Source organism: Manacus candei, unplaced genomic scaffold, assembly GCF_025592945.1.
Source record: "Manacus candei isolate 608988 ecotype Guabito, Panama unplaced genomic scaffold, ASM2559294v1 h1tg000151l, whole genome shotgun sequence".
NCBI classification, from domain to species: domain Eukaryota; kingdom Metazoa; phylum Chordata; class Aves; order Passeriformes; family Pipridae; genus Manacus; species Manacus candei.
In genome coordinates, this window is record NW_026138199.1 from 1,074,767 (window position 1) to 1,215,918 (window position 141,152).

Below are 141,152 nucleotides of genomic sequence, written 5' to 3' on the forward strand. Positions count from 1 at the left end.
CTTAAAAGTCATCTCATTCCATCCTTCATGGGTAGGGACAACTTCCACTAGATGAAGCTTTCCTGGCAAAGCCCCCACCAGCATGGCACCCATCAGGGAAGCAAACTCCATTTTTTAAAGAAAAACATCTCATTCTGTGTCATTCATCAAATCTGCATAAGTCTTCCTGTAAACATGAGGCCTGCAGCTGCACTCTCACCATCCTGGCCAAACAGTGACCAGCAGCTCGACCAGCATCTGTCCCCCCTTCAGCAGCAGCTGGCTCTGGCACAGCTCCATGTGCTGTGTGGAGGAGATGCAACCCTCACCGAAATGAGGGACCCAGGACAGGGCAGGGTCAGCCCCTCCACTGCTGGACAGTCCCACAAGGGGGCTAAAGCTTCATCTCTCTGGGACTGCAGGTACAGAGGACACAAGACCACGAGTCACCAGCAGAGTCAGTAATGAAACCAGAGAGCTCTGATGGTCCTGTTATTGTAGATAACAAAAGACTGTCCCAAAAGGGTCGGAATCCTTGACTCCACCTTACACGTGAGGAACTGAGGCACAGAACTGTGACATGACCTCCCAGGGCTGAGGACTGAGAGCTGGTCTCAGTCCAACACTCTGTCCAAGGGCAGCACAGGCTTCAGCACACAGACTTGAGAGCTTAAATCCCCATCACACGTCTTCTGCACCTGTAGAACGTTTTCTTCCCTCTCACCTCTTCTCTGGTGATGCACTGCCCCACTCTCAGCCAGCTCTGCTCACTGCTGTCTCCACGTCAGGTCACAATTCTTTGGCCAAAGCATTCCCTTCCTAGTATAGATGAGCTCTGCAGCACCTCAGTGAGTTCAAGTCCTTTTCTCCCAGGAAAAAGGCAGCTCTTCGCCATGGAGAAAAAGAAGTAGATAGGAAGAGGCCTGAAGGTGAAAACCCCCTGCCTGAAAGAATCAAGGGTGCATGCAGTGCTCCAGTATCCGGTCCTCAGTGCAGCTCTGAGGTCACCACGGGTGTCACCACCGCCTGGCTGCCTCCCTTTGTTACTGTAGAAACTCTTTTACTGGTCCATTCCACCATCTAGTGGAGATCTCTGGAGAGGACACACACCAAGGCAACAGGGCAAGAGCTACCACAGAACACAGAACCATGGAAAAATTAAGGATGGAAAAGACCTCCAAGATCGTCAGGTCCGACCTTTGCCCATCACGTTCACAAAGCAGATGATGAAGTGCCACGGCTACTCGTTGTTTGAACACTTCAGGGATGGTGACTCCACCACTGCCCTGGGCATTCTGTGTCAATGCTTAACCACTCTTTCAGCGAAGAAATTTTCCCTAATATCCAATCTAAACCTCCCCGGTACAACTTGAGGCCATTTGCCCTCCTCCTGTCCCTTGTTCCCTGGGAGCAGAGCCCGACTTTTCCCTGGCTCTATCCTCCTGTCAGGGAGTTGCAGAGCCAGAAGGTCCCCCCTGAGCCTCCTTTTCTTCAGGCTGAGTCCCCCCCACCCCCCAGCCACTCCTCATCTTGTGCTCCAGAGTACTGTACATGTACAGTGTGCATTCCTTCACACACCCCTTGTTCCTCCCTCCTTCCTACAGTATTTTGTATTTTATTTAAGATCTGCCAAGACCCTTTGGTTATCAGGGTAACCTGATGTATTTACTTTGCACTTAGATGAAAACTTGATCGAGTTTGGAGCACAAGTGTAGACTTGTAAAGGATTTGAGCACTTTACACAAACCCTGATTAATCCTGCACATGGGAACCTCGAGAAGCCATATACAGAAGATTCACAGGGAGTGTCCTGCAATGTGGAAGTGGGAATGGACAGTGTTTGCCATTTGCCAGTGACTCCACATTGCCCCTGTGAAGTTTATATCAATCATGAGGTGAAATCCAGTGGTCAGCACACAGCGGAAACCAAATGTGGAAGAGCTTCACCAGTGTGTTCCAAGGCCTGGCTGGCACTGCAGTGGCTTTGCTCCATGTGCTGATGGGAATTGGTTAGGAAAAACTAAAAAATGGAGATTATTACAGTCACCTCTACAGAAGACAGACCAGCATCATACCTCAGGTAGTACAGACCTGAATTACTAAGAATGAGTTTCCACTCCAAACCACCAAAGAAGCCTTTTAGAAGATATTTGGATCACAGCAGGAACTATTTCATCACCGCTTCAGCATCCACAGAGTAAGAAGTAAGGGTGAATCTGGAGTAGGGCAGATGACAACCACCCTCATGCTTTGATTTTGAGATGCCTGAAATATTCTGTACTTAAATATCAGCCAAGATGCTTTTCACAGGTACTCAGAGTCAGAGATATCCATGGCACTTCAGCAGCACATAAAATGCTCAACCTGGAGGTGTCCAAAGCCAGGTTGGACAGGGCTTGGAGCAACCTGGTCTAGTGGAAGGTGTCCCTGCCCATGGCAGGGAGTGGAACTTTTTCTGGTCTTTAAAGATGGTCTTTAAGGTCCCTTCCAACCCAAACTATTCTAGGATTCTGTGATTCCAAGTGTCCAGTCTGTTCTTGGTTATTCCAACCTTCTCCTGCAAAGCCCTCTGCTTTGGGGAGATAGGTCTACCAAGGGATAGGTCAGGGTGGATGGGGATGGTGACAGGGATGTCCTCACCCACACCACTGCCATTTGGAGCAGGCACCAGTCAGAGGAGCATGAGCTGAAACCCACCCAACCCCATATGACTGAGACAGCTACTAAATGTAATAAAAGACACCTGTGGTGATGATCAACACCGGTAACAATAAAGACAAAGTGTTTTCTGTGCAGTGCTGCCCAGCGTGGGGTGGCAGCCAGCCCTCAGAGCTGCCAGACTTCAGCAGTAAGGAAGAATGCAGTTACTCCAGTCGGGACATTTGCAGTGTCCTCTTAGCATGGTCCCTCCTGAAGATGACAGCGTGACCTATTGCAACAAGATTTTGAGAATGGGATTTCAGTTCAGGCAGTGAGTCTTTACGACCAGCGAAAGAAGTGGCTAAGGATGACCCTGCACTGGGGTGTTTCTGACAGCGCGTATTGGGTTTGCATGGCCAGGTTTTGGTAGCAGGTGAACTACAGGAGTAGCTTCTATGAGAAGCTGCCAGAAGCTTCCCCCATTTCCTGCAGAGCCAATGCCAGCCAGCTGCAGGATGGACCAGCAGCAGCTGGCCAAGGCCAAGCCCATCAGGAATGATAGTAATGCCTCTGGGATAACATATTTGAGAAGGAAAAAAAGTTGTTGTCCAGATGAAAATTGCAGCCAGAGAAGAGCAGAGTGAGAACATGTGAACAGCTCTGCAGACACCAAGGTCAGCGCAGGAGAGGTGGGAGGTGCTCCAGGAGCCGGAGCTGAGGTTCTCCTGCAGCCCGTGGTGAGGCAGCTGTGCCCCTGAGCCCATGGGGGACCCCACAGGAGCAGGGCTCCTTGAGCTCTGGCAGGTTGGGTACATCAGGAGGTCCAGAGCAGGCAGTGACCTCACAGGCACCATAGTGTCACATGAACCCACAGACATGTCTGCCAAGGTACCTGTTTGTAGGACACCCCACCTCACTCCACACTGAGCCAATTGGAGCAGCATTTTGTGCCAACATGGCACAGAAAACCCCATCACCTGCTTCAAAATGTTTGTGCACCTTTGTCTTCTCCATCTGATCATTCTCTTATATGCTCTTCAGCTGGAGGATAAGGGCCCATAGAAGCAGGTTTGGCCAACCTTTTGCTTGTAGAGCAGGGCTTGCATCTGGCAGACATTAATAATAAGCAATATATTAACATAAGAACATAGTAACATATTCTGTAATTTATTATCACTGTCATTAACACAGTATACATGTAACATCACAATAAACCTTTTCCTGTACCAATAGGTCCCTGAATAACAAGGATGTTCAAGTGAGTATTTGAGGATTCCGGTCTATTCATTCCGTGCATAATCCCAGTAACACATTAACATTCCCCAGAGCTATGCCAGTCCTCCCAGCAATGCTTTCCAGTTAATTTGTTTTGTTGTTAATCAAATCCGGTTAAATAATCAGAGCGGATCCATTTCATCTCATTTCACATTTCTGAAAGGAAAATATTCAGTCTATATTTTACTGAGAGCTGAAAACAAGGCACTCTGAGGGCAAAACTTACTAAGGCAAAATTAAGGGTGAGACACACACATACACACACATACACACATACCTCCCCCCACTTCTCCTCCAAAAAGTTGATGTAATTTTGCATAAGTTGAGATATTAGTGATCTGACTTTTCTGGGTCACTGTTATTCCACACCATTTAATGCTTATAATAGCTTCCACTGAGTGTAGTTCTCTTCTGAGCACCACAGGATGTCTGACCCCTGAGGCCTTAATGAGGCACTGAGAAAGGGATTTGTGCGTCCAAAAGGAGATGCTCACATCTAGGTTACACAACCCTCCCCAAATAAGGACTTGCCTTCAGCCACAAGGCATGAGTCTTATGGCCTGCTCATGAAATGGGAAAAGCTGGGACATCTAGACCCAGCCCTGGGAGAGCTAAGCCTCTCTGTGCCTTGTTGGGATATGCCCTTAGTGACAGCCTGAGCAGAAGGCAGAGCACAGACACACCCTCCCTGCTGGGCACTGTCACCCTATCTCACCGTCCCCAGACCCAGCACCAGCATTCCTCAGAAAAGCTGCTGGAAATGTTTTTCTCTCTTAGGAGCTACTTGCAGAACAGAAGAAAACAAGAGGGGCCCTTCATGGAGAAAGAGATCAGCATGGCCAGGCAATTCTGGCAGCAAATGCTTCCTGCCGGGCGGCCCCAGGCCCTGAACTCCTGTGCACACTGTGCAGCTCACTGTGCCAGCAGTGGGGGGAGAACCCTTGTCCCTGGAAAAGCAAGAGACAGCTCTGCCCACAGAGCTGATCAACACACAGGGACCATGTCCACGGAGAAACGTGCTGGCACACTGGCAGAGGAGACCAACAACGACAGAATCCACCTCAGGAGCAGCTGAGGGAGTTGGGGGGGGCTCAGCCTGGAGAAAAGGAGGCTCAGGGGGGACCTTCTGGCTCTGCAACTCCCTGACAGGAGGGGGGAACCAGGGGGAGTTGGGCTCTGCTCCCAGGGAACAAGGGACAGGAGGAGAGGGAACAGCCTCAGGCTGTGCCAGGGGAGGTTTGGATGGGATATTAGGGAAAAAATTCTTCATTGTGTTAAGGAAATTTGCCAATCTGACCGTTCCTGAGACTCTCTGGCAGTCATACTCCCAATTCCAGACACTTTTACTGCTGGGACCGAAGCCTCTCCAGTGACACAAGGGAGTCACTGACTCCCCACACACCCAACACTCACACAGTCAGACCAGGTTTCCTCACCGGTTCCACCCCAGGTTTCCCATACCAGACCCTCAGATACCTCATTCCATAATGCAATTTATTCATGGTGAAGTAACACAGGAACAGCTCTGAGCTGGTGCCTCAGAGGAGGGACCCCGAGCAAAGGATCCCTGGGCTTTTATACCCTCACAATCCATGAGTGAGCAAGTCTTGCTCCTCCTCCTGAGTCCCCTGCTCCTGTGCCCCTCTCCACGTCCATCCACCTTGCTGGCATCACTCCTCTTCATGTCCTTTGTTATCCCAAAGGTTGGCAGTTCACACCTAGAGCTCAATCTGCATCTCAATCTGCAGGTTGCAAACTGAGCTACCTGCGCCAGAGGTATTCCTCAGCAAAGGAACCAGAGGTGTTCCTTTAACAAAGGAACCAGAGGTATTCCTCAGCAAAGGAACGGGTGGTCAGGCACTGAACAGGCTGCCCAGGGCAGTGGTGAAATCACCGTCCCAGCGTGTGTTCAAAAAACCTGTGGATGTGTCACCTGGGGACACGGTTAAGGGGTAGGCTTGGCCTGACAAGTGACAAGAGAACATAGTCTCAAGTTGTGCCCGGGGAAGTTCAGGTTGGATATTGCAAAACTTTCTTCACTGAAAGGATTGTTCAGCCCTGGAACAGTGAAGTCCCCATCCCTGGATATGTTCAGAGAAGGTGCGGGCGTGGCACTCGGGGACACGGGTTAGTGGTGGCCCCACCGACGCTAAAGGGTTCATTCCAACCCGAACCGCTCCTCGGCTCCGAGGGCTCTGAGGGGGCCGAGGCGGGGCCGGGGGCGGAGCCATCGCGGGGGCTCTGCCCCGCCCCTCCCGCCCTGGGGCGCGGGGACCGCCCCCCCCGTACTGCGCAGGCGCTGAGGGGCAGCCGCGCGTGCGCCGCGCCCAGCGCCGGCCTCATGCGCTGTCCCGCCGAGCTGCTGGGGACCGGCGCCGCGCGCGCTCCGCACCGCCCGCACCCCCCGCCCGCGCCGTGCGCGCGCCCGGCGGACACAGGTGAGGGCGGCGGGCGGGACCATGGGGGGGGGGGGCGGCGCGGGCCGGGGGGGGGCGCGGAGGGCGCGGACCCCACGCGGCTGCAGGGGGGGACACGGGCGGCTCAGTGGAGCCGCGGCTGTGGCGGGAATTTGTGGCGGGAGGAGCCAGGAGGAGGGGACGGGAGGAGGGGACAGCGGGGACAGGCCCTCAGGGGCGGGCGGGGTCGCAGCTCGGGGGTCGCTGTCGGGAGTGTTGAGCCCCGCGCTGAGGCGGTGCCGGCTGTGCCGGTCCAGGCGCGGGGCAGATGAAGTACATCCTGGTCACGGGCGGGGTGATCTCGGGCATCGGCAAGGGGATCATCGCCAGCAGCATCGGGACCATCCTCAAGTCCTGCGGGCTGCATGTCACCTCCATCAAGATCGACCCCTACATCAACATCGACGCCGGCACCTTCTCGCCTTATGAGCACGGTGAGTGCCCCGCGGGCGGGTGGCCCCGGGTGGGTGCGGGCTCTGCCGGGTGGTCCCGCGGCTTGGCCTGGAAGGAGCCATCCATCCCCATCCGTCGCTGCGCTCTGCACAGACCTCTGCGCCCGCTCCTGTCTGTGGCACCCCGGGCTGAGCATGCCCTGGGCTGGCCGGTGGGGCTGCTGTGCCCCGGCCCACAGCAGGGATGTGCTCTCTGCTCTGTTCCTGCTGCCTGGTTGGGGGGCTCCGTCCCCAGTGCACTAGTCCTCTGTTGTATAAGGCTTTTAGTTTTATTTGCCACTTCTAAACTTGCTGTGGCAGTCAGAAAAGGTGTTTCTTTGCCCTGAATTCTTCCATTTTTTCTGTGGACTGTTTGACATGTGTGCTGTGCCCGTTTGTGTGTGTGCAGGGGAGGTGTTTGTTCTGGATGATGGAGGGGAGGTGGACCTGGACCTTGGGAACTACGAGCGCTTCCTGGATATCCGACTCACCAAAGACAACAACCTGACCACGGGGAAGATCTACCAGTATGTCATCAACAAGGAGAGGAAGGGAGACTATCTCGGCAAAACGGTCCAAGGTAATGCAAAGCTTGTTTTCTGCTCCTTAGAAATACATCTTGTAGTTCAGTCCTGGCTGGATGTCTTTCATCTTCACTTGAGGCTCTGCACAATCCTGCATGTTGGGACTGTGCTGGCCTTGGGTCCAGCTGTGTAATGTAGCCAGTGATAACTGTGAGCAGATATACACCTGGGGGTTGGTTGTAAGCTGGATAAAATGGTTATTGGTTTTGGTAACTATCGTGTCTTTAGAGAACCCAGAGGATCTTTGAGGATCAGATCAGTCCCTTCCCTTTTTAACCAATCTCCACAGCTGGTTTGCACTAGGACTTTTACAAACAGTTAAAAACAGAGTAACTCTCTCTGCTTAGAGCAAAGAACAGTTTGTACTTGAATCTTTTAGCTTAAAGGAAGTGTTACTTACATGCATTTAAATTGAGGCAGGATTCCATTTCCTGCCAAGGCCCTTGAAAGTCACAGCCAAGAATAATCACTTAAAAAATGCATAGTTCTTTAAAGACACAGACCCCCTGCTCAAGCCATATGAGAAGCCCTGGCTGGTGATTGTCAGTAATTTGCTCTGTAATGAGTTAAGAGGGAGAAATGTGTGCATGGCGGGGCTTTAATCCTTGCCTGGCTTTCTTTTCCAGTTGTTCCCCACATCACAGATGCCATACAGGAATGGGTAATGAGGCAGGCACGGATTCCTGTGGATGAAGATGGCATTGAACCCCAAGTTTGTGTGATCGAGGTTTGTAACTAGTAAAAAACTGATAATTTTGCTTCTTGTATGGAGTAAACTGAACCATGTGTGTATTTTGCATAGTAAATTTTCTTTACAGAAATGTTCCACTTTGCATGTTATTGAATGGGTTAAAAATCTCCCTTGGTAACTTGACTTACTGGGACTAATCTTTTGAATTGCAGCACTCTCTGTGAGCAGTGACAGGACCCTAGAGAAGAACATGAAGCTGTTTCAGGGGAGGTTTTTGTTGGATCTCAGGGAAAGGTTCTTCCCCCAGAGGCTGGTTGGGCACTGCCCAGGCTCCCCAGGGCAGTGGGCACAGCCCCAAGGCTGCCAGAGCTGCAGGAGGGTTTGGACAACACTCTGAGGGCCAGGGTGGGATTGTTGGGGTGTCTGTGCAGGGCCAGATGTTGGACTGGATGATCCTTTTGAGTCCCTTCCAGCTCAGGAAATTCTATGAATTAACCTCTAGAATGAATTTTAACTCTTGTGACTTAATATGCCAAAGTCTGAGTTAGTCGTGCTGTGCCCTCTTCTTCCTTGGTGGGTGGAGGGAGAGCAGGTAAATCTCCCTCTGGAAAGGGTTGTCTTTTCCTCTCAGCAGTAAAAGGAGCCTTGGAGTGACCAGTTCAAACGTAGACCTGGGACAGGGAATGGCACAAGTTAGTGGTGACAAACATGTGCAGTTTCCAGTGTGTTTATGGAATGTTTCTGCTGCCAAAGGAGATGCAGTAGGGCAAAGACTGAGACTGCTGGGATATGCTGACGCAGGAGAGGGAGCTTGTCACAGTGCCCAGGTCATGGTGACTTAGGGCTCTGCCTGCAGTTTGAGTGCCAGTTTGTGTGCCAGGATCACAAACCCAGGTCTGAAGTGCTTAGGAGACTCTGTCTCACAAGGGATGGAAGGCTCCAAGTCTTGTCTTTGTTCCTGCCTTTGTATAAACACACTATATAGTTCCTAAAACTTAGCAGAAATTTTGCTTCTCAGTGCCACCTAATTTTCGTAAATCGTAATAATTTTAACATATAAATCTTTTCCCTGAAGAGAAAGTAGAGGTAAAGCTGATGTCTCTGGAGAGGTGCTGCCCATGTCAGAAGCTGTTTTTCTTGTGGCTTTTTGATTTTTGGGGAAATGATGAAGGTAAAATAATAGTTGGAGTAGGTTGGAGGCTGTGGAAGTAGTGCACAGAGGTGGCAAATTCTGGTGCTTCGCATGGAATAGAATCACAGAATGTCCTGAGCTGGAGGGGACACATAAAGACTATCCAGTTCAACCCCTGGCCTTGCACAGACACCCCAGCAATCCCACCCTGGCCCTCAGAGCGTTGTCCAAACCCTCCTGGAGCTCTGGCAGCCTTGGGGCTGTGCCCACTGCCCTGGGGAGCCTGGGCAGTGCCCAACCAGCCTCTGGGGGAAGAACCTTTGCCTGAGATCCAACCTGAGCCTGCCCTGACACAGCTCCAGCCGTTCCCTGGGTGCTGTCCCTGCTCACAGAGCAGAGATGGGCGCAGCCCCTTGGGAGGAAGCTGTGTTTGTGTTGATGCTCCTTTGGGGAATCAGAGGGAGGTGCTGGGGAGATGTTTGTGTGTTGTTATGTATATTTTCCTGTGCTGTAGCATAGAACTTCCAGGTGATGTTTTGGTCCTAAATTCTGCCTGTGTGTGTGTTCCCAGCTCGGGGGCACGGTGGGGGACATTGAGAGCATGCCCTTCATCGAGGCCTTCCGCCAGTTCCAGTTCAAAGCCAAGAGAGAGAACTTCTGTAACATCCATGTCAGCCTCGTTCCCCAGGTAAAACGTTTTGGGGCTCAGAGGCTTCCTCAGTCCAAAACTTGCTTCCTCAAATAGGTGTTTCTGGAGTGCTGTACTTCCAGGTGCTGTTCCTTTTGTATTTCTATGCAGATTACGTGGTTACCTAGTAAGTCTTGCAGGAAGTGAACAGAAACTTTTAAAAGTGTGCAAATATGTAATAAAGACTTGGGAGTTGCAGCAAGTGCAGTTTTGCATCTTTAACTGCTGTTTTTTTCTCTATGGAATTGTCTCCTAGCTTTTGCAGGTAAACTTGATCTCCAGGGCTGAAAGCTTTCATTTTCATTTCCTTTGCATGGCCTGTAAAGCTACTTCATAGCCATTTAGACATTAATAAGATTATATTCCAAGCTCTTCCTGGAGTTCCGTAATATTCTTGTTTCTGTTTGCTTTCCCCTTCCCCCTGCAAGATTTACATTAGCTGTTGCTCATGAAATATGCTTTGTTACTTCTGAAATTTGAAAATATAATATTTTGAAAGAAAATCTGTTTGGTTTTTTTGCCCTAGACCATATTTTTAATGTGATTTGATCTTTAACAGTAATTTCATAGACTCTCACATCTGGCTGCTGTGTGAGCTGTAACAATCTGAGGGGCTCTTGGGTCAAAGATAAACCTAAGAAAAGGTATTATGAAGTGGTGCTTTGATAAGAATCAGTTAATTAGGAATCACAAAGAAAAACGAAGTATCTTTGTGTGCCAAGCAGGTGAGGTGAACTCCAGTTAATACCAAAAACTTATGAACGTCCTTTATGCCATATAATGCCTGATATAACCTCAGCTGTATTATCTGCTCTGGTTTTGGAGACGATTTGCAGTCCTAGATAAACAAAAAAAATCTCTAGTGCAGGAATCATTGCTGAAAAAAATTTTCTGTGGTTATGCTAAATTTGGGAGAGCATGAGCATTCCTTGTGTTGGAACTGCATTTGACAGAGCAGATTGATAGTTCCTGGAGTACAGGGCAATCTTTGTTCTCTTCTCTCTCTTTCTGCTTCTGTCCAGGCCACGTGATTTACAGAGAAAAATCAGAAATATAAAATATTAGGTATTTGTCAGAAGCAGTGGATAAACCTCTGTCCCTCTCCTTCCCGTACTCCAGTGCTGACCTGCTTACTGGGCAGAACTGGGACTGAGGTTTCTGCTGGTTGCTTCCAGTCTTGGAAATTAAAAAGGCAGCACACAGGGGTGCATAAGATTCATGTGATTTGTCCAAGAACTGAGGCAAAGCTTTTGCAAGATTAATAGAGTGGAGAGTCCTGATTAGCCTGATGAATCATTGCTGCATATCATCATCATCTGATATACCAAATCCTGCTCTTCTCTGCCCAGCCAAGCTCGACAGGAGAGCAGAAGACCAAACCCACCCAGAACAGTGTTCGTGAACTCCGAGGTCTTGGTCTCTCCCCAGATCTGGTAAGGTTTGCTCACGGCTTGGAATTTAAAAAGGCACTTCTGGCATGTTGCAACAACATTCTTGTCTAAATAATGCTTAAGTTGAGAGCTCTTGTGTACTGGTGATAAAAAAGGAAAACTGACTGAGTTGGTCTGTTTTTCCTCAAATCAGAGGCTGCACAAAGTCAGCTCTTTTTCCAGGTTTATTGTATGAATGCCTGAGTACTTGTGTTGTGCCTCACAGCCCTGATGTTGCTGCTCTGTTAGATTGTTTGCAGGTGCTCCACTCCACTGGATACCTCAGTAAAAGAAAAGATTTCCATGTTCTGTCATGTTGAACCAGAACAGGTAAAGATTGTTTTCTGCACTTCCTTGCAGTGAATATTCCAGCTGTTTGTCAAACACTGAGGGGAGTTTTATCTGAGTGTAGTGGTTTTCTGTTCTAGCTCTGTGTTTTGGTAACTGCATAATTCATGTGCTGCTTTGTCTTACCTACCTTCCTTACACATGGACCTGGTGCTAAACCAATCCTTTCTGTGCCAGTACCCAGGTTTTCTTATAAAGTAGTGTAAGCTTAGAGAATTCAATGGAATCCAAGGTAATTTCTGAACACCTGTTTTGACTTTATTTATCCTTCCACTTTCCTTCTGTATTCAAGAAGAATGAGATTTTCCAGTATTTAGAGGCCAAAGGGTTGCCCAAAATTAAGTTTAAAGGATACACGGCTGTGTTTCATACACTGCTCTTCTGCCCAAGATTTCATGAGAAGAGATTGCACTGAGAAATTGAGATGGGATTTGGGAGCATTGCTTTACTTGAGTGTTACGTACGTGCAGAAATTCCATGTTAGCATGATCCTTCTTATACTGAGACTCAGAGCACAGTCTGGGGTGGACCTTGGAAAATAATCAAAAAGTCTGTAGGCTGAATATTAGCACTTTCCAATCCAGCTGGAGCTTGAAACATTTTGTCTTTTTGTGAACGATTTGAGTGTCGCTTCCCAGTCCCAGGGTCTGTCAAGTCATTTTAATTAGTTTGCTCTACAACAAGACCAAACTTGAGCCCTGCGCATTCAAGCACTGCATTCAGAAGTAGCTGGCAATAATGTTGATGTGTCATCAGCACAATATCTACCTCGTGTTGGCCAGGAACTCAAAATAAGTTGGCCCTTGTCACTGTCTGGGAGGTTTAATGCAGCTCTATGTAGTGGTTGCTCTGACTGCACTTGCATTTGGATTGAGCAGGAAACAGCCCTGGCTGCAGAGGAGGAAAATGTGCAGCCAGGGGGGTTTGACTGGTGCAGTGTTGAACTCTGCTTTCATTTGAGTCAGGAGAAATGAGGATTTAAAAATAGTTGTGCCAGTGTATTTTGGATCCCTAAAGTACAGCCTCATTCTTGATGGACAGGTGACAGTTGTCCAGAGCCATATTTTCCAAGGAAGCCCATTTCAGTGAAGTAGAACTGTTGATGCAGGTGTTCCTCATTGGCCTAAGAATTCTTTGCTCTTAATTGTTTAATCCTAAATTGGATAAAGGACACCCTGTAAAATGTATTGCTGTATTGGGATCACAGATTTCCCTGGGTTTAAATCAAACTGGGAGCCCTGGTTAGGAAGGACAGTGGAAGGAAGCAGGAAGCTGGGCTTGTGGCAGTTTGGCTGTAGTTTCAGTTGGGATTCTGTATCCAGGAGTCTCTTTGAAGTGTTCTTTGAACTTTGCTGTGTTCACATAACTTGCCAAGCAGCTGTGCCTTTCCTGCTGCTGGATTACTGTGTTATAGCCCTTCCCAAGGAGCTCCAGGGAGCAGTAATACCTGGGAACTACTGCAAGAGGGCCTTTCCAAGCATATGGAAACTAATGAAGCTATTCCTGTGCTGCTCTGTTATTAAACACATGTTATTGCCTGGAAGTTTAGGTGTTTTTCTGCTAGAGACAGGAACACTCTGAATATCTGTCTAAAAACAGTTGCCCAGGCACTGAATTCCTGTGTTTTAATGGCACCTGTGCTTTATGAACAGGTCATCTGTGTTCATGATGTGTCCTCTATCTACCGGGTTCCTCTGTTGTTGGAGGAGCAGGGGGTTGTTGACTACTTCAGGCACAGGCTGGACCTTCCCATCGAGAGGCAGCCCAGGAGGATGCTCCTCAAGTGGAAGGAGATGGCTGACAGGTGAGCTGGGCTGGAGTTCAGGCTGTAGGTTGGTGTCTCTTCTTGGCTGTTGGTGGTGAGGCGATGAGTGTTACTTCCTGTTCCTCAGGTGTTCTTATGTGCTCACATTGTTCTTTCCTCTTTGCTCAGAGCCCTATCCAAACCTTGAATGTTTCCAGGGTTGAGGAATCCTCAGCTTCTCTGGACAACCTGTGCCAGTGCTTCACCACTCTCGTTGTAAAAACGTTCATCCTCATCTCTAGCCTAAATCTGCCCTCTTTTAGGTTAAAACCATCACCCCTTGTCGTAGCACAACAGCCCTACTGAAAAGTCTCTCCCCATCTCTTTCGTAAACCCTCTCACTCAAAGGCTGCCATAAGGTCTCCCTGGAGTTTTTTCTCCTGCAGGTTGAACCACCCCAGCTCTCTCAGCCTTTTTCCATAAAATCCTGTGAGACAAATTTCCTGAGGTCCTTATCTTGTGTTGGTGGTGTCCTGTCTGTGTCAAACCCTGTCTGAAGTAATTAAAAGCTGGACAGCTCTACCCTCCCTTTTTATTCAGAAAACTCTCATAACATTACAAAGTGTCAAAATCTTTTGTAGGCATATGGAGACATCAGGAATGTCAATAAAAAGTACCTTTGAGTGTGCTTTCAGGCAGGTGAGACAAGTGTTTGGTACCTGTTCTGTCTGAGAATCCCTGGACACTGGATTTTTTTCTTGTGAGGTGTAGACTCCATGTTTGGGGGGAAATAGTGAACAGAGTCTTTTCAGTTGACATTCAGGTCCTTTCTGAAACCTTTGTCTCCTTATAAGAGATTAGTTTTCAAGATCTAGATGTTTCCCTTTATTTCTGTGCCTGACACAAGCAAAGCCTGTCAGTAACATTCCTTTTTGATGGGGAAAACCCTTGGTACCCAATGGGTTGAAGGTACCTGGCAGTTCTGAGATAAACACTAAACCAACTCTTGGCTGTGGCCAGGAATGCTGTGTAAATCCAGTGCTGCCAGGTGCTGGGGAATGCAGGTGTAGGCAGCACAGCCCCAGGACTCCAGAATTCCTTTCTGTGTTTGCAGCTGCTGAAGTGAACTCAGTCAGCAGCACCGTGGGAAGATCCTGAGCAGTACAAACACACATGGAGTTGTGCTTTGATCCCCATCACTGCAGCCTTTGAATGTAATACAGCTCCCTGAAAACACAGTTTGGTTTGGATCTGCTCAAAATGGCTTTTCAGCATAAGGAGAGATGAGTTAATTTATATGTGGCTTTCTGCAACTGCTTTCCTCTGTCATTGCTTTGGTTTTGATCTTGCTTTGATGTGTTTAAATCATAATTATTATAAAAGGTCACTCTTTCAGAGTTGTCAGCTCTGCTGGACAGACTTTGAAGAGCCCAACTCTTTGTTCCTTGAAAAGCTGAACAGAATGTAAGTGAATCTCATCCTGTTTCTGATGGAATAACCCTCGTGTTCTGGTTTGCTGTAGGTATGACCGTCTGCTTGAGACGTGTTCCATTGCACTCGTGGGCAAATACACCAAGTTCTCCGACTCCTATGCATCTGTCATCAAGGCCCTGGAGCACTCTGCACTGGCCATCAACCACAAACTTGACATTAAGGTGGGGCTGGCTCTCTGTGTGTAGACAAAATTCCCCCCCTCACCCATCTTCCTTCCACCTACAGCGCTGCACATCCTAATTCAGATACTCACAAACTCAGAGACAGGAAGGGAGAAGTTCCAAATTGTCCCTGGGTTACAGCATCTAAACAGCTGTTGTCAGGCCTAAAATGGCTTCAGAGCAAACCAGCCCCTCGTGCTGTGAGCTGTACGAGGTGTCTGTAATGGATGGAAGCTCCTCAGTGCTCAGGATTGAAGGAAGGCACTGTCTGCTTTAATTTCTGACATTTGTTGCAAGTGAGGCTTTTTAGGGTTTTTGCCATTAACCTTGTGGTACTCACAGCTTTTATATGCTCCTGCCTCAGGCTTTATTAAGGTTTTCATGCTGTTTTGACTGCATAGGTGCTTTTAGGGGTCTTGGTTGTAGCTGAATGCTCTGAAGAGGTGAAACATGTGTCTGTTGCCAGAAATTTTACTTTCATTTAAATATACTTTTTTTAGTGTTCATCAGTCTTATGTTGCCAGTGAGTCATTGAAATAGGTGGTTGCTTTATAACAGCACTGGTCTAGGTTTGGGCTACCTTTCAGCTTCCAAAATCAGTCAGTAGAGGTGAGAAGAAAAACAAGTAGGACTGGTGAAGTGCAAACCCTGCATGAGCAACTGTGGGTAGTCCCTGACACAGCTGTATCTGAGTGGTTCAGGAGGGGAGTGAGTTCTGCAAGCCTTGTATGTGGAGATCTTATGTTAAAGAACTGATTAGCAGTAGTTAGTTAAAGAACTGACTAGCAGCACTGCAACCTCCCCTTCCCAAAAAAAACCCAAAAAACAAGACAACAAAATGGTTGTTTTAAAGGGTTAACAACCTGCCAGAACATCCAGAAGTTGAGGTACTGGAATACTGGAGATGAGACACTGGAAAAATTGCAGGCGTTTTTTCCATTTCCATAGCACCCTTTAATTACAGAGGCCTGTGTTTTACCACATCCTATTTCTTCTGCAGTGCTGCTTGAAGAGGATGCATATTTGAGAGAGTGATCCAGTTTTTTCTTGCTGTGTGGTGGTTTGTGTCTGCGTGGCCCCATTGTCCCACCTCACTGTGCTCCATTCACACCTCACATTTAACATTAGAGTCTGGGATTCTTGTCACAGCAGAGCTGCAGAGAGGGGAGGAAAGAATCCTGGTTTCTCTTTGTGCATTGGTGGTAGGATGGTGGGGAAAGCAGTTTTGTTGGCTGACAGATGGGAAATCAGCCCAGAAAAAACACAAGTATCCATTAGGAGACAAATGCAGAGCTCTCCAGGAGGAATGATGCTATCTTAATTTAATGAGAATTCAGGAGATGCTGTACACTCCTGTGGCAGTATCTCATCATTCTGTTTTTGGATTTCTTCCCAGTACATTGACTCTGCTGACCTGGAGCCCGACACGCTGCAGGAGGAGCCCGTGCGGTACCACGAGGCCTGGCAGAAGCTGTGTGGGGCTGAGTAAGGCTCTCCTTCCCTGGCCATTTCCTGGGAGCATGGCTGAGAAACCTGCTGTTGTTGACAGCTTTGGGATCAAGGGCCTCCCTGGAGACTCTTTCCTTAGGCACTGCACCAGCACTGACGTGGCCCCACACACCTCTCCGGGACACTGAGGATAAGATGTTAAATGGAGAATTGTTAAATAAGTGAGGGAGGTGGTGAAAGGCAGCAGGGGGGATGTGCCCAGACTCACTTGCATGATCAGGGGGAAAGAGGGTGAGAGGAAATAAGGAGAAAGGAAAGGTCCTGATAAAGGCTGTAAAAGCCAAAGTGGGAATGGAAGGTGTAAATGAGGTATAAACTACTTTAAAGTGTGAGAAGGTAGGATGCAGAGGAGTGCCAAGAATTAGCACAAGGGGGGCCTGTTGCCCCTCAGGGTTTGAGTGGGATCAGGAGAACAAAGAACCTCCTGCAGAGTTTGGTGTTAGGACAGCCTGACACTCACTGCAGCCAGTGACTTCCTCAGCACAGGCCTGGCTGGGTGGTGTGTCTGCAAACACGTTTGGTGCAGAGCATGAGTCCCACAACATGAACCATTCCAATATGGTAACCTGTGTTGTATTTGGGATCTCTCTTGGGAGGGTAAAATTGGCATTTATAAAATATTTTGCTGACAGTTCAGTGACATTTTATGTGACTGTTCATGTGGAGCCATATGGAAATGGTGCTGCAGCCAGGCCCTGCCATGAAGGCTACTTCAGAGCCCTTTTCAGGAGGGAGGTCTTGCAAGTCCAAGGTTTTATGGGAGGGAAGTGGTACATGGGTTTGGGGGAAGCACACTGGTGAGCCCATGTGATTGGACTCTCTTCATCCTCATGCAGTGGAGTTCTGGTTCCTGGTGGATTTGGTGTTCGAGGAACAGAAGGCAAAATTCAAGCTATTTCCTGGGCAAGAAAACAGAAAAAACCCTTCTTAGGTGAGAAACATGCTTCATCCTCAAGAAGAAATAAAGCAAGGAAGGAGGTTGAATAACAGCAAGAGCTCCCCTGGTTTTCATTGGTGTGCAGTTGTGAGGGGCTGAGTAGGACAGGAATCTGTGCTCAGCTGAACTGGGAATGCAGCCTCATCCCCAGTGAGCTCTGAAGTGGTTGGAGTTGGCTGGGATGGGATGACAAGGAATCTCTGTAATGAGGGGGTGGGAGTCTTGGAGGAAGTTTCAGAGGAGACTGTAGGGATCTTGGCACCAAGAAACTCGTGACTGCATTTCAGTGAAATGGCTGTGGTGAGAGACTGGAACTGAGGTGTGAGTAGGACGTGGGGAAAGGGAGGGCAGGGGAGCTGGTCAGGGCACAGACCCCGAAATCCCAGTCAAGGTCTGCCTCCTCCAGGTGTTCCTCTGGCTCGGGATGCTCTGTGAAGGTGTGTGTGCTTTGCACTATGGGCTCAGAGGTGCTTGTCCTGATGATCCATGTGCTGCCCTTCCCTCTGCAGGAGTCTGCTTGGGAATGCAGTTGGCCGTGGTGGAGTTTGCTCGCAGTGTTCTTGGCTGGCAAGGTAATGGCACAAAACCCTTCCTGCCTTCTGCTCATTTCTTGGATTGCTTGAGTAATACCTGTGATTGTTTTTTATTTTAAATACCTGTAACTTTTAATGTTTCCCATCTCCTTTGCTAATTCAAAGGAGAAAGAACAATTGCTTTCTGGGCTCCACTGCTTGGACTGGGTGGGTCCCTGTTAACAAAATTCTGTTCACAGAGTGCTAAATTGAGTTCTCAGCCTGACTCTGAGTCTCACCAGGAGTGAGGGTGGGGAAGAGGTGTTTCTTGGAGCATTCTGCTCCCTCCTTCCCTGCCTTTATTTCTGTATTTGAAGCTGTTGAATGTGTGTTTTTCCTGAATGACCCTTATTGTTCATCAGTGACTGCATGAGGTGGGTTGCCCCAAGATTGCAGCCTCTGAAATGGATACCAGGCAGTGCTGACAGTCCCATTCCTGCTGCCTGGGATGAGCTCTGTGCCTGTGAGGGGCTCAGCACGGTTGGGGATGGGAAGCAGCCGAACCTGGGGCAGGTCTCTAAGTGCCTGTTGTGGTGTGAGGGAATTTGTAATTGCTGAATGTTATGTTGCAGATGCGAACTCGACAGAATTTGACCCCAAAACTGCTCATCCAGTGGTGAGTTTATGGTGATTTGCTTGTAATATCCTTATATACTGTGTCAGACTGCTCTGCACATCCCTGGGCACGTTTGTTCAGAGCAGCTGTGGCTGCCCCATCCCTGGAAGTGTCCAAGGCCAGGTTGGACGGGGCTTGGAGCAACCTGGGCTGGTGGAAGGTGTCCCTGCCCATGGCAGGGGATGGAACTGCATGAGCTTTTAAGGTCCCTTTTAACCCAAACTGTTCTATAATAGTCATAATGAATTCCTTGGAACACTGGTGGACAGATTTTTGAGTCTGCATTTCTTAGTCTGCAGACTCTGTGTACCTCATGCAGTGTCCACCATAATGATTCTTCTGCTAGAATTCAGAGTACTACTAAAAAGGAGAAAGTCCTCAAAAACCAACCTGTGAAGTTATTTATCAAAGTATAAGTGATTGGGGGTTTTGTTTCTGTAATTTGCTGGTGTGTTTAACATGTAGTTCAGTAAATAGCACAGAACTGGTGTGTGGGATCTGGGTAGACTCTGACCTAGGCTGTTTCCTATGGGAAAGCTTCCTGAAAAACCTTCCATATGTTCTATGCAGCCTTTACTAGAGTAACTTGACCAACTCACCTAGTTCTGTTGGTCTGCCTTGTCAAGACAATGTTCCTTAGGGTGGTTTGCTTGTTTTTTGCATGAATGTTGGTGGGGTTTTTTCCCTTTAATGTTTCAGAGTCTACCTGGGACTGTTATTCCTCCCCCATTCCCACCTCCCTCTCCGAATGTTTTTCACAGGTCATAGACATGCCAGAACATAATCCTGGGCAAATGGGTGGGACCATGAGGCTTGGCAAGAGGAGGACACTCTTCCAAACCAAGAATTCAATCATGAGTAAGGCACTTCTTCCCTCTTCTGGAAATGTTTCCTGGGAATGCCGTGCATGTGTGGTGGGTATGGGGAAGTTAGACCTGGGAATGTTAAAGCATCCTTAAATGGCAGGTGTTCAGACTGTTCCAGCAGGGAAATGGAAATGGGGGAATTTAGTCCCCTCCAGAAGTGTCAGGTGCTGATGGATGCTGTTCATATGGATGTGTTCAAACTTGGTATCACTGCTCTAAGGAACATCTTCCTCTTGGTGCAGGGAAGCTGTATGGAGATCATGATTTCTTGGAAGAGAGACACAGACACAGATTTGAGGTAAAAATGCTCTGGTAGGTATTGAGCTTTTCTGTGTGATCCAGACACAAGAGATCATGGCTTTTCTTGCCTCTGCTCTTGTAGGTCAATCCAGAATTGAAAAAGTGCTTTGAAGAACAAGGTCTGAAGTTTGTAGGGCAGGATGAGGAGGGAGAGCGGATGGAAGTGGTTGAGCTGGAAGGTGAGTCCTTAAGCAGTTGGTTTGTGGGTGTGGGATGGACAAGGGAAAGTGGTTGGAGGATAATTGAGCAGGTTTTTTTGTGGGACCAGACCAGACTCTCTCAGAGTGATTCCATCCATGAAATGACAGTAAAAAAAGAATCCCATGTGCTGTCCATTAGAGACAGAAGGCAGGATAGAAGTGACACTTCCCCATCAGCAGGGCTTCAGCATGATCAGCATTTCAACTGCAGCTCAGCCACAGGCCTGAGAGATGTGACCTGAATGTTTTGTTTGTTCCCCCCAGAGCATCCTTTCTTCGTTGGTGTTCAGTACCACCCCGAGTTCCTCTCCAGGCCCATCAAGCCATCGCCCCCATACTTTGGGCTCCTCTTGGCATCTGCAGGGAGACTCACCCATTACCTACAGAAGGGCTGCAGGCTCTCACCCAGGTGGGTTTAAGAAGGACCCTGCTCAGCCCTGTCACAGGACAGTGCTATTTCCTGCATAAGAGACTGGAAAATCCTCTTGGCACAGATTTACTGGGGATAACTGGTGGTGTTGCAGCACCTCTTCTTTCCACTCTTTCTTTGAAGGCTCTTGTCTGGTGTGCTGGGGCTGACTGGGGCCACAGAGCTGTCTCTGGCTTCAGGGAGAGGAGACCTGCAGCCTCATGCTGCAGGTCAGGGGTGTTTGGGGAAACTGAGGCAGGGCCTTGTCTTTTAAATGAGTGGAGACCTCGTGGCTTTTCCCCATGTTCCTCATACAAGTCCCAGGTACAGGTTGGTCTGTAAAAACTTGTTCCTGCTGCTGGTTTAAAGAACAGGTCCTGGTAGTTGCAGCTGACTTCTGCTGACTTCAGCTTTCTTCGTTTCAGTTTGCAAAGCAGCTGATGTTTTGGGTAGGTTTAGTGGTGCAGTTACTTGTGCTGCTGCTCCCCAGTGCCTGCAGTTCTGCTCAGCACTTGGGCACTGAGCAACAAACACCCACCACGTGGTGGGGACCCTTCTCCTCCTCCCAGAGAACACTGAGGAGCTGCTGAGTGCTGACAGGCACTAAACAAAAAAACAGACTGAATGCCAAGGAGAATTAGCACTGACTGTGTCAAACCCAGGCAAGTGCAATGCCCAGAGGAAAGTGTTGCCTCGTGTGTTGAGCTGCAGTGCAGCTGCACCACGGGATTCCTGGTTGGTGTTGGCAGCAGGGCAGTCAGGTGAGTGTGTCAGGGGAACTCCAGGGGAGCTTCTTGTGTGATGGTCACTCACTTCAGTGAGGGTTGAAGGATATTTTTATTACCTGCTTTTGCACATTTGAGTTTGAAATGGCTCCTCACAGCAGAGGAGCTGAAGTTTTCTCTGTGCTGCAGCATCCCACTGCTCTGGGAGTCTCTTGTGTTGTGGTCACAAATAGTTTCGTGGCTGGTATGTAACCTAAAAGTATTGGTGGCAGTTCTAGGCCTGTGCTCCCCGTTCTTCCTGTCATCACCTTTTCCAGTGGGTGTCATTGCCCTGGGATGAGGCTCCATGTGACACAGAACCAGGGGACACACTGTACCCCCGAGGAGGGGCCTGGGCTGGAGCAGGGGGGCAGCAGGAGCCTCACGAGGCTCAGCAAGGGTAAATGCAGAGTCCTGCATCCAGGAATCCCCCACAGTGACAGGGGCCAGGACTGGGCAGGGACAGCTCTGCTCACCAGGGACTGGGGAACAGCAAGGGAATGGGAAGCAGCAGTGGGCAAGGGCAGTGAAGGAGGGACAGATGGACAGCATCCTGGGCTGCCTGAGGAGGGATGGATGCATGGACAGCATCCTGGACTGTCAGAGTGAGCACAGCCAGGAGATGGAGAGAAGTGATTGTGTCTCTCTACTTGGCATTTGTTAAGAGACCCCATCAAGAGCATTCTGTGCAGTTTGGGATTGCCCAGCACAAGTCAAACATGGATCAGTTGGAGAGGGATTAGCAGAGAGCTTCTGGGAATAGGAAGCTCAGGAGGATGGAGAACTTGGCCAGTGAGCAGAGGCTGAAGGAGCTGGGCTTGCTCAACCTGGAGAAGGGAAGGTTATGGGGGACCCAAGAGCAGCCTGACGACACTGGCCAAAATGTTATCAAATATGAAAGCAGGATCTTTACAGAATGTGACAGTGATTTAATTAATTTCATTTAGAGTAACTTTGCCTTTCAAAATGCCTGTTACATGTGTAATCATCTTAATTGACAAACCTCAAAACGGGTGCTGACCCAGCCCTGTTTCCTAAGGGGTGGCTACACTGGGAATTGTGTGTGCTCTGCTGTTCCCCCTGAGCTGGCAGCACTCACACCAAGCCCCCTGCCTGCTGGTGCAGCTCTGGGTCCTCAGACACTTGTGCTCTCTCACCCACCCTGTGCCCCTGCAGGGACACCTACAGCGACCGCAGCGGCAGCAGCTCCCCCGACCTGGAGATCACAGAGCTCAAGTTCCCCTCAGTCAATCACGACTGATCCCTGGTAATGTTTAATGATCTCAGCCTCTTCCTTGGGGAAAAAATTACTTGCCCAGTCTTTTCTCCTGGCATCTGACTTGCACATTGTTTGGTGGAAGGCTGGCAGGCCGTGGGGTGTGCTGGTGCTCACACCCGTGTTCCAGCTGTGCTGAGGGGTGGGCAGTGCCCCTGGGGAACAGATGGGGGTGGTGTTCCCTTAGCAAACTGACACATAATGAAGTATAAATACACAGGCAGGAGTTTGGGATTAAATTCAGGTTAAGAACCAGAGCACCACTGGAGCACACACTCCTGAAAATGGGGGCAGAACTGAGCAAGGGGTTCCTGGATTTAGGAAGCTCAGTATTTTGGAAGTAGCTGTTCTGCCCATCTTCTGGGATAGCAGTTCTGTCAGACCAGGGGCTCAAGCTCTGGTCTGTAGTGGCTGCAGATGTGAAAAATGGAGGTACACAATCCAGGGAAGGAGGGGACACTAAAACCTGGCACTCAGACTGCACCAGCAGGACAGGCAGACTTAAATGTCAAGGGAGTTCTCTGTGCAGTAGATGATCATGGATGTGACCTTCTCCTGCTCTGGCTGGTCCGTGTGCTGGTTTTGGAGGAGTTGAGCAGCATCTGTGGACGTGCCTGTGGGGTGAGAGGAGGCTCCACTGCTGAGTGCCAGGGGACCCTCCTCCCCCTTCCCTTGGTCTGACGGGCACGTCCAAACTGCAGAGGGAAAGCAGGGTCGGCCCCTGTCTGGCACAGGAGTGCTCCCCACCCCTGGGCACAGGATTGGGACTGGATGCTGGAATCACTGCGTGCTGGGCTCTTCCACAGCCTGGTATAACACTTAAGAGCTGAAAAATTCTCCCTGTAAATTTTTATCCTGAAGACACTGTGAACCTTTGGCTCCCTGACAGCATCCTATGTGCTCTGGAGGCTTGGGGGCTGTCCCCAGATGAAGCTGTAGGAGAGGGGCAGTGGCAGTGTGGGGTATCCCCAGGGACATGGCTCAGCCTGACTCCAGTGCTGTGCAGCTCCAGCCTGTGGCTCTCTCCTGTCAGTAACTCCTGCTCCTTTTCCCTCTCCAGGTGTGTCCTTGCTGCAGAGAGGAGTCTCCGTTCGGTTTTCCAGGCGTTCTTACAGCAATAGCTTCAACACCCTCAGCTTTGGGCTTTCCTGACTTATGGGTTTATAATTTTCATTCTGAGATCCTGTCCCTTATTTCCTCAGCTCTTCTGTCCTTCCTTTATTTTCCATGTAGATCCTGGTTATTTGTGGGGGAGAGTTCACACAGGCTCCTCCAGACTTCTTCAGTTCCTTCAGTTTGCACCAACTTGGAGATCAAAGCAAACTGGGGCATGGGGTTCGATGTGGGGGGAATCCCATGGCACACGTCCTTCCCAGCACAGGGAATGCTGGCATCAGGGTGCCTTGGACACTGACAGTGGAGTTGCTTTCTCCAGCCTTTCTGCTTCCTCCTCACTCTTTGCTTACTAGTGAAATTATGTGGATGGCACAAGTTTTTGGGGTTTGGCTCAGTGCCTGAGCCAGGCTGCGCTGCAGAGGAGGGCTCTGGGCTGGGCAGGCTCATTCAGCCTTTTTGAGGTTTTTTGGGGGGGAAAGAAGGATGATTTATTCTTTTTTGGTTTTTTTTTCAGTAGTATTTACAAACCTTTGGCACTGGTGCTCTCAGTGCATTCATTGCCACAATGAATTTGTAATCAGGAAACTTCTCCTGGAACAGTGTTACTCTGGAACACGATCAGCTCTGCCTGACGTGTCACTGCAGGGATGTGAGTAACTGGGATCAAGTTGGGGGGGTGGAAAGCAAAGCTGCCAGGAAAGCCCTGACCCGAGGGGTCCATGCTCCTGGAGCTGCTCCTTGGGTTGGGACCCTCCCACCCCTTGCATCAAGGGGGAGGTGAGAACAGTGAACCACTGAACCACTTCCACTGCTGCCTTGAGCTGCTCCTGTTGTCCCTGGCCTTGGACACAACAGTTCCTGGTGCTTTTTCATGGATTGGAAGCAGAGCCTTCCACTGCCTTTTTGTACAGTCGGAGCCGTGTGTCCTGTGCTCCCGCCATTCCTGAGGGCTGTTCCTGAGGGAGGGTGTTCCCCATCCCCAGGTGCTGCCCGGCTCTGGGGCTGGGTGATGCTGTGCAGTGCTGAGGGATGGACTCCCTGGTTCCCTGAGGAAGGAAGGAATGAAGTGTCTGCACTGTCTGAGGTGTCACACGCTCAGAACTCGGCAGGGCCCGGGAGTCTGGGGAGAGCTGCACAGTCAGACCTGGCTGAGCCACGTAACCAAACCCTGTCCTGTCCCTCCTCAGTGATCTCCTCCCCAACCCCCCTTGCTTTAGTCCTCAGTTGTTTTCAGTATTCCCTGTAAAGCTGCTGTGAGCCCAGAGAGCTTTGAGCATTCCTCATGTGCCAATTCCAGCTGTTCTGGAGGAATGATTGAGTTTGATGCTCTGGTACTGCCCAGCCCCTGCCCTTGGCGTGGGGCAGGGTGAGATTGTTCCTCAGCTGCAGCACAACTGTGTTTCCTTTCTCCCGAGATGTTTTTGTTTTGGCCAAAACTGTGCCACTTACTTGGTCATTAAATGCTCATTTGTAACAAACTGAACCAGGAGCCCCGAGCTCGTTCTGTTCCTGCCCTGCTCGGAGGGAGGGAGGGAAGGAGGGAAGGGACTGAGGGACAACTCAGTTTTAAATGAGTCCTCTCTAAGTCAGGGAAAATTTGTGAGCTGCACTCACAGTGGTTCTAGATGTGGATTTCCAAAGGCTGGCTGAAATCATCTCCCCCCAGCAGCAGAGAAACCTGGGCTGAGCCTGCAGGTGCTGCAGGGCAGAGGAGTCACTTCCTAATGGAAGAACAAGGCTGCAACTCCCCGGGAGGGTTTGTCCCTCCTTGCTCCACAGCTGGGGTTGTTGGCCAGAACCCCCTCAGGGCTCCTGCTGTGGGGGTGTGGGGAGGGTCGGCCCCATGGCAGCCCCCGGGGCACGGGCAGTGTACCCAGGGAGGTGAAGGCTCTGCTTTGGTGCCCACCCTGAACTGCTGCATTTTAGCTCCTGCGCTAGGCAGGCAACAAAAACGAGCATTGAAAGTTGAAGATGCAGTGAAATGTTGCAAATAAATTTGGCCTCTGCAGGGCTTGTTTCAAGGGCTTGAGTTTGATGGCTGTGGGACCTGGCCAAGGCACCGCTGTGCCCCAACAGCACCGTCCCTTTCAGCCCCAAACGTGGATGGGTCCAGCTGCCACCCGGGCTCTGCTGCGGGGCCGTGGGGGACCCTGCACTGTGACAGCAGCCCCAGGGGTGAGTCTGGGCCAGAGGCACCTCAACAGGGACCCCGCGGTGCCCAGTAAGCCCTGAGGCTGCAGGAGAGACCCGGGGCTTCTGCCCCCTCACCTGGGGCTGGACCAGCCAAGACATTCCAGCACCCACCTCGCTGCCCTCCCTGGGGCTGGGTGTCCTCCCTCCCTCCCTCCAGCAGCCCCTCCGGGCTGTTCCAGGCGCAGCTCGAGCTGGGACAAAAACCCCGGCTCAGCACATGGGGTGAGACCCCCCCGGCCGCGGTGCTGTGGGGGAGCAGCCCCTGGTGTGGGGCCGGGCCTGGCCCCCTCGGCCTCTGCCCCTCCCGTGGGACGGAGCAGCCCCCGAGGGCCCACAGGGGCTCTGGGCCGACCTGCCCCAGGGTGGGGTCCGGGCCACGGCACTGCTCTTTTGGAGAGCAAGGTGGGGGCTCAGAGCTCATCGTCCCCCCCTTCTCCTCCCTCCCCGTCTGGCTGCAGGGGCTGTTTGCCCACCCCGGTGCCTCAGGGCTGAGCTGTGCTGGCAGCGATGGGTTCAGGGGCTCGGCTGGGACTGCTCCTGCCCCAACACCCCCTTCAAGCTCCAGACAGGGACAAGGAGTCACAGAAGCCTCTGTCAGCACGGGCAGCACCGCGAAGAGCAAGAGGGGGGTCAGGCTGGGGGCGGGAGGGGCTGGGCAGAGATCGGGAGGGCGCGATGGATGTCATCCCATCCGCTTCCCTCAGCCCCGGAGGACGGGCAGGGAGGGCAGGGCAAGGCAGGCAGGGAGCCGCGGGTCTGTCCTGCACCAGCACCCGCTGCCTGTCCCTGCGCTCCCCCCTTGGCAGGTGCCTGTGGGAGCCACTGCAGGGCCCAGCCCAGCGCTCAGTGCACAAACAGCGGGGAGGAACTTGGTATCCTTTTATTTATAAACAGATCAACGTAAAATAAGTGCAGAGGAAAGCACTGGCTGACCCTGCCAGGCCCCGGGTGCAGCAGGACCAGTGCGGGTCACACGGAGGGGTGTCCCAGGCCCAGCACGGGCTACGCTCTGTGACAAAAAGCCTTTTGCCTTCTCATTACTTTGGGTGTTGGGGTATTTTTTTTATTTTTTAAATTTTTTTTTTTTGCAACTTTGCCCCTTAGGGGTAAACCTGACCCAGTGCAAGAGCCTGGAGGGTTGGTCCCCGCGGGGGCCCGTCCTGCTGCTGGCCAGGGCCCTCGAGGCTGGCCGGGGTGCTGAGCCGTGGCTCTGGATGCAGAGGGTGAGCTGAGGGCAGGAGGAAGAAGTGCTCGGAGTGGAGATCCCGTCCCAGCCCTTTGGTCACTGCAGGGGAATGTGGCACGGGTGGGTCTGTGTGGGGACACAGCGGGGTCAGCCCCCGCCTGCCCCACCAGCCCTGCCCCGGCTCGGCCGCTCAGGGGTCTGGGCAGCCCCTGCCCCACAGGCAGCCCCGAGCTGGCACTGCTGCCCGGGGACGGTGCTGGCACAGCCGGTGGCCCCCACACTCCTCGTGCAGCTGCAGGAACGTGTCTGGGACCGCGGGAACCGCTCAAGTGCCATCAAAAATAAATACATTAAACTGCCTGAGACCAAGAGGGGCCCCGGGCAGGACAAAGCCCTCACAGGAAGAGCAACATCGGGACGGGTCACCACCCCGGGATCCTCTGGGCAGACCCAACACCCTCTCACACTCTGAGCTGGGACGGACCAAAACTCTAGAGGAGCGGGAGTGCCCCTGGGAAGACAAACCTTGGCAGCTCTGGCTAAAAATCACCAAGAGTTGCGAGTTCAACATAGGTAGAAAAATCATCTCATCGTTTTAAACACACAACTCCTTAGTAAAAAAAAAAAATTCCAAAAGAGAAAATTAAAAAAAAAAATAAAAGGCGAGAAGTATCAGCCGAGTCCTGCAGCATCCAGGCAGCCTCCAACACGTGCCAGGGGCACCCAGCCCTGCTCCTTGGCTCTCCCAACTCACTCCACGCTCCCAGCCAGTGCCGTGTGGCCTTTCCAGTCTGGAATAAATATGAAAGCTTCCATCCCTGGCCTGGCGTGCCCAGCTGGAGCCGGGTCTGAAGCCAGGGGTAGGCAGAGCTGAGGGGGGTGAGTGGCCCCCGGGCTCCCCCCGCTGTGGAAGGCGGGGCCGGGGCAGTGGATGCTCCGAGCTCACCGTGGTGCCGCAGGGCACAGTCGGGGCACGGCCCCGCTGCAGCCCCCCCAGAGCCTGCCCCGAGCAGGCGAGAGGGAGGAGGTGGTGCCAGTCCCCACGGACTGCCCAGAGCTGCTGCTCCATCCCGGGGAAGCAGGACCAGGAGCCCACGAAGGAGTGCTGGGAGAGACCCTCTGCTTCCAACAGGGCGCCCACGGCTCGAGTCTGGCGTGAAGCCCAACTGGGCCGGGCTCCTCCCGCTGGGGCGGGGGCAGCGGGACCCGGGGAGGGCCGGGCTATCGGCGAGGTGTCCGTCTGTCCCCTGGGGGGGCCGGGCTGTCAGCGAGGTGTCCGTCTGTCTGTCTGTCTGCGGTGTAAATGGGGTGTGTGCATGCGAACCTGTCGGCAGGTGAGCGCGGGTGGGGGTGGCCAGGAGCGGAGCTTCCAGGATCTGTCCTGCCAATGTCCTCTCAGAACTTGCCTTGCTTTAGCTTGTCGATGTGGTAAGTGAGCTTCAGGGCTGGCCCCAGCTTCAGCCCCATGTACTTCATCATCATGTCGCTCCGCAGCAGGAGCAGGGCCTTCCCGTCGATCTCCTGCAAGGGGGAACCAACAGCGCTTGTGACGCCCCTTGGAAGCCCCTCCCTGCTCGCTGAGCCAGGACAACAGGCAGCAGCGGGGCTGGGTGTCAGCCCTGCTCAGCAACATCCCAGCAGGGACATCTCAGCATGGACAGCACTGCATCCACCCTGCTCCAGCACAGGCCTCAGCCCCAGACCCCACGTGCAGCGGGGAATCTGCTGGGTGATCAACATCCAGGAGCCTTGGCCAGAGGGGCAGCAAATCCTGAAGGAGGTGGGGAGGGAGGAAAAGGGAGGTTTTGCTGACAGGGGAATGATGGAGGCAGGGGAGCAGTGGCTCGTTCCAGGGCACTTCACCCCAGCACAGGAGCAATGGTGACAACAGCCCTGCCATGACACACAGCCCTGAGTCACGGATGGAGATGGAGGTGAAGGAACAGACCCTGAAACTCAAAGTCTGCACTCTGTGACTGGATATCATGAAAAAATTTCTTCCCTGAAAGGGTGGTCAGGTACTGGCACAGCTGCCCAGGGCAGTGGTGAAATCACCATCCCTGAAAGTGTTCAAAACCCTGTGGATGTGGCACTTGGGGACATGGTTTAGTGGTGACCTTGGCAGGGCTGGGGTCTTATTGGACTCTATGAGCTCAGAGGCTCTTCCAACCTGAATGATTCTGGGTTTCTATTCTGTGTTTCTGGAGTTCACAGCACAGTCCCAGCCACTGGCAGAGAGTGGTGAAGCTCCTCATCCCCAGCAGGGCTGATTCCAACACAGCAGCTTCCAAAGCAGCTGATGCTTTACAGCAGAGTCCAGGTGTGTCCCACCTGAGGCTCAGGAAGGGATGGATCATGAGCTCAGAAAAACCAGAGAACAGCTCTGTCCTTGGCATCTGGAAGTGGAAGTCTCCCAGTCCTTTTCAGTGCTCCTTTCCATCACCCAGTCCAGGATGGGGCCAGAGCTTTGCACTGGACAGTTTTCCACGAAAAAATGTTAATGGACTTATAAAAGAAAAATAAAAATCACCACCTCAAACAACAGAAGGTCCTGCCCTATGTCAATGCCCAGTTAGGTTTCAGCCTGATGAGATCTCCAGGGATCTCCAGTACCAGGTTTGATCTGGTTTTCCCTTCTGCAGATAAAAGCAAGGTTCTCCCCAGGACTTCCAATCCAGGGCACCTCCCACCCTTGGCAGCTTTTGCATAATTAAAACAAACATTTTTCAATTACTGGTGGTTCTAAAATAGAGCTAATTAAAAAAAGGAGTGTTGTGTCAGCACAGCCCAGAGCAGGATGCAGTGCTGGGTGTTTGCTCCCAGGGCTCTTCCGACTTCCCAAGCAGCACCAGATAGAACATGGACTCAATCAAAACGCAGAGGGAAGACAGTTCTGGCAGGAATCAGGACATGGAGCTGCCAAACCTCTTGTAGCTTTAATGGTACAAACTCCATGCTGTGTCTGCAGCTGTTTTACACTTACAGATGTGCACAAGGAGCAGAGCCTTAGGGGACTCCCTGCTATAGGAAACGGAGTTGAGCAGCGATGCACTCCATGAATCCCACTTGGAATGTGCTTCTTGACAGGAGAAATTTGCCATGAGGTGAGTATTAGGCTCCAGGGTGAGCAGGGTTTGTGTTTTCAGCACTGGGATTCAAAGCTGCCAGGTCTGCCCCTGAAGGGGTCTGAGTGAGGATCCCAATCCCGGACAGGGGATGAGCAGGATTTATGAGGATATTTTTATTAAGCACAGAACTCCAGCTGGTCCAAAGTGCTGCCATTTTCTGACTCTCCTGCGTTTTCCTTGTGTGCTGATTCCCCCCCCACGTGACACACACGTTTGCCCACAGCCAGAGGCACTCACGTGCTTTCGGAAGAGGTCTGCGTGGGGGCCCAGCTGCGGGTCGGACTCGCGGATGAACTGCATCACCTCCTCCACCGACCAGGACGAGGGGTCGCGGCCGCTCAGCCGGGACACGTCCCGGGGGCCCAGGTACCTGTCGGAGCCTGCGGGTGCAGACAGGGCTGTTAGTCCAGTGGCCACAGTAACTGACCCTCAACCTACCACTCAGCCTCCTCTCCCACAGCAAGGGCAGAGACACAGCAAGGATCACATCCCAGTCAGGCCCCACATCCTTGCAGTGCAGGTCTGGCACAGAAGCCGTATTCCCTCTCCTTTTCAGGGCAGCCTTCTATACTGAGCCCTTTTCCTCTCTCTCAACTCCAATTTCCCCTTTTTTGCCCCCCCATTCTCACTCCTCCTCGCCTATCAGCTGACAGCTCCCACCTCTGCAGAACACCCTCCCCACTCCCACGTCTCTCCTCACACACAGTTCCTCCTCCACTCCCAACACCTTTAGCACATTTAACACAGCAAAGCTGGTTTATGTTTTCATTTTCTGACAGGTTGAGCCCACAGGTGACATCCTGTGGTCCCAAAGCACGGTCCGAGCTGACACAAGTCCTGTTCCCAACATTCTGGCATCGGCACAGCCCCTTGTCCCAGCTCTGCCCTCACACGCAGGTGGGGGGAGGCACCAGCAGCCTGAGCTTTTGAGAGGCTTTTATTGACACCATGCACCCAAAATCACACTTTTTGCAACCTGATATGCTGATGTGCTGTACTGACCAGCTCAGCTCTCCTGCCCCTCTCCCTCCACACAGACGTGCTGTTCACACATCCCACCCTCCCAGCCTCCCCCTCAGCTCCAGCCTCTCCAGGCAGCTCTCGACTCCCCGGCCATTCCCGATCCATCCTCACGGACCCAGATGCCCATCTGTCACTTGGACACAGTTCAGCTCCTGCCTGCTCCTTCCTCTCCACTGACCTCCAGGTCCCCCCAGTCACCAGCCACAGGAGCAGTGTCACTGTCCACACTGCCCCCCACCCAGGTGCCACCACACCTCACAGAGCTGGGGGGCTGTGCAGAGCCCAGGCTGGTACTTGCTGAAGTCAGAAAGGTGTAACTGGAATTAGGAAGGTCCTCTATTGCCACTGTGCAGCTGCAGGGCTGTTCTGAGCTCTTACCCCCAGAGCTAGGCCTGCGCAGGGCAGAGGTGCCCTGGCTGAGGCTCGAGGGTTGGTGCAGGTGCCTGTATCCTGGCAGGCGACAGTCTCTGGAGCTCCTGCTGTGGCTGGAGGAATTGACAGAGTTCAAGGCAGAGTCCATAGGGTCCAGGCGAGGCTCCAAGGGCCCTGGGAGGCCATCTCCCAGGACAAAGGTTTCACCTGGAACGCACCAAGCTGCAGTCAGTGCACCCGAACCCCACGGCCCAACGCTCCTGCTCGGGGAAAGAACTGCAGCACTCACTGGCTCTGACCCCTCTCACTGGTCTCCTCCACAGCACAGGGATCAAACCAGGCACTGCCTGGTGTTCACCTGGCAAACGCCAGTCCAACTAGTGGGCAGTGACAATGGCTGGTGCCCAGACTGAGGCAGCAGCTCCTCTGCTCGTGCCACCACCAGCTCTGGCCCAGCCCTGTGCTCCAATGGCCCTGGACCCCTCCGTGGCAGGGCAGGCCTGCTCCATCTGGATGCCAACAGACACAGGACTCACACATAGCCCTGAGCAGGGAGGGAAGGGGAGGCTCCCTGGGGGATCACACACTGCACACCCTCAGCATCAGCGTGCAAGGGACTGGCCCCGGCGGTTGGGATTGGGGTGTGGGACATGTGGGATCCCGGAGGGCAGCACCACATGCAGGGCAGGAGGGGCTGCACTGTCATGGCCAGGCAATGCTCCCATGCCATGCTGGTCCTCCAGCCCCAAAAGCAACATGCTGGTGACCAGCTGCTCATCCCTCCTGACCTCCTGCCCTTTTCCAGCCTAACCACGTTGGAGACCAATTCCCTGTGCTGGCACGTGCCCAGGAGGGACTGGGCTGAGGGTCCTCCCCAGGCAGGGTCCCAGGGCAACAGCAGCTTCCTCACCTTCCTCACCATTGAATTTCCAGCTGTTGGTGGCACTATTGGGATGGAAAGGCTGAGGAGACTATCCAGGGTTGTATCTGAGCCAGCAAGACCTGCCTCTGCTGTTACACTGTGACAGCATCACCTCAGGGCCACGTGTCTGTAGGTTTTACTATGGCACAACCAAGTCTCAGCCCACCTGGCCCTTGAGCCTCCTGAGTCATACCTGCATTCTTTCCTAGGAATTACCTGGCAAGTTCCTGCACCAAGGAGGAAAGCAGCTCCCACACTGAGGGGCAGGGCCAGCGCACTCTGGGGCCAGCACCCCCGGCCAAGGCTGGGGCTGGGGCTGGGGCTGCAGCTCCCCTACCAGGGTCTGCAGAGACCCTGAGAGCAGCTCACAGCCCTGAGCTGCTGCCACTCCAACACACAGCAGGTGACAAGGGGCAAGAAACCTGAGCCACTGCTCTGGCTAGGCCCTGGGTTTGCTCCCTGGGGCTTCCCAGACCACAGGAGCAGGAGGTGAGAAGCAGCACAGCAAAGCTGTGCTGAGCTGGGTTGGTGGTGAGGGTGTAGAGTCGATACTGCAGCCTGAGAGACCCAAAAGCTGTTGAGATTTTCCCAAATTCCCTGCTGACATGGTAGTGCCAGGCTCCAGTGAAGGGAGGTGCAGAGCCCGAGCCTAACCCTGAGTGCTGCTGACACAGGGTCCCACCCGACTGGAGAAGCTCTCCTGAAGGCACCTTATTTGCTGTGGTTTCTATAAACTATGGGACTGTTCTGTGAGCTGGGGTCCTCTGGTCTCAGTGTTCTGCTGTCTGTGTTTGAGTAGAGATCCCAGAGCCAGTTCAGCTGGAAATACCCAGCCCTGACCTTCCAGAGCTTCAGCTCATAAGGCTATGGATTGGGAACCCTCTTGTCTGGCTGTTGGCCAGTTTGGTGAGGCCAATGGGAGATTATCACCTGGGTAACTGCTGTTTTTCCACCTCGGGGGCTTTGTCACTCTGCACTTGAGGCACTGCTGCCTTTTTTTGCTTTTAGGTCTCTGGGACATGCCTAAAAAGAGCAGCACAGCCCTGCACTCTCACTAGAAACTGCTGGTGGTAAGACTGTACCCCCCTCCGGTGACCTGTCCTGTGTCACTCACTTCCCATGTGGGCAGGTGTGTTCTCACCTGCTCTCAGTGCATAAAGGGTGGTTTTCTGACTCATGGCTTTTCCCAAATAACTGTGAACCCCTCCTGCACTCCCAGCATCCCATTTCAGCTCCAGGCTGGACACAAAGCCAGCACAGAGTGGCTGCTCTGGCCCTGGGGTGGGTGGAGATCCCCTGCCCAGCCAGATCCACCACTGGCTGTCCCTTACACCAGGGGGTCTCCACTGGAGCTGCTTCTGAGGAACTACACTTGGTCTCCTCTTCAACAGGACAGTTCTGCTTAAACCCTAAACGACTTCCCATTAAACATCTGGGAGAGGGTGCTGTCTGACTGCCAAGGAAGGGCAGAAGCAAGAGAGGGGGCAGTGGGCACAGCCCTGTGCACTGCCACAGGACAGGTTGTGGGCATGGGAACAGCTCCATGCTGCACATCTCCAGCCTCCAAGGAAACACAGCCCCCCCCCGAGGTGACACACAGGGACACTCACCCAGATGTGCTGGGTCAGGCACACGTGTCTCTAACTGCTCCCCAGGACCCCAAAGCTCTCCTCACTGTCAGCAGAAGGCCCAGCTTGGGGGGTTGGGAGAGCACATGCACAGGTTCATGTTGGTCCCATGCTGAGGATCCAAAACTCAACCCCAGAAAATACTTCACTCAACAGTCAACACACTGTTGTTATCCTGATGGGAATGTGATGCATTCTGCAAATATGTGATCCTGTTCTCACAGGAACTGTGATCACACACCCAGAGGCCATGGGTGAGGCCAGGCCTGGGGGCACCACGTTTCTTTGCCAGGAGGTGGAAGTGAAGGTGCACACTGCCCCCCAGGTTCCCTATCCCAGCTCAGGGCAGTGCTTGGCTGGGCTGTGAACTTTGCAGCAGAGCTGGAGGCTTCCTGGCAGGGGCAATGCAAGAGAGATTGAGGGTCTTCCTAAAAATACAAGTACACAGAGAACTGCTGAGATGAACTGACACCTCTAGGAAGGGGAGAGGAAGATGAGGCAAGAGGGCAATGATTACTGTCCCTGTGAGTCATCTGCAGCAGTAAACAACATGCTCCTGGGCATGGGCAGGGCAAGACTGTGCTCAGGCACTATCCAGGATCCTTCACCCTCCACAGCCAGCGTTGAAGGAGGGAGGAGGTGGTTGATTCTTAGGCAGATTTCCCTACACCAACTGCTAGAGTTAACTAAAGGCTGGCAGTTGGCACATTGTAGGGAAACACACCACAATTAGTGGTGGAGAGGCAGGGAGCAGATAATTAAAGTTTAATTAAACAAATAGTGCTACAGACTCAACAGTGCCATTTTACTGCTAAAACACAGGAGTTTGGCCACAAGCACAAATCTGATTTGCACAACTACTGAACACCCACTGCTTCCAGCAAATGCTGGGCTGTGAAGGCAGGTCCCCACTGGGCTGGGACTGCAGCGTTTCAGCAAAAAGCAACACAAATGCCACTGGATGCAAGAGGAAAAACAATGTAAGAGGTGAGATCCCCTCCTCGTCTCTCTGCTTTGCCAAAGGCATGGTGAATGGGATATCCCACTGCTGCTCACAGCCTTCCATTTGGCAAACTGGGAAGTGTTCAGGGGCTGCTGTCTGTCACTCTGCTGAAGCCAGAGTTAAGCTCCATGAAAAGATGTACCCTCTTGCTCAAGAAATATTCAATATCCAAGCATTTCAGGTGCATATTCTTAAAATATATCCTCTGAAATCCAAGTATTCCTGCCTGCACTTCAATTTCCTGGTGGAGGAGGACGTATTCATTTCAGCTTTTAGCTTTGGGATAAGAATGAATTTCTAGATGGAATCTGGAACTGCACCTCATTCCTCCCTGCTTGGACCAAGCACAGAACCAGCCCAAGCCACTGTAGGAAGGTCACACACTGACAGGATCACCCCCCTCACACACAGACACACTTTCTGCCCACTTGTCTGTGTTTTTCTGGAAGAGGCTGGAGTGTATTGCATCCAGATGGCACAACCCATTCAAAGGCCAAGGGATAAGTGAACAGACTTTGAAGCAGACCAAGAATCAATCTTGTAGACAACCTAATGTAGATTCTTCCTTGGAATTACCCATTATGGAAGCCTTCTCTATTCGCTGACAATACAGAGTGTGCAATATTCACCACCCAGCTAAGGCACCTGAACCTTTGGAGCAGACCAGCACTTCCAGAACAGGCTGAACTGTGTGTCCCACCTGCTGGGGGAGGAGGAGGAGCTGGGTCATGCTAATAGTACCTCAGCTGATGGATCAGAGGGGAATGGCAAAGAGACCAGCACGGATGTGTATTTGGAGGTAAGAAACAGGGGGCCTCAGGGAACAGTTTCTGACTTGTCAGTGTGCTGGAATAGATGAGACAGTCCCCACATATCACCTTGGGTTTCGTTTCAGCTCTGTGACAAACCTACAGTTGTTCTTACTGTAGATACCAAGGCCACTAAAAACTGTCCACCACAGAATCACAGACTGGTTTGGGTTGGAAGGGACTTTAAAGCTCATCTCATTCCACTCCCCTGCCATGGGCAGGGACACCTTCCACTAGCCCAGGTTGCTCCAAGCCCCGTCCAAACCGGCCTTGGACACTCCAGGGATGGGGCAGCCCCAGCTTCTCTGGGCAACAGGGTGCAAGTTCAGAGCAGCTGTGCTTAGTGACAGGGTCACAGGACACAGTGATGGATGGAGACCAAAATCACCCACAGTGATGGCAGGCTGGGCACTCACACCTGGGATCAGCAACCCCTGAAGAGCCAGGGAGATGGGGATTCTAAAGGGACAGCAACAGAGCACGAAGCCATTGAACTGTGAGCCCACCCAGGAGTCTCCAGCACTTTTTCAGGGATATATTACAAAGAACTGTGATTAACACCTTGGCAGATTTCACCATCCATTAATTAAAAGGCATCAGTAAGATTAAATCTCCAGTCTGCATTATGGAGGGTTTGCAATTCAGAACAAAAGTGGAAGTATTTTTACTGAAGGTTGCTCAGTTCAGGGAGTCCTCCAGCTACTTGGACCTCCTGGAAATGTCCCACCTGCACATGCAAGGGATACCTGTGGATCAGACAGCAAAGAGGACATTCCAGCAGCTGCTGTTGGGAATGTGTGGGCCCAGCACAACAGTGGTATCCCAAGGGACTCTGTGGGAAGCAGCAGCAGGATGTGAATGATCTGGTTGAGCCAGTGGAGCACATGCCAGTGAGACCCCCCAGCTCTTTCAGGGAGGACTGTGAGGAACAAGATGAGATCCTGGGAAAGGGCAGTAGGTTCCTGGCTGTCCAGCTGCACATCAGCATCTGTACAACACACCCCAGCAAACACTGAGGGAACAAGCCAGGGCAGATTGACTGGAGCAGCTGGGCAGTTTAAGGATGTTAATGCCATGCACGGCCACGGAAGCCAAACCACGGGTGATTAAACCCCAAATTACACGGTATGAGAGGATGACTATCAGGGTTAGAAGGAATTCCCACTGCATTCCACATGCCTTATGCATCCGTGTGGGGAACCTGTCTCACCACAGAGCAGTTCCCTTCCCTCTGGAACACCAGGCACAACCCATGCCAGGGACAAGCAAAGCAGCTCCCTGAAGCCATGGCTCAGTCTGGCATGGCAGAGGTGACCCTGCTGAGCCAGGACAGGGCACTGTGAACAGCCAGCTTTGGGAAGAGACGCTGTGCTCACCTTCCAAAGGGTGACGGTCATTCTTTGGTAACTTGGGGGAGAGAGGAGCAGTGTATGGAGGGGAATCTTGGGAATAGCGCTTTGTACCCCGGCCTGGTCCCTGCAGAGAGCCGTCTAACGAACTGCTTCTGTCTAGGAAAAGAGAACAAGCCCTATTTAGGAGTGGAGATGTCCTGGGAAATTCAGTCTTGCCAGAGTCCCTTGAGCTCTGCGTGCATCGCCAGCCCTGCTCAGGCTGCAACTCAGAACATCTGAGAGGGCTCAACAAGTGTTATCAGAGAAAAAGGGTGGCGAGAAACCTAACAAAGAATCTTAGCCATATTTTGCCCCAAATATCACCCCTAGTTGACTTAATTCCATTTCTCGTCATTCTACCCCTTGGCTCATCCCACACAATTCCTGCTCATCCCACTGTTCACCTTTCAGATGCACGTAACACTTGGACAATTGGCAAACAACCCTGGGATGACTTACACACTCTCTGTGCCATACACAGTGCTGGATTAAACCCCACTCCAGTTTGCAATCTTCCCCCCAGTGCACCCCCAGCTGTGGCTGCTGCTCCTTTCCAAGCACACCCCAAGGATGGGGCTCTCTGTGCCGCGCGGGGCACGCGGGATGTCGGGATGGGCTGGGGCAGCTCCTCGTACACACAGTGTCGGTGGGTGGACGGACACAGAATGGAAGTGCCAACACTGATGGGGACAGAGCCAGGTGAGCGACACAGGGGGTGGCAGACCGTGTCCCAGCTGAGGTGACCCTCCAGCTGCCCCCTGCCCACATGGGCCACCGGCTCCCAGGCCCCTTCCAGTGAGCCCCGAGCACTGCACGCTGGGCACAGAGGGGTGGAATGGCACAGACACATGCCAGGAGCCACCACCAGCCCAGAGCAGCCCCCAGAGCTGGCACAGGGTGCGGGAGGGGGGACAGGCACGGCGGGGACCGACACCAAGGGGATGCATCACACCCAACACACGGAGGGACAGGCGGGTGGGAAGCACCAGACAGGCACAGTTGAGCTGATTAAGGTGAAACACAATGGTAGAGAACAGGACCTGTTGTATCAATATCCTTCAGGGAAAGGAAAGACAAGCTGCTTGCCCTGGGACTCCATGTGAGTATGACCAAAAATCACTGTGACATTGTTAAAAAGACAAATTCCATCCTCAGGACAAGTCCCTGTAAGAAACATTTACTGCCCAGCAGAGATGGGAACAAATGCCCTTGGTAATGTCTCTGGATATCCCTGTGTCACCCAACCTTCTTCACCCCACAGCCACAGAACCACAACACGAGGTGATACTTTGGAAAGGTTTCATCAGGTTTTGGTTTGGGTTATTTTTTTAAAGTAGTTGATGTTAAAAGTCATGCAAACACAGAAGGTCAGGCTGTAGAAGACAATTCAGCATCAGAAGTGAGGCTGGTGTAAATTCATGAAAGGATAAACCAAAAATAGAATTTTGGTTTTAAAGGACAAATTTTAAGAAAATAAAGAAATGGAGTAACATCCAGAGTTGCACTCAGCAGATCATTGGGGCAAAAAAGAAAATACCTTCAGTTCAAAGGTGCCATAAATGTCATGAATGTGAATCATCAGAGAATAATCTGAGAGGGAAGGAACCCCAAATCTCAGTGGACAAACGCTCACTTTGAGAAGGATGCCAAGAACAAGCAGATCATTTAGTGGGATAAAAAGGCCCTGCTCAGCACAGAGCTGTGCACCTCAGAGCATGGGGAGTGCAGGGAGGAAGGGAGGCTTTGAACTCATCCTGTGTTTTGAGACAGTGCAAAGGCAAAGATAGGCCTGTGCTTCAGCTACAGAAGGAACGAGCACAGGGGAACAGAGTGAGGGGACTGTGCACAAAGGTAAGGGTGAAGAGAAAAGGAAAGCAGGTTGTCCTTGCCTGCAGATGATGGGACAGCTGCGAGGGGCATTTCACATCCCTGACTCGGGAGCCTGGCGGGAGGAAGAGAAGCCCACCTGCCCATGCTTGCATGGTGCTGTGGGCCACCCCAAGGCCATGGGATGGACACCTTCACAGGCAGTCAGAGTCACTCACCTCATCCTGTCAGGCCAAAGTCACTCCAGGCTCCCACTCTGGGACACTGTGCCTTGCACTGATGGCACTGGCACCTCCTCCCTGGCTGCAGAGCACACCTACACACCTGGCTCAGGTGTTGCTCCATCTGTGACACCCACCTGCACTCAGTGTATTTCAAGCTGAAAGAGGGCAGATTTAGACTGAATATCAGGAAGAAATTCTTCCCTGTGAGGGTTGGGAGGCCCTGGCACAGGTTGCCCAGAGAAGCTGTGGCTGCCCCATCCCTGGAAGTGTCCAAGGCCAGGCTGGATGGGACTTGGAGCAACCTGGGCTAGTGGAAGGTGTCCCTGCCCATGGCAGGGGGTGGAATGAGAAGAGCCTTAATGTCCCTTTCAACCCAAACCATTCTGGGATTTACTTCCATCTGCAGCCAGGCTGAACACTGGGGCAGGGCTCAAAGGATAAGAGAAACAGGACAGGAATGAAAATGTCCACCACTAAGTCAACTGAATGTTCTCAAACCAGGGACATGAGGGCGCAGAGGAAGCCAATGATGGTGCACCTGAAACTCTGCAAACTCAGCAAATTGTAACAGAACTCAGCGACACACTACTCAGAGTGACTGGAAACATGGTGCCAACATTTGAAACAGAAGGTGAATGATTTTGGCAACAAAATGCCCATGTGTGACCTCAGCAGCACCGCAAGGCTTGTGGCAGGCTCTGAAGGAAAGGGCAGGGTAAATCCACCTGCCATGGTTCATACCATGGCAGGTGTCCACCAGCAGACTGACTCAACAGCTTCCCTACTATGGGGAAATCCTGATCTGTCACATGAGGGAACAGAGGTCAGTCTCATTTCCCTGGAATTCAGCAGATGTCAGATACAGAAAGCCACTGGCTGAGACTGAGAACATGAATTACCAGAAGCCTTGTTCTATGCACAGAAATCTGATTTGAGAGGAAAGGCAGTTGGCAGCACTCAGTGACACATGAGGCTGGGGAGCAACTGCCAATGAATCTGCTTGAAGATCATTCTTGAACCCAGCGTCATTTAGTATTTTTATTTAAACCTTTGGCGGAAATTTTAGAGATTTACTGATGAAATCTGCTGATGTCTTCCCATGTCAGGCCAGACAATGTAGCATTTGAAATTAGGCAGAATGAAGAACCAGTCAAGAGGTAAATCCAGCAGCCAAATGAAGATGTGCACTTGAAACACTGTCCCATGAGCTGGGAACCAGCAGGTGACAACAGTGGATGAGAAGAACAAGGTATGTGACCAGGACAGGCTGGTCATCATTTGTTACAAGGACACACTGACTGAAAGTGGCTGTAGAGAGATTTCTTGTGACCATGGTGGTGCCAGTGCTGTGGCACCAGGTCCCCACGAGCTCCTCCCCAGAGGGCTGGGTGGTACTCTGGTCACCCCATGAAGTCAAACCAACACTGGCTGAGGAGAGCAGAGAGCAGCCAAAAGGTGAGTTCCCCAGAGGGTTACAACTGCTTTCCAACTACTTCCAGAAGAAAGAGATCCAAGTTGAGCTAAAAGACAATGTTAAGACCTGGAGACACAAATACCAAGTTGCCCAAGAATAAATTTTGGCTGGAAACTACAATATAGTTTCTAAATATTCAGCAAAAATCCTTGGAGCAGCTTCTAGTGGAAGAGTAAAATCTGTAACTCCAGAGTTAGTCAAAGCAACCCCACGTGCTGTGGTGCCTGTAACAGCAGGACCCAGGGCTCAGGGGGCCAGAAGGTCCCTCCAGTCCTGTGTTTTCAGATGGCTCCAGGGCAGATCTACCCATTCAGAACATTTCCCAGCCCAGGCACAGCAACCGAATCCTTGCAAACTACTGTTCCTGATGTACAACTTGACCTGTTTTCCCCTTGTTTCCATGACCATGCCTCACTTGGTAAGACAGAATGGCAGGACACAGCTGACCCAAGGGCTGCTGCAGACCTTCCTTCTGCCCCAAGCACACACACCAATTCTCCTCAGCAGCCCCAGGGGTGCTCCTGGAAAGCCAGTTTGTTCTGGGAACTGAAAGTAGCTCCCAGCCCTACCCAGTGGCTGTTTACTGGAAGAACCAGCCCCATCCAATACATTCCCATCCTGCAGATGAAGCAAGGCAGGACACGCAGAGCTGAAGGTGAGACCACAGCACCTTGACACTTGGCATGGTTTCAGGATGTACAACTGCACTCTCATTCCTCCATGACCAGCCCAAACCTCCCAAAATCGCCGGTACTGTTCCTCTGCCCTCACCAGAAGCCACTGTAACATGTAGATAGTTATGTTTATCATCTTCTTTCAGGTGCCTGAGAAAGGTGTTAGATGACCAGATGACCAAGGAGCTCTGAGACGTCAGTATGAACTGCAGGACTAGGTGCTGTCACTTCTCTAGACTGTGGTTAATTTTTCTTTAATCCCTGCAACCATTCAAGAGTTCAGGATGGGCAGGTCTCAGCATTGTGTCAGAACTGGTGCTCTGCTTGAGCTTCCCTGAATTCTGACTTACACTTCTCCACCCTGCCTGGCAGCCCAGCTCTTGGCAGAGCCACCACTGACCTCTCTGGGAGGCTGGAAACCCTGTGTGTGAGCTACAGGACACTCTCATCCATGCCCACACCTGAGTCCTCTCCCTCCCACTCTGGTTTTGCTCTATCTCTCAACGACAGGGTATCTCCACACTGAAACATGGAGATTTCTCCTATTTGAGGGTTCCCCAAGGGGCAACCTCCACTCCCAGTAACTGATCATGCTGCTCCTGTCCTTGCATTTCCTACAGCTCCTCACAGCACAGCACAGCACAGCTCCCTGCTCCTGGCACTGCTGGCTCCAGTATGGCTCTATTCAGCCATGGAGGAAGCAGAGGATCATCCTCGCTCTCTAGACTCTCTCTAAAGATCCTCTTGCTCATCCCCTCCCCGAGGCTGCTTTGTGAGGTGCAATGAACAAAGCACTGTGGCATTTGGCTGTTGCCTCTACACCTCATGCTTAGCAACTTCTTCCTAAGTGCTCATCCTTTTACATTCCAAACTCTTGCTCTTCTTGTCAGAGCCATAATTATTCAAAGGATTAACTTTGGAAAGACCTCAAAGAACACAATAGCTATTTGCTGACTGGGGAGGCAGAAAGCAAGACAGGAAAGGAGATGAGCACTTGTCAGCCACCTAAGAGGGTGCAGACAGCTTTGATCCTCTCCACAACCGGTATTCCTAGAGCAGGAGCTCCCCCAGAGCCCCCAGAAAGCCTGGAGGGGCAGCCAAGCCCCAGGATTGCTGCCACTACCCAGCACTGTGGGGGGAGCTACTGGGCTTGTTTTGGCTTAAGAGCAGTTTTGCAGCCTGATGACCTGCACTGTGGCATAAACTGTCTAGCTGGGGCGTGCCAGTCAGTGCAGCAGAGCATCAGCCATGGCAAGGACAACAAAACCACCTCTGCCTCGGATTGCTGCACGAGCATCACCCGTGAAGGGCCACGCTGTCACCGAGGGCTGGCTGCGCTGGCAGCGGGTCCACGGCCAGTGTGGCTCTAATTCATTCCTGATTCCAGTTCACCTGCTGCACCTTATCACTCTCATGCACTCGCTCACCTTATTCCTCACTGTATGAAGTCACCATAATCAGATTACAGGGAGCAGGGAGAACTGGGGGATGAGGAGAGGAGGGAAGACAAGGAGACAGCACGGATGAGCGGAAACCTAGAGCGGAGATGGAAATCAAACTGACAGGCAGAAAATGCAGCTGGATTCCTGCAAGAGCCCTGCGGGCATGTGCACGACACTGGGTGTGATGTAATGAACCCTATGAGAGGGCTCTGGAACACAGCCCTGCCTCCAGAGATAGAGATAAAATCTGGGTTAAGACATGGAGCACTGGGGGTCCCTACAGCGCCGCCCCCGCCCCAGCTCCTACCTGGTAGATACCTGTCGTGGTCGTACTCGTGTGAGCGCTGCATGTGGCTGTTCTGAGAGAAAGGCTGGTTCCCAAAGAGGTTGTCACTGCGCAGATTGTGGCACAGCTTCTCCAGGAAGCGGAGGACGTAGGTGATACTGTTTACTGCTGGCAGGTTCAGAGTGTGCTGTTCCCGATCAAACACAGCTGGAGACAGAAACAAACAGAGCCCAACACGTGAACCCCCCGCCGAGGCAGAGGTTACGCCCAGGGCCGCACAGCTCCTGGATCTCAGCATCGCTGGGCTAGTCTGGAGCCAACAACAGCCACTGCCTGGGGCTGGCACAGCGCTGGGACAGGCCGGGACCAGCCTGCTGCTCCCAGCACCGGGCGGGCGGCAGCGCGGGGGAGCCGCGGTCCAGGGAACCGAAAGGATTCCAGGAGGGGCCTGCACTCCCAGACCCGGCTACACACGGGCTTAAAAGGACCATTAAAAACCCCAAAACTGGGGTAGTTCTTTTCTTTCCATGAGGAGCTGTGAGAATCCCCCCCGTTGTGCCTCCTCCCGGGGCCGGGGCAGCGCAGGGGACGGTCGGTGGGGCAGGATGGTGCCCAGGCTGATGCCAGGGCTGCTCACTGCCTGCTCCCACAGTTGTGCCCGCAGGCCATGGGAACTGCCCTGCTCTGAGTCAGCCACCAGCTGCTGCTTCACTGACACAGATGTGTGGCAAGAAAGAGAAGACAGAACTCTTCTGTCTGCCCCTGGCCTGTGGCTGCACCAGGCTCCAGGACAGACGTCTTCCAACGAGAGAACTCTTGCAACGACCTCTCTGAAGGCAAAGTGCTGTGGGCCCATTCTCACCTGAGATGACCTCTCCCCCGTGGCCTTGTTTTAAGAAGGAGAAGACTGTTTTCTGATGATAAGCACAATCAATGCAGGCCTGTACTGCTTGCTGCAGGACAACAGAAGCTCGAGCTGGTCCAAAATGGTCTGGCAGCTGCTGAACTTTCTTCTTGTCTAGGTGGGGCCCAGTGCTGCTGTTCTTGTTCAAGTAAATGCAAACTGCCAAGGTGAGAAATGTGTTTGCCATTAACCCACTCAAGAAAGCAAGAAACAGATGCCTAAAATCCAACTTGAGAGATGCTGAGATTTTAAGATTATCCAATGGCTCACAAGGGGTAATCCACCACGACTGCCTGTCTGCATCCTCACAGCAGAGCTGCTTCTACAGGGGAATCGCCTCCAAAACCTTCCTGCCTCACGCTCACTTTCCAAGCTGCTGCTGTTTCTCCCTGCAGTCAGGCTGTAAAGTGGTTTCCACACCAGCCAGGTCATGTTCAGAGGGGATGAAGGAATGCAACTCCCACTTTTTAGGGGGTCCTACAGTGTTTTCTTTTTAGGGAAACTCGGTTCTTTAGGTTCCTCTGAAAACTGGCCAATTACATTCTGGGGAAACAGAGGGCTCAACCCATATCCAAAGCTTGACTCAACATGTCAAAAGCAGCTTTGCATTAAGACTTTCCTGGCCAGATTCATCCTCAGCTGCACTCACATCTGCAGCAGTGCACATACTCTTCACTGCCACTCCTCCCTCCTCTCCCTGAGTGCCTTGGTATCCTGGCTGGACCTGGACAGACCACAGCCCTTTGGTAACTGCTCTGCCCCTTGTGCAGCTCCAGCAGCTGTGCCTGGCACAGTGTGGGAGAGCTCAGGAGCTCACAAGCGCCGCTGCACACTCGAGTGCCCCCAGGTATGAAGGGCCATGAGCAGTGTCCCTGGAGAGCTGTGGAGTCACCAACATGCACGTGGGAACTCAGGGAAAGGGGTCTCTGCACTCAACAGGGGGCCTTGCAATCTTCCTACGACTCCATTATTTCCAAATAGACAGAGAGATAAACGAACAGCTGATCTGGACTCAGTGCCTCTCTCAGGCCAGCCCTCCTGGAGCTGTAAGGATTGCTGGTTTACAGGCTAGGAAGAAATGGGACTCTCCTGGGGTGTCACTGTCTGCCTGCTGCAGTTCCTAACTGTGCAATCCTGTCAAGAATGTGGTCTGAGACCCTTCCTTACCTGTGGGAGCCTGCATGGCAGAGCTGGGGATTGTAGCAGCGTCCTGGGGCACAGTGCTTGTGTCTGGCTCTGGGGTACTGGTTGTTGGAGAGGTGGGTGCTGGGTTCAGCAATGTCCTAGGTTTCCTCTGCAGAAAAAGAGGAGATATTTCTCCTTTTATCCCTGCTCTCCTTTACCACCCGTGATCACTACACTCTCTCCTCTGCATCCAACAGACAAGGCACTGTGGAACATGACACATTTCTGATGGTGATGACGGGGTGTCCCAAGAACGTAGTAATCAATAGGTGTGTATTTTATAAACTACAATCCTGAAAAATAACAAGCCTGAGATCTGCCACCTCGGTTTGACTCAGACCAGCCACATACGAGGACGGGAGAACTTATTCTACCGTTTGGCCACCCTGTCGTGCTCCCAGCATCTGCCATGCTACTCCACAGCCAGTGCACTTCCCAAGACACGGTTTCTTGATGGAAATGATCTTTAGGACACAGACATTCTCTACAGCTCTGGGGTTGGACTCTGAGGATGCTCCCAGCCCACATACCCCTCGGGTCTCCTACTTGCTGCAGTCACACAGCCAGAGGCTGAGACAAACGTGCACAAACACACGCATGCACCATCCCATGGCAGGACCTGCAGCACCTGCTGTTCACCCGCCTGCATCAGCATCAGCTTTTACCTTACTGCCAGGCTTGGGGCCTCTCTTTCTGGGGAATTTCAAAGGCTCCACTGACTTGGAGGGTGTAGGCATGGGGTGGTGGATTAGCGCTTTGGTCGTTCGACCACGCTTCTTCCCTGTTTTGCGACGCCTTTGCCCTTGTTGATGCCCCAAAACAGTCTTTGTGCTACTGTGCATGCTAGGTTTCTCCGAGTTTACTTCGGAGGCAGGTAAAGGGCTCTTTGGAATCACAACTGAAATAAAAAGAGAAAAAGCAAATATAATTAAATCAGGCGAGAATCAAAACAAGAGCAGCCTCCATCTTTTACAGAGTCACACGGAAAAACCTGGAGTACTCACAGCCCCCTGAGCGGGGGCACTGCCCTCCATGCCAGAACAAGAACCAAACACACAGATCCCTGGCTTAGCACTCGAGCTGTGGGACACTGGGGCTTGGCCTGGATGGGCTGAACTCCAGAAGGATCACGTTTTCAGCCATACCTTCCTTCCTGAAAATAACTGGCACCTACAGCTCTTCCTTCTGCGAGTGGTGACCTGCCAGCGACCACGTAAAAGGCTCTGAGAGCATTCCTAGGGAAGGATCAGCCAAGACCTGCCTGATAGTCAGGACTGTGCTGGAAATCCCCTCCCTCAAGGCTGAAGTCAAATTTGCTCTGTCCCTAAATTTCCACTGAACTGCAGTGGAAGGGACCAGCTCCATCCTTGATGCCTGCAAGGATCACTGCTCTGTAATAGCTCATCTCAGCTGGACCAGCTGTCCTCTCCTCTCCTCTCAGGTACTGCCAGAGGCAAGTCTGTGCCTTCTTATCTTCTCACACTTTCCACAACAAAACCGTGTTTCTGGTAAATTTGCCCACAGATCCTCTAAATTTGGTCATTCATCTTTCCCAAGTCCTGCTAAAGGCTAGAGATTAGCTGGCCCAGCTCAGCAGACCGATGTTTCCTTCAGTTTTAAAATTCTGCTAAAAAGAAACAAACAAACATCCTCTTGTATTCTGAAAAATGCAGAGTGACCTTTAGGATGTCTTGTTTCTCACATCTGGAAACCTCAATGTGTATTCAACACAGGGGCAAGGAGCTAGAAAGACACAAACACTTCTGAAGTGAGGGGCTTTGTAGTTAAGGAAAAAACCCTTGGCCAAGGAAACAAGGAAATAAAAGATTGATGCCAGGATGGCACAACTGTGGGCACATACAGAGATTTTTAGGGTTTCTTTAATGAGGATTTTATGAGCAGTTACTGTGAGCAAGGAGTCATTCCCTTGGCACAATGAAGCTGTGGCTGCCCTATCCTGGAAGTCCAAGGCCAGGTTGGACAGGACTTGGAGCAATCTGGGCTAGTGGAAGGTGTCCCTGCCCACAGCAGGAGGGAGATGAGCTCTAAGGTCCCTTCCAACCCAAATAACATGGTGCATGCAGGATCCAGCCCCATTTTGCTTGTCATGTGGGCAGGGTAAGATTTAGTTTGAATTTTATTTCCTTGCTTTTATGCATTAGCATTCTGTATCAAAAGCTGGGAAGAAGCACACAGTCACTCAGAATCTGTCTGACTTCCCAAGTAATGACTTTTTTGTGTCAGGTTGATACAAGGAATTGTGGGAGAAACAGGGTTTTACTACTCCTTGTCTGAAATGTTAATATTAACAGCAAGACTTTGCTGGTAAGAAAATGAATATGATAGCTCAAGTGCTTCTTGCAGCTGATAGTTTTCCAGGAGAATCAGTGTCACCTGCTACAGGTGACATCTGGCACTGAGCAGGGAGGAATGGCACAGGTGGGAATTGTGGGGGCTCTGGCCTTGTGTGCATGGCTGAAATGTTTGCATTACAGGATTTATCAGAATCCCCCAAGTTGACAGAACAAGGATAAACCCAAGTAAAATGGAACAGGTTGCCCAGAGAAGCTGTGGCTGGCCCAGTTCTGGAAGTGTCCAAGGCCAGGTTGGACAGGGCTTGGAGTAACCTGGGCTGGTGGAAGGTGTCCCTGCCCATGGCAGGGGTGGGACTGGATGAGCTTTAAGGTCCCGTCCAACCCAAACCAGTCTGTGACTGCATGATTCCAAAACATTCCATACTTCAAAGAAAATGTCAAACATCAAAGTGATGTGGAAGTGAAGGTGGGGGGCATTTCATTTGAGATGAAATGCACAATGCTCAGTGTCTAAACCAAGTGCCACAACGAGCTTTCTCTAACCTGGAGGAGAAATTGAGGATTCTACAGACAAGCAAAATCACAGTGATCTCAGTTTTTCCCGTGACAAACCCATAGAAATGGTGCATTTGGGAAGTTGGGATGCAGTAGGCAGAGCAGCTGGACTGCACCCTTGGCTCCCAGGCTGGGACCACATTCCTGGGAACCAATGCCAGGGAAAAAGAAACTGCTGCCAGGTGAACTCCTGGGGTGCAAGATCTCACTATATAATTTTATAGTAAAAACTGACTTCATCTTTTGGTGAAATAAATGCAAGAAACATCTGGTGCCCACTTCAGCTGTAAAGACAACACAGGTAATGGTAATTTGCCAGGCTTAGAGAATTGGTTTTGGGTTTTGGGCAATAAAAGCCTGTAAGTGGGTGCAGGCAGATCCCATGATGGGACACCTCATGTCATTCAGCTACCCAGGAGTTCCCACTGTGCCTGTGCCCCTGGCAGCACATTCTGGTCCCTGCCTCAGCCACAGCTCCTGCAGGGATGCAGGAGCTGCCACAGCTCAGGAGGTTGTTCAATGGAACAGGGAAATGAGGTGTGAATGTGCAGCCAGCTCAGGACAGAGACAGCCTGTGAGCTCTATTGGTGCTGTGTGCCCAGCAGTGGTGCTGAGCACAGCTCTGAGCACAGCCCTGAGCACAGCCTGTGAGCTCTACTGGTGCTGTGTGCCCAGCAGTGGTGCTGAGCACAGCCCTGAGCACAGCCTGTGAGCTCCATTGGTGCTGTGTGCCCAGCAGTGGTGCTGAGCACAGCTCTGAGCACAGCCTGTGAGCTCCATTGGTGCTGTGTGCCCAGCAGTGGTGCTGAGCACAGCTCTGAGCACAGCCCTGAGCACAGCCTGTGAGCTCCATTGGTGCTGTGTGCCCAGCAGTGGTGCTGAGCACAGCTCTGAGCACAGCCCTGAGCACACTGCAGAACAGGCACTGCTCTTCTCCCTGGGGCTGCTGCCACCACACTGATGCAATGCACATTTTTCTGACCCAGAGTGCTTTAATGAAATGAGGTCTTCTATTTCCACAATCCAACACCACTCAGCAGATTGCCTGGACTTTTGTTGGATTTTAACCAGAATGCGAGAAAACAACAGCCGGTGCTAATTCCTTTCTCTTGCCCTGCCCGATGCAGAGCTGCACTCATCCTGAGGAGACACCAAGAGCTCCAGAGCAGAGTCATCCCACCAGCTGTACCCACACAGCCACAGTGCAGCCCCCAAAACACAGGGATACTGCTGCCCATGCTCTGTCTCATCCCCCAGGCACTGGGGTGACTGGATGCTTTCTAAAGAAGTCTGAAGTTTCCCTTCAGTGGCCTGTTATTTTCCTGCAGGATTTCAAGCCCTGCTGTCACGTGGACCTGGTCTAGAAGCACAGGATTGCTGTGGAAGGAGCAGTGCTGAGCACTCAGCCCTGTCTGCACCCAACCTGGCATCCACAGAGCTCCAGAGGTGGGAACAACTGTGCCCAGCAAGCAGGATTATCTCACAGCTCCAACCACTGCTCACATCTCCTTTAACTGCCAAAAGTTGCCATTTACTGCAACTTATTCATATTATTACTGCTTCTTAATTATTAAGAAACTTAAGCTATTAAAGAGTGTCCAAAGAAGGGCCACGAAGATGCTGAAGAGTCTGGAGGGGCCACACAAGGAGCAGCTGAGGGCACTTGGTGTGTGCAGCTGGAGCAGAGCAGGCTGAGGGCAGAGCTCAGGGGGGGCTGCAGCTCCTCCCCAGGGGCAGCTCCGATCTCTGCTCTGGGGGAGCAGGGACAGCCCCCAGGGAACGGCTGGAGCTGTGTCAGGGCAGGCTCAGGGTGGATCTCAGGCAAAGGTTCTTCCCCCAGAGGCTGGTTGGGCACTGCCCAGGCTCCCCAGGGCAGTGGGCACAGCCCCAAGGCTGCCAGAGCTGCAGGAGGGTTTGGACAACGCCCTGAGGGCCAGGGTGGGATTGTTGGGGTGTCTGTGCAGGGCCAGGGGTTGGACTCAATGATCTTTGTGGATCCCTTCCAGGTCAGGATCTTCTGTGATTTTGTGATTCAGCTGGAGACAGTGCCAGCCCAACAGTGAGCAGCTGCCAGAGACATCCCCGCTTCCTTCTTGTAGAAGCCACTGAGAGGAGCCACGTTTTCAGAAAATCAAGCAGGGCCCCTCTTACTTAAAAAATCCACAGTTTGCTGTTGCTGAGAAAAGCAGCATCTCTCTGCTTTGGTGCTCACCTGAGCTCTGAGCAAACTTAATCAACTCCAAAGCTGGCCTTGCTTTAGGTGAGGAGCTGAGCCAGCAGCCTCCAGAGATCCCTTCTGACCTGAATTATTCAGTGATCTGAACTCATGGTTAACCATTTCAGCTCATTATGGGAACAGAAAACTACTCAACAGAAGTTTTCTGCTGGCTGAACTGTCTTGTTTTGGGTCATACAGGCATCCAGCACCAGGGCAGACACGGGACAGTGAGCTGGCTCCTCGCTGGGATGGCTGGCATTGGATCCATTTGGCACAGTGAGAAACATTCCCCTGAACATCCAGGACCAAAACCAGCTGAACTTAGAGCCAAAGAAAAGTCAGACACCACTCATGGTGTTATTGATCACTGAAGGATTAGTTTACACAAGAATTCTGAGCTCCCTGCAGACACAAAGCGAATTCAGGATTTCAGGCTCTACTTCCTGATGCCAGTGTGTCCCCTGCCAACTGACACATGGCACAGCAGCACCTGCAGCTGCCCACCACACTGTGACTCAAACTGTCACCTACAGCAGGCTCTCACAGTTGCTATCCACACTCTGAGGGTAGTCAGAGAAAGCAGCATTTGTCACCCAAGCTTATCTCAGGCTTGGCACAGCTTGAAGAAGACAAAATTAAGTCCTTGGGACAAGAATTACAAAGCCAAACCATGTAGGAAAATATGGAACAGAAATACTGAAGTTGCAGAAGGTTTCCTGCCTTTCTCTACTATTTACCAGCCCAAACTCCACATCTCCATTTTCTGTGCCAAGAGCTCTGTACTCTCAGGTGCAGTTGGAGCTCCCACACTTCTCCCTGGAGATCTCAGTAGTGATCACTGCAGTGTCTGGAGGGGTAGGGGGTGGTTTCTGAGCAGCCTGAGCACAGCACTCATGCCCATCCCAAAGCCCATCTGAAGGCTGTCCTGCAGGCCACCCCTCCAGGGGTTCTTTGGTGCTCAGCTGCCCCTTGTCCCATCCTCAGCACTGCACAGGAATCAGAGGTGGGTTAGAGAGACACTTTTAAGAAAAGCAAATTTGCCAGAGAGCAGAAATCTTGAGATCTGGCTGAATCCTTCCCTGGATGAGGCATTTCAATCCTAGACATCCTGAAGGCTGGAGCTGGACAGGAACCAGAGCTCAGTGCCTGTCCAGAATAACTTGTGAAAGCTTCAAACCCCTGTGATTCTTCCCCAAGCAGAGACCATCATCAATGGCCACCATGAGCACAACTGGGACAGAAATACAGGCTCTGGGAAGGCTCCAGACTGGGACAGTCCTGAGCTCTCAGCAGGCATGGCAGACAGAACACAGGAGAAAGGGTCAGAGCATGGGTGGGAGACATGGGCTCCTTGCAAGGACAGGGATTCAGAACAGGACTCCAAAACCTGGAATTTAAAAGTCAGAAGGCAACTATTGTGGTAATTGAGTCATTCCTGCAGGGATTCCTGCTCTCCAGTCTGGAACACCTGCTGGAGCTAAGGCTGAGGTCAGAGGAGATATCCAACACAGCAACACAGCAAGAGGATACAAGAACTGCTGGATTCTACCTGTTCTCACCATCAGCAGTCTGAACTCCCAAAGATAGTCTCTTTTTACACAAGACTTGTCTAGTTTCAGCTTTCCACTCCTGAACTGACGTTCTTTATCCACTGATCCTCTGCCAGACCTCACTGGCCAGTGGTTACATGGAAGCACACAAAGAAACCCAAATCCATAGTCCCGAAAACAGTCTCCATCCTGCTCATCTTGACCATCAGGCTGCATTTTAATGTCTTTTTTTGGGTAGCACATTCACAGGCACATGAAGAGTTGTTGCTTCAAACTAAAGCAATGCCTTGCACATTTACTGAACCTGAGACAGGCTCTGAACATTCATCATGAGTGTCCCACTTCTTAAAGGCTTAGAGATCTGCATGGTCCAGAGCAGCAGTTTTCTCATCTTAATTGCTGGCATGTGCTCAGATGAGCTCTGTCACTGCAGATGCCACTGTACACCCACTGGCACCAACTCTGGCATTTTTATGATTGTTTTGTTTTTCCAGTTGCTATATTTACAAAAATTTATAAAAATAAAACAATTGGAGAAAAAAAAGAAGTCTCAGGAGTCACAGTGACACCATCAACTGCCGTTTGCTATTTGCACAAGTCTTACATTTTCAGCTCTCACAGCAGCATTCCCATGTGCCCCAAACCACCCTGGCAATTACCCCCAGCTCTCTCTGAAGCAGCACAGAGGGATCTTGAAAGCCTTGTCAGGTGTTGCTGCACCTTGTCCCATGTCCTAGTGGTGCTGGGCTGCATCCCCAGCCCTGGGGACTTGCCTCAAGTGCCAGACCAATAACAGCACTGCAAAACAGCCCAAGTGTCCTACCTCTGGTTACAACCACCCATGGATATGTGGAAAAGAACAACTGGAGACTGCAGTCGGTGCTACTGGAGCTGAAGACCACAAACCCCCTATTCTGGACCTGCAGGGTCTGCTTACATCAATAAACACCAGAACTCAGACCTCTCCACTCCCAAGTCTGCCCTTGGTGCATCACCAACCCCCATTTACCCAGACACTTGCTGAACCCAAGGAGCTGATTCCACCCAAGCACAAGGTGCCTATGGCTAAAACATCTTCCAAAACAAAACAGAGGCTTTATCCAATATCATGGCCCCCAAGAGGAATCTGACCTACTTGGGCAGTGTCAATCCAGCTGCTGTAACAGAAACCTGGAGGGGGCTGGACTGGACAGTGCCCATGTGGATGGATGTGACACAGCCCACCTGCCTTTCCACAAAGTCTCCAAGATCCTCACTAAAAGCTTTTATAAAAACCTCCAGAGCCATGGGATAAGAGGAAAGGTTTCTACAGGGACAAATCAAGGATTAGAAGAGGTAGGGGTAAAGAACCATTCTTGCAGAGGACAGAGATCTATGTGGGGAACACAGGGATGCACACCAGGATCTGTTCATCCATGAGTGACCTGGAGAGGAGATGAGAGAGGTGAGGAAGCCTTCTAATGATTCCAAGGGTAGATAGGAATGGTAGCCCGTGAGCAGAGACTGAGTTTCAGAGCAAGAACACAGCAGGTGACCATGACACTGATAAATGGAAAGCAGTGAGTGTGGAGAAACCCACTGCTCCCTCCAGCTGCACAACACTGGGCTCGGAGCTGCCTCATGCCCCTTCAGGACAGAGAACTTGGGCTGCAACGTTCACTGCACAAGAACATCAGCTCCAAGCACAGCAGTGGCCAGAGAGAGCCAGGGAGAAAGAGTCCCCTTTGGAAAAATGAGAGATCAGGACATTGGATGTCACCAGTAGAAACCAACTCAATAGAAATCCTCATTTTACTGGTTACAAATCAAACAAAAAGCCCCAGACCTGCAGCTGATTCCTGGAGTCTTGTTTCTACAAAATTGCAGCCTTTCTGGGGACATTTCAGCCAGGGCTCAGCTCTGCCTTGCTGAGACTCCCCCAGTCTGCCCTTCACTGGTCCTGTTAAAACTCTTTGATCACATTAAGCATTTTTGAGAGTTCCTTCACACTGCTTTGGCTCTTCTGCTTAGCCCACAACATGCAACATCTTTTAATGGTTTTAACCAGTTTCCAGCATCATTTCAGAGGCAGTGACTCTTATTGTTACTTAGCAGTAATTGATGCTTTTTAGAGTATAAACATCCGTGTGCAGATACTCCTCAGGGAGGGGAAAAGTGCTTTGAAACTTGGCACAAGAAGTGTGGCAGGATGTGCCACACAATAGAGTATCCCCCAAAATGCCCCAGGGTCAGCACCGCCCCTGTTCTGCTGAAGGCAAAACAGAGAGAAGGGACTGGCTCCTGATCAGAGACACACAGGGACAGCCTGGGAAGAGCAAGGGTGCCCAAAGTGTTGTCCTCAGGAAAAGCCATTTTCAGTTTTGTGCTGAGCACACAGATTTCCCCAGTCCCAAACCCAGGTCTTCACTTCTCCCTATACCGGAAAGAAATGGACTGCTCTGTACCTGCTGGGCAGCATTAGGAAATGAATGGGGAGACTGAGTCACACACCTTTTCTGTAAAACCCTGCAAAGGCTGGTGCTTGGACAGGGAAAACTGTCCCATGCCCTGCCACTGGAGCAGACAAGCACATTCTCCCCCAACAGCAGCTCAAAGCCCCTCATCTCTCAGCGTATTTCCTGTGGAACACCTGCACAACCAGCCACAAACGTCTCACTGCCAATTACACCTCTGGAGCTTGGAGGAGCAGCACATGCCTACTCCTTCAGCCCCTCTTTTCCTTGCCATCCCCTCTGTGAGCTCCCAGAAGGCAAAGGAGCAGAAAGGTCATCCTGGGAATGAACCCAGCGCAGGAGAAGAACTGCAGTTCTGGACAGCAGGGCTGGCTCGAGGGACTCAGTGTGCACACCTGGACTGCACAAAGCCCTCAGCAGAATTACAGCCCAGACTACAGCAGGGCTGTTATTTATTCTGTGTGTGCTCATCAGCCACAGAGAAATACTCACCTCTGTGAGCCAGTGTCCAGCAACCTGTGCAGCCCCAAGCTGGTGGCCTTGGTTCACACTCTTTGTGCCAGCATCATTTTTTATTTCTCCAGCACTCAGACTATTGAAGTCTAGGTCCAGTTCTCCAAGGCCTGTCAGATGTTCCTGTTCAGGTGCAGCCAAGAGCACAGGGGGCACCAGTTCCCCCAGCCTGCCTGAGTACAGCTCCTCCTGCCAGCCCAGCTCCCAGGCTGGACAACAAGGAGCTGCAGAGACCCTACTGCAGCACATGGTTCAAGGGCAGAGGGAGGGAAATGCCAGATTTGTCTACAGTCACCCTCTTCACTTCAAAAATCAGCAGTTTTCCTCCTGTCCCCACCCCATCACCTCTTATTTCAAATAAACTGGCTGCAACACAACCTGGGTTCCTGCTTGCTGTGATCTCCCTCTATCAGTGTCATCTTCTCCACTGCAAAAATAAAGCTATTACAACAGTGTGTTGTTTTAAGCAGCTGTGAAAGCAGCTTTGGAATTAAAACAGAAATTCTGAACTACAGAAAGCAGATGAGAACTGAGCTGGGCAGCTCCAGCCTGAGAAATCCATCAGCACAGTTGAAACTCAAGCTCCTGATGGAGGGGATGCACCACTGGGTGAAAGAAGAGATAGAGGGACAAAATCAGGGAGTTCCAAGAAAAATGACAATGTCGATATTTACTGGCAAAGTCAGAGCAGAACCAATTAAAAATCTGAAGCTCAGTACCCAAGCTTAATTTGATTACCCCAAAACCAGGCTGAGACCATCTCCATGGCAGTGCCTGTGGGCACATGGCGAGTACCCAGCAGCAATGACAAGAGCCCACCTGTGACCCCTGGAGCTGTTCAGCAGATGGACCATGAGCAGAACTGGTACGTTTGGTCCCGACACAGACAACACAAATCAATTCACTTCCACACCTTAGGAAAACCATCACTGCAGCTCTGCCAGGCTTGGTGCTTCGAGAGGCCACAGAGCCCGTCCCCACAGAGGGCTCCAAAAGCACTAGGGACGACTGACACGCCTGGTCCTCAAGGAAATCCCAGAGTCAGCTCTTGTCGAGCACCCAAGCCCCAGGCTGGGCGAGCCCTCAGCCCGGGCAGCACATCCAACCCACCCGAGCCACTCCTGCAGCAGCACAGAGAAACTGCTTTCCTCACACATTTACACCTGTGGAAGTTTGCATGGTTTTAGTGCTATTTGTATCCAGTCAGCTCAAGGACACACATCAGTGACAGATGTGCCATGAAACCACCACAGCCACACCGACTGACACGTCCTCTGCCCCTGGGAGGGAACTGCCAGTGGATTTCCAAAACCCCCTGCTGGGAATGGTTCTGTACTCCCCCCATATTCAGGCTATTCAGGGCTGTTCCTGGGGCTTCTGCTTGTTCTGGTCTTCTCTGAAGCTCTTTTTTTAGCTTTGGCTTCTGGGTTAAATATTAGCAGAACACCTTCACCTTATCAGTGCACAAAGAATGAGAAGACTGCCAGGTGGGTGCAGTTTGTTCACCTTCTGTTCTTTTTAAAGCTGTTCAGAAGTTATAAAAATACCAAAGATCAAGAGAAGAGCATGACAAGCAGCAAAAGGTCCGATATTTGTAACAAGTGGGGCTGTGTGTTCAGGATGAAGTTCCCAGATTCCATAAAAACACACACTGTGGCAACACCGACCATTCACCAAAGCCAGGGTCAGAGCTGGGCTCACCAGCATTTACTTCCCCTCTCCAAAAAACAAGGAAAAAACCAAAAAAAATGAAGAACCCCCCCAGCAGGTCAAGAAAAGATGTTGTAATGTTCTTGCTCCCATAGAGTCACTGTCAAAAGTCACACCACAATGGGGCTGTTTATCCTATATACACATTATCAAATCCTGTCCCACTAACCAATCACAACCATCCCACTGTGGATGCTCCAGCCCTGGAAGTGTTCAAGGCCAGGCTGGACAGGGTTTGGAGCAACCTGGGCTAGTGAAGGTGTTCCTGCCCATGGCAGGGGGTTGGAATGGGATGGGCTTTAAGGTCCCTTCCAACCCAAACCAGTCTGGGAGTCACCGTGTGCAGCCTTTACAGGTCTGTGTGAGAAGAGTCAGGTCAATCATTCTGGCTCCTCAAGCACTTGCCCACATCAGAATCAGCATCCCTACAAAGGGCCAAGCTCCTGTCCCCCAGGGCTGGCCATGTGTGTTGGTGACAGGCAGAGACATGGTGTGGAGCCCTAAATCCTTGAAGTGATGCTTTGTAATACTGAGTGTTTAAACCCCTTCATTTTGATGGGAAACTGCTGTCCCTATTGCTCCCCTAAAGATATACAAACTGTCATCCTGGACACACTTCAAGCTTATTGAACTCTGCTTCCAACCCCGGCAGCAGAGGACGGTTGTGCAGAGACACCAGCCCTGCCTGTAACATGAAGCTCAGGACATCCTGAGTCTGACAATCTTAGACCCCCAGAAATAAAAGCCCTGGAATGCTGCTCTTCCTTGAGGTTGTGTAATTTCATCCTGAAAGCACTCAGACTTCGACCTGCACAGGCACAGCTCTGCACCATGTCCCAGTAGGAGGAGTGTTGTTTCTGGTCAGAGATCCTGCAGAAATGGAGTGGTGACCCCAGTGCTATTCACCCAAAGAGAGGGAGGTTCCAACAGCAGGGTCCTGCTAAATCTCCTGCCAAGCCTCAGTAAGGTTCAGTTGAGATGCTGAAACTTTGTTTTGGACCAGGAAGCAGGGTGGAAAAGGGAAGGAAACATCCTGAACACAACCCAGCCTCTTTGGGATACAAAATACTTTAGAATAAAAAACATGAGGAAAAGTCAAGCTAGGAGGGAAGCCTAGACACTGCTACTAAGGACAGGCAGAGAGAATGAGGAAACTCTGCCCTTCCTAGGTCAGTTCTTCTTCTCAGGAGGCTCTTGCCAGCCCAAAGACATCCCACAGCAACCTCAGGTATCTGACACACCACATTCATGGTTCCCACTAAGCCACAGATTTGCTGTTTGCTGAGCCACAGGCTCTGTCAACATCTCAAGAGGGTGGCAGGAACAACACATCCTCCTGCAGGGCTGGGCTCTCTTATCCAAGCCCCCAGACCTCCAACCCAATGCATATTCCAGGGCACACATCCTAACCAAGCCAGGATCACTGCTAAGAGCCTCTTCTCTGTGCTCCAAACAGCCCGTTTCTTCCAACAGCCCTCTCACAGGCAGCTCCACCCAGGTACCACAGCTGCTCCTGCCTCAGACTCAAAGGTAACACCACGAACTCCTGTGTGTACCCTCCTCCCCCCACCAGTGCAGCAGCTCTACCTGTGCGGTCCCAAAACCAGCCACCCAATGCAAAGAACATCACCCAGCTTGATGTGTGAGCTCCAAACCCCAGCTCAGTCCTGAAGTGACAGTAATGACTATTTTCCCATCTCCTCCAAGCAGGAAAGCACATGAGTTCACCTGAGTGCTGCCCTGCCAGCTACTCCTGACAAGGTTCCTCCACCCACCACTATGTTCTCACCCCGAAGAAGGAAGAGAAACCAAGCAACATCCAAAATAAAGTCATAAAATACACATTACCTTCACCCCTGGGCAGGAAATCTAGCAACTGATCATCATCTTCCTTTGAGGACACCAAGCAGTCAACCAACAAATCACCCAGTGAGAGATGAAGAACTTCCCGTGTCTCCTATGCAGGGTCAGCATCTCATAACCCCCGGAGTCCCTGCTCCTGGCACACTCCAGCCCCTCGGCAGCACGGCTGAGTAATGCACAGCTGGTGAGTCCAGGGAGAATGGGAGCTCCACTTCAGCCTATCCCCATGGTAACTATCTAAACCCATTAACTTTTGCTGGCTCTGCAGGCAGAGGGAATGCTCTGGAGCAGCCAGCCCAGGGCCAGGGAGTAGGGTGCTGACAGCCTGCAGCAGACCCATGCAGGCAGTGCCTGCTGCTAACCAGTGTCCCCAGTGCCCTCGCCACAGCTGCCACCAGCCCTGGCACAGCAGCAGAGGACCTGCTCTGTATTAGCTCTGCTCTGCCCTGCTGGGCTCGGGGTATCTCTGCCAGCTGGGCTGGTGCCAAGGCAGCAACTCCACTCCTCCAAATTCCAGTGCTGGAGCTGCTTCCAGCTCTGCCCTCTCAGCCTTAACGCTTTCACTGCTGCCCCTCTCCCACAGCCAGCACGAGCATCCACAGGGGTGGAATAGGGAGTGGCAAACCCACTGGGGAACTCAGAGGAACTCGGCATCAGCTGGGGGCACAGCCCAAAGAGGAATGGTACCTTCTGAGTGACAAACACTGAGGACAGGGGTGTCCCTGCATCCTTGTGTTCCCAGTGACAGTATTTCCCTGCCCTCCAACAGTAACACAGGAAACATGGGAGCAGACATAAGGGACATTGTTACAGTGGAAGAGGGGTGTGTGTGTGGGGAAGGTCCTTTCATAGGTATGGACTGAATCTGGATTTCTCAGGACCTAGAAAATGAGCTGCTTCTCAAGAGCCCAGGGAAGACTGTCCCTGCCACAGCATCTCCCAGCAGCAGCACTGCTGGGATCGTGCACACAGCCACTGGTACTCGGCTGTAAGAGTGTCCTGCAAAGGTCTCACTTTTTGAAACAAATACCATCTAAAGTTCCTGATACTGTGGCAGAAACCCCAGAAAAATGCATGTGTTTCTTCAAAATTTAAAGCCAGTGTTTAAATAAGAGCCCTATCTGCTTTCTTGTGCAAAGACCCAGATCTTGCAGAAATTCTCAGCTGCCTGTGCCCACAATCACAGGTCACAGAAAGCCCCCATCCCGCCTGCCCAGGCCCTTTTCCCAGCCCTGTGCCTTTACCTGGCAGAGACAGACCCTCCAGTGCCCCATCTCCTCAGGTGAAGAGCTCAGAGCTGGAAGCTGCCTCACAGAGGTACCTGCTTTGCTTTCTCTTCCCCCAGGTGCTCACAACTCTCCATCCCACAAACCACTTCAGAAAGGAAAAAAACTTCTCATGGATCCTCTTCCAATGTGTGATCCTCTTCCCTGACTACAAAGAACTGAACTTTCCTCTACTCTGTGATGGGTTGTGAACCCCCCATTTCCCATGAATTACAGAGGCAGACACATTTCTCTATAAGACCATGCCTTGGCTGAGGGGGATTTTCATCATCCCACCTCCCAGCTGAGGGCAGGTGGCCCCAGAAACTACAATCATTAACCAGCCTCTTATATCTTTCTTCTTTCTTCTCACTGATTTTTATCACAGTTATTTCCTTCTTCGTTTCCCTGAAGCTCAGCAGCAGCACCCCCACTTCTGTGTGAGTCTCTCTCTCTCTCTCTCTCTTTCTCCCCAGCCATGATTTAAAGTAACTAAACAACAATCCTTATTCTTTAGGTCGATCCTAAATATTGATTTTCTGTAGTGCTCATAATGGAGAGGGACTTTCCAAAGCAGCTTCCCCAGTCCATGCTCCACTTACGGCAGTGACCTGAGAACAGGATAGTTTCTGTCCCGTTTAAGAGCCCACAGGCTCCTCAAGGACCAGGAAGGTTAGAAAAAATAAAATGCATGTAAAAGTTTTCCAAAAGCACTGGGTCTGGCCAGGCTGAGTTAATTCTCTGCACTAACAGCTTGGGGACTGCTGTGTCAGGGCTCACAGCTCACCATGGCTCAGCTCTGCCAGGCCAGCCCTGCACAGAGCCAAGCTCTGCTCTGGCCTCATGGGCAGTGCCAGGCTGGGGGGGCACAGGGAGCTGGGAGGGGGCACAGCTGGGACCCCACTGCCCAAGGGATATCCCAGAGCACAGGGCCCCACGCTCAGCATGTGAAGCTGGGGGAAGGAGGAGGAAGGGGGATGGAGTGGTGGGGTTTGTTGTCCCCAGTGCCTGTCCCGGGGGTGCTGAGCCCCTGCCTGCAGTGGGGAGCAGTGACTGAGAGCCTGTTTGGCCCTGCACCTACAGCTTTTGTTTCCCCTGGTAAACTGTCTGTACCTCAGCCCATCAGTTCTCACCCCTTTACCCTTCTGATTCTCTGCCCCATCCCCCTGAGGGGGCTCAGCTGCCCCCCGGGACAACCCACCACGCCTGACACCCACTCCTTCAGTCTCTGCTTTCCTCCCAGATCACTGTTCCACCAAACGCTGCTGCAGTGCACAGACCTGTGCACTCTTTATGTGCATCACAACATTTAAACCTTGAAGCTCCGAGCTTGAGGAGCATCAGCCACCTCCTGCATGTACCTGCTGTGATGGCAGCTGGGTCACAGTGTGAAAGCACACAGACATGGCAGGGGTGGGTAACTCCTTCCCCACCCAACACACCTTCAGGGCCTTCTGTTGACAAAAAGCCACGTTGTTAGTAATGTGCACACCGTGTATTCTGGCCTTGCTTTTGTGTGGTGCAATATCTAAAGATGGGGAAACATCATTCTCTGCTTTGCCCTAATTCTAAAACTCTGCAACAGAAAGCCCAAACTCTCTGCAGGAAGTTTGAAGGGTTTCAATGCCCCGTGAACCTTAATTGATAAATATTTCTCAGCCAGTATTTCTCTAAGATGAGTACCTGACTCAGCAAGAATGACCACGCAAACAGCTCTTCAGAAACAGTAAAAAAAAAGTAATTTCTGAAAGTGACCTCCCAGGTGCTGAGCAGCTCCAGAGCAAGGCAAGAGCAGCAGCTGTCACTGTCACTGTCACTGTGACTGCCCAGCCTGCCCTCTGAGCAGAGCTCCAGCCTCCAGCTGCAGCTTAACACAGAGTCCACCTTACCTCGTATTCCTAAAAGCCCAGATATGTGTTTAAGGGTAAAAAGCACATGTGTAAGAGGCATGAAAAGCCATGTACGATGCTGTACACCACATGTGAGGAATGGAGTGGGGGTTCCTGGCCAGTGGACAACCCCAGGACGCCCTGCTGGTGTGAGTGGGATGCCGGAGGAAGTCTGCTGCACACCTACAGAACTGCCCCTCCTTTTGGGATGGCCACTGGGACCTGCCTCCCCCTGGTGGCTGCCTGGCTGGTGTGGAGAAGCTGAGGATGCACAGGATGAGCTCTCCCACATTCCACCTGGCTCTGCAGCCCAGCAGAGCTGAGCTCCAACCCTGGCCCGAGGCTGACGCGGAGACATGACCGGGACCCACCGTGTGAGGAGGCACCCCCAGAGCTGCATTTCCCCTGGGTCATGTGCTGGGTTGGACCCCCAGCTCCAAGGTGTGCTGCATCCAGACAGGAGAGGCTCTCCCAGCAGGCTGCTGCACAGCCAGCAGGCAGCAGTGGAATTACCAACCCGGCATCCAGGCTGCTCCTCCTCGCCACCTGACCTCCCTTTCCTCCCCTCACACACACTCGAGTGCCCCCAGGAAAGCTCCCCTGGGCATGGCTGGCCAGCCCCAGCTCCACCAGCACCCTGCCCACCCTGCCCAGCCACCCCAGCTAAGCAAACACTGGTAGGAGTGGGAAGCCCTGGAGCCAGAGAGAAGCTGTGCCTGGGAGAAGCCCTGCACTCCTCCACCTCCACTGGCGACCAGCAGCAGAGACAGATTAGAGCTGAATGAAGTTACCAGCAGTAAGTAAACAAGCCTGCCCTCTTTGAAGTTCTGCTTCCCTTGAACATGAGCTCATTCCACGAGGCCTCTTTTTGCTCAGCCCCAGGAAGCCATCAGTCTCCATGGAGTTAACTCCTCGCAGGATTCCTCAACTTCCACAAGACCTCACACAGTCAGTTCAGTATGTGAGCAGAGACTGGTATAACCATGACTGACCCCCTGCATGTCTCTCCAGGTCTCCCTCATTTCAGAGGAATTCCCACCAGGAAAGAGAAACTGCCTGACTCCACTGCATGGTCCTCCAGGCTCCAGGCTGGCACAGGAAGAAAGTTTATTGGAGCAGCACTCTCAGGCCTGGGAGGATCATGCTCAACCCTCCTCCAAAGCAGGGCTGAGGAGTGAGGAAACAAGGGAGGAATTTCATAAAGAAAAGAAGGTTCCCAGTACTCCTTTCTTGTGGTTTAATCCCACAAAGTGGAAGTCAGAAAGTCTTGGGCAGGAAAGGGAGGCGACAGCCACAGAGGGGGAAGTAAAATACCACAGAGACAAGGCTGATCTCAGCTCCATAGCATTTTTGCATGGCTATGCAACCCCTGCCAATGCCTGCTCTTGTCTCAGGAGCTCAAAAAAAATGGGAAAGAGAGTAGAAATCTGCCTGAGAGTGAGGGCTGCCTCTTCCTGAGAGTGGGGAGCCGTGACTGTGGGGGCCACTGTTCACGTACGTGCAGAGTCGCTGCCGTTTGAGCTGATGTGAAAGGGAGAACCTGTCCCTGCCACCTGCCAAGGGGGAAGCACATGCTTCCCAGGATGGCTCCATGTTGCCCCACCATGGGATGCTGGTTCTGGATGATTAACTGGGCTCTGCTCACTCACAGCTTCAGCCTCTGGCAAGGGGAGGCTGGGCAGGAACAGAGCTCCCTGTGCCAGTGGCCACAGGACAGACGGACGTTCCCACTCTCCTGGGAAGGTGTGCTCCTGAAACCTTCCACCCCCAGTCTGCTGCCAGGAAAGCTCCCGCCAGCACAAATGTCTTCAGCCACTCGAGCAGTACCTGAGAAGTACCCTGGAGAAATAAGGTGAGGGCTCCTGACCCCAGGGCGCTGCCAGAGGGGTGAGGCACTGGCTGGGAGGGCCCCAGCTCTGCAGAGCCCTCAGGGCAGCAGCAGGCAGGACACAGACAACCAGCAGGAAGAGAGGGAGAGGCTGGAAACACCAAAACACAGAAATACAAGATAAACAGGAATCATCCCACCCAAGGGGAGCCCCGGCTTGGCCTGCACACAGGCCATGGGAGATGACTCTGGGCCATCCACTGCCACCGGCCTGGCAGCACAGAGCACAGCCCTGGGACACACCAGGGGACACAGAACACCACCAGCCTGACAGGGCAGCACCAGCTGACCCTGGGTTTTCCAGAGGAACAGTCTCGTCAGAGAAATGCCTTTCCTAAGCAATCCTTCAGCTCTCCTGCCCCTCATTTCAGTGACAGGCACACGCAGGGCTTGCCAGCCAGCAAACACCAGAGGGATGTGCTCGGGCACAGTGACAGCTCCCCTGGGCCTAAACACAACTGCAATGTGAGCAAGCCAGAGACACGTCCCAGAGTCCAAACAGTCACTGCTCAGGCCTTGGCAAGGCAGTAAGGCCCCCAGTCCTGCTCCTATCCCACAGTCACGGTCCTGTGAGCAAGGCAGGTACATCTGCTCCATACCTGCTCTCCCCACGTTCACAGCACAAGGCAGAACAGGGAAACTGTCCCAAGTACAAACAGGCACATTCCTGCAACTCCACAGTTCTCATTATCCCAATCCCCCTGAGAAAAACTCCACGGGAATATGTGATTCAAAGACGCAAGAAGGACTCCAAGATAATCCCTGGAGCAGAGCAGACCTCAGCAGTGTTGTACAGCACAGTCCCTCCCCAGAGCCATCATCCTGCCCATGTTTATGGATAGCTGCTCCTCGGCACCTCGAGCCAGGCTGCTCCAGTGCTGTGGGCGTGATCACATGTACCTTTCCCATGCATGAAGCAGCACAAGAAAGCCAGACCGGGCATCCGGGTGTCCTTGCTGCCAGTCTCTGCCTGTTGCGCTGCATTTAGAGAGCTGAGTGGAGGAGAAAGAGAGCAAAGCAACAACGTGGGCCTTACCTTTTGTACCAGGGGGCTGCAGATTATCTCCAGTCAGCGAGCACCAGCCTACGGGAAAGATGTCCCGGGAATCATATCGGCACCAGTAATCGAAGGCACCTCTCCAGCCATCAAATGTTATGAGGACCTCAGAACCTCTCACCTCCCCAATGGTGGCCGGGCAGATGAAGTGAGGGTTCTTCCTGTCCACTGCCTCCAGCTTCATACCTGTCTTGAAGAAGTTTTGGGATGGAGATGGTGGTTCCTACAAGAAGAAGTAGAATATGTGCTCAAAGGGGACATGCCAGACCAGGGCTGTGCCCTCATCAGCAAACTAACCTTCACTGAAGGGAGTTAGTGGGCTGGATTTGAACCCCAGCAGGTGTGGGGTTCACTCCACAACACACTGGCTGAGCTACACAGCCCCATGCCCTTAACCAAGAGGCAACAAAGTCCACTATGGCTTGCTCTGCCCTCAGCTGGCTGCTGGACCAGACCCAGGATGTGCCACGTGAACACTGTGCCCTACAATAGCTCTGTCATGGACCACAGGCAGAAAACAGAGCTCCAAAGAAAGAGCCTCCAGAGGATACCCTCACCTTATTATCTCAGAGCTGGAAACCCTGAGATACGACAGTGTCTCTCCATCATTCTTCCCCCACCTTCAGCTTTGCAAGACATGTGAGAAATTCACCATCCACCCTTATCTGGGGCTTGCTCTTGAGATCCACTAAAGCCTCTCCAACCATCCCATCCCATCCCATCCCATCTCATCCCATCCCATCCCATCCCATCCCATCCCATCCCATCCCATCCCATCCCATCCCATCCCATCCCATCCCATCCCATCCCATCCCATCCCATCCCACACGTCTCTAGCCAGCTTCTCTCTCTGACTGCACTAAGGGTGTGAGAACACAACCCATGAACTCACACTGTTGCCTCACAGCAGTATCTGCTCTACCTGCAAGCTCTGGCACATTAAAAAGTTTCAGAGAGGTGCTGACTTCTCCACCTTGCATTCCTCACTTTGAGCAGCATCTGCAGCCCTGGTGAAAAGCAGACTCATGTCTCAAGCCTGAACACTGAAGCCCAGGCCACTTGTTTAGCACAGCTCTGGCTGCATCCTGACACTGCTGGGGCACAACTGGAGAGGGCAGAGGTCTGTCCTAGAGCAGCAGCACCAAGGCAGAGCTGAGCAATGTCACCTCCCCTGGGATCAGCAGCTCTAAGTTGGGTGTTCTGCAGCAAGGGGGCCATGCCAGAAGGATCTGCACAAACAGTAAAATACCTTGTGAAAAATCCGGACAGGAGCCATCTCTGCTCCATTCAGAGTCTTCAGAAGGAACATGGGCCAGGAGGAGGCATTCAGCCGGAAGCCTGAGGAGAAGGAAGCAGAGAGGGAGACTTTTAGGCTGTGGGGGCCACTGGCTCTGGCAGCACATGCCTGCTCTGATGGGAACTCACACAACTGTGATTCCACACCACCTTCCTCCTCATGCTCCAGTCAGGTTTGACCTTTTCCAAATACTCTGAATGCAAAGTACTGTGTTGTTGAAAAGAAACATCTGGAAACAGCTGTCTGACTGCAACGTTCACTTATCATAACAAAAGCCTGCCCATGGAACATCCAGGCAGAGCACTTTGTGCCAGTGCTCCAGGGATCCTGCTACAGGGAGACATGAATCAGCAAGCGTACACTCAGCCTATGGAATTTCTTCTTCAATAGGGAATCACACCTTCTGGGTGGCCTCCTCTACCTTTACTGTGAGCTGCAGGCAAGTTAACCTGAAGAAATAGAGGCTGTGACTTGGCTAGGAAACAGATTTAACCCCTACAGGGAAGGATGGCAGGTTTTGGCTCAACACCTTCTGTTAAAAAAGTAGAGAAATAGCAAGAAGGGGCTTATGGGAAGAAAAAAACCCCACAATTTCACAAGCTCTGAGTCTACGGCACTGAGTACAACTCCACAACTGACAGGAGGCCCTGGATATCACAAAGCATCTTCTTTGCTAACTGTGTATCTTCCTGCACAGGCAGTTTCTGCTGCTCAGCTGTGTTTGGTCTGTGTTTGTGGGGTTTTGAGGGTAACCCTGGGACTGGACCTGGACTGAGAACAGCCCATGACGAGCAACATGGCAAAGCTTTGCCAGGGTTGCAAGGCTCAGCACAGCCCCTCTGCAGCCCTCAACAGTCTCATGAGCTTGGACACTAACCCAGACAGCCACGAGCTCAGGAGATGGGAGAGCTCAGCTCCCAGAGGTGCAAAGATAACCTTTTGTGTGAATCACAGAATCACAGAATATCCTCAGTTGGAAGGGACCCTCAAGGATCATCCAGTTCAGCTCCTGGCCCTGCACAGGACACCCCAACAATCCCACTCTGTCCCTCAGAGTGTTGTCCAAACCCTCCTGGAGCTCTGGCAGCCTTGGGGCTGTGCCCACTGCCCTGGGGAGCCTGGGCAGTGCCCAACCAGCCTCTGGGGGAAGAACCTTTGCCTGAGATCCAACCTGAGCCTGCCCTGACACAGCTCCAGCCGTTCCCTGGGTGCTGTCACTGGAATTATCTATGTAAAGAGGGAGCAGCAGCAGATGTGTGCACATGGAAAACACCACAGAGAACACAGGAAATTCTTGCTGGATTTTCTCAGCCCTTGCACTCTGCAGGCAGGAAGGACAACTGCAGCACCAGCTCTGTTACCCATCTTTATGCTTGGTGCACGATCATCCCATTCCACCCCCTGCCATGGGCAGGGACACCTTCCACCAGCCCAGGTTGCTCCAAGCCCCGTCCAGCCTGGCCTTGGACACTCCCAGGGATGGGGCAGCCACAGCTTCTCTGGGCAACCTGTGCCAGGGCCTCCCCACCCTCAGAGGGAAGAATTTCTCCCCAGTATCTAATTTAAAGCTGCCCTCTTCTCTGGTGTGAGGTTAAGCAGGTGACACAGATTAGAGCTCCCAGACCTGTCCCAGAGCTCATCCCTCACCTCCAGCACAGCCAGGAGTGAGTTTTATCTGCAGCTCCTTAAACTTGATGCTATCTGCTGGCAAATTCCAGGCAAGGTACAGGAGGAACCCACAGCTGCCAGCCAGGAGAGGTACCCACAGCTGTTGGGCAGGACACCAGAGCTGGAACCTGCACCAGGGACTGAAATTTCTAAGAGCTGGACAGCAGCAGGCATGAAAGGAACAGAGAAAATGGCAGCTCTAGTGTTAATAAAATCACAGAACGGTTTGGGTTGGAAGGGACCTTAAAGCTCATCTCATTCCACCCCCTGCCATGGGCAGGGACACCTTCCATTAGACCAGGTTGCTCCAAGTCCTGTCTAACTTGGCCTCGAAAATATTATTTGAGGATGTGCTAATTGAGAGACATTTATGAAGACACTAAAACTAATGGGCAGCAGAATGCAAAAGCAGGTTAATCTTGCTGATCATCAGGAAAGAATCAGCAAATCAGCTCATCATTTGGCTAGTGTCAAAAAAAAAAGGAAAGAGTTGTGTATGTTTAACTGAAGACTAGACTGGAAGAACTGTTGGACTGTCCGGTCTATTTATAAAGCTGTAGCCAAGAAAAATTAAATAAATAAGTGGGAACTACTGCAAGTGTCCCTTCACATGAGACAGGACTGAAATCACTGGGAACCTTTTCATATGTTATGTCTCCTGTGCAGGGAACCTGCTTTTGAGTCATAGGACAGTTTGGGTTGGAAGGGACCTTAAAAGATCATCAAGTTCCACCCCCCTGCCACAGACAGGGACACCTTCCACTAGCCCAGGTTGCTCCAAGCCCTGTCCAACCTGGCCTTGGACACTTCCAGGGATGGGGCAGCCAGAGCTACCCAGGGCAACAATCTTGAGCTTGAGCTGCAACGAGGGCAAGCAGCTCACCTTGGTGCAGAGACCTCTTCCATCTACACTCTAAAGCGTCCCCCCATCCACGTCACAGTGTCCACATGGAAATACAGGCCTGGTCTGGGAAACATCTGTTTCCATATCCTATCTTCCAGTGTAGGCAGGGGCAGGCCATGGGCCTCTGTCCCAAGCACAGATCTATAAAAACCCCCCAGTTTTGCCCATATTCAGCGTAACCCTGGCTGGACAGCTGAACTCCAGCTCACCCAGGGGAGGCTGCAGCATCCCTCCATTCTTCTCACAGTTGCCAATGGGCTGGATCTCGGCAGAGTCCACCAGGCGCCAGAAGTCGTTCTTGTTGTCGCTGCCGTCGAGGCGCAGGCGCAGCCGCGCGCCCGTCAGCCCCACCACGGTGGCGATGCACGTGGACGTGGTGTTCCGGGGGTCCTGGGCTTCCAGCTTCATACTGATCTTGAACTCGTTGGCAGGAGGAGTGTATGACTGCAAGGAGAGGAGCGGGGAGCTGGTCAGAGCCAGGACTGCCAACACAAGCACCCGCTCAGGCACAAAGCTTAAGTGCTAAGGGCATAAGAACGGGGCCCAGCCAGGACTGAGGCGTCCCCCGGGCACAGCACAGGAACAGCACCACAGAAAGGTCAGCTCTGTGACACACAGCACTGTCCTTCCACACTGCACCAGCTCAGCAACTACACTGAGCCTGTTCTCTTGGAATCACAGCATCACTGAGGTTGGAAAAGACCTCTAAGATCATCGAGTCCAACCATTCCCACAGCACTGCCAAGTCCACCACTAACCCACGTCCCCAAGCACCACATCTACACGTTTTCTGAACTGCTCCAGGGATGGTGACTCCACCACTGCCCTGGGCAGCCTGTTCCACGGCCTGATCACCCTTTCAGTGAAGAAATTTTCCTGATATCCAACCTAAACCTCCACTGGCACAACTTGAGGCCATTTCCTCTTGTCCTGTCCCTTGTTCCCTGGAAGCAGAGCCTGACCCCCACATAGCCCCACCCTCCTGTTATAGAGAGTGAGAAGGTCCCCCCTGAGCCTCCTTTTCTCCAGGCTGAGCCTCCCAGCTCCCTCAGCTGTTCCTTGTGCTCCAGACCCTTACCAGCTCCATTCCCTTCCCTGGACATGGATCAGCCCCTCAATGTCTTCCTTGTTGTGAGGGGCCCAAAACAGAACCCAGAATCTGAGGTGCATCCCTACCAGTGCTCAGCACAGGTAGGGCTGCGCCTGTTCTTGGAAGGTTAGCCCTGTTCTTGGAAGACTAATCCAGCCAACCCCAGACCCAAATAAACCCCTCCCTGTGCTACTCCCCTCCACCCGGACCCATGTCCCATGGCAATTTATCCTGCCAACCCTGTACTCAGCAAAACCACCTCTGTGCTCACTGCCTGCTGCCCAGGGAGCTGCTATTCCATTCACAAAGATGGGTGAATTCTGCAGAAAATCTCCTTACTGGGCAGGATCCACCAAAAGCTGGATCACAGCCTACTCAGGACACTTTCTCCAAGGGCCTCTGCTCGGCAGAGTAAAGGCACACTCATGCTCCCATTGTGCATATCGAGTAAAATCTTCTCTTCTACTCTAAATGTATCTCTTGAATCTTTACTTCAGCACACTTGGATTTCTGTTAAGTCTCCAATATCCTTAAGTGTTTTCCTCACCAAACCAGGGGCCTATCCCAGGTACAGAATTCAGGGGTCCCCAGTGGACCATCACCCTTGACCTTTCTTGTTTTCACCCTTACCTGCTTGAAGCAATGGGCAGGAGCTGGGATGGCACATGTCTCTTTCAGGTATTTCTCCCAGGTGAAGTGACCTGAGAAGTAAAAACGAAAGGAATCAAACAGGAATTGATGAGCAGATTTCTCAGAAAAAGAGCTGGCTGGACTCCTGACGCCAGCAGTTCTGCACTTCTCACAGAGGAGGTGCTCACAGGCAACATGTTTTCATCAGGAACCTCTGATGTTTGTGAGCACAGAAGATTTACAACTGCAAGTGACAGGCAGAACAAAGCCCAGTGCTGCCTTCGGCATCTTCCTGCCTCTGTGCTGCCGAGAAGGGGCTGCACAGAGCCAGGGTAACAACCTACAGCCTAATGGAAAACACCCAGCACAGATGGGAATCTGCAGGGTCTTCCAGACAACTGTCCCTTAAAAACCATTAATTAAACACATCACTCAGTCTGGGGCTTATGAACAGTCACCATGGGCTACAAGCAGCCCAATCTGGGGGCTGGAACAAGATGATCTGTAAGGTCCCTTCCAACCTAAGCCATTCTGTGATTCCATGATTCTAAATCAACAGGAACCTGCTCTGTAGTGACTACATGGTCCCCGTGGTCCAGCACACACAGCCCACCCAGCAGCTCGGAGCAGGGATCAGCCCAACCCCAGCAATCAGTACAGGCCAGCAAACAACTCCCTGAAGTGGCCAGGAAGTCCACAGCACGGGCAGGATGGGAGCAGGGATCCTCCAAATGGGGATTTACTGAGCTCAGCACCTCACACCCAACACAAGTCCCCTTCCACCGAGTGCAGCGCGTTTCCTCCTGCCTGCCCCTTCCACACGTCCAGCAGGAAGGGTGACAGCAATATGCCACCCAAGGAAACCTGTTATTAAATGAGGAATTGAAAGCTCTTGTGATCTGAGCAAATCATGACTTTTGCCATTTACACTGAGCAGCTGGGAGAGGATCCTTCCAGGATGACATTCGCTTGTATTCATCCCAAGGGCTCCCAGGAGGCCGCTGTTTGCAAAGCATTTCAAGAGCACTGGTGGCAGCACAATTAAAGTCAGCTACTACTTCCCCAAGTCACAGGCAAGTTCTTAATCAGCCTATTTTCAAAACAAAAGCTACATTAAGAGCCACTTCAGCTACTGCAGCACACACCACACCTCTGAAAATTCAGGCAGTAAGATCAGCACACATTGCTTCAGAGCTGCCTTGTGGGCACAGAGGAGCCTTCATCATCTATGAGCTCCAAATAAATACAAGGAACACTGCTTTCTTGCCACCTCCCATGCAGATGACTAGCACACTGTTAAATACAGGGAAAATTAACAGAAAAAATACAGTTTCATTGCCACACTGGTTGAATATTGCTGTTTACAGACTGACAGCAGCTCTCCATGCCCCAGAGTACTTCGTTCCATCCACTGGTACATATTTTCCTTTCAGCCACAGCCTCACATTGGGTGAATGAAGAAATTCAGTGAGTTACTGCAATGATGTTCTCATAAAACCAAAAATTTTTTGGTTTAATTGAAGATACAATTTTACACTCAGTTATGTCAATGAAACTCGTTGTATGAATAAAGTGGAGGCAAAGCAAAGCCAGGCAGTCCTGGCCTAGAAATGCCTTATGCATCTCACCCCTTAACTCTGGTTGCTGATCTGGGCTTATCTTAGACCAGGGTAGCCCTCCAGAGGTCCTGGAGCACAGGGGATGCCCAGCTGACAGCACCGGGCCCTGATCCAGCAGCTTGAGCAGGATCAGCTGTGCTTGACAATTTTTTTTTTAAAAAAAACCCACCGACCCCCCCCCCTCTCCTCAGCTGGCTTCAATCCATTTTAATCTTTCCACTTTTCACTCCCTCCACACCAAGCAAGGCCCTCCTGCTTCCCACAGCAGCTCACCCCAGAGCCAGGATCCACCCTGCACAATCCCAGCAGGAGCAGGGAACTCTTGAGACAGCTGTGGGCCTCCAAAAATAGTGTTTGGACATGGAACTTATTTGAGATTAATTCTAGAGCCCACTGGGACTCAACCACCATATGAAGACACACACAACACTAGAACTGCAAGTTCTTTAGGACCTGAGGGAATGCTGGAGCTGTGTCAGGGCAGGCTCAGGTTGGATCTCAGGCAAAGGTTCTTCCCCCAGAGGCTGGTTGGGCACTGCCCAGGCTCCCCAGGGCAGTGGGCACAGCCCCAAGGCTGCCAGAGCTGCAGGAGGGTTTGGACAATGCTCTGAGGGACAGGGTGGGATTGTTGGGGTGTCCTGTGCAGGGCAGGAGTTGGATGGATGATCCTTGAGGGTCTCTTCCAACTCAGGAGATTCTGTGATTCTCTGAGTCTTACGACTCGTGGTTCTGGTGATTTATTTTGCACAGAAAAACAGGAGCAGCAGAAATACTTCTAAAAAAAGACTGAGCTGATACAGCAGCATTCAGCCTTCCCTCCCTCCCCCTCTGTTCACTACTGGCCATTCCCCTGCACAGATGGCACAACTAGCACAGGTAGAGCCTGCACTTCTTTTTTAGGATTACTCTCAAACCAGGATAAAACCTGCAGACTGGAGGCTGTCATCACTCCTTTAGCATGAGAGGAGATCCTGCACAGAATGTAGGGAATGGGTTTAAATGAGTTCAGTAATAGTATCACAATATAATATTTTCAAGCAGGAATTTCAAAGTACATTTAAAGTTAACCAAATATAATTAGCTTCAACCTAAAGACTGCAGGAAGAATCAGACAAAAATGGCATAACACTAAAGTTGGGTTTTTTTACAACAAAGCGTTGGTTGCCAATAAAACAGAAAAAGCAGGATGCATTGAGGGTTTGTTAACAGGGGAGCAGAACACAAGCCCTGAGCTCTGTCCTTGAGGAAGGGCATGTGGTTGAAAAGGGACACATCACGCCCGACCCTCTCAACCTCAGCTCCCCTGTACCCAAATCCTGCTCACCACACTGATCCTCACTCACTTTCCACACCCAGCTCCAGACAGGTCTCCCCTGGAGCTCCACACCAGCCGTGCTGTCAGCCAGGACACCATCAGCCTGTGCTGCTGCTGCCATTCCACAGGCTCCCTGGGGATGGAGGTGCAAGGCCAGAGGGAAAAACTGACAGTGTGCTGCCTGGCTTTCTCCTTAGCACTGACCAACTGTCTCATATTTTATATTCTCTCAATATTCTTATCCATATTGATAAATTGGATGCCTTATTGTGGAGGGACAGGACATTTTAGTCTGCAAGATGCTTGTTTCTGATTTGGCCTGGGCATGTAACCCTGGTTCACAAGGGTTGGTCAAAAAGCACTGATGACTTTTCCCCACTTGCCAGTGAATCCCTTTGCTTCCTGAAGAAACATCAGCCAGTCCTTTTTACTGGTGATAGAGCAGGAGTGTCCAAGGCCAGAGCTGACTGTAGGGAATGAAATCCTCTCTAGCCCTGAAAAGCAAAGGGGAATGCTTGCTCCACTGCTGCTGGCTTCCAGTAGCACATACAAACTCTCCTACCAGCCCTAAAATCACCCTCTATTTCATCTGGTCTCTGCCTGCTCTTTCATGTTCCCTCCCTTGCCTTGCAGAACACACCACTGGAAGGATCCCCATTGGAAAGGACTGTTCCTCCAGATAACACACACAGAATCACATGATAAAATGGTTTGGGTTGAAAGGAACCTTAAAGCCCATCTCATTCCACCCCCTGCCATGGGCAGGGACACCTTCCACTAGCCCAGGTTGCTCCAAGCCCTGTCCAACCTGGCCTTGGACATTCCCAGGGATGGGGCAGCCCCAGCTTCTCTGGGCAACCTGTGCCAGGGCCTCACCACCTCATAGGGAAGAATTTCACCCTAATATCATCTAATATCATCTAACCTAATATCATCTAACCCTGCCCTCTGGCAGTGGGAAGCCATTCCCCTTTGTCCTGGCATGCCAGGCCCTTGTCCAAAGTCCCTCTCTGCAACTCATCAGATCTTTTTCACAGGAAGAAATGGGAGAAAAACACTTAATGAGAAACACCCCATTTTTGCAATAACATCTGTGAGTCAAACAAAAGCCAAGGACTGTGAACCTGAGTGACTCCCTGGGACTCGGCCCTGGAAATGCCACTGTCACTTGTCACTTGTGCTTGCCTTGGGGAAACTCCCTGCCATGTGCTCATGCCGAAGGGAGATATTACTTGCAGGCAGAGAGTCAGATTTGGGCTCTGATGTCTTAACCTTCAAAAATATTTACTCCTAACAAAACACTCTGCACACCCAAGGGGTCAAACTCCAGTAGTCGTGAACAATGCAGCCCTGCACCCTCATGTTTGGATTCTCTTCATGTTGCATTTAACATTGAACCTTTGCCCAGAATTTAAATGAAGATGGAGTTTCTGTTTATATCTTTAACTGAAGTCTGGTTTGGGCTCCATTAGCATTTTGGCTCCCGAGGGGTCATCAATCCAACTGAAACAATACATGTGCGTTTCAGGTCACATCTGTGAAGGAGAACGTGCCCTGCTCAGATCAAGGCATCCCATTAAAGTCTGCAGCCCATATGTGTGGCTGCCAAGGAGCAGCAAGGCAGCACATGAAAGCAGCCCAGTATGAAAAGGAGCAGAGCACTGTCTGGGCTCGCAGATCCTGGGCCATGGGAGCTGTCCTTGATGTCTGAACGTGGCTCCCGGGGCTCAGCTTTGCCACCGGCTCCGCACGGTTCCTGCCTGTCCCACCGTTCCCATTCCCAGGCACTCTGCCCAGCCATCAATCTGCCTTCACATGCTCCACTGGGAACAGCTACAGCCCACAACAGGAGCCCCATCACTCCCTGTCCTGCTCAGCAAATGTGAGAACGTGCGAATCAAAACTAAGAGGTTTCAACCACCTGGACTGTCTGGTTTGCTCTGTTCCTCCTTAGAGGAGTCCCAATTCAGTGTTAGCTTTGAACAGAAATCCTTCCAGCCATGCCAGAAAGATGCTGCAGTTTCACCCCCTCACTGTATAGAATCACAGAATCGTAGACAGGTTTGGGTTGGAAGGAACCTTAAAGCCCATCTCATTCCATCCCCTGCCATGGGCAGGGACACCTTCCACCAGCCCAGGTTCTCCAAGCCCCGTCCAACCTGGCCTTGGACACTTCCAGGGATGGGGCAGCCCCAGCTTCTCTGGGCAACCTGTGCCAGGGCCTCCCCACCCTCACAGCCAAGAGTTTCTGGCCAGTATGCCACCCAACCCTGTTCCTGGCAGTGGGAAGCCATTGCCCCTTGTCCTGTCACTCCAGGCCCCTGTCCAAAGTCCCTCTCCAGCTCTCTTGGAGCCGCTTTAGGCACTGGAAAGGGCCCCAAGTTCTCTCTGGAGCCTTCTCTTCTCCAGGCCCCAACTGTACCAGGATGTACACCCCAGTTTCGGGCAGTGATGAGCTGCACAGAGGTTCTTGCAGGGAGGTGACCCCTGATCCTCACTGCTGCACCATGTGCTTGTCGAGCAGCCCTGTGCACCCCAGCTCCCCTGCAGCCCCCCTGGGCCACAGCCCTGGCATGCAGTGGGTGCAGGGTTGGCGTGCTGGGTCACCAGGAGCGCTGCATTTCACAGGAAGCTCCATTTCAGGTCAGTGTGGCCACTGAAAAACAGCCCATCCTCTGCCATCTGCAAATGGAGCAGGATGTGGAGCACAGGGAAACTGCAGTGGAGCCCCCAGCACCCCAAAGGCTGAGTACACACAGCCCATGTTAGCTGGGGGAGAGAAAGAAGGGGGAAGGAAGGAGGGGGAAGAAGAAGGGGGAGGAGGAAGGGGGAGAAGGGAGCTCTCTTACCTTGGTACTGGGAGGGAGACTCTGACGGGCGGCTGTACTTGTGCTTCTTACCATCTTTCCAGTCTATGGCTGAGACAAGAAATAGAGCATTTGTGTGAGGGAAAGGAGCCAGGTAATGCACCCTTCAACACTGCCTGCCTTACAGGCCCTTCAGAGGAGCAGAGTGAGCTCCCTGTCGTGCCCCCAGGTGACATGGATGATTTACCCCCATCTCTGGGGTGTGCTCCCTTCCTCCCCGCAGCTCATGCACATACCTGACACGAGGTACCTGCATTTGCACCTTGGTCCCTGCCTAGACCCCACCAGCCACTGTTCTCCCCCCGTGATCAGCAATAAGAGAAAGAGCAGCAAACTGCTAGAACTCCATCATTTTAGCCATGAGAAGAAGAGCTCGAGAGAACAAACACAACAGCCACTGAAAACGGCTCACATGGATCTTGGGCACCGAGAAGTGGAGCCTGAATCTCTCCTTGGGTATCAACTCCCGGTCATTTCCCACAAACAGCCTCGGCCCTCTCTGGAGATGGGGAGAGGACCTCCCTGAAAATCTGCACAACTGCCCTTTCCACGTACAACACCAGGTTTCCACATGTCCTGCCCAGCTCAGAGGAGAGCACAGCAAAGCAGCACCAGCTCTGGAGAGCAGCTCATCTGAGCTGCCTTTGCTCACGACAGCTTTGGGCCTCAGAGTTCCAAAAAAATTAAAGTTCCCAAAGACAGCTCTGGAAAGGGACAGAGCAAGGAGCAGGGAATGCTCATCCCTGCCTCCAGCAGCCTCCAGCCCAACGGAGGGATGGCAGACCAGGCTCACCCTGAGCCAGCTCCTCCACCTGCTGCTGCTCGACTGGGCACCCTGGGAGTGCTGCTGCACTCCAGCTCCTTTATTTTACAGAGCACTTTAGGGCTACTGTAAATGACAATTTGGCAGTGCCCTTTGTGGTGCCTTGCCCCCACAAAAAGCACTTCCTTGTGAAAGGAAGGACAACAATAACAGGAACAGTTTCAAAATCTCCTGACAAGCAGCTGGAAGAGGTAGGCCATGAGCTGCTGCTGGAGTGACCTGGGGTGTCTTAACATGTCTGGAATTGCCTTTGGACAATTATTTTTGCAATCTTCTCTTCCTGACATGCTCTTTTTAGCACAGAGGACAGGATGGCATACAGGTTTTACAGCTCTGGAAAGTGATAGAGCAAGAAGCAGGGGATGCCCACCCCTGCCTCCAACAGCCTCCATCCCAACGGAGGGATGCCAGATCAGCATCCCTTAAATGAACATGAGGGACATATGGAGTGTGGCCACAGTGTCACCAGACACAGACCAGACAAAGAACCTCCTTGGAGAGACATAAATGAATGAAAAGGATTGAAGGACACCCTTCCTACAAATGCATTACCATGAAGGACAGTATTCTGCCACCTTCCTAAGAAAGCGAGAATAAAGGACATGAAGTATTTAAGTCAGAAGCAAAGAGCCCCCTGGGTGGGTAAGGCTCCCCTCAGTGCTGCAGGACAGCTCTAACAGCATCTGTGCACTCAAAGGAGCCTCTCACCACCCTCTGCAGGTGAAGGTACATTTTGTTCTTAACCTTTAACATGCAAAAATCCTCATTAAGCATGATACAAAAGCAGCAGAGAGAGAGAGAAACACAAGAATTTCTGCAGACAAATAAAGAAACAGTGAAAGTTCAATGCATTATTAAAAAAGCAGGTAAGCAGGACAGAAACCCACGTGTGCACGATGCAGGTGTTGCCTTTGCAACCTATGTCACAGCACTGGCGGCACAGGGCACACAGCCAGGCTGGCCGGAGGCACCAGGCTCCATGAGCCCAGAGAACAAGCTGTGTATGAGGCTAAATCCAGTCAGCCCAGTCCACAGCCACACTGCTGACTAATCAACCTGCCTCCTTTATTGCCAAGCCCTCCAGCTGCCTCGCAGCAGGGTCTCCCCACTCCCTGCTCTCCTTCATTTATTTTCACTTCATTAAAGGACAAGCAGTGTTAGGAAGAGGCTAATGCTGCCGTAAGATGAACCACCACAGAAGCAAAGGAGACACTTAAAAAAAATAAGGGAGGAGAGAAATGGAGCATAGAAATCTCCTGCAATAAACCTTGGGAGTGTGGAGCAGATGTGAACAAAGAGCTGCGGAGGATGCTCTGTCCTCCCGCCCTCCCTTCCCCCAGCCCCGGGAGCGTGTGATGAGATCACTGCAGCCCAAGGCACAGGCAGGGCACAACACCAACGGAAATCAATAGTTCTGTGAAGCACAAGAAGCCAGAGCAGCTCAGCTGCAGGCAGCAGGCTCGGCTGCACCCTTTCTGTTGGGGATGCACATCCCAGGTAGCACGTGTGCGGCTGTGAGGGGCCGAGGGACACGAGGGAGCCTGGGACAGATTTCCTCTCCACAAGGTAGGCTGGTCCCTGGTTTCATGCCTCATTAGAACGGGGAGGCCTGTGCCAGCAGAGCCAGTTTGCCTCACACTGGGAGCACTGGCAGATGGTGTGTGCCGTGGGTTCTGCAGAGCACCCTCGCTGCTGACACCGCACCCCAGCTCCCGACCAGCCCTCGGCTGTGCCCAGCGTCACCGCTCACCTTTCTGAGGGCCTGGTTTCCGCATTCTACCACCTGCTGCTGTCCTGCCCCGGAACTGGCTTGCTCTTAGAGAACTGAAGGTGTCTAGGACAAAAGAAATAAAGATGAGAAAATTCCCCATTCTGGAGCACACTGAACCATGAACTCATCCCACAGAGGAGGAAGCACATGCTCTGTCACCCGAGGTTGCACAGAGCACTCACAGTTCATGTCACCCCCTGAAACTACAAAACTTCCTCCAATTTGTGGACAACTTCAAATTCATGGCAGCAGGAGCAGCATAAATAAGCACAAAGAGCACATGCCCATCTCTGTGCTCACCCTACAGTGGGTCTGGAGCGTGTGTGTGGAAGGAGAGGCTACTCCCACTTACTAACAAAGGGAAGCGGAGCTGAGATTTATGAAAGAAAACACATGGAAACATAACATTAATTCTGGCAAAGCAGCACAGCAATCCTCAGCTCTCCACTTGCAATTCAAATTGCTCATAGAAGTTCTGGGGAATAAGGATGAGAAACTGGACAATGATCCAGGAAATACTTTTGCTGTTAGCACTGCCCCGAGTGTCCAAGTTGTGCTGCAAATTCTTTTTTCCTGGTTGGAGGAAAACTGGCTGGACTGTCCCCAACAAGTAGAAGCGTTTGCATTCTTGTTATAAGCAAATATTCCTGAGAATCAGGGCTCTTGGGAGATGTGTGCTGGGCACATAGAGAGAGCTCAGTGCCTGGCACAGCCGCTCTCCCAGGGCAGTGCCCGCTGCACACACCGAGCCTCACCAAGGCCTGCCAGAAAATATCCAAATGAATGGCTGAGCCACAAACAAGCCCTCGGGAAAGGCAGGAAAAGCATGTTTTGACACTCCACTAAGTAATGAAAGATTAATTGTGTCAATATAACTCCATTTTGTTCACAGTGGGGCAGTCAGGAGGAGGATGGAACAGGAAGCTGTCTCAGGACACAGTGCCGAGTCGCTGCTTAAAGGGTTATTTACAGCTCCAACTTGGCAAGAAGTTGGGATTTTGAAAACCAAGCTTTTTCCAAACCTAAGAGAAATAAAGACTTTAATTTTCTGTAACAGCACCATAAACTACAGCCTTTACTTGCAACACTGAGCAATACTCTGAGAAGAAAAATACGGAAGGAATTAAATACTAAAGGAAAAAAATCCCTGGTTGTTTTTTAATCCAAATCAAGAGGTGCACAGTAGTCACTTATTGCCTCTCTTCTAAATACTGTGTGTGTCTGTACACACTTGTGAAAGGAGTAAAGTTTCTTTCCCTTTCAATAGTGGAAGGTAACCTACATGTGAAAGGTTATTTACAACACTTAAAGCTTCTTTTCATAATTTTCTTCATTCCTTTTTATAAAAGACTAGCAGTCTGGCAGGAAAAGTCCTCCAGACATAAAACCCAGGCCGAAAGGTGTTACATAAAGGCACCAGACAAGCATTTGCGATCTCTGGCACTGCCCCTCTTCTGTCTGTGGGACTTTCTGAAGCACCTACACACACAGGATTGTGGAAGCCTGTGGCTGGAGACGAGGGTACACTCCTGCACTCTCCACTCTCAGGCAGGGAATAACCCTAATGTGGCTCAGGGAGCACCTTCTCACTCTCTACAGCTCCCTGACAGGACAGTGGAGCCAGGTGGGGTCAATCTCCTGGGTAATCAGTGACAGGAGAAGGGGAAACGGCCTCCAGTTGTGCCAGGGGAGGTTCACGTGGGACATCAGGAAGAATTTTTTCACAGGAAGGGCTGTCAGGCATTGGAATGAGCTGCCCAGGGAGGTGGTGGAGCAGAGTCACAGTTGGAAAGGACCCAAAAGGATCATCCATCCAACCCCCGGCCTTGCACAGACACCCCAACCATCCCACTCTGTCCCTCAGAGCATTGTCCAAACCCTCCTGCAGCTCTGGCAGCCTTGGGGCTGTGCCCACTGCCCCAGGGAGCCTGGGTAGTGCCCAACCAGCCTCTGGGGGAAGAACCTTTTGCTGAGATCCAGCCTGAGCCTGCCCTGACACAGCTCCAGCCACTCCCCTGGGTCCTGTCACTGGTCACAGAGAGCAGAGATCAGAGCTGCCCCTCTGCTGCCCCTGGGTTTTACTAACACAGGGCTTGGGAATTGATAATTCCCACTGATTGTAATTTATAGTTGCCCAGAGGAGCTGTAAAATCTCCACCCTTGGAGATATTCCAAATATCACCAGCTGCCTCCCCAAGCAGCCTGATCTAACCTTGTAACTGAGTCTGATTTCAAAGTCAGGCCAGCTCTGCATGTGGTGCTGGACAGACAGCCTCCCTAAGGTCCTTCCAACCTGAAACACCCAAGGATTTTATCTCCCTGACAACAGATTGGAAGGCAAGAGGAATCACTGTAAAGGTTTCACCAAGGCTGAAATGCCCCAGTGAGGACAGATTTCAGTGCAGAGGGAAGAAAGGGACTGGCAGAACAGGCTCTCAGGGCACTGCAGGACAGGAGCACCGTGGTACCAAGGGACAGGGCCTTTGCTCTGCTCAGGCACTGCAGAGCAAAAAAAGTGGAAGTACTAAATAGTAGGAGATACAGTTTGGTATCTAAGGGGGGGAAATGATCCATCCACAGAGACAGATCTGGAATGACCTCAGACACAAACATGCCGCTGCTGGGGACCCATTGGCTCGGCCCATGGCACAAAGGACACAATCTTACTGCTGCATCAAACAAAGCCTCTGAGATTCCCACAGCCCAGCACACACTGCAATGCTCCATCTCCAGAACCTGACAATTATACAGAACTGCACACCGGCGTTAAAACTCCCCTTGTTTTCAAAAGCTGTGTTTCTCCTGCTTGTGGAGATCAAGATAATCTCCCAAGCACGGACCACAGTGTTAGTGTTGGTTTCCAGAATTTATAGCCTGAAAGGACAGATCAATGTGCAAATTCATTTCGGCAGGATGCTACCTTAAAAATGGAAAAAGGCCAACTGATTTGCTGCCTTTAGTAGCAGATAAAGTGCCTTTCCCACAGTTTCAAACAACTTTCACTCACCGAGATATCAAAAGTGCCAAGGGCTCCACTGAACTGTCATGGGCTCTAGTTCCCCATCACCCCTCCAAGACAGCAGAGTCAGTACAAACACTGCGGCATAGCAAAACCTGAAAGCAGAGAGACAAAATGAAAAAGTTTGCATTTAATTGCAGAAAGGCTACGTTACCAGCTGCATTATTCATGTTCATATTTAATTCATTTAAAACATCCAAATTTAAATTTAAAGACAGCTGTAACAAACATTCCCACTTGCCATCGCAAAGCAGTGCAGAACTTGACACAATTTAAGTTCAGCTTGCAGTGAGTACACGGGACTGCGGCTCTTAAACACCTTTGATATGAGTAAGATCACATCAACTGAGCTGATAGAAACTAGTTCAGCTTTTGTAAAATGAAACTATCACACAAAGGAGGACTGAAAAGACTAGACCTGATTAGTAATGAAAAGGAGAGAGATCACATGAGAGGCACATAAAATAATGAGTAGCATGAAGGGAGTGAACTGGGGACTCCAAATTATCCCTTCCCAGTGCAGCAGAGCAAACCTACAAAACTAAAAACTCCCAAGTATATACCAGGGAGAAGGAAATGTTTATTGGAAATTAACAGATGTGCAACTTTGTCATGGAGGAAGTTGTCAAGAGAAGCAAACCTTTAAATAACCTTAAAAATGACAAAGACATCGAAAAGCAAATGAGCACTTATAATGGTATCAAAGTACAAGATGCACAGGCCAAAGGCACCCAGACCCCAAGCAAGAGCTGAGTGAAGGTGGGGTGCATAGCTGGACCCTGCCCACCACATCCCTGCCTCAGCTGGACCCTGCCCATCACATCCCTGCCTCAGCTGGACCCTGCCCATCACATCCCTGTCCATCACATCCCTGTCCATCACATCCCTGCCTCAGCTGTTGGGTTTGGCGAGGAAAAGCCAAGCCCTTGCCTGGCTGTGGGTACCAGCTCACAGCCAGAGGCAGGACACCAGCTCGAGACATGGTTTGTTCACACCCTGGTGACCCCTGTGCTGGGTTACACCGAGTTCCACACCTCTGAGGCATGGGCTTTTTCCTTGGGCAGCAGAAAGGCAGCCAGGGCTGGAAGAGTATCCCAGGGCATGCCCAGCTCTGAGCGTGGCTCCCTCTGGCAGCCACAGAGCACAGCCCACAGTACAAGCACCGCTGAAATGCATCTTAATCCAATTAAACTCTCACCCCCACTGCTCTTACCAACAGGCTCTTCCAAAAGCTCATCCCTAAGGGGAGACAGATTCAATTTACCTGTGCCAGATTGGAAGGGACCTGCAGGGTTAGAGGGGAGCCTGCTCCGCAACATTCTTCCCCCAAATGTGGCAACTGCAATGGCAGTAAAACAAAAATGAGAAAATGTGGGTAGAAGACGCTGTCCCGTCTCTGCAGACCTCATGAGATGCATGTAATCCCTTTATCTCCAAAGCCTCCGCTCCTTCGGAGCGCATAATTATGAAAAGAGTTAAAGCTGAGGCTCTTAATGTCTCTTCTAGGCACTTCTTTATTCCACTCAAGGCACTAGTCACATCTGAATTATTTCCTGGGGTTGTTTGGACTTCCTATTATACAGGGATGATTATGGTGAACCTTGGGATGGAATCCAAGTTGGATCTCAGCATTACCATGTTTGATTGAAAGGGGAGCTGAAGGTTTGTTGACAGTGTGCCAAGCTTCAAACCTCGCTGGACAATGCTGCTGCCAGCAGGCCAGAGGCTTCCAGAGAGGAGAGGGAGAAAACTACCCACAGTGAAGCTGAAAAATGGTTTTATGAGGTCAGATGCATACCCCACAGATTAGGATGGGGGGAAAAAAGGGAACTGTGCATACTGCCAGAGGACTGTGAGAATGACGCTTCTTGGAAATCCCATGGGACAGCCACGAGAGAATCCTGATGGTTTCTCCGGATGCAAAGCGCCTGGAGTCATTGATTTTTTTCCCCACGAAAGCACAGGTCTGGAGCGCCATGACCACTGCAGCCAGTAAAAATCCCTTCCATGCAACCTCTGCTTCAGCTGAGGTTTCCCTCACAGTCATCTTTCCATCAAACACAATTAGTGTTTCCAGCAATAAAGAGCTGTCCTTTATGATTCCCTCAGGAAATGCCAGGGCAGCACTGTAAGCTCCTGCCCATCGTGGGTGACGGTGCTGCTGCCATTCCAACCTCCCAGCTGGAGGCTCTGGCTGTGCCAGGTCCTGTTTCAGCTCTGTTCTGGAAGCCCATCTGTGCACCATGGGTTACATGGGAGCATCCAGTGGCATCTCAGCCCCATGAGAAAACCAGCATGGACACATGATAAGCAGATCATTCAGTCATAGAACTGGAAGGGACCCAAAAGGGTCATCCATCCAACCCCTGGCCCTGCACAGGACCATCCCCAACAATCCCACCCTGGCCCTGGGAGTGTTGTCCAAACCCTCCTGGAGCTCTGGCAGCCTTGGGGCTGTGCCCACTGCCCTGGGGAGCCTGGGCAGTGCCCAACCAGCCTCTGGGGGAAGAACCTTTTCCAACCTCAGCCTGCTCATTCAACATCTTCTTTTGCCATTTTTAACCTCTGTGGTGGAGAAAGAAAGGCACTTTCAGCCTACCTGAGAAATGAGAGGACTGTCAGTGCAGGATCTGACACCTCTGATCACTTTTGGTTTTCACAGCACACTTGACTCAGATTTCTGCCTAACCCATGGACACCAGAACTTTTGCTGGTCTAAACCCACAAACCCCAGGTTTTCCTCTCGATGCTCTGGTGAGCTGACTGACCTCTCTCCTGGGCAGAAGCCAAAGACCAGCAGGTAGCAGCCAGGACTGAGCACCAGCCTGCTTGGAACCAGACATGCAGGCAAGGAGTCCTAAACCTAAATGCCAAACAAAAGCTTATGTGGGACCTGAAGGAAACTCTCAGGAGTGGAGCAGCTGCAGAGTTTGAGGAGGGGAGTCAGAAGTTTTCTTGACCAATGAGTTAATTTCCTTCCATCTTCCTGCTATCATCCTCCTGGACAAGAGTGGAGTTTTAATTCTCCTTGTCTGTGCAAAGCCACATTTTTGGCAGCTCCAAACAAAGGCTGATGAAGCTACAGCACCTCTGGAAGCACCTCCCCTGATCAGGGGGAGGCGTACTGTACAATGAATGCTGGTATTTCCATCTGGAGTACTGATCCCCTTGTGTGAGCTGAAATACCTGATGGCTGCAAACCATTACTCCTCTTTCTACCAGAAAGATTTTGTGTAATTTCCAACATCTCTCTTTCTCTGGAACTAATTTTATCTTTCTACCATGTAAGAAGTGGACTGATAAACTCCAGACTTCACGACAAGCTCCTCACAAACACATTCTTGTGTTAACACACTGAGGTGTCTCGAAGATGTGATCACAAGTAACACACTTCCTCAGCCCCTGAGCCAAGTCTCAGGGGAGCACATATTTTAAAAGACAAAAACACGTGAAGAACTTGGATAGATCATGTCTGTACAATGAAAATATTAACTTTATTACTTCCTTTTGAACACCTTCAGGGTGGAAGGGAGAGGAGATGGGTCAACCTCCTAGAAAGTGGCAGCTGGACCATCAGACACTGCTGAGTTGAGCTCAAGGGATCGTCTTCAGCATGAGTGTGAAAACCAGGGACCAGTGGGAGGAATCATCACCATGAGGGAACCTACAGCAGTTACCAGTGCTCATGACTGCAGAGGAAATGAAATAAAACCTTGCAGGATCCCAGTAAAGGTTTCCTTCGCTATCAAAAAAACCCTCAGCATGGGCCTTGGCTCAAACCAGAAATATCCTGATGTGTATCACTGTGAGCAGACCTGGCTCTCCATGAAGACTCAAGAGGCTGCAATAAAGACAAGTTTGGCCCACTCCAGGAACAGGATACCCAGGCTGAGAGAACTGAGAGAGGAAAGGGCTTACAACAAAAGCCAGGTGAGATAATCTGGCTCGAGTCTGCTAAAGGAAGCCCCTTAACAGGATGAATCTTCTCAGTACAGACATGTTTACTGACGAGCTGGGAGTTACAGTCATCCTGCTCCGCAGCTGCCATTTCTGCAGAGAGAGGAGTGGGCCCTCCAGCCCCTCAAATCCCCCTTGGAAAGATGGGGCTTGACTGCTGTAAGAAATCCTCACACTGGGGAAAAATCAGAACTGCTTTTGTTCTAAGACTAGTGATGGTTTGTTTCTCAGAACCCAAAGCCATTCCCCTCCCTCAAACAGAAAGAAAACAGTGCAAAACCTAAAGCCTTCCCATTCAGGACAACATGAAATCTTGGAATGGTTTGGGTCAGAAGAGACCTCAAAGATCCTCGTGTTCCAATCCCCCTGGATTGGAACAGGGCAAGGATATACAGCACTCAGAGGATCCTGTGCTGCTCCTCCCCTGGCAGAGCCATGTTCAAGGCTTGGAGCCAAGGCCTGGGCTGCCTCCCATTGTCAGGGACAGGGAATGGCCCACCATGAACACAAACTTAAGCTAATCATACAAATCCCCTGTGGCCACAGCTGAGGTTAAGGAAGCTTCACTGTGCTCCACAATCATTTCAGCAACCCCTTCATGGTTGGTCCTGCTGCTGAAGTCACTCTGAGGTTCTGTGTCGCTGTTCTTCCCCTGGGTGAGCAATGTCTGTGTCCCACATCCCCATGTAAACAAGGCCACCAGCACCATGGCTGTCCAAAACTGCTCTGCACAAGCTTAGGGAAAAGCGGCAGGTCTCTGTTTCTGGGTGTTACACGAGACATTTCTGACCTGCACCACCACTGTACCTCAGTGGAGCTCTCCCAGATGCACTGCAACAGCACCCAACAGGGAGGACTGGCTTTTTGGGCAGCTGAGGCTCCTGTTCCATATAGAACAGGACTTCAGTGCCATATGGGAAGAACATGCCAAAGCAAGCAAGTCAGTCTGTGTGCCTTAGGCTGCTGTTTCTGCCACTGAACCATCTGTGTCTCAGCTATTTGGTGTCAGCACGACTCACACAGCTAAAAGTTCAAGTCTCCTGCTTCTAGAAGAGCAATGGCCTGGGTTACAGAGTGGCATGGCACTGCACCCAACATCCACTGAGGACACCTGGAAGCAGAGGAGATTATCATGCACGGGCCACTCTGTAGCCTGATTCCAGCCTGTTCTGACCATCCCCTGATGACCAGGGGCCAGGCCACAGGCCAGTTCTGCACATAGCTGGGTTTCTTTTCATGGCAATCCCAGGAACATGGAGAGGTGTGGAATATGGTGCACCCCACACACCTCTGGGCTGGGTCATGCCTCCCCCACTGCCCAGGGACAAGCTGGAGGGTGCCCACCGAGGGCAGGGTGTGATGCAGAGCCCCCCAAGGGGACACCCAGCCCAGGGGGCACAGCAGGGAGGCCAAACTGCTGCAGGTAGTAAAGGAAGTTTTGCAGCAATGGGGCTGTTTCAGTGTGCACTGAGCCCCAAGCCAAAGCCAAGAGCTATTACTGAAAGCAGATGGCTTACAGGGGACCTTGAAATGGGATTCTGCCTGTGGCAGTTACAAAGTCACCCCACACAAAAGCACACAATAGGATGCTTCAAAGTCTTTAAATAAGAATTTAAACAGGAGTACATTAAAAACCAGTGCATGGTTTCCATATCACCACCAGACAGGCCAGTAGAGCCCCCCTCCCACAGACAACCATGGCTGCTTTCCCAGACAGCAGTTACACATGTGATGGATGTGGCCCCAGAATGGGCTCCAGTGTGGAAATGCTGCACAGGTCAACATCCAGTATATATATCTATATAAAAAAATGTTTAATTAACCTTATACTTAATTCTCTACTGGACTGTATCTTATTAAAAAAAAAGCTCTTTATGGGATGAAAGATACGGGAGGGGAGGATCAGGTGGATAAATATATACATGGTTTGTAATATTAACTAATGAAATAAATACAACTAAATGCCAGGACAATGTATTCCCTAGTAAGGGGAAACAGGAGGCAATCCAGAAAGGGCTCTGACTTCCAGTCATGTCTCTATTGGAAATGTCAGGACAGAGTGAACATCGATGCTGCAAGCAGGATGTGAGAACTCCTCAAAGAAGATTTTGCATTAACTATTTCTAGTAATGTCAGTTTGACACAGTTTCAGCAGAACATCCTCAGGAGACCATAAGCAAGGAAAGGCAGCTTGAGGGGGAATAAAAAACCAAAGGGATGGTAATTAGGGGACAAAACAGAAATGTAAATGAGGAAAACCTTGGAAAGAGACGGGAAGGAGATGACCCAGTCCCTTACAATACCCTGTACCTCACAAGCACAGGGGAGGAGGATGATCCTCAGGGACAGACACATGGAGGCAAAGGTTTCCACTGAAACGGCAGGAAGGGAGATGAGAGCTCCAGGAGCAGAGGAGAGCAAACCAGCCCTGAGGAAAAGGTGAGGGACGAAATCACCACTCTCTAATGAGCTAAATATTGAGATGTGGGGGATGATGATCATTACATACACCTACAATTACATTTTCCTTCTGCTTTCCTTCTATAACCAATCCTAACAATTAAATGGAATGCTTAGCAACGTCCCTTGGGAAAATACACTGGATGAAAACTGTCATCCTGAAGCCTCTGATGGCATCAAAGCAATCACTGAGCGTGTTACTGGAGTGTGCAAGGTGCTCTCTTCCCTCATCCAGCACAAAGGAACAACCTTCCCTGGAGTTAAGTATTTCTTAACTTCCTGGGGTCCAGCACCAACACAAGCACGTCCCTACTGACAAGGAGTGGGGGCCCCACGACTTCAGTCACACTCAAGGCTGAATTCTTCACAGATCCATATACAAACCACTGTCCCTGACTGAACAGCCACACAGCCAACCTTCCCAAACCTTCCAAATACAACTCTCTCTGCCCTCCTGAACCTGCTCTCTCAGAGAAGGCAAGGTAAAATGATCCCTTTAGTGTGTATATATATATATATATATAAATCTATCCTTAGTGACAAAACGCAGGGTCTCCCTGCCAAGCAGCAGAGCCAGACTCACAGTCAAGCTCTCCCCTCCAGCACTCCCAGTAACTGATTCTTCTTGTGCAAACGGAGGACAGATGAGAAACAGTTCCTACTGATCTGCCCCATCTGCTAAAGAAATGAGAAAGATAAAATATCCAAACCCTCAGGGTATGGAGCAGAGCCACAAAACCTTTATTTACCTCTGCTAGAGCTGAAGAGGAGTCGGTCTCTGCTACTTGGAGCACCGAGACAGAGATAATCCAGCCCTCACAGGGAGAAAGAGGGACATCAGGGAGGGTGAAGGGAGAGGCTGTGCCATTCCTCCTGGTGCTGGCCCGCTCTGGCCCAGCAGCAGCCTGCCAAGGCAAAGGGCTGCCCAGGAGAACAGCTCCCAGAAACTCACTGTACCCCAAGGGAATGGCGTGTCAGGGCAGGAAACAAGCATCTTTGTTTTATTTTCTCACTCATGTAGAGAGATATTAATTTGTCTGTTTCTTAGGAAAAGGAAAGGAAATTGCAGCAGTGCAACATGTCAAGAGAAACCAGGCTCACTGAGGATGGGTATTAATTACTGCTTGCTATTTTTATCCTGTGTATAACTCTGGTCTCGTCTATGACTTAAGGAGCTAAAATCCCAGGAGCCAAAACTGTGTATCTACTGAAATAGGTGAAAGATCCTTTACAGGGTGTAAAGTCTTGATATAGAGAAATTCTAACAAGTGCCCATCAAAATTTCAGTCAATTTTAATAAGAAAAGAAAGAACAATCTAGCAGTACACAGAAATATTATCTCAGGAGAATTACTCCCAGAGAGGAAAAATCACTAGCCAGTTCCTGCAGGAAACCCTGAACAGATGGCTGTTAATTATGGAAAGAAAAAGTTGTTAGGCTGCTTTACATTCCTGAAGGGCCAAGAGTTTGGACAACTAAAAAGTATATTTTGAGGCCCTTTACTGTTTTCTGTACAACACACAGTAGATGCCAATAAAAAAAAACAACAAACCATGACCACAAGCAACCAAAAGTCCATCCTGCAGCTCTGCAAGTATGTTCAGTGTCTGCCAACGAGCTAATGAAAACAAGGCCCTCTTACAGACTGTATCTGCTCGACATTCAAGTACCTGCTGGACATTTTGTACAGCTTATAAAGCCATAAAATATCACAGGGCATTTACAGATTTTCCAGCTGACAATGATATGAAATAACTGAGCAGCCATGGAACACTCCGAGTCCTCTGGGCAGGCAGAGGATAACACTGAACAGACACTGCCACACACACAACTGGAGACTCTGCCAGCACTGGACCAGATGAGATCAAAGCTCAGGGTGATGGACAAAGAGCCAAGATTCCAAAGCCATCCCTTAGCCTCACTGTAATGCTGGAACAACAGCCCAGATCTACAGTGCAGGGCTTGGACAATGCCCAAGTGGAAGCAGTTCCTCCTGCTCTCTCCAGGCACAGCAATTCACTGCCAAGGGAGCCACTACCTCCTGCCATGCTAGGGACATGTGGATACAGCCACCCAAACTCCTCCAGGCTGGGGCTGTGGAAATGACAATGTGCACTTCCCCTCTGGAGGCACGGGAGCAGCCAGGAGATGGGCCAGCTGCCAGGGGTTATTGCCCTGGAGGTAGGAGTCAAGGGCTCCAGGTAAGCACCAAGGTGGTGGCCTCGTTGGATAGAGCTGATACCTGCTGCCAGTCAGTGATAATATCCTCTGGATGGTGTCAACTGGACATAACATCAGGCACAGCAGGGACTCTGCTACAGAAAAAAATCAACATTTTATTGCACACAAGGACGTGCTAAGCACCAAAACTCGAAAGATTTAAATTTCCATCACCTAGGGAACAACATGGGAACCATGTACTATCCAGTTACTGAACTAGGAACCACTTCCAACACAGATGTAAACTAACAACAATCACAACATTTCATGGCTGGTGGCCCTTCACTACATCAGCAAGTCTCAGTTCTCCACCCGAAGCTGACACTCTAACAGAGATCCCACCTGAAAATACTTTTCACTGATGCCATACTGCCTCAAGAGTTATTTCCTTGAAGAGTGTGACTAATAACTTAGGACACCACTTGATGAGGAGGATGTCTCCATGGCCTTTCTGAAGGCAGGCACAAGCTCCCCAGACACCAGAAAATTTGAGTGGGACTCATGCCAGCCCAAATGCAGCATCCCAGCTCCTGGGTCAGGGCTGCCTCACCCTGGGCTTGCAGCCAGAGAAAAGCAGGGAGTTTGACACTGCCAGGTACCTCTCACCAGTGCCACAGGTCTGGAGAGCTGGTGTGTGCACACACAGAATCACTGAACGGCCTGGGATGGAAGGGACCTTAAAGCCCCTTCCATTGCAGCCCGGCCATGGGCAGGGACACCTTCCACTAGCCCAGGTTGCTCCAAGCCCCGTCCAACCTGGCCTTGGACACTTCCAGGGATGGGGCAGCCACAGCTTCTCTGGGCAACAACATTTTGAACTAACGGTTTTTAATGACTGTTAGTGACTAATGACTTTTAATGACATCTTCATAAAATGTATCACTAACTAAAACTCTTTAAATGTTCAAGACATGCATTTTGGTACAGAAGTATAAGACAACTGGGGAATTTGTGATATACAATTTTAATAAAACCCATGTCACCTCATGCGCCGCATTTTCCGTGACATCAGCACAGATGCAGGACTGTTAGTCATGGCCAACACAACACACGGATCTGGGGCTGCCCAGCTGCCACACGTGTCATTAAATCCACAGCAGTGCCCGAGAGCCAGCAGATGCTCTCTGAGCACAGAAGGGAAAGGCAGAGAGGAAGATCAAACCCTGCACAATGACTGCTTTTACATTTACAGAATTTTTCTTCTCTTTGTTAGCCTGCCAAAGAGAAGGTGAAATGTTGAAATGATGGGGTTAAAGTGCAGCAATACCAGCCTGAAATCAAGCAAAGCTTCTTAATCTCAGAATAGTCAGGCACTGGAATGGATTGCTGATGGAAAAGTCAGAATCACCATCATTGAAAATCTTTAAGAAGAGTTTAGACAAGCTTCTAGGAAACACTACATGTAGGTGATCCTTCAAGGTCACTTCTAGAAACACTGAAACCACAAGACTTTCTCCATAAGCACCTCTCTGATCACACAGCCACTGCACTATTTTGATGGACTGCAGCATCTTTTTTAAGATTTGTTGGAACAAGAAAAAAAAACCCAAAGCAACCACAGCCAGCATGCAGGGAGCAGCAGTCTCCGGGCTGTGGGAGCAGTCACTGGACTTATTTTTAGAAAGTGGAATTGGTACAACTTCCTCTGCAGTCCTGACTCCATCAGCTCTTCTGCCTGCTCTTCGTGCCTTCGCTTAACTAACGTGGAGAGAGCAGAAGTTTCTTCTCCCTTATGGGTGCCACCTGGGCAGGAAAGGCAAAGGCAGGGACACAGCCAGGGCAGGCAGGGAGGCTCCCACAGCCGGGAGGAGCAGGGGGAACACCAGCTGTCCCCCCACTCGCTGCTCACACAGCCCCTAGCTCCCAGCACTGCCAGCGTGGGGGGACAGGGCTCGGCGTGGGGAAGAAGGCAGAGGCTGCTCCAAACGGGAAGGGAGAGAGGCCCAGGAGCAGGGATAAGGTGTGGCCATGGCACGGAGAGGCGTTCCAGCGCTGCCTTGTCCAGGTGGGTGACAGTGGGGTGACTGCAAGCAGCAGCCAAAGGGACCGTGGCTCACTCGGTGGAGAAACACCGGGCTTCGCCCTGTGCAGCCTCTGCCAACACTGAACTCCACACAAGCATCCTCCAGGTCCCCCCAGGCACAAATCCCACTTTTCCCAGCAGGACACTTCCCTGGAGTCACGCATCAACAGCATTCTGGGGAGATCAGAAGGTGCACCTATTCCCTTCACCCCCAAGCAAACTGCAGTATGTGTCACTCCAGCAAGGGGTGAACCGAACAAGGGGTGAACCGAACTTGTCACAACATCCAGGAGAAAGGACCTGGCACAGTGTCCAGTGAAACCCTGGAAGGGCCAGGAGAGGAGAGGAATAGCATGAAACTCAATGGGCAAAGATTGAGCTTCACAAATTTCCACTGGCATCTCTTTCTACAGTTTCCGCTGCTGAAAACAAACCTGAGCCACAGGGAGGTTTCTGGACTGTTCACACTGTCAGTCTGGAAAACAAGCTCACTGAAGCTGGGTAACTCAGAGCTCACTGAAGCTGGGTAACTCAGAGCTCACTGAAGCTGGGTAACTCAGAGCTCACTGAAGCTGGGTAACTCAGAGCTCACTGAAGCTGGGTAACTCAGAGCTCACTGAACCTGGGTAACTCAGAGCTCACTGAAGCTGGGTAACTCAGAGCTCACTGAACCTGGGTAACTCAGGGCGCATAGGCTGGCAGGAGGCACCTCCAGGAGTTCTGCTACTGACTGTGCTAACACCATTCCATTTACAACATGTACAAAAAAAACTTCTGACCAAGAAATGGAGAGGGGAAGGATGTATTTCAGAAGCACAAGCTTGTCCCAGGGAAAAACCAGTCCTGCCCTGAACTGCCATGCCAGCTGCCTTGTGTTGGTAATGGCCACATCGATTCTGCTCTGCTCTTAGTTCCTTACTCCAGTGATGACACTAACCAGACCCTAGAGCTGCAGGGGTGACTTCCCAGCCCTCAGGAAGCCAAGTGCTTTCGGCTTCTCTGCCGCAGCTCAGACATCACCCGTCCATCTGGCCTGTTGGACGCGGCTGCCACGCAAACAGCCGAGGCAGCAAAACGGACGTTCATCTTTTCCTTCAGTTCTCAGCCAAATTCTTGATTTTTTTGCTCAGGATGAGTCTGCATAAAAGCGTGAGACTCTGCCCAGTGAGAGCAGCACAGACACAAACTCTGCTTAAACCCCTGCTACAGAGGCAGAGACATTTGGTAGGTGTCTGAGTGAACCCTGCAGACTGCAAACCGTGTATCACAGCATCTAAATCTGCCAGAGGTGGTGTGTCAGTGCATCTTGCCTCATTTCTCAGGGACCCCTCCTTGTTAGGAAACTTTTCAAACATAAACGGAGGCATAAATGACTCCAAATCTGTTTGTGTCACTGCAAACTGACTTTCAGTTGTAGGCAAGAAAAAGAAAAGGAAAAACGACTGGGGGCTACATGCAAACATTACTATTCAAGAGCCCCAACTAACTCAGCCCAGCTCAGAGCCCGGGTCACCAGCACACTGCTCCAGGAGCAGACAGGAGCTCAGGAGCATGCAAAGTCCTCTGTCACAAACACACAGTCCAACCTGCAAATCTGCAAACATGTGATCTGCATTCCTTTTCACACAACAGTACTCAGACATACCCAAAATGGCATCATTTGGGCCCATTATTACAACTGCTCTGCAGAAGCCCCACTGACACAGTCCTGCCCCGACTGACCACGGCGCTTTAGGCAAAGTGTGGATGGAAGCAGAGCCCAGCGAGGGGCAGAGATCAGCTGGGCAGACAGGCCCATGTGAAAAGAGCAGAGAAACAGAGCTTGGTCAGCTCAGGAAGAGAAGACAAAGTCTTCAAATGCTTCAAATTGAACTGCAGAGATGTAGGGAGTGGAGGGATGGAGGGATGTAGAGTGTTCTCCACGTGCTCTGGAGCTCAGAGAAGGAAGAGGTTTAAAGTGACAAAGATTTAGATTAAACACCCCAAAAACCCTCTCTAATGGTGAGGAGGCCCAAGTGTTGGCATACATCACCTGCACAGGATGTGGAATTACCAGCAGGAAGAGCCTTAGAAGAAGAACCATTACTTGAGAAGGGTTTAGACTTGTGTACCTGACCTTAGTCAGTGCTGGGAAAAATGAGGACATCTCTGCAGGTCCTCTGTGTCTGAAGCCATGAAACAAAGTTTCAGAGATTGCTTTAAATTAGACATAGGGCAGGGACACAGCTCTCGGAGCACTCTCACCCTAGACTGAAGCACAGCTACTTGATGAATAACATCATCATTTCATACCCCAACAGCATCTTTCACTTGAAGACACCTAATTGTCCTGCAAAATTCATTAAGTTTCTAGAGAAGTGCGCCAAGAGCTAAACTTTATAAAAATTTTAGGCACAGGAAAAGCAGGGCCACAGGCTCAGCACTTGCAGGGGGTGCCACTGGGCCTCCTGTTCTAAAGTCTGCATTTGCTTTCTTTTAATTAGCTAATCACCTGATTTATTTCATACCAAATATTTGACTGAAAAGCAGATTATCAAGGTGCAGAACTGTCACTTGCTGCTTGCTGAGATGCAAATACCAAACCAGGAGGATCAAGGTGCAGCATATCTCTCTCAAACAAAACAGGCTCGAACCCTTAACTAAATAAATCCTTTAAATAACACAGAAATACCTGCATTTCCCTTCTGCCCTTTTGTACAGGACTCCCTGATTTCCATCTGCATTTTCATACCATCTACTGGGCAGATCCTGAACTACCCGCTGGCACATGGAGGCCCTGCAGGGCTGCAGCCCACAGCAGCTTGACCCAAGCTGAGCCCCCCACGAGCCCAGTTTTATTCCCCATATAAACACCAAGCACAAGACAGTGCCTGGGATGAAGCACCATCCCATACCCCAAATATTCCTAGCAAGTGCATGGGGACAGCACAGTCTGGCCAGCAGAAGTGTGAGGGTAAGGAGAGGAAGGCAAGAGGAGGAGGAGGCCCAGCCCAGCCCACACCGTTGCTCAGGCGTTGAACCGAGGTGGGAGAACATCTTCCCCCAATATTACTGGCTGCGAAGAGCAGCGACCACATGGCTGTTCCCAGCCACTCAGTGCACGCTGTTTACTATAAACAAAAACAGTAAACAGAAACTCAGCCAAAAAACCAAAGCCGGGACCCCGGACCTGGGTCTCCATACCCTGACTTTCCCCATGGAAATAATTAGTTTCATAGTCAGCCGCTGAACCCAAACCACCCAAGGCCCGAGGGAGCCAAGCTGCTCAGTGCATCCCAAACTCGGGTCGCCTGTTTGGATTTGCCAGCTCTGCCTTCAGTCATCCAAACTGCTGCCACAGTTTCACACGGGAGCTTCAAAGAGCCTGCGGATTAAACCTGCGCGGCAGGAGCCAGCCGACACGGGGGTTATTTTTAAACATCTCAACTGTGCACGAAACGCTCGAATGTTGTCTCACTCCCAGCTCTACCCCAGCACCCGGCTCGGGGGGGCTGTGAAGGAGGCGCAGATTTTCCCCCGGGATGGTGGTTATGGGGTTTCTCCGGCAGGTCCCGGGGGTCACCCCGACACCTCCAGCTGCAGGATTCCGCGGGGGTCCCGCTCGGAGCACCGGGGTCCATCCCCACACCCCCGGGGTCACAGGACGGTGTCACTGAGCCCGCAGGGCTCGACGGGGAGGAAGGGCACAAACCCCCCGGGCACAGCCCGCAGGCGGGGGCCACCCCCCGCAAATCCCGGCAGCTCGTCCCGCTTCCCCCTTCCTGCCGGGAGCGTCCGGCCAACACTGAACGGCGCCGGGGCCCGGGGGAGGCTCCGGCCGGGCCAGGCACCGCTCCGAGGCCTCGGGGCGAGGCGGCACCACGGCTGCCCCAGGCCCTGCCCGGGGACACCCGGCAGAGTAACAAAGCCCTGGAAGCGGCTTCCCCGGGAGCCACAGCCCGGCCGGGCAGCGGCGGGGCCGGGGGGCCCGCGGGGCGCTGCCTCGGGCCGGGGGGGGCCGGGGCCGGGCGGTCCCCAGCAGGTGCGGGCGGTGACAGCCGCCCCCGGCCCGGGCACCGCGCGGAGGCGGCCGGGCCGCGCTGACAGGCGGGAGGGGATCCGGGCCGGCCGAGGGCCCGACCTTCGCCCGCCCCCGTCGCGCCTTCCCGGGCCGGGCCGGGCCGAGCCGCCCCCTCACCTGCGCGGCCGCCGAGCGCTGGCGCTGCTCAGTCCCTCGGTCCTTCAGTCCCTCGCCGCCGCCGCCGCCGCCATGTTCGCGCTGCGCAGGGAGGCGGGGAGGGAGCGGGGGGAGCGGGAGGAGGGACCGGACAGCCCGGCCCGGCCCCGCCGCCGGAGCGGCTCCGGGGACAGCGGGGATGGGGGGCCGAGCGGCCGGGCTGGGTTCGGGCTCGGCTCGGCCCGGCTCAGGTTCGGCTCGGCCCTCACAAATTCCCCCCGACCGTCGCTGCCGACTCCGGACTGTCCTCCCTCGGGGACAGACCGCCGTGCTCACTCCGGGCACGGGGCAGACCCTCAGTGTCTTCCCTGTGGGGAAGGGACCCCCGTGTGCCCACAAGGGCCCCTCTAGGGCGGGGCAGACCCCCACCGTGATCTCCAGCCTGGGAACAGCCCCACGGTGCCAACTCAGGACCCTTTGGACCCCACCGTGAGCCCCAGCCTGGGGACAGACACCCCTGTGCCATCCCAGCACCGCTGGCGCAGGACAGACCCTCCGTGAGCCCCAGCCTCAGGATGGGCCCCCCATGCCCACCCAGGACACCCACCCAGGACACAGGGGCACGGGGCAGACCCCCACCATGATCTACACACCCAGAATGGTGCCCCAGTGACTGCCCAGGACCCTCTGGGCATAGGGCAGAGCCCCACTGTGACCCTCAGTCTGGGGATGGACCCTCTGTGCCCATCAGAGACCCCCTGGGTACTGCAGAGTGATGTCCATCCATGTCTGGAGCCCCACTGGAGACAGCGAGGCCCCACACAGCACAGCCAGGTCCTGGGGACAGGCAACCCCCAATATTGCCTTTCCTCCGGTACTGGGCAGGGCCTCTCACCGCAGCACCGTCCCAGCTAGAGAAACCACAGGTGTACACATGTATTTGGGGACTATTTGGAATTTAGTGTCCCTAAATTCCCCCCAGGCAAAGTAAGACCCCTGTGACTCCCAGCTAAGAGGATCCCTTGTGCCACTGTTGTACCTCATTACCTTCACGCACCATCCAGACAGACCCCTGTGCAAGCTGACCCCATGAGCACCCACGGACCTTGGTGGTATCTCCTGACCAGAGACTTCTCTGTGATGTAGAGCAACCAGAGCCTGCAACTGGTACCTGAAAACCATTCCCTGTCACCCCTTATCTTGGGAACTCCCAGGTAACAAGCGATAGAACAAGAGGAAGTGGCCTCAAGCTGTGCCAGGGGAGGTTTAGATTGGATACTGTGAAAAATTTCTTCATGGAAAGGGTTGTCAATCCCTGGCACAGGCTGCCCAGAGCAGTGGTGGAGTCTGATGTGTAGATGTGGCACTTGGGACATGGGTTAGTGGTGGCCTTGGCAGCACTGGGTGAATGGTTGGACTAGATCTTAGAGGGCTTTTCCAACCCAAACGATTGGTGGTTCTGTGTGACACGTGGCTACTGCAAGGGCCACCTTTGCTCTCACATCCTCTCTCTGCTCCTTGGATTGCCCAGAGAAAAAAAAACCAACAAAATTCTTGTGTTCTCGAGATTCAGTTCACATCTAAAAGCTGCTCATCTGAGTGGTCAGTGGATCTAAAGGACCTCTGGCGGCAGCAGTGACTTCTCATGACCTGGGTATTTCACTGGGACATTGGAGGCTTCACAGAATCACAGAATGGTTTCTGTTGGAAGGGACCTCAAAGACCAGCCAGTTCCACCCCCTGCCATGGACAGGGACACCTTCCACTTGCCCAGGTTACTCAGAGCTCCATCCAACCTGGCCTTGGACACTTCCAGGGATGGACATCCACAGCTTCTCTGGGCAACCTGTGCCAGGGCCTCCCCACCCTCACAGGGAAGAATTTTTTCCTAGTATATTTTCCTATATATTTTCCTACATGCCCTTGGAGTGACACAGGCATGTGACAAGTCTTCTCAAGGAGAAAGCATCTGAACCATTTCCAAAGTACTTATAGTGACATGGCTAACGTTGGAGTCTCTCCCTGAGTGATTTCTTGTGCTGGGAGATTACATGGAAACTTGAGTGGTTTAGGTCAAAACTGAGGCAGAAGATCAGAAGAAAACATTGCTAGTGTGGACAGGGCTTAATGGAGTCTGGAAAGGTTGTTCCTAGAAAGCCCTGCTGTGTTTGGGGGCTTCCTGCAGTGAGTGGCTTTGTTACCTGTGATGGAGGGAAGGCAGAGCCAGGATTCAGCTGTTCCCTGCCTGCTGCCAAATCTGTGCAACCTCCCGGTCCTGGCTGGGAACCCGCACTGGGGCCGGCCAGGGAGCACAGGGTGAGCGAGAGCTCTGGGGTTCATCGAGATGGGGGACCTTCCCACCACTGCCCAGGTCTTCAGGAAGGGCTGGAACCACCTCAGCCCATTCCTGTGCTCCTGTGCTTCCTCTTGTGCTTCCCTTCAGAGGAGTGAATGCCGTGGCTGTGTTGGGCTGAAGGCTGCAGGATTCCCAAGGGACTGGATCTCGTGGCTGGACTCTGTCTGCTGAAGACAAGAGACACCACAGAGGTGCTCACACTGGCCTGGTTCAGGTGCTGAACTTGGTTCAGCCTCTGTAAGGCTGAAGGTCCTGCCCAAAGCCAAATAAGCTTCTGCCTGACCAGCAGCTGACTTCTGGGGTACAACAACTAGTCCAGAGGTCTTCAACCCCCTTCTCAGGGGAATAAAAAGGAATCAATACTCTCAGAGCAAAATAAACCCGTATTTGCCTCTTTCTTCCCTCCCCCCCCCCCAAAAAAGGGGCATAGTTCATCAAACAGAGCTGTTCCAGAGCTGCTGTTTGGAGGCTTCTCATGTCTTCTGAACGGTGGCACTGACCATGCCGTGGACCAGCACTGGCCTGGAAAACCTTTTGTTCCTAAAATATTCACACTGAGAAATGGACAGTTGGAAATTCTGGTGAGGACTGTGCACTCTGTTTTAAGATGTGGAGCACACAGTTATGGTAGGACACGGAGGTGTGTTTGCTTCCTTCATGGTGCTGCCCCTCAACCTGGCATCTGAGCACCTTCTATATGAATTCACAAGTATTACCAATGCTCTTCATGGGTTTCATCAACTCTGGTATTTCCTCATTTCCACAATAATCAGGATTTCATGAATGGAATAAATGCACAAGAACTCAGAGCTGCAAGATGGAGGCAGGAGCAAAATTTCTTCATTGACTTTAATTTGGAATGAGCAGCAGCCGAGTTCAGAGGGATTTACATATGACATCCATATGAGCACCACAGGAATTCAGTTTGATTAATACTACAATGGAAACGAGCTGCAGAAATGGTTTGCCATTTATTCTGAAGTGTTGCCAGAAGAGCTCAGCGCATTTGCAGCCTGGTTTGGGCCAGCTCTCAGAGAGTGCCGGGGTGATGGATGGCTGGGAGGGAACAGCCTCAAAGGGGCACCGGTACCCAGTGCCCACAGAAGGAGAGAATATAAGGCAGGGGAATATAAAGCAGTGACTGGGAAGAAAACCTCCTGGGCTGTCCTTCTGCCCTCCCTCTGCCTCCCACGTTATCGCCTGCAAACGCCCTCGTAGGCTGATTCCCACTATTTGCAATGTTCCCATTGATGAACTGTGTTTTCTGCCACAAATTGATCCTCAGTCTGGCATGGATGACATAAATATAAACCATATTCTGCTAGAAAGAAAGAAAGAAAGAAAGAAAGAAAGAAAGAAAGAAAGAAAAAGAAAGAAAGAAAGAAAGAAAGAAAGAAAGAAAGAAAGAAAGAAAGAAAGAAAGAAAGAAAGAAAGAAAGAAAGAAAGAAAGAAAGAAAGAAAAAGAAAGAAAGAAAGAAAGAAAGAAAGAAAGAAAGAAAGAAAGAAAGAAAGAAAGAAAGAAAGAAGAAAGAAAGAAAGAAAGAAAGAAAGAAAGAAAGAAAGAAAGAAAGAAAGAAAGAAAGAAAGAAAAAGAAAAAGAAAAAGAAAAAGAAAAAGAAAAAGAAAAAGAAAAAGAAAAAGAAAAAGAAAAAGAAAAAGAAAAAGAAAAAGCCTAATGTCCCCTGGTCTGTGACTTTCTTATCCTAAATCTGATACTTAATAAAAAGGTGAGTAATAGGGCATCAGGAAGATCTAGAGGAACATGTGCACCCAGTATTCCTGCCTCTCTCATCCGTATGCTCTTCGACCTGACATCTCCCTTGGAGATGGGACATGGGAGTCTTTTCCCCATTCCTTGAAAGGTTATTTACAGAGATTAAAGCCCCGACAAGCAGCAGATCACCTTGCAGGACCTCCCATACGTTTCCTTTCCCAAAGCAGTCTCATATTGAGACCAGCTGTTGAATTTACCAGGGTCTGTCTGCCCCAGAGAGTCTATTTTTGCAGTGAAGATTTCGTGGCCTAAAAAATCACCTTTGTGAATACCAATGCAGTGAATTTTGGTAGTGGGAAATTGCCCGGCCTCGTGCCTCAAACGAGCAATCACAATTGCAGAGTGATCCACTGCGTGAAGGCTGCCCACTGCAAACCCATATGAGCCCCCCTTCCACCTCCTTGTGAGGCAAACGAACACATTTTCTCATTATAACACGTCTCTCCTTCTATTTCTCATGACTCCTTTCAACTGTTTCTGTCTTTTCCACATGCCAGGTGGACACCAAGTCTGGGTGCAAAGTGCCAAGGTGTCACCGTGCCATGTCCAGGGCTCACCCCCCTCCCCTCCCCTGCCTGGTTCAACACACCCTTTTCCGTCAGTAAATGCCCCCAAATTTAAGCTAAAACCCCTCTGTAAAGAATCCCTCTTGCAGTTCAGATCTGCTTTGCTCACCCTGAACTTCTTCCCAGAGTTGCTGCTTTCTTGATCCCACCCCTCCTTTGCCATTAGTGCCCGTCAAGCTTGGGTACATATTTATCATATTTCTGTTATTCTAATATGAAATGATTATATAATTATTATTTAATACCAACATACAACCCATAATTATCTGATTTCAGGCTGACTCAGCAGTTGACTGGTATTTCCAAAGCCTGCTATATTCTTCTGTCAACAGTTTAAGGATGCTTCTGTTTGGGTTATCCAGGTTTAGGTGTAAAAAAATCAGTTTATTTTCAGTGTATATTGTTTAAAGTTCTTGGCTAATAACAGTCCTGCAAGTCCTTCATCAGCCTTATGAAAAAGATCCGTGTTCTCTCCAAAGGCAGTATTTAGGAAGTTATTGAACACTTGATTTGTTGCTGCTGTTAATAAATTTCGTGTGTCTATTAATAGACCCATATGGGTTTGAATTCCCTTTGTTCCCAGCGTCTTCTAAACATTTCCTACTGATGCTCTTTGATCCTGCCAGCCACGAATCCTTCCTCTAATAGCTCGTTTCTTCTGTTCATACCCTTCACAAATTACTGCACGTCTTAATCTGCGCCGACCCCTCATCCTCCCGTAGGGATTCACGACTCAAGAGCCCTCTTTGATCCACGTGCTGGAAAGAAACGCTGTTCCCCAGGATACGAGGAGCTGCTGCGATGGGTCATTAGTGCCGTGGCTGCTGGTGGGCTCCCAGCCAGCGGCGAGGGGCGAGCCAGGGGCTCGGGAAGGGGCAGGGGCTGAGCCGCGGCCCCGCGGGGACGGAGCAGCAGGACAGGAACGAGCTGCTCGCTGCTCTGGGCCGGTGCCAAGAGAGCGGAGGCATCCTTCCCACAGCATGTGGGAGACTGTAAATCGCACCTCTAAGTCCTGTCCCACCACGCCTGGCACGCAGGGGCAGCACCACGCAGGTCAGAGCTGGAGGAACATTTTCAGGTTTTTGACCTTTCCACCCCCACCCAAACTTTGAAATCAACTGAGGTATTTAATGTAATTTAATAGGAACATTCTCATGTTCAGTTCTCCCTTTGCACTTTCTCCCTTCTTTCCTTTTTGCCATTTTCCCCCAACACAGCGTCTGCTCAGCTTCTCAAATTATTGTAAAAAATTTTAAGCAAGAGATTTTTCAGAATCATAATAAACTCTTGGACAGAGGAAACAGCTCAAGTTATTGATTCAGTTTGAGTCATCTTTTCTCAAATCACCCATCGAATTTCTGGCATTGCTTAGATTCAGGGTCATCTTGGACTCACTGATCAATACAAAATATTATCATTTATATGTCTTGCTATTTGTTTGCCCTTACTGCTCTTCAACACATACATGTCAATTTGGGATCATCAATTTACTATTTTTTCCCTTCCTTTTCCAGTGAAATAGGACAGATTCCAACTGTCACTCTCCTTACAATGTCATGACCATTTCAAGTATCTGAAAAAAAGTTTCTCCAGGCACTCCCCATCTCCATTCAGTTTTTTTGACTAAATTCTGCCCTCCAAAAAATACAGCCAATAGCTTGCAGTTCCTTTAGAACAACAGAGTCATTGTCTGCTGGCTGGACTCACCCTCTAGTGAATGTGACACCTTTCTAGTCCCTTCAGAACAGAACAACCCTTTAGAATGCAAAATAATATTAATTATTTTATGCTAATTGACAGAATGCATAATCAACAAACAAGAATGTAGAGTCCACACGTGACTGAGGGTTGTATTCATCTTTTCTTTGTGACAGGAGAAGGGGGAATGGCTTCAAGCTGAAAGAGAGTATGTTTAGATTGGATATCAAGAAGAAATTCTCTGCTGTGAGGGTGGGGAGGCCCTGACACAGGTTGCCCAGAGAAGCTGTGGCTGCCCCATCCCTGGAAGTGTCCAAGGCCAGGCTGAATGGGGCTTGGAGCAACCTGGGCTAGTGGCAGGGGAGTGGAACAAGGTTGTCTTTAAGGTCCTTTCCAACCCAAACCATTCTATGGTTCTGTGATTCTGTGAAATCCTGCTCTAGCTTAGCTTGTTTTCCTTGGAAAATCAGTCATTTTGCACTGAGGAGGATGCAAGCTCAATGACATTCAATATTTTAGAGCCTAAAGCCAGGATGCACAAGGGAGTCAACTGGGAAGCTGTCTGAGCTGTGAACCAAGAGACTTAGCAAGCCTTGGAAATGTGGAAAATCCCAAGGGACTGAGGGTTTACAAAACTGTGATGATTGGAGAAAGGAAGCCACAAACCCAGATCAGATGGTGGGAAGGATAATTGGGTTCCTGGCTAAACAGCCAGGCTAAACAGCCCAATTAATGGCTTTTGGCATGAAAAATAGGTCGGGCTGGACAGACTCCTGGTCTTTGCTGTGAGGGGCTGGGGATGGTGAAAACACCCTCACTGGTCCAGGCCATGCCTGAGCAGTTCTAAGCAGGCACCTTGGCAGCACCATGAGGTGGGGAGCCTGAATACAGATCAGGGAGGAAACAGCACCAGCAAGGAAATCATTAAATGCTCTAAACTGGGAATGCTAAACGTCAGCTGTGCTCTGTGACACAGCTCCTGACCAACACCAGTGTGTGGAGAGGTGCTGCTCCTGCTGGGACCACAAATTAGAAAGACAGAGCTATGGGGTCATGTTAGTAGAGATGTGGATGACAATCATAAAATCTACAGTAAGGTTTGCAGGACAGGTTAGTGCTGCCAAACCCTCATTAAATAGCCCCAGTCCAACCACTGCATTTGAGGAGGCATCCACAAATCCATGCCTGAGGACCTGGAAAATGCATTCCCCAGGATGAGAGGCTCTGTCTCACAAGGCATCACTCAGAGCAGCTTCAGAGTCATTCTGTGCCTCCGCCTGACACGGCGCTTACAAAAGGGGAACAGCGAGGAGTGAGGAGTGACCCAGATCCTTCACACGCATCGGAAAAGCTATTCCGGGAACAGCGCAGCAGCTCTGCTGCCAGCCCCACACAGGGCTTGCAGGAGCACAAAGGGGGCTGCAAGAAAAGCTACAAAGGTCTTCTGGGGGCTCAAAAACACCCTTGACTCGAGGTCAAGGAGCTCTTCATCCTCGACACAGAAAGCTGGAGGATCTTTGCCATGGCATGTGCCCGCTTGCACAGAAGCAATTGGAAGTTGCAATGAAATGGAGGAGCTGGGAATGAAAACGGGAGTGATGGAGAACAGGAAGAGGTGTCAGTGCCACAGGTGGCCTGACCAGGGCTGGGGAAGATGAGCATCTCCCTCCCACCCTGATCCTAGTAGAAGAGGGAAATTCCTGCCCTGGAGCAGTGATTGCATTTAACAGAGCTTCTGTTTATATCTGTAGAAAGACTTGTCCTGCCTTTCTGGTTTTTCCTTTCTACAAATTATTGCAGGCCTGTCCCACTTGGAGATGGAGCATGGTGGACTCTGCTTCCACCTACGACAGAGAGCCTCCGCTGGCCCTGAGTGATGTCTGTTACTGGAGCACAAAACCTGGCAGGATCTGCTCCTTGTGCTGGCAGAGACCTGAGGGGTTTCCATCTCACTCGGAGCGTGTGGTTTACCAGGCTCACCTGGGGGGATCATGATGGATCCCAACCCATCCAGAGGCCCTGCTGGTCCCTGTCTGCTGGCAGCTGGGTCCGACAGGATGGAAATATCCAGCCTTACTGCAGTCTTTGGGCTCAGCAGAGAGCATTTCTGTGAGACTTACGACAGATAAAAGTTGCAATAGGTGGTCTCTAACAGTCACTTTTGGCTTTAATTTTTGCAGCCCCTCTGTGAGTAGGAATGGCTGCACAGCCCATTCATCTCTTCCAAATTAAATAGCATTATTTCCTGTTTGCATGGGATGAACATCTCCCAGCTCAAGAGATCTCAGCTGCTTTCCTTTGCCCAGGGGGGGGAATAAACCCTGTAACCAGTGATGGTGGGAAGGCAGGGCCAGCCCTTGGTCATTCCTGCAGGGCTGGCAGAGCTTGAACTCCAAAGCTCCTCACTCTCTGCTCCGGCAGGATCACCGCGGTGCCACAGGGATACTCCTGCCAAGATTGCCCCCTCCCTTGATCCATAGCTGGCAACCATTTCTACCCAGCATTTGCCTTTTCCTCGTCACCACTTGCAGCAGATCCTTGACTCAGCTCGGAGCTGGCTGGGAAATCATTTTGGTGAATTAATTTGCGAGTTGTTCCCTCAGATTATTAACGGGTGGCCAGGCTCTGTGGGACACGGCTCCCGTGCAGGAGGGTGCCAGGGGTCACGGGCAGCTCCTGGGTTGGCAGCGTTTTCCAGGGCATCCCTGTGCTCTCCTGCAGATGTGTCACTTGGTTATTTATTGCCCGTGGATACAGATAAGAACCCAGGGAGTGTGTTAGACAAAGGGGGCGGTTCCTGTGCAATCCTGCTGGTAAATGGCTCCCGGGGCTATTTCAGGACACAAACTTGGAAGTCGGGCTGTTCACTATGGAAATGGAACTGTCTGCTCTTGAAAGTACTTTTCCTACGTAATGTCTTTGCTCTCCTCGGGATGCTGCCAGCACGCTGAGGAGACTTGCATGAGGAGGTTTTTGCTTTCTGAGGGCTTTGCCTCTGCCCAAACTGTGGAGCAGAGGGTCCCACCCTGCCCGCAGGGGGCTGTGCTGGGGGGGATATTGAGGAGAACTGGGGGTTTCCTGTTGCCTCCACTTCAGCCTCAAGTTTTCAGGCTCCTGAGCTTGCCCCTGCTCGAAGCTCTCCAGGGTCAGCACTGGGGGCCTGGGGCAAAGTGTGGCCACTGCAAGGGCTTCAAATGAGGTTGGTTTGGGGGATGAGACAAGTGGAGGGGCCGAAGCAAGGACACAGGAGGGGAGAGATGAGGCCTCCAAGCGATGGGCAGGTGTGTGCCCTGCCCACTGCACGGGGCACTGCCTGCAGTCCTAGGGCTGCCTGCTCCTGCCCTGCCTGTGACACTGGGCACTGTCTGCACCTGCCTAGCCCAAATGCCACTTCCCCCATGCCCTGCCTGCCTTGTGCACTGCTGGCAGTGCCCTGCACTGCTCTGCACTCCTGTGCCCTGTGCTGCCTCAAGTGCCTGCCCTGCTGCTGTTGCTGCCTGTGGCACCATTCTCTGCCTGCAGCGACACACAGTGCCAGCCCTGAGCGCTGCCTGCTGCCAGTGCTGCACCCTGGGGCACCCTCACAGCCCTGCCTGCACCAGGCACTGCCTGCAGCCACGGGCTCTGCTTTGCACCATCTTCCCTTGCAGTGTCACAGAACAACTGGGGTTGGAAGGGACTTTAAAGCTCATCTTGTTCGAACACCCTGCCATGGACAGGGACACCTTCCACTAGCCCAGGTTACTCCAAGCCCCATCCAACCTGGCCTTGGACACTTCCAGGGATGGGACAGCCACAGCTTCTCTGGGCAACCTGTGCCAGGGCCTCACCACCCTCACAGGCAATTAAGCAGCTTGTTTTCATGCTGGTGCCTAAAATGATCTGTGCAGTTCCTGGGAGAGCCTTTGGGTGGACTTTGGGAAGCTAACCTGGTGTTGGTGGAGGAGCAGAGAAGGATGTCCCAGCAGTGCAGGTAATTTTCTGGAAGTCCTTCTCCACATGGCTGGGTTGGTGAGGGCAGGACAGGCAGAGCAAGCAACACAGGCTCTGCAGTGACAGAACCACACCGGTCACCCTGCCAGGCCCAAACAGCCTCAAACCTGTGTGTGTTTGGGCTACCCAAGGGGAAGAGAATGCTGCTCCCTCCACCTTCCCTCTTCCTCTAGGCCTGACCTCATGGAGCATGAAATCAGGGTTGTTTCAGGCACTTATCTGAATTTGTGGACAGCTGGCTCATCTCACCCAGCCTGGCAGGTGGTGCTGGATGTGGCTGTACCCGGGAATCCCAACAGCTGGGAAATGTGAAACAGGGATGAGCTGCTTTGCTCTCACCAGCCAAGGTCAGGCATGAGCTGAGTTGCTTCTCCAGCAGGTCAGGGTGTTGTTTGCTCTGCCTAGGGGCTGTAACGCTGCAGCCCACAGGTCTTGTGTGGGCTGTTCCAGCATCTCCCTGGCCATGCTGGAGGAGCTGGGTCCTGTCCACATAAAACCTGAGTGTCCTGGAGCAGATGTGTCCCTGTTCCAAGGCAACATAGAGTCCTGCAGTAGTGCCTTCTGGGTGTTCTCCCAACTCCAGTTCTGCTGCTTTGGCTGCAAACAGGGACACCAAGGGGGAAATGGTACGAAGGATTGGTATGAGAATCCTTCCTTTCTCCTGGCACTAATTACCAGGCTGGTTGTTTCCAAAACACTAAGAGGCACAAGTTCCCTGGCCATAGAATCACAGAACCATTACTGTTAGAAAATACCTCTAAGTTGATTGTGTTCAACCATTAACCACAAGGCCAAGCCTACACCTAAAACATGTCTCCTTTTGCACATTTCCAGGGATGGTCACTCCACCCCTGCCCTGGGCAGCTTGTTCCAATGCCTGACCACCCTTTCAGTGAAGAAATTTTTCCTATTATCCAACTTAAATCTTCCCTGGAGCAACTCGAGGCCATGCCCTCTTTGCCACAGGGCCCTGCTTGTCTTTTAAGACCAGCTCCCTCGTTCCACTTAAATTGAAATTGCAGCATCCTGCTGCTTCTGTGAGCATAAAATCCAGCGCTTATGTGCACAACTGAGTGACATCACCTGATTTGATTCAGATTTTACAATCTATAGATTGTATTAAGAGCTCAAACAAAATGCACTTAGTAGCAGGCAGATTAGCAGGGGAAGTGTCACACACCCCATCAGCAGTGTCAGGAAGGGGGAAGTGCCGTTCTGTGACACAAAGAGTGTTTCAGGGCATGGCTGAAGCCTCCGCCTGGCTTTTTTAGGGGATCTCTGTGTGTTTGGGGTCTTGCACTGGTCCACTCTGGGACACTGAGAGAGGCCATGGCAGACTTTCCCTCCTTATGGGAACTTACTTTGCTGAGAACGGAGGGACCCGGGGATGCTAATTTGCCTCTCCCAGAATGTTAATTGAATTGCAGATATAAATTGATATTAGGATATTCTGGAAATAAGATATAAAAAGATTTCCTGGCATGGCGCTGCAGATTTTTCTCTATTAACATTTTGCAGAGAACAGAACATGGCTCACAAATACCTGCTATTAGTGGCAGTGTTTATTACAGTGCCACCAGCTGTGCCAGAGACACGGAATCTCCAGGATGCTGAACATGGAACCTTGAAGCCTGCGGTGGCCTGTGGGAGGCAGGAGAATGGGTAGTGCCTTGAGTTCCTGTTCCTGCTTTCCAAAAATTAGGGAAAATAAGCCAGATGAGTAGGAGGTGAAGAGTGTGAGTGCTCCTGATGTGAAGAAAGTAAAAACTCCACTGGTCTTTGTCAGGTCAGGGAAGGGCAAGTCCCTTTTTGACCGAAATCTTGTGGTGGAGAAGACATTGGAGTAGTGTTCATGCAATGGCTGAAAATCAAAAAATTACTCTTTTTCAAGAGCTCTGCCTCCCCCTTAGGAAGCAGCTCTTATTTTAGGGGCATAATAGTGCTGAGCTGAGCTTGTGGCTGCTCGTGGCATCCTGGAGCGTGTCCAGCAGTGATTTCCCATTGATAATCCAGAAGAACATGATGTGTCTTGGAAAGGGTGGAATGAGATGAGCTCCAGGAGGTGCTCAGGGATCAGATGCTTTCCAATGACTGTGTCAGTGAGTGGCTGTGGCAGCTTAAGCACAGGAAGAAATGTGTGCCCCTGAGCAGTGTGGAGGTAAAAACCTGGGGGAATTTTAGTAAGGGAGAAGAAACAAGGCCATAAGAAAAATCCTACAAAGAGCTTATGTGTGAGTCCCTGGAGCTGCGTGAGCTCAAGCCGAGCTCTTCCCACCCTGTCAGGCTCCAGCAAGGGATGGCAGCAGCAACCTGCTGGAAGGGGTAAAAGCTGCAGGTTGCTGCAGGAGAGAAATACAGCCCATAGTAATAACAAACATCCACCTCCTGCCCCTTTATAGAGGCTGTAAATCCTGCCAGACCTTCTCCAGCTGACTCCTGCTTGGCATAAGGGGAGAGCTGAGCCCTGGCTGCCCAGGAGCTATGGGATCCCCCACTCGCCATGGCAGTGTACTCACCAGGGGAAATATCTCCAAATTACACAGTTGATAATGGCACAAATTACCAGCAAGTGCTGTTGGAAAGCGTGGCTCAGGGTGGTCATTCCCCTCCTCATTCCAGGCTCCTGTTCAGCAGCTGAAACCACCAGACGTGCGGGCAGGGATTCAGGCGCTTGGAGGTGGGAAGAGACACAGTTCCCAAGAGCTGATAAAAACATAAATGGCTTACAGTGAGTGTTGTTTCAAAACCCATTGGAAGCAGTGAAGGATTAAGCACCAGGCTGGTGTTGCCCTTCACTGCTCAGCGTGGCCTTCCTTCCGTGCCTCTGGGGCAGCTTAAATTGGGTCACCTCACCAAGGCCTGAGGAGGCTTCATCTCCTGGAGCTGCTGAGCATCATCTCTGAGCAGGAGGACAGGGCTGGAGGAAGGCTGACATCCCTGCCAGGTGCTGTAGGGCAATTCCAAGGAATGGGACTCAGCTCTCCTCAGTGCACACAGGTCTCCTGCTTTGTGCCTTGGGACAGACACTCTGCTCACTGGAGGGTGGGTTTATGGGCAGACTGGGAACCACTTACAGATATTTCTGTAGATGTTCATAATTGTCTGAAACATTCAGCTCAACTCCCTATGTGCTGTCTGTGGTAGAGGATGAGCTGTTTTGGGAAAAACAAAGGAAAATGACCATGATACTTCTGAAGACGTGAAGAGACAGATATTCTTTCCCCATTGTTTATAAACAACTTCTTGTCTTTTCAGAAGTTTCAGCTCTGCAGCTGGAAGAGCCCATGGGAGATGCTAGAATCCACACCACATGCTGGCAAGGGGCTCAGTGCACCCAGCACCTCCAGCACCAAGCCCAGGCACTTGAAATCATGGTTTAGATGGGTCACCAAGCTTGGAAATGGGAAATTGTGGGTAGTATTGTCTTGGACATGGGAAATTATGGGGAGAGGTGGTCTTGAGCCATGGGACCAGGCAGTGGAAGGGGTGGTCTGTGCCCAGGGGGGTGCAGGAATGTGGGGGCACTGCCAGCAGCTCCTGGAGCCTCAGGATGCGGTGTACAGCTGTGATCCCACATGATGCATCAGCCACACAGAGCTATGACAGCCTGGCTGGAAATGTGGTTCAAGGATAACTTTGGAACTGCAGCCTGGAGAATTGTGATTTCCTGATGGGCAAGGGAGGTTCCTCCCCAGCTTGATTTCCTGAAATATGAGAGTGGCTCAGAGCGTTTGGGGCTCTCCAGCCCCTTGCTGGGACTCCTGGCAGTGACCTGCAGGATGTTCTGCCTCCCAGCTCCACCCTGCTGGCACTGGAAGCCGGGGCTCCTCTGCTGCCCGTGCCTGCCAGGCTGGCAGATGGGCACCCGTGGTTCCAGGCTGGCTGAGTCCTCAGCAGCTTGCTACACAGGTTGCTGCACAGGAGGGGTTGCCAAACCGCTCCCCAGCTCGCCAGACGGACCCCTGGCTGGCAGGGCTCCTCTGCTCTGAGCTGGCTGTTGGCATCCCCAGGCTGGCCTATCCCCAGGGCACTGACCCAGCTGTGGCACCCTGGGATGGTGCTGAGCGCCCAGGACCACTGGGACTGCCAGGAGAGCTGGGAACCTGGGGAACCCCAAAACTAAATCCCGTGTCTGGTACTGCAGTGCTTTGGGGTCTGGGTGAGGCTGCTGCACTCACTGGCACCCCTTGTCCACTGTCAGAGCCCTCCAGGGGCAGCTCAGGTCTCCTGGCAAACTCCTGGAAAGGATCTGGGTGTTGTGGGTGTGCATTAGGGACCTGCACAGCTCTGAGCAGAGGATCCTGGTTCCTGCAGAGCTCACCCACCCCCTTGGAGCCACGCTCCCAGGGGTCATCCCTGTCCATGCTCACCCTCTGCTCTCCTCTGCCCGTCCTTCTCCTGGGCTCTGATGGTGCAGCCAACACGGGCTGGGGGCTGCTCTGGGAGATTAACGGGAATTTTTCCATGCTCCCCCTCACACTGGGCACACAGGGACCAACAGTCTGCCAGGCAATTCCATCCAGGAACATAAGTGAGTTATTGAAAGCCTTGCTGGCAGAAACATCGGGATCTAATTTCAGAGTGTGAGTGAAAATATTATTCTCCAGTGTGAGGGGAGAAGTGATGAAAGAACAAGAGGCTTTTTGAGATGAGTCGGGAACACCAAGTTACACCAGGACAAAAGTTGAGCGGTGACTTCCCAAACCCCAAACTTCCTGCAGAAAGGTTTTGGTTGTGATTAAACCATTGTCAAGAGCTTCCCTCTGGTCCAGAGCGTGATTCCTGGTCTTGGGAGACTGCAGAGAAGGTTGGCCAAGGCTGGAGCACAAGCTGGAGGACAGTTGTGACTTTGGGGGACTGGGTCATGCATGGTGTTGGGCAGTCACTGTGAGTGTGGCCTCGCCTGCTGCAGGTCCAGGCAGGAGACCTGTGCTCAGGCACTGTCTGGGGAACAGAAGAAGGAGGTTGCCCCATGCCATGGGTCTCCTGGAGTGCAGGCAGTGCAGCCAAGGCAGGTTTGTAAAGCAGAGAGTGGGTTAGTGGTGCATCAGAGCCTCAGGGGTGGCACTTGCACAGCCCCTGCCAGGGGATGGTCCTTGTCTGCTTCAGTGCCAGGCTGGCCTGGCAGAGGGTGTCTGCTTTTGTCTGGGAGAGACTTAATTTTCTTCCCAGTAACTGGCACAGTGCTGGGTTTTGGAATGACAATAATGGTGATAAAGTCATGTTTTAACTGTTGGCTGAGTCCTCTGAATCAAGGACTTTTCAGTGTCCCATGTTCTGCCAGTGAGGAGTTGAATGAGAAGATGGGAGGGAGCACGGCCAGGAGAGCTGACTCCCACTGGCCAGAGGATATTCCACACCATAGGGCATCATGCCCATTACAGAAACTGGGGAGAGTTGCCTTGGGGCTGCTGATTGCAGCTGGGGAATGGGCTGGGCAGTGCGTGGTGAGCAATTGTATTGGGCATCACTTGTTTCTCTTGGGTTTTATTCCTCTCTCTCCTCTTATTATCTTCCTTTTCATTATTATTATAATAATTATATTTTACTTTATTTCCATTATTAACCTGCTCTTATCTCAACCCATGGGTTGATATTTAGTTTCAGGCTGAGGTTGAACCCCAAGGGAGGGGCAGGACAGCTGGTCCTGCCCCAGGCAGGGAGTGCAGGAGGGGCTGAGGTTTCCAGGGACTGGTCCCTGTGAAAGGCCAGGACAGTGGGAGAGGTGCTGGGACAGTGCTGGGGGGCTGAGATGCTCCTTCTCTTGCTCCCACATCCCCACACACGAGGCCCTTGGGGCCAGTGCTGTCATGTCTCCAGCAGCCCCAAACCCAAGCCAGGCCCCTTCTTGGGATGCTCATCCTCCTAAGTGCTTGCAGCCCACAATCCAACCTCAGCCTTCCAAACCCCAGTGCCCAGGAGAGCAGGAAGGTCACACGTGTGGCAGGAAAAGGCTGAAGGTGCAGAGAAGGACATTTGTGTCCTTGAGCTGGGCTTTGGTTGCTCATGAACTGCCACCTTTCATGTGCTTTGAAAGGCAGGGTTGATGTCTGTTTGAAGCAGCTCCTTCAAACCCCAGCCCTGCTCTGCTGTGCTAAGCTGCAATCCCGGGTGGAGCTGCAGGGGGAGAGAGAGGCTCACAGGGACACACCCCCCATGGGCAGGCACATGTGAACAGGCGTGTGCTTGCTCACACACACACATGGATGGATGCTGTGAGCAGGGCTCGGAGCAGACCATCTCCAGAGGTTTCTTTCAGCCTCAGTGTTCTCTCACTCTGAGAGTGGTTTGGTCTTTGCAAGAGGTGTGGGGAGAGATGGCAAAACTGGCAGCTGCACACACAGCCTGACTTGGGCTCCTGCTGCAATGCTGGGCTGTGGGAGGTGTGCTGGGGTGAGCTGAGCCTCTGGACAGGTTGTATCTCCATGGACATCCTGGGCAGGACCTGTGATCCCAGAGTGGAGCAGGGCCTGTGGTCCTGGAGTGGAACTGTGAGGGAGGACCAGCCCAGCCATCCCTCCAGCTGCCTGGAGCAGGGCTTCAAGCCCGGGACAAGGCAGGAGAGAGGGTGGTTTGTGGACTGCAATGTTTTGTCTTCCTCCCCAGCACACAGGACACCCACACTGAGCCCTCCCTGGGCTGTGCACACCGGCAGCAGTGGGGGGGGATGATGGGTTGTCCTGGCTGCTGGGATGGGGCTGCGCTCCAGCTCCACCCCAAACTCTGTGGGAGGCAAATGCTCTGGGGATGCCCTGGGCAGCTCCAAGCCCTGGCTGGTGTCCCCTTTGTTGATCACACTCCTCTCTGCCGTGACCCCATGCCAGCAGCACGTCCCAGAGGGGCTGGGAGGGCTGTGCTTGGCTCTCCCGTGGCATTGCCTGCCCTGCCCTGGTGCTGGTGGGCACAGAGCTGCAGCTGGCAGGATGCAGCTGATGCCAGAGGGCTTCTCACCATGGGGCTGAGCTGCCTGGGCAGTACATCTAATCTGTCTCAGGGCAGTGGAGACTGTGGGGGCTGGTGTCTGCACCCCATTGTTCTGGATCCATTTTTGGCCCACAGGCAGTAGTTGAGGCTGCCAGGTCTGGGGGCAGGATGGACCTGACTGCACACAGTGTGGGATAAAGGAGATGCAGGTGGGAAGAGCATCCTTGGGCTGCAGCAGAGTCAAAGATGAAGGGATGAAGTCCTGGAGGGACTGATCTGGCTGGAACTCCGTGTGCCAGGCTGGGACTGAGCATCAGGCAGGGGCAGCCTCCGGGGACTGCACGGTGACAGGGACCTGGGAGAGAGATGCAGGTGCCTGAGCATCAGGGATTCTGTAGGCCCTTCTCTCAGGTGGCAGTTTGGGGGCCCAGTTCCTCCATGAGTGTGCACTTGGCGCGATATTTTATTTGGAGCAGTCGAGAGGACAGGAGCCAGCAATGCCAGGCGGCTGTCCCTGCTGCCAGCTGGGACTGGGGCTGTCCCAGGGAGTGCTGGGACTTCCCCTACCCTGGGCTCATGGCTGCCAGCACCCAGGGGAGGTTTGGGGATGGAGCACATCAGCCTCCAGCAGCCTGGACCCATTGGGGCAGCTTCAGGGTGAATAAATAATCCCTTCACCTCCTCTGCCTGCTTTCCTGCCTCCTGCACCCCTTCTGTGGGCAGTGCCCATCACTGGGTGTGAGTCCTGGTGCAGGAGCACTGCTGGGCACGGCAGGGGCAGGGCTGGGCTGGGCTGGCTGCAGCTGCCAGGGTTGTTTCTTCCTGCCATGGGCTGGCACTGCCCTGCTGCTGCCTCAGCCCCACACCCCAGGGCTGGGTCAGTTTGCACAGGGCCGGTGAAAGATGTGTCCAAGTGAACACCCAAACCATGGAGCAGCTGCCTTGGATGAGGAGATCTTCCCAAGAAGACGTGAAGAAGGTAGTGGAAAGAGGATTCCTCCTTCTCCAAGGCCCCAGAATGACTCCAGGGCCTTCCCAGGTGCACATTCCAAGCACCAGGAGACCTCCAGCTCCAGCTTACCCTGGCCCCCAAGCTCCTGACTGCTCTCAGGGGATGGAGAGGAGACTGGGGCTGATCTTTGTCTCATTCCTTCTGAAGTGAGACCAGCACAGGTCTGAGAGAGGCCCTGTGGGGTTGGAGAAGCTGCTCCGTGGGCAGGGGACAGCTGTGGATGGGCATGGAGTGGTCATTGCCTTGTACCTTGGTGCAGGGAGGCACCTGCCCAGCCTGGGAGAATGATATGGAATATCCAAGGAGTGTCTAAAGAGTGGGAGGAACAAGACTTGACTCGGTGCCCTCCCCTGCTGGAAGCAGGAGATTTTTGGCAGTGGGAAGACCACTGCAGTGCCTTGGCAGTGGCCAGTGCAGGGCAGGAACAACTGAAGAAACCCTGGTGCTGGACCCAGGCTGCCACCAGGCCCCTGTGACCCCATCCAAAGGCTGTACGTGTGTGGGTGTTCCCAAAATGAGCAGGAGCAACCTAAAAGGAAGGATGTCCTGAAGATCAGGGCCTCTCCCCCAAACTGAAGAGGCAAGTATGTGATGCCTCTGCACAATGTCAGAGCAGGGGCAGCTGGAGAGGAACCAGGGCACCCAGGATCTGTGTGGGAAAAGGGCCACTGTACTTTGGGGTTTAAAGGAAAAGAAGGAGAGTGACTTTTTACATGGGCAGTCAGTGACAGGAAAAGGGGGAGTGGTTTTGAGCTAAAAGAGGAGAGATTTATATTAGATATTGGAAATATCTCACCACCCTGTGAGGGTGGGGAAGCCCTGGCAGAGGTTGCCCAGAGAAGCTGTGGCTGCCCCACCCCTGGAAGTGTCCAAGGCCAGGTTGGATGGGGCTTGGAGCAACGTGGGCTAGTGGAAGGTGTCCCTGCCCACGGCAGGGGGTTGGATGGGATGGTCTTTAAAGTGCCTCCCAACCCAGACCATTCCCTGGGTCTGCGGATCTGTGGCAATGAAGGGGGATCCTCGTGGGATGGGGCATGGGCAGCCGTGCCCTCGCCCTGGCAGCGGTCCCTGTGCGCCCACCCGTGCCGGGAGGACCCGGGTGTGCCCCCCTAGCCCCCGCCGTCCCCGGTGTCCCCGGGGCTCGGTGCTGATGGCAGCGGAACATCCCGTTTCCGTGGCAACCGCGTGTCCCGGCGGCCGGTCCCCAGCAGAGGGCAGTGGCCGCGCGTGGATGTGCCGGGCCCGGGCGGGGCCGGGCCGGGGGGAGCGGGGGGACCCGGCCCTGGGACACGCCGGCACTGAGCGGGTCGCGCCCTGTCCGGCCCGGGGCGGGGAAGGGGCTCCAGGCCGGTCCCCCGCGGGGGTGGGGATCTCCCCCTGCTCATCCCCGGGGCACCCAAAACCATCCCCCCGGGGGTCCCAGGCGCCCGGGGGTCAACGGGGACATGGACCTGCCGAGGGGTGACCGCCCTCTCCTCCCCCCGCCGGCGACACCCCCGCGGTTGAGCGACACCTTCTCCCACCCCTGCGCCATCGGCTCCTTGGATCTCCCTTCGATCCCCTCTGGAGCGAGACCCGCGCTGGGCTGAGCCCTGCAGCCTCCCCCGGAGCCTCCCGGTATCCAACGCCACCAAACTGTTCTTTCAAGTGAAACCAGCACGGGTCTGAGTCTGGATAGAACCACAGGATCATTAACGTTGGGACAGACCTTTAAGATCACCAAGATCAGCTGTTCTCCAGCACTGCCATGTCCACCATTAAGCCATATCGCCAACTGCCACATCTACATGTCTTAAATCCCTCCAGGGATGGTGATTCCTCTGCCACTGCCCCGGGCAGCCTGTGCCAGGACTTGACTACTCTTTCAGCGAATAAATTTTCCCTAATATCCAATCTAATCCTCACCTGGTGCAACTGGAGGCCGTTCCCTCTCCTCCTGTCCCTTGTTCCCTGGGAGCAGAGCCCGACCCCCCCCGGCTCCCCCCTCCTGTCAGGGGGTTGCAGAGCCAGAAGGTCCCCCCTGAGCCTCCTTTTCTCCAGGCTGAGCCCCCCCAGCTCCCTCAGCTGCTCCTGCTGCTCCAGCCCCTTCCCAGCTCCCTTCCCTTCCCTGGAGACACTCCAGCCCCTCCATGTCTCTCTTGTTGTGAGGGGCCCAGAACTGCCCCCAGGGCTGGAGGTGCCCCAGCAGTGCCAGCACAGGGATGGGCACTGCCCTGGTCCTGCTGGACACACCATGGCTGGTACAGCCCAGGGGCCATTGGCCTTTTTGCCCACCTGGGCTCACCTGGGCTCATGTTCGGCCACTGTCACCAGCACCTCCAGGGCCTTTTCCTGCCAAGCAGCTTTCCAGCCCCTCTGCCCCAAGGCCGGAGCTCTGCCTGGGGCTGGTGTGACCCAGTGGTCACAAACAGGATGGTCCCTCCAAGGGCTGCCAAAGGAGGAGCTCAGGCCATGTTGGAGGGGGCTGATTCCTTCCATGGTGGGACAAGACCCCTTCTCAGCTCCCTTAACACTTCTCCAGTTCCATCCTGCCTTGGCACCGGAGCCAGCTGAACCAGTGCCAGAAGCACATCACTACCATCAGTAACATTGCTAAGACAAGCCTCTATTTGCATATTTTATAGCATTAAACATGCACTGCAGCCCACGGAACACACCACAGGGGCTCTGTGCCCCCTCGACAGCTACTCCTCAGCCTGGTGGGGGACACCAGCTGGCTCTCCCCATGGTGACCCATCCTTTCTGAGGGAAAACACCAGCACCATCCCCCATCCCAGGTCCTGCAAGGGAGGATGGTGACTGGTAAATCCTTCTGCTCTCATAGAAAAGCCAGTTTTGCTCTGGCAGCAGGGTGACCAGGAGCTTTCCCTGCCTTCAGTCCTGTGCCTTTATACAATGCTGTGCTCAAAATTTCAACCCCCCTCCTGCTGTGCCTGGCCTGGCTGCTCTGCCTCCAGTCCCATCAGCTCCCAGTGCCTGGGCCTTGCTGGGAGGGCTGTGGGGAGAGCTAGGGGATCTCTACCTTGGCCAGAGGGGTCCTGTATGGACATCACCTGCCTGCACGGTGGAAATGAGGAGATTGGGATTTAACCAGAGCCTGTGTGGATTTGCAAGAGTCAGAGGGAAAGTGTGTGTGGATCTCAGCCTCATTTGAATGCAGCTCAGTGCCACAGCATTCCCAGGCTGAGAAGGAGTTTTCCCCGGTCCCTTGCACGGCTCCGTAGCCTCAGGCACACAAGCACAACAAGAAACATCTGTCCTTCTTTCATGCAATCACTTTCAATCACTAATAATTATCTCTTTCCTTTTCCTCCTCTGCTGGCTGCTGTCCTAGTGCAGTGTGGCACTACTGCAGACCAGGTACCCACCTGCTCCGTGCCAGGGCTCATGTGGCACAGGCAGATCAACTCCTGCTGCTTTTTCTGGCCAGACTTGGCTAGGGCTTAGCCTTGCTTGATAGACCCTGCATCCCCAGGGATTTCGTTGAAAACCCCAGCTTTTGGAAGCAGGTGATGGGAGGATCTCAGCTCCCCTTGTGGGATAAAAACAGTTTTCTTCTTCTTTGACGGGGGAGAAAACTGTGAGTACCAACTGCCAAGGCAAAGGCACTGAGATTCCTTACTGTTTTACAAAGACATCTCCTGGTTTTTGGGTGTCTGCATCCCTTGGAGCCATTATTCATCTTCTCCCTCTGGAGGAGGCAGGAAAGTGAGGACGGTTTCTGGACACTGCAAGAAAACACAACCCTCAAAACGCATCATTCCTGAGGCAGGAGGGTTTGGGGTGAGCACTCAGCTGGAGGTATCACCCTCATGCTTGTGGGCAGATTTTGGTGTCAGCTGTGTAGGAAGGTCTGCAGCCACAGCCTGGGCTCTGGAACTCAGGTTAGAGCTGGATTTACAGTCAGCTTATCGAGTTAGCTCTGGGCTTGTTTTAAACATTGGCAAGTGGTGAGCTACTGGCTCCGAGTACCTGTGAAGATGAGACATATATATATTTACACATCTGTTATTAACCTAAAAATATAACCAAGTGGCAGATTACCTGTCTCGTTTTTTCATAGAAATGTAGGGTTTGGAGTCCTTGCAGAGAATAGAAAAGGACTGATCCACCTGCAGGTCTCCAGAGCTGTTCCGTGTCCAGCTTCTTGGTGCCAATGCACCACGGGATGCCCTGCAGAATGGGCATGGAGGAGAGAAACCCTGAGGGTGCCTAGCCTGTGTGTGGACACACAGCATTGATCAGCTCTTCCCCCAGAGCAGGACATACAGGGTGGATGTCACACGAGGCTCCCACACTTTTGCCAGAGCAGGTTCCCCTCCTGAGGACAGGAATGTTCCCCAATATCCAACTTAAACTTCCTCTAGTGCAACTTGAGACTGTTTCCTCTTGTTTCCTGGGAGCAGAGCCTGACCCCTACCTGGCTCCACCCTCCTGTCAGGGAGTTGGAGAAAGCAAGAAGGTCCCTCCTGAGGCTCCTTTTCTCCAGACTGAGCCCCCTCAGCTCCATCAGCCTCTTGTCCTGCTGGACACGCCAAGGCTGGTCCAGGACAGGGGCCATTGGTCATTGGTGTCCCTTCTCCAGGGAGGAGTTGCATAGAGAACAATGCAGACCTAAAGAGGAGGAAGTGTTTGGCTCAAGGAAACTGCCTTGCATTTGGTCATCAAACCAGCCCATCTTGTCCCTGACAGCCTTGGCTTGGTGGGGAGAAGCTCCACAGGTGCTGTGAGCTCTGTGGGTCCGTGGGTACTTGGGCACTGGGCTCAGGGACCACTGCTCTTCCAGCACCGTGGCTGCCTGTGTGGTGCCTGGGCATCCCTCAGTTCCCGTCAGCTTGAGCAGATCACTGGGATTGCTGCAGCTGTGGCACCAACTGGGGAACTTGCTCTGTCAGCTGGAAATTCTCGGCAGACCAGGAGCTGCAGGTCTGGCTGAGGATGAAAGTCGAGCAGGGACCTCTGGGTTGTTCATTTGCAGTAGGTTTTTGTATTTGGGATTTTGCACTTACATCCCGAGGGAAGCCCCTGACTCACACAGCATCCCTGCCCACCCCACCAGCATGATCTGCTGGCCCTGCTGCTGCTGTGGTGGCCAGTGAGCTTTGCTGCAGTGGATGTCCCTCACCCAGGGCCACTGTGGTAAATCTTCAGGAGAAGTAACCTTCAGGGCACAGTGTTCTTCAGGAGAAGAATGGAGAGAAACTACTGAACCCAGCAGAGCAAGACCTCTGCCAAAGCTACCTGTCCTCGCCCCCCTTAAGAGTCCTGACAGCACGCAGCCTCACCCACTCAGAGCTGAGGTGTGTGGAGCTGGGACTTGTTCCCACCATCAGCAACCCAACGTGGTGTGTGCAGCAGGAGCCAACCACACCTTGCAGGCAGCAAAGGCCAGCCCTGAAGCCCTGGTGACCTGCTTTACCTTGGACACTGTCCTGGCCCTCTCAGAGACCCTGCCTTGCCCTGGAGATGGTGGTGTTCCTCCACTGGGCTGAAATATCTCTGATTCCAGGGGCCACAGTGAGATGAATGCCATCCCAACGTACACGCCGAGAATGTCCAGATGGAGAATTAGCGTAGAATATCAGATGCTCCTCACGTCTTTCCAGAGAAACCTTTGAGTCATTTGCTCCGAGGCTGTGTGGGTGTGTGGGTATTTGTGCTCATGCACGTGGGTTTGCACCTGGCTACTCGTGCAGACAGATTCTTCCCGTGCCCGTGCGAGCTCCCCCCGGGGGTACCCCGGCCCTGTGCTGTGCCCCTGCACACTGGGGCACCCGGTGGGGTCTGCAGGGAGGGGTTCTGGAGAGCAGGGGCAGCCCTCCAGCAGTGGGATCTCCTGACTGGCAGCAGCAGGCGAGGGGAGGCTCCGGTGTGGCCACCATGGCTCGTGTACGGCTGCTCTCCAGGCAGGCTGGCTGAGCAGAACAAGCTGGCAGACACAAGATAACATGCCATGGGGAGCAAAGCCGCTTGGATCACCTCTAAAATGCCTTATGCGATCAGACACTTATCACCCCCAATCCCCGGCTTGTCCCGGGTCACGTACCACAACCGCTCTATTACTAATATCATTAAGATCCCTTTGCTGGCTTCTAAATAATAAGCATAGGCGGGGATGCTGTGATTAATGGAGGGCTGATGGATGAAACCCCCTGTCACCATTTAATACCTGTAACAATAGATTCATTAACTAGGATTAGTTTCAGACATAAGCTTTCTATACCCATGGCTATTACTCACTCAGTTCATTAACAGGACAGCATTAGTTCTGGTACCTTTGAGCTACAGCACATCCTGCATACAAATGACGCCCGGTGCAGTAACTTTCAGGAAATCCAAAGACTGTTTATAAAAAGCTGGAATCTCTTAATTCCAGCCTGTCAGCAAAGGCGTTTTGGTCTCATTTTCTGCACACTTCCTTTCTGAAGGTGGAGGATGGAGGTGATGTGGCAAAAAACAGCTCCCCACTGCCCTTGGTAGAGACTGGGGGCTGCCCTGGGCCACCCGTGGGCTGAGCTCTGTGCCACCTGGCTCACCACAGCATGGCACTCTTGGTTCCCAGGAATTCACTCTGAAGAGTTTGACAGGATGATTATTTCCCCTTGCCTCCAAATGTGCTTAAAGGGATGGGCTGGCCAGCTGGCTGTGAGCTGCTGCATCCTCAGGATTTATCCCCACACAGCATCCTCCCAGGTTTGGCCAATCTAAGTGAAAACACTTCTATTCCCTGTCTGGTGTGTTTTTAAGCTCATTCCTGTCCCCGGTCCCTGGAGACAGCTGGCTGGACACTGCTGGGTGGGGATGTGGTGGATGCAGGCCCTGGAGAATCTCTGGTGTCTGGAGAAATGTGCAACCAGGTGTGTGCCAAAGGTGAGGGGGCAGGTCGAGGTGGCGCTGGGCAGATGCAGTCAGGGAGGTGCAGAGGCTTTGGGGTGCAGGTGGCCAGTGTCCAAGGGGGGCATTTGCTGTCCTCATGGATGGTTACCCAGGAACTGCTCCAGCTGTAATTGCCATGTTTGCTTAGCTCAGGATTTTGCAGCAGTGCCTGAGCTGTGGTGGGGCAGAAGGTGAATGAGACTTCTCTCATTTTTCTTAGCAAGAGGGCAAAGCTACAGGGATATATGCCTGGCTTCATTTTCTAGAGGCTCTCCCATGCCTCCTGCTGTCCTGGAACCTGGGGGAGGGTGCTCAAGAGAGAGGTTTCTGCACTGCAGTTCAGTGGGTGGTTGCACTGGCTGGGTGGGATGTTCTAAAATCCCCTGTGCCTTGAGTGGTCACAGGGTTGGGATGGACTTACCCTGCAGTGGCAAAACAAGCATTTCCCAGTATGTCTAGATGAGTCCTGGGCAGGGAAATTAATGCCCTGGCACTGCTCAGGAAGCAAGGACATGGCATCAGCTGCACCCTCCCAGTGTAGGGAGGAGCAGCAGGAGATCAGCTGTGCTCACACAAGGACTGGCTGCAGGCAGGATACTCCCCTTGTCAGAAAATCCATGGAAAAATGTACGTGCATCCAAAGATATTTGAGAGCTGAAGTCAACCTGCAGGATTTTCATCTACTGTGGGAAGTGCCTTCTCAGTTTATCATAATAAGTGTGATAATTTCATTGTTACAGAAAATGCACAATACACTTGGCCCAAAAAGCAAAAGAAGGCTTCAGAGGAGGCAAAAGCAAAGCTGAGTTCTCACATTTTGATGCATTTCAATCTCAGCCTCCTCCCCATTAGTGTGTGGTGCTGTGCCAGGGGGTAGGAGCTGCAAGTTTGCACGTATGGAAAGATAGGAAAGGTAACCCATTTCCTCCAGGAACAGTAACGTGGGCTGGAAGAAACCATGTTGGGATTGAGAGAGAGGAACCAAGGCAGGAGAGGGAAGGAGAAGAGGTTAATTACATTTCATAGATAACGATGCAGACGGCATGACCCAAGGCTGTGAACCCTGGCAGGAGGCAGGAGGGGTGCATGGATGTCCCCTGGAGCAGCTGCTGGTGCACCTGTGAATGATGGGGAATATGCAGGTCTTGGAAGATGCCTTGCCTTTAATGCCATGTGTGAGTTTGGAACACACGGTGGGAATGGGGCGTTAGACATGAGGTCAGTGTGAGGGGCAGCTCCAGGGCCAGCAGGGAAGGAAAGCAGGAGCTGCAACCTCTGGTGCTCCCCAGCTGCTCGTGGGAGGCACTTCAGCCTGAGCTGCTCAATTCCTTGTGAGGGCAAGGAGGAGTCCAGAGCAGTGACCTGCTCCACATGGGGACATGGCTGGCTGAGCAGCAGGTTATGGAGCACCTGGAGGTCACTGTGGAGTCTGTGCAGCACTGGCCAGCAGCCCACACTCACTGCATGTAAGAGAAATCATAAAACCATTTGGATTGGGTGGGAAGGGACCTGAAAGTCCATCTCATTTCAACCCCCTGCCATAGGCAGGGACACCTTTCCTTGACCATGTTGCTCCAAGCCCCGTCCAACCTGGCCTTGGACACTCCCAGGGATGGGGCAGCCACAGCTTCTCTGGGCAACCTGTGCCAGGGCCTCCCCACCCTCACAGGGAAGAATTCCTTCCCAATATCCCATCTAAATCTGCTTTCTGTCAGTTAAAAGCCATTCTCCCTCATCCATGCTCTGCTGGGACAGCAGCAGACTGGGGGCAGTTGTCCCCTCCATGCAGCACGGGTGAGGAGGCTGCCTCTGGAGAACCGTGTCCAGTGCCAGTTCAAAAGGAATGTGGGGACACTGGAGTGAAGGTGTGGTGAGGATGAGGGGCCTTGGGCACACGACCCACAAGGAGAGCAGGAGGGAGCTGGGCTGGGTTAGTCTGGGCACATGTGGGCTGTTCCCAGCCTGAAGGTCCAGGAAGGGTAAACACAAAGCTGAGGGAGCCAAACTCTTCTTGGCTGTGGCGGACACAGTGGCATGGGACAGCATCCACAGACTGCAGCTTCAGGTCGGATACCAGGGAAAGCTTTCCCCCAGGAGGGGGGTGCAGCTCTAAAAGGTCACAAGCGTCCCCATCCTTGGTGAGACTTGGCTGCCCTGATTTGTGCTGGTGACATTCCTGCTCCAAGAGGAGGGATGGACTGGGACCTCTGGAGCTCCCCACCACCAGTGCTGCTGTGGCCCTGCAAAGACTGCAGTAGTTGTGTGGGCAGGGCAGTCGGGCTGTGCAGGCAGGCCCAGCCCTGGGGGAGCCCACCAGATTCCAGCATCCCTATTCCTGCTGTTCTGCTCTTGCCAATGTCCCAGCTTGGCCACGACAGCGAAGGATGGCAGCAAGCACCACGTCTCTGCTCTGAACTTGCTGTGAGGTTTCAGCAGTGCTTGGGCCAACGAGTAGCTGGCTCAGCTCAATGATGCTCCTGCTCTCTCTGCCTGGGAGAAAGGAGCCCCTGCTTCACCCCATGTGAGGCAGCTCCTCCTATCAGCAAAGGCATTTTCTGTATGGAGGATTTCAGTAAAAATGGGGAGAAGGGATGGGAAAGGATGGAGAGAAATATTTTTTTTCCACTGCAGATTTCAGCTTTTAATCAAAAACCAGACACAGCCTTCGACAATTTTGGCTCATTCTGATTAAAGACTTTTAATGAAAACTGAAACTGTCCATAGGGAATAGTAGCTTAAAAACATAAACAGTGAAGTCAATCAACCGTCCAACCAAATCTTTCTTTCTTATTCTTTAACAAGCAAGTGGGAAGAAGTGGTGTAAGAATGATGGGAAGGGTGCTGGGATGCATGGACAAGTGGTGGTCAGGAAGGTTTGGGACACATGGAATTGCAGTGTGATGTGGATACTGCCCTGGGGCTGAAGGGTTTGCTCAGATCCCATCCCCAACTGCTGCCCTGTCCAGCTGTGGGAGGCATGTGGGGACACTGGATGGTCCCAGCTCCAGGGGCAGGGGCTGCAGTGTGGGATTCCTGCCCACCTGCCAGGCACTGCCCACTGCATCCCAGCTGGAATGCACAAGGATAGATAACACAGCCAGTGAGAGGGAGGTGAGCATCCCCTTGGAGAACACTCATGGAATCATGGAATCACAGAATTGTTGAGGCTGGAAAAAAACTCTAAGATCTTTAAGTCCAACCATTGCCCCGGCACTGCCGAGGCCATCATTAACCCATGTCCCCAGGTGCCACATCCACATGCCTTTGAACACTTCCAGGGATGGTGATGCCACCACATCCATGGGCAGCCTGTTCCAATGCCTGACCACCCTTTCCATGAAGAAATTTTCCCTAATATCCAACCTGCCCCTCCCCTGGCACAGCTGGAGGCCGTTCCCTCTCCTCCTGTCCCTTGTTCCCTGGGAGCAGAGCCCGACCCCCCCCCGGCTCCCCCCTCCTGTCAGGGGGTTGCAGAGCCAGAAGGTCCCCCCTGAGCCTCCTTTTCTCCAGGCTGAGCCCCCCCAGCTCCCTCAGCTGCTCCTGCTGCTCCAGCCCCTTCCCAGCTCCCTTCCCTTCCCTGGAGACACTCCAGCCCCTCCATGTCTCTCTTGTTGTGAGGGGCCCAGAACTGCCCCCAGGGCTGGAGGTGCCCCAGCAGTGCCAGCACAGGGATGGGCACTGCCCTGGTCCTGCTGGACACACCATGGCTGGTACAGCCCAGGGGCCATTGGCCTTTTTGCCCACCTGGGCTCACCTGGGCTCATGTTCGGCCACTGTCACCAGCACCTCCAGGGCCTTTTCCTGCCAAGCAGCTTTCCAGCCCCTCTGCCCCAAGGCTGGAGCTCTGCCTGGGGCTGGTGTGACCCTGGTGCAGGATCTGGCACATCAGCTTGTTGAGCCTTATACAATTGGCCTCGGCCATGGAGATGGCAGAGGAACCTCTCCCATCCCCCCCCCAGCGCTGCTGCAACACTCACACTTCCATGAATGAGCTCAACCCTTACTTTGGAGTCTTTGTGTGAAAAAGGCTCAGCCTCTAGTCCTGCCTGGCTCAAACATGGGTTCACTTGGAAACTATGGAGGAAGCAAAGCTTGCACCTGACCCTGGTCCTAGTCCAGGAAGAACTGAGGCAAGTCAGAAAGCAGGTCCCACCCTGCAAGTGGCAGGTACCCTGTGTTTATGATAATAACAATAATTTACCCTTCACTATCACCTTCCAGCTGAAGAGCATAAAGCCCTTTGCAGGCATTAATTATCATTAGCCTAATGACATGGTTGATGAAACGGAGGCTGTGAAAGCTGGAGTGATCCACCCAAGGTCCCCAGGCCCCTGTGGTGGCAGAGGCAGGACTTATGGGCAGGCTTTGGGCTCAGGGGGGCACTGAGAGCTCTGCCTTGTCTTGGGGCAGTCAGAGGTTACCTGGATGATTCTGTGTGTGTCCTGTTCCCACCTCCTCCTGGGACATCCCTGCTGGCTGGGGATTGCTCCATGGCCGAGGGTGAGCAGGCAGTGCAGGCACAGCTGCATGAGCCTGACAGTGGCTGGAGGAGCCCCAGTGTTGGAGTCCCAGTGCTGGGACCCTCCTGGGGTGCCCAGGGCTGGCCACGACGGCAGCACAAACAGCCAAGGAGCTGGGGAGCTTTTCCTGGGCACTGCAGAGGCGTGGGCAGAGCTGCTGGAGCCCCCCGGCTGCAGAGGGCAGCGGGGTTGGGGCAGGGCACCCACTGTGGGTGTCATGGGGTGCAAAGCAGCCGCTCTGGGATGCGGAGCATCTGCCGTGGGACGCAGAGCCCAGCTGGGCACAGGGCTGGCAACCAGGGCTGGGGCACAGGAGGCTGTTAACACCACACAGAAATTTCCTTTGAAGGCGTGGGATGATTTATGGGTTATTACCGGCTGTGACAGGGTCGGCTGCCAGGCCTGGGTGATTTGGGGTTGGGGGGTGCGGGAGGATAATGGGGACAAATTGGGGCCCGAAGGAATGTGCGCTGGTGGAGCAGGGGGTGGGGGGAGGGCAGGGAGGGGCCGCCTTCTCCTCCATTCCCAGACGCAACCTGCTCTCATTATCCAGAGCCACCACAGGCGCTAACACACACAAATATATTCTAATTTATTAGAGCTGGCAAAGATCTCTTTGCAGAGAGCGAACGTTTTATTTTTGAGGCTCAGTGGTTCAAGTGTTTGAAAGGGCAGCATTCTCTGTGCCTCCAATGTGGGGCTAATGATAATCTAAATTAGTTATTGGAAATAATTACCAAGGCTTTATTGTGCCAAACATAGCAGAGCCCTGGAGAGCAGTCGCGCTCAGACACGGCCATGCAGCTAAAAGCTTTGATGCTTCATTAATATTCAAGGGGAGTCTTTGGCTGTTTTCCCTCCTCCCCTCGCGCTGCCGCAGCTCTCTGAATGAACCCGAGGCCTCCGGTGACACCAGCGAGGGGCCTGCCGATTGAAATTAGCACTGGTGCCATATCAAAGTTCACTGCTCTCCTAATCTCCAATGGAAAAGGTGGGTTTGGGAAGCCGCTATCGCTCGGCGCGGCGGCGAGCGCTCAGTGCCGAGACGGCTTCTCCTGGCTCCGGGCGCCTGGTTCCGGGCTGAGATAATGCTGGAGAGGAGCATCTCCAAGGTTGTCCTACACAGCTGGGTTTTATGATATAATGGACCAAACCGGCTGCATAATTAATCAGCCTATATTTTTTTCCCCTAGTAAATCTTCCTGTGATGGGCAAACAGAAGCCCTGGAGCTGTGTTCGCCTGCCAGATCCGTGGTGGTGCATGTGTGTCTTTTTCTTTCTCTTCTCCCCGTCTCTCTTTTGGAATAAACGCTGTGATTTGAAAGTGACTCCATCCCTGTTTGTGAGGAATGGGGGGCTCTCAGGGCTGCTGTTATTTTTTGCATGCGAAGCAGCTGCAGTCTCCCTTCCAAAAACCTTTGGGCTCCGAGCAGGACGGCAGGATGTATTTTTGGATGCGGGCTTGGCCTGGCAGGGCTCCAGGGAGAATTTCCTCTCCTTGCTCGGGATTCTGCACTAATCAAGCATTCAGTTCCGGCGCCCGCGGGCAGGGCTCGGAGCAGAGGCACCGTCCATCCCAGAGATGATGACCGTGCTCAGCACATCCCTGCACAGCCCTGCGGGCTCGACCTGCCACCGCCAGGAGCAGCGGCAGGATTCCTGATTCCTCCGCTCCAGCCAGGGCTGGGTGCAAAGAGCAAATCCTTCTGGCTGGCAAGATAGGGGACAGCTGCTGCTGCTGCGCCTGTTTTCCGGGCGAGCAGCGCAGTAAATTGGGACAATCCAGGAATTTCAGCCCCCTTTTATGATCCAGATAGTGCAATGGCTAAAAACACCACGAGCCCCAAACGTTTCTGAGCAAATCCTGCCCTTCTCCGAGACTTTCGTGCCAGCCCGAGGTGCGGGATGGGGACGGCGGCCGTGCCTGCCCCGCAGCCCGGGGGCAGGGGGTGCACAGGGAGCCCCGGGGCCGCGGCAGGATGCGGCGGGCGGTGAGTCATTCCCGCTTCCATCCCACGCCGTCTCGGAGGGTGAGTTATGGGACTTCTCCTCTGCTGAGCAGGCACAAATCATCGGGGCCTGTCAGGAGTCAGGATGAAGTGGGCTGGCTGGAGAGTCCACACTAGTCCTTTAACAAGATTGATGCTTTGCCGCTTCCCAGGTCTGAGTTCAAGAATCTATATTTTATTCCTTCCCTCCTCTCCCTTCTCCCTGCCCTGTTCGCCGCTGCAGAAACGCGCTCTTATAATTCCTGGTCAGGTCTGTGTGTGCGAGGTGGTAATGTGTCTCCCTGGGAAGAAAAAAATTGTTTCTAGGAAAGATTTCTGTGGAATGAATTATTTAACCTCACAGCCCTGACTATCCCCGTGCCTGCCCACCTGCACAGACTCCAGGACCAGAGAACTTTGTCTGGGAAAGCCCAGGTCAGGATGGGCCAGGTCAGGATGGGCCAGGTCAGGATGGGCCAGGTCAGGATGGGCCCCATGTGACTGGGGGTGCTTGGGGATCAGAGGGGACCCAGGTGGGCAGAGGCCAAAGCCAACGCAGGGTCTCTGAGCTGCAAGTGCCCCTGCTCCTCCCAGGTACCCCTGCCTGGCCGTGGCCACTGCTTGTCCTCCAGAGCTCTGAGAGTGGGGAGAAAGCCAGAGGTGAACAGCTGGTAAAACATCTGGAGTGGCCTTCTGCCAAGACTGGACATCTCTGCCCCACCAGGACAGGACACACCGGTGGAGCTCAACCAGCATAACCCCTCTCTTAGCTGGACCCCAAAGTCATTTCCACCCCCCAGGCTCAGTGCTTCCCTCTATGTCTTTGACAAACCCACAGGAGTGATGGGGCAGCCCAGGGAGATGCTGTGCTGGGGTGGCAGAGGGGCAGGGACAGGAGGGGCTGGTGTGGGAGCACAGCACTGGGGGTTACTGGTGGCTGCTGCCCAGCAGGGTCAGGAACACGAAGCCCAGCCCGGGGTTCTGCAGACCCGGGGCAAACTGAAAGGCACAAAACATGTTTGTAAGATATTTTTCCCTTGCAAATGAAGATTTCTGCAGGAAGTGCCTGTCTGCAGCAAATTTCCAGAAAGAGAAAAAACACACACACAGAATGGGCTCGTGCGAATTGAAAACAAAAAGCTGCCAGACGTTCCCTGCTCCTCGCTGCCCGCCCCCTCGGAGAAATATTGGCAGAAGATGGAGAAGGGAAGGGAAGCCAGAAAACTTTTGAAGAAAAATATTAATGAAAACCAAACCCTTTCTGCTTCTTCTTTAATTTCCAAAGGGAAGATCAAGGACTCCCTGCCCTGCCCTCTGGACTCGTTGCTGACCCCAGAGCGAGGACAGGAGTGGTGCTGGTCCAACCCTGCTGCTGTTTGTGGAAAAGCCAGCCCAGAGCCCCTGGGCCTGAGCATGCCTTGCTCCACTGACCCCTCTTCCATAGGCCTGGGGTCCTGGAGCATCTTCTGATTTCTGGAATGGATCCTTTCTGGGGAATGGGGTGATGTTCCAGGCATGAGAGCAGCCCCAGCACACAAGCCAGTGGGAGGGTGGCCTGCTTGAGGGAAAGACCCTGGAAACCCCAAAAGGAGTCCCAGGTGTCAGCCTACCTGGGGACATGGTGCTCAGCCTGGGGACAGAGCCACTGTCAGGGTGTCCCATGGCTCCAGCCCCACTGCACAGCAGAAGCAGGAGGGGTGGGAAGGGTTTTCTTTCCAGCCACAAGCTGAGAGGGCAGGGAGAAGCTTGGACATGAACACAGCAGGAGGATTTGATGGGGGCAATGGAGTTTGCAGTGTTTTGCCTGCAAAATCTGCTGAAGGATTCAACACCTGCTTTCTGAAGGCTGTTCCTCCAAATCCCAGGGCCATCTCCCTTGTGACAGAGGGGAGACCACCTCAGCTGCCAGAGTCCTCAGCATCAGCTCCCAAATACCTGACTTTGGACATGGTGTCACCTCCAGCACAGCCAGCGGAGTGAGAGGGCTGGGGAGAGGAGGGAATGGCAGTGGGAAGAAGAGGAGTCTGCAGGCACTGTTGCCTACAGTGGTGTAGTGGGATCCTGCACAGCTGGGCACTGGGATCCCACAGAGCAGTGGGATCTTGCAGTGAAACAGGGTGCTGGGGCATCCTGGCATCCCACCATGGCACTGCTGGGGCAGACTGGGATGCTGGAATGAATAGGGGGCTCTGTACTGGATTCTGCTGGATTTCTCTTGGAGTCTTCTGGGAGGATGAGATGTGTGGGAGTCCCTGTTTGGGGTGGACTTCAGCAGGTAGTGGCACAGCAGAACTATGCAGGTGAACCAGGGTCACTGGGATGTGGTGGTTTTCCAAGAGACAGCAGGATGCACAGGCAGAGCTGTGCAGCAGCTCTCTGGTGACAGCAGGACTGTCACGAAATGGCATGTCCTCTGGAGGAAAGGGCAAGGCAGGCAGCTGGAGCCTGACCCTCCTCAGTTCATGAGGGTTTGATCAGGGAGATGGTGCCCCCCTGCCTTGTTGTGCAAGGGCAGAGTCCATCTCCCTTGCCTGGTTCTGCAGGATCCTTGTTCCCCCAGACACCTCCTGGCTCGAGGTTTCCCAGTCCAGTGTCACAGCAATACAGAAGCAAGTCCTAGGAGGGGACTCCAGGGCCAAGGGGGCCTGAGAGGGGACTGTGGAGTACTGGGGGGGGTGAACTGCAGAGGCAGACGTTACTGAGGAGGTTTGAACAGCCAGGATGGAGGAGGAGGCCTCCCTGTTCCTTGCTTTCCCATGTGGGATGTGGGATGTGCACCCCGGGTCTGCACTTGTCTCTGCTCAGCACTCACTGACTCCCTTCTCTGTGCAACCCCTTCATTGCAGAACACAATGCAGAACACTCTGCAGCTGCCCTGACCCCTCTCCTGCATCTCTCAGGCTCCTTGGGAAAAAGGCTCCTCTGGGGGTGGGGGAGAAGAAGCTGAGGAACTGGTCAGGATGGGCTCTGCTCCCAGTGCTGCTGGGGCTGAGGTGAGCACAGTGGCCACAGCAACTGCTGCCCTGAGGGGTGGTGGGCAGGGCAGGTACTGGGATGGGCAGAATGCTACCCTGGCCCACCCAGGCAGCTGCCCAGAGTCCCTCTGAAGGGATAGGGCTGCACCATGCAGCTCTGTCTGAGAGCACCACTCTCCATCCTCTCACAGGAATCCTCCAGACAATCCCAAATGCTCAGAGGAGGTTGGACTGAGCAGGCAAAGAGCCTGGGAGTGCCAGGATCAGAAGGGGCAGCTACAGGGGCTGGGGTAGGAGGGGTACAGAGCAATTCTGCTGGGAGGGCAGCTCTGCCATGGGCACACAGCACAGGCTGGTGCTGCCTTTCTGATCCAGGAGACAGGAGGGGAGGATGTGCCCTCACTTTCTGCCAGGGGAAGTTTAACTTGAATATTAGGAAATATTTTTTCGTGGAAAGGGTTGTAAAGCATTGGCAAAGGCTGCCCAGGACAGTGGTGGAGTTGCCATCCATGGAAGCTTTCAAAAAAGGTGTGGATGTGGCACCTGGGGACATGGTCAGTGGTGAGCACAGGGGTGGTGCTGGGCTGGACTTGGCGATATTAAAGGTCTTCTCCAACCTAAACAATTCTGTGGTTTTATGGTCCTGTGAGTCCATTAGGTCTCTCTCTCCCTTGCCGTCCTGGCTGGGCTTATCCTTGGAGCCCACCCAAGGCATCAACGAGGCCTCTGAGCCCCACTGACCACACACTGACCACCCCAGGGCCAGAGAAAATGCCAGAAAAGCTCTGCAAGTGCTGGTGTGTGGTACCAGCCCCAAGGCTTCAGCCCACAGAGCTCTCTGGGCCACACAAACAGCATTACAGGGCACACCAGGGGGATTACACTGCACAACACGCACACGCGGCGTGCCTGTGCCTCGTGCATCCCCAACAATGCTCAAAGACACCCACAACAGCGCCTCCAGCTTTCACTTAAAACTAATTTTAACCAGCAAACACCTGCCAAATTGATTTTACGGCTTTGACACCGGTAAATCACTTGAAATTTCAAGCCTCCACAGAATTTGCATTCTGCTGTTTTCACGTCTCTTGGAAATTCTCGACTTTGGCTGGTTTCACCCTGGAACTTCTTCACAAAGCAGCCCAGGGGCCAGGAGGTAAGAGGCAGAAAAACAGCAACATGAGTGACTGCTGGGACACACTGAATGGTTTGTGCTGCATTTTTTGGGTCTGATGTCTGATCAGAGTTTTTTGGGTCTAATCCTGAATTTGAGATGTCACTTTGTCTATAGGTGAGCAAATCCTTCATCTGCTGGAATCTGGCTTGTGAATGGGTTTCCTTGTGATTATATCCCCAAATAAATGACTCTGTTGTATGACTGGGTGGCTCAGGAGGGCAGCTCTGCTGAACCCTGTCTGTAGTGAACTTAGAGCCTGCATTTCATGTGTTCTGTTTGCTCCAGAGACAAATAAAATCAGATGAAATCCACAAATGAGTGCGATTGTCTGGATGGAAAAAATCATCCCACCATGTTGGCTTCCATGGAGAGAGAATCAGAGAGTTACAGAACGATTTGGGTTGGAAGGGACCTTAAAAACTCATCCAGTTCCACCCCCTGCCATGGACAGGGACACCTTCCACCAGCCCAGGTTGCTCCAAGCCCCGTCCAACCTGGCCTTGGACACTTCCAGGGATTCCAGGGGCAGCCACAGCTTCTCTGGGCAACCTGTGCCAGGGCCTCCCCACTCTCACAGGGAAAAATTCCTTCCAAATATCCCATCTAACCTTGCCCTCTGTCAGTGAGAAGCCATTCCCCCTTGTCCTGTCTCTACAAACCCTTGCAAAAAAATCTTTCCCAGTGTTTCTTGTAGGCTCCCTGCAGGTACTGGATGGCCACAGTTGGGTCATCCCAAAGCCCGGGTTACAGGGATGGGGTATCACCTGGATTTTGGTGTATCCCTGCATAGCTGGATGAGCTGGGCCCAAAGAACAGCCAAAACCCCAGGTTTTGTTCCTTCCACCCACGGTGTGTTAAGTAGCTAATGGTGCTTGTGAGGAGAGTTGCTCTCACTGCTTTTGTATGACAAGGACATAAGAAAAGGAAAATCAAAGCATCTTTAAGGTGTTCCTGGAAACAACAATGCTGCTAGAGGAGGATTTTATCTCGGAGCTTTTTAATGGAATGGATATCTTCTCCTCCAACACTTCAGCTGTTGTGTGGCTGAGTGTGTCCTGCAGTTCCTTTGTTTTCCAAGTGGGCTGCTCGTGGCAAAGGGTCAGAGTGGTGCAGCCTTTGCCATGTTGTCACAAGGCCTGATTCCCCTCTCACTTGCAGCCATGCAGAACAGGAGGAACAGAGGTGATGTACACGGGATGGGGCTGAGAGAAGCTAGAAAACATTCCCATAATCTGGCCCCAGAGCTCCCAACCCCTCGTCCTCCCAGTGCGCAGGTGAAGCTCCTCTGTGCCCAGAGAGCACCGTGGAAGAGACCCCAAAGCAGAGAAACAGCTGGATAATGTGGTGGAGTGAAATGGGAAATTTAGAACAGTATAAGAAAGGAGAAAGGAAGAACCACAAATAAACTGGAGAACTGCAGATACCTGTTCTGTGAAAAGATCTGAACGAGGACTGACACCCTCAGAAACCGTGTTAGAAACCCAAGAGAAAAGGAGAAGGCAGGTGGAAGGACAGAAAATGGAGCAGAGACCACGGTTTGGAGTCCCAGAGCTCAGGAAGAAGAAACAGAGGGTTGGCCATAAAAGAGAAAAGGGCAGCTCATCCTGAAGGAAGAGAGACAGAGGTAACAGTGTTCACCAGGAAACAGAGGTGGAGGCGACATGCAGATGGAGCAGGCAAGGAGGGACAAGTGGTGGGCAGGTTCCTGCTTCCACATGCCAAGTGTGTCTAGGCCAAGGCAGGGGAGATGAGCAAAGAGAGGAAAGACTCGGGTGCCCTTCAGAGAAGTTCTGTTGTTGTTTTTGGTGAAGGGCAAGGAGAGAGTGCAGTGGAGGTGGACAGATGATCTGAGCTCACGAGGAAGTCTTTGCCACTGGAAAGGATTAGTATACAAAGGATTGTTCTTAAATACGTGATCTTCCTCAGGAACTTTGGAAACTAGTCTGCTGGGGCTGAAGATGGCACAACTGGTAAGTGGCTTTCTAACGGGAGTCTGGGATGAGCACAGGAGGAGGGGGGAAGGTGCTGCTGCCTGAGCCCTCAGCACTGCAGTTGGCGAGGGTGCTCTTATTGAACAGAGGAATGACAGTGTGGAAATGGAAGTGACCACTGCCTGTGCAGAAGAAAGTTCCAAGAGTTCAGGGCACTGAGACTGTGAGGAACCAGCTCATCTCTGCCTCAGAGTCTTGGAAGAATCAGTTCATGAATCCCAGAATCCCAGACTGGTTTGGGTTGGAAGAGACCTCAAAGATCATCTGATTCCACCCCCTGCCATGGGCAGGGACACCTTCCACTAGCCCAGGTTGCTCCAAGCCCTGTCCAACCTGGCTTTGAACACTTCCAGGGATGGGGCAGCCACAGCTTCTCTGGGCAACCTGTGCCAGGGCCTCACCACCCTACAGGCAAGAATTTCTCCTCAGTATCCCATCTAACCCTGCCCTCTGGCACTGGGAAGCCATTCCCCTTATCCTGTCCTTCCATCCCTTGTCCCAAGTCCCTCTCCAGCTCTCCTGGAGCCCCTTTAGGCCCTGCCAGGGGCTCTCAGGTCTCCCTGGAGCCTTCTCTGCTCCAGGTAAAGCCCCCCAGCTCTCCCAGCCTGGCTCCAGGGCAGAGGGGCTCCAGCCCTGGGATCAGTGGCCTCCTCTGGACTTGCAGAAGTAGAACCACCAGGAGGTTGTAGGCAGCTCTCATGAAGGAGCAGAACTGGAGGAAAGAGTCAGTCCAAGGCAGTGCCACCACACTGCAGACTGTAAAGCAGGCACTGTAAGCTATAAATGCAGGGTAAATAATCTGGCCTGTGTCATACATAAGGTTTTTGAGCTTGTGTTATATGGGACAACAGATAAAGTCAGTGAGATGTATGGAAAAATGGAATAAAATCCAGCATGTGTTCTCCAAAGGCAGCTTGTCAGGGACTGAGCAATCCATGGCTTTTCTGCATTGCATTGTGTCTGTCTGGATTCAAACAACTATCGGATAAAGCACCCATGGGAAATTATTAGCTAACCTAGAGAAGATGGGATCACAGAATTAAAGTGGATAAAGAACTTGTGAAGGGTGAGTCTGCAGTGGATAATATGAAAAGGAGGTTATCAGGAGGAAGGCAGATAAGTGGTGATGTTCCCTGTGGACGAGTCTCGGGGCTGTCTCTGAGCATTTCCTTTCTTGGCCTTGGTTGCACCCTGCCTGGAATCCAGATCCAGCAGGAGGATGACCGTGTCAGCAGGAGAAGAGCAACCAAGAAAGGAAGAGCAGAGAGCAGCAAGGAATGGGAGAGCACTTACCTTGCCAAGAGCCGACGTCAGGCAGCCCTCCCAGCCAGCAAACGGACGGCACCTCCTCGGCTGAGAGAGCAGATAAGACCAGGCAGAAACAGTTCAAGTATTTCTGTACTGATGCCAGGAACATGAGCAATTAAATGGAAGAATTAGAAGGCCTCATCCAGGAGGAATGAGTAATCCTGGGAACAGTGGATATGGGAGAACTTATCTTCCAGAGCAGAGATGGGAGAACAAGTGTTACAGATACCCTTGATCACAGTCAGATTGTTCTACCAGACAGAAACAGGGGAGATGAGTTCAGAGTTTGTCTTGCTAAAGAGCTGAAAAAGAGAATTTGGTCCTGACAAAAACCTGAGCCTGAGTGGCCATGACTTGGTTTGGTTTCTGTGGGACAGGCTGGGGGAACACAACTTGGTCTCTACCCAAGGGCTGGATGTTGGCCTGCAGGCTTTGAGAGCAAACCAGATAATGATCCTGCCTGGCCAGGGGAGCTTCGAGGGGGAGGATGGACACATGGCCAGTCCTGCCTGGAGCAACATCCCCAGGGGAGGAAAGGGCTGGAGGGATGGGCTGCAGGTCCCCACCACGGACGTGCCCCAAGCCAGGCACAGCCAGAGAGCTGCAGGAAAGGGCAAGGCTGAGAGAGGAGGAAAGGTGAGACTGGAACAGGATGGGATGATGTAAGGGAAGCTTTGCTGCAGGAGATCTATGGTTTCTGTGGGCAAGAGAGAAACTTTCTGTGGGCAAGAGAGGCAGGGGCTGCTGTGTGGCACCAGGAATATTTTCTCCTGCTGGACAGTGAGATTGCCAAGACTGGAAGTGGTCCCTGCCTGCTCAGTGCTGGTGCACTGGTGGTGCTTGGCTGGTCAGAGTTACTTGCAGGTTCAAGGTTAAGATGGGTCAGTCACTTGGGCTTTGCTTTCCTGCTGGCTGGATGTTCCACCCTGGTCCCTCTGCTCTGGAGCACACTGTACTCCCAGCCTTTCTGTATGTATTGGAGATGAGCTTGAGAAGGTGAGGGAAGGAAGGAAAGGACTATCCTGTCCCTAATCTCTGTTCTCCAGTTGCTTGCCAAGGTTGTGAACTGTGCAGGATGAGAAGAAATGGTCTCAAATTGTGCCAGGGGAGGTTTAGATTAGATATCAGGAAAAATTTCTTCACTGAAGGAGTGGTCAGGTATTGGAACAGGCTGCCCAGGCAACTGGCGGAATCATCATCCCTGGAAGTGTTCAAAAGGCACGTGGATGTGGCCCCTGGGGACATGGGTTAGTGGCGAACATGGGGATGCTGGGTCAGCAGTTGGACTCAATGATCTTAGAGGGCTTTTCCAACCTTAATGATTCCATGATTCTGTGATTCTCTGACTCAGTGGCCCATTCCTGTTCCTCTCAGATGTGCAACAAGGCCAGGCCTGCTGCAGCACTGGGACCGCCCCGCTCTGTCAGGGGACGGCTGCAGAAGCCCTGGCTGGCTGGCATGTTCCTTGGCACGTTTCCTGGCACATTTCCTGGCGTGTTTCCTGGAAGCTGTGCCCCAGCCCCTGTGCCCAGAGCTGGGCCAGCTCAGCAGCCCCTGTGGCAGCGCCCAGAAGGGCTGGAGAGCAGAGCATGGTACAGGCTGCGTGTCCAAAGCCATCAGTGCTTGGCTCCCTGCTCCCAGGCAAATGAGCCAGTTAACCTGATCAGCTGAACATGTGGGCACAAACACAGGCAGCCAGCAGAGCGTTCCCTGCCTTGTCCTGCACGTGAGGCTCCTGCTAATCCATCCCTCTCCTGACAGATCTCAGGGCTGGCTTGGTGTGTGCCACTGGGCCAGCCCTGATCCCTGGCTGGGCAGGGCTGCTCTGGCCTTACCTTCCCCTCCCAGCACGATTTGGGGTTACTTCAGTCCCTTCTTTGGAGCACCTGGGGGAAAGCCATGTTTGTGCTGTGCCTGTAGAAGCATTTCATCATTTGCTTCCCCCTCTCCACCTCCTCGTCCCGCTGTGCTGGGCAGCACCTCTGCATGTAGGTCAGGCGGAAGATTTTGCTTCACGTCCCGACTTCTACCACACCTTAAGTGTGTGGGCAATTACTCATTAACTCTGCACACACCCTGTCAGCTCTAATTACCCGGCAGAGGCGGCGCAAGAACAGAGCAGCAAACTGTGTCATTGCCCCTCGGGCTGCTCTTTGCAAGGTGTGGGTGGCGCAGTGGGCACTGCTGGCTCAGCCTCCTGCCCCTGCTGGGGAGAGCTGGGGGACTTGCACGGACCAGAGTTCATCAGTAACAAAAGGTCCATGGTGCCAAATGCCCTCTCCAGCAGTGGCAGCGCAGCCCCAGGGCCTCTGTGTCCCTTCTTCATGTGGTAACTGTGGGTGCTGTGCAGGACATGGGCTCCCTGTCCCTCCCTGCCACTCTCAGAGTAGAGCAGCTCCAGAGCTGAGGCCAGCAGTGATGACATTGTTCATGTCCCTACATCCAGAGGAGGCCATCAAAATGGTCTGAGGGCTGGAGCCCCTCTGCTCTGGAGACAATCTGAGAGAGCTGAGGGTGTTCACCTGGAGGAGAGAAGGCTCCAGGGTGAACTTGGAGCCCCTTCCAAGTGTCTAAAGGGGCTCCAAGAACGCTGGAGAGGGACTTTGGACAAGGGTCTGGAGAGACAGGACAAGGGGAATGGCTTCTCACTGACAGAGGGCAGAGATGGGATTTAGGGAAGAAATTGTTCCCTAAATCCCTGTGATGAGGCCCTGGCACAGGTTGCCCAGAGAAGCTGTGGCTGCCCCTGGAATCCCTGGAAGTGTCCAAGGCCAGGTTGGATGGGGCTTGGAGCAACCTGGGCTGGTGGGAGGTGTCCCTGCCCATGGCAGGGGGTGGGACTGGATGAGTTTTTAAGGTCCCTTCCAACCCAAACCAGTCTGTGATTTTTTAAGGCAAAGCTGCACCATGAACAAATACATTCCCCCCAAAACCCACACAGATCTCACCAAACCAGTCCTCTCTGCAGCCACTCCCAGAACATCAGGAACCTCGAGGTTTGCCCACCTTGCTGCCCCCCAGCATCTCCACAGGCATTCTGGGGGCTGGCATGGAGCTGGCTCGTCACCAGAGTGGGTCTTGTCCAAAAACAGACCCTCGTGTCAGTGCTCAGTGCCTGGGCTCTTGTGGACATCAGGGAAGGTTTGGAGGCAGATTGTAATCTGAGAGAATCCCAGGCAGGCAGTGCCGTTGTTGTGTTGCTGGTGGCTGGTGACTGAGTCCCCAGTGCCATTCAAGCTGGGTGTGAGGACTGTGTACAACTGCAGGGGAAAAGCACAGCTAAAACATTGTCTTTCTGCATTTTATAAATAAAACTGGTTTTTTATTGTAAATCCCATGAAAAAGAGGGGAAAAAAGGAAAAAGAAGGGGAGAAAAGGAAAGGCTTGTAAAACATTTAATTTGCTGTAGAACAAATGCTTTGGCATGACCCAAATTCACTCCTCTCATTTCCATTTCTTGCAAGTTAAAATGCTTCTCTTTTGATTTGCCTCAGACCGTTTCTCTGCCCTTCAGGTTCTCTGATGGCAACTGGACCGAGAAATCCCCCATCTCCCTACCCCAATATCATCCCTTTGCTTCCCCCCTCCGCTCTCAGTGCCCAATTTCCCCCACAGCTGCCCAGAGCTGGGTGCAGAGGGGCTGCCCCTGCCCAGAAAACCCTTCTATGGAGGGGTCCTAGGAAAGCTGATGGGGAATCTCTGTGCCCAGAGATGAGAAATGAAGGAAAGCCGTTTCCAGCATTGTATCCACTGAGCCCCATCAGAGGGGTTTCCTTCACAGGAGGGGCAAGCTGGTGGGGGAAGGTGGGTGATGGGTCCAGCAGGCTCTGTTTCCTGTGATTTGGGCAGGACTGAGCCCAGATCCCTGGCTGGGAGCATTTCTATAAATGCAAATAAATAAAGGAAGTAAATGACAGTCATTTTGGAGGTTTTCCTGTATGTAAATGCGTTTCCTTGGTAATCACATCTCTAGTATTTCTGTTTATTTTTATACATCTGTTTTCGGTTAGCCCACAGCTCTGTGCAAAGCACAGCCATATCCTCAGATGTCCCTCACCTTGGACGAGAGAGGGGCCCTGCAGTGTCACACATGGACACGTGTGTCCCCTTGCACACGCGTGTGCACCAACACACCAACACTCCTGCCCCCACCAGTGATCCCACCACGCCGGGTAGGGAGATGCAGCACCACGGGGGTCACTGCTCTGGGGTTTTGTGACCCTGCCCAGCAGTTTGTGGTGCTGTGCTGCTCTCAGTGACACATTTTTAATTGTGCCTGTTCGTTGCCCAGAGGGTTTTTGAAGCCTGGGGTTGGGAACAGTCCATCAGGATCTGTGAGTGCTGGACCAGGACGCCGGTGAGTGTCTGCCCTGCTGGTCCCCTGGTGTGCTTTGGGCTGAGCAGGGTCAGGGCAGGACACAGTGCCCTGGCTCCAAGCCCAGCTGTGTCAGGGTTTTTGGGCTCTCCCTGCCCCACAGCCAGCACACACTGCCCTACTTCTGGTGTTCCACTTCTCTCAACCCCTCACTACTGCCCTGGGGAGCTGCACAGGGGGGATGAGGAGCAGGATGGAGGGTTGGTGGCCCCATCCTCTCATTCCCAACATGCTTTTGACCTGTGCAAAGGGCTCTTCATCCGTGGCCCCAGCAAACTGGAAGCCACCTTGACTGTTGACCACCTTAACTGGACCCACACTTGGCCTTGTGGAGAGACCAGGTTGGATCTCGGCTGTTTCCCACAGCCCCAGGCTGGTCCTGGGGCACAGAGAGCAGCATGTCCCTTCTGGGACACCACCAGTGAGACTGTGACAGTGAGACCAGCATGTCTGTGTACTGTGGCTGTCACAACAGGGTCCAAAGAGCTGTGACAGGACCCCACACCATGATCCCCAAACCTCCAGAAACTGGCCATCTCGGGTCCCCACACACCAGCTGACCATGAACTCTTCATGGTCCCCATGATTTCTCCTTGTTGCCACCCCTGGGATGCTGCTGGGAGCCCTGAGTGGGCTGAGCTTTCCCTCACGGCACCATTTTGTGATCCTTTATTGGTGTTCATATCTCAGCCCATGAGGAAAGACTGGATGAGTATGGGAGGCACAGCCTGGGCTCCTTTTGGAGCACTGGTGTTCACTGTTGCCAGTGCTTTTCTTTCAGTGTTCTTGCAGCCCTCCTGACTCCAGGAGCTCAGGTTGTCCATCCCTTCCTTTCCAAACATAATACAAAATGAGGTGTGCTCCCAGAAGAGCCCTCAGGGGTGAGAAACCTGTGCCTGCCTTCCCTGATGGTCTTCTACCATCGAGCTTGGCAGGCTGTGACCACCCTGGACACTCAGTGCTGCCCTGGGACATGGTGATAGCCACAAAGCACCAGGAGAGTGTCTCACAGAGAGTCAGGGCTCAGCTCTGCCAAGGGCCCAGCAGTGCAGGGCTGCAGCTGCCATCAGCCTACCCCAGGCTGGCACCCCCAGTCAGTGCTGGGCGAGGGACACTGAGCAGGACAGCTCCTTGCTTCTGCCCTGAGAACTGAATGTGGTCCCTGCCCACCCTCCTTCCCAGCCCACCCACCCTCCTCCCAGGGCTGCCTTTTTGGGGGGATGAAGGAAAGTGC

The 141,152-nt window shown here is 52.4% G+C and overlaps 2 protein-coding genes and 1 long non-coding RNA gene across 5 annotated transcripts; 1 reads left to right on the forward strand and 2 right to left on the reverse strand.

Annotated features, from left to right (window-relative positions):
• Positions 1-2,487: 2,487 nt before the first annotated feature.
• LOC127463180 (uncharacterized) lies at positions 2,488-5,546 on the reverse strand. Its single transcript, XR_007900683.1, has 3 exons — positions 5,331-5,546; positions 3,619-3,725; positions 2,488-2,908 (listed from the first exon to the last, which is right to left on the reverse strand). It is a non-coding gene; the product is annotated as an uncharacterized LOC127463180 (long non-coding RNA).
• Positions 5,547-6,209: 663 nt separating this feature from the next.
• On the forward strand, positions 6,210-25,127 carry CTPS1 (CTP synthase 1). The gene is made up of 19 exons (XM_051772246.1): positions 6,210-6,332; positions 6,608-6,784; positions 7,191-7,361; positions 7,992-8,092; positions 9,760-9,876; positions 11,226-11,309; positions 11,556-11,636; positions 13,307-13,458; positions 14,921-15,053; positions 16,450-16,538; positions 17,399-17,493; positions 18,009-18,071; positions 18,644-18,687; positions 19,449-19,545; positions 19,796-19,851; positions 19,936-20,032; positions 20,318-20,462; positions 22,403-22,493; positions 23,563-25,127. Exons 1-18 carry the CDS (start codon positions 6,236-6,238, stop codon positions 22,485-22,487), a joined length of 1,884 nt encoding a protein of 627 aa, XP_051628206.1. The 5' UTR covers positions 6,210-6,235; the 3' UTR covers positions 22,488-22,493; positions 23,563-25,127.
• Positions 25,128-26,676: 1,549 nt separating this feature from the next.
• SCMH1 (Scm polycomb group protein homolog 1) lies at positions 26,677-96,538 on the reverse strand. Of its 3 annotated transcripts, XM_051772239.1 has the most exons (16): positions 96,406-96,538; positions 81,557-81,663; positions 78,529-78,612; positions 75,938-76,006; positions 70,155-70,225; positions 68,644-68,878; positions 65,815-65,903; positions 64,545-64,788; positions 45,955-46,187; positions 45,272-45,398; positions 44,063-44,263; positions 43,222-43,407; positions 37,259-37,390; positions 31,527-31,727; positions 30,363-30,505; positions 26,677-28,518 (listed from the first exon to the last, which is right to left on the reverse strand). In XM_051772239.1, the coding sequence occupies exons 3-16, from the start codon at positions 78,551-78,553 to the stop codon at positions 28,393-28,395; spliced, it is 2,082 nt and encodes a 693-aa protein (XP_051628199.1). In that variant the 5' UTR covers positions 78,554-78,612; positions 81,557-81,663; positions 96,406-96,538; the 3' UTR covers positions 26,677-28,392. The 3 variants fall into 3 exon arrangements, with proteins under 3 accessions (XP_051628199.1, XP_051628200.1, XP_051628201.1); XM_051772240.1 differs by lacking the exon at positions 37,259-37,390; XM_051772241.1 differs by lacking the exons at positions 31,527-31,727; positions 37,259-37,390.
• Positions 96,539-141,152: the final 44,614 nt, after the last annotated feature.

Excerpts from the sequence above, each read along its gene's own strand:
- SCMH1 (XM_051772239.1), bottom strand. The coding sequence starts at position 78,553 with ATGCGGAAACCAGGCCCTCAGAAAG. Across the intron at positions 65,904-68,643 it reads GATGCTGCAGCCTCCCCTGG|GCTTCCGGCTGAATGCCTCC; the intron begins GTGAGCTGGAGT and ends CCTTCTCCTCAG. Across the intron at positions 45,399-45,954 it reads GCCCCAAGCCTGGCAGTAAG|AGGAAACCTAGGACATTGCT; the intron begins GTAAAAGCTGAT and ends CTTTTTCTGCAG.
- CTPS1 (XM_051772246.1), top strand. The coding sequence starts at position 6,236 with ATGCGCTGTCCCGCCGAGCTGCTGGGGACCGGCGCCGCGCGCGCTCCG. Across the intron at positions 9,877-11,225 it reads ATGTCAGCCTCGTTCCCCAG|CCAAGCTCGACAGGAGAGCA; the intron begins GTAAAACGTTTT and ends TTCTCTGCCCAG. Across the intron at positions 15,054-16,449 it reads ACCACAAACTTGACATTAAG|TACATTGACTCTGCTGACCT; the intron begins GTGGGGCTGGCT and ends ATTTCTTCCCAG.